General features: G+C 43.2%; 1 non-coding gene across 1 annotated transcript; it reads left to right on the top strand.

Moving 5' to 3' along the window:
* Positions 1-14,950: 14,950 nt before the first annotated feature.
* Positions 14,951-15,035, top strand: LOC142075141 (small nucleolar RNA SNORD45). The gene has a single exon (XR_012670799.1). It is a non-coding gene; the product is annotated as a small nucleolar RNA SNORD45 (small nucleolar RNA).
* Positions 15,036-144,179: the final 129,144 nt, after the last annotated feature.

Below are 144,179 nucleotides of genomic sequence, written 5' to 3'. Positions count from 1 at the left end.
TAACACATCAACAACCCTTATGTCTTTGCTGCTGCGTGGATCTCCACCCCCTACCCCCACTGAGATGGCTAAGGTGCTGCGCGCATTAGTACAGAGACATTTCAAATGTGCTCCAGTGCACTCGGCACATCGTGGAGCAGACTGAAGAACCTCGCTAGCACACCATCCCTCAAACATTGGCATGTCATCCCATGGCTTATCACTAGCTGCGACGAGCGAGGGAAGGCAGGCAGTCGACTCAATGTGAGTGATAAGGCCAGCTTCAACTTTATTGTAAAACCTTACACATATTTATACACTAAGTTCTACCTTATGCACACTTGTCTCACAATCATTGGCTTAGCTCTAAAAATTACATTATCATATTCCTCCTACTTTCGGTTACTGCTACGTGGTCCGGGTTCCATCCTGTTTTTCTTATACTGTACTTTCTCAAAGTTGCTTATCTGCACAGAGCAAGGTCAGCATGACTTTCTTTTCTCCCTTCTCAGCATGACTCAGAATTTTCCCACCGCGGCCTAGTCTGGCTAACTTTCTCCAACATTTCCCCCTTTTTCTTTTTGGACCACCAATACATTGTGGTTCATTTTTACTACATTATCTAAAATACAGTGATATGCTATTTTTACTATAACTATAATTGTTAATAAAATACCAAGCCAGCGCTTGCGCAGTGCCTATGTTAGGCACTAGGGAAGCAAATACATTGGCTGTGGTTGACCATAATTCTATATTGTCGTTACAATCTGCTTGCAATTGATGTATAGACCTTTTGTGTCGATTTGTCGCTACTGTAGTTATATTGAGCCAACTTTGTTGGCTAACTGTGAGCAGAGTTAATTTACCTACATAACAAGGCCCTCCAAAGGCGTTCTTTGGAATGCCAGGCCATGCTCGATCCCCACAGATCAAAAAATATCCGGGGGGAAGAGCTTTGGCCGTATCATTGTTCCACAAAGAGTTATTGGTTCCCTTCATACTCCGTCCATAGGCACTGAGTGTTTTGGAAGCGTTATAATTCCCACAATATTGGCCTATTTCGAATCCTTTCGTAAAAGGTGAAACAACAGTCCAACAGGTGGTATTAACAAAAGGGTTGTTATCATCAGTGCGGCTGCTTATGCCGATCAATGACTGAAAGGTCTGGGCCTGTGCGGCAAAGCGGCTAAAACTGCCAAACACAAAACATGTCTGAGTAGTAACATTATCAGTTGCATTTCCAATTTTTTCTGACCCCAAAAGGTCAATTTCTTGGGGGTCCCAAGGGAGAGTGTGATTTAGGGCTCTTATTAGTTGTACCGAGCAATTTGCTATAGTAACATTTATACAATTAACTGTTACAGACGTCCAATTATCAAAATCTCTGGCAATAATTTCAGGAAAGCCTATCAGACATGTTTTAAAGGGCTCAGTTGCCGTAGCTGAACTCAGGCAAAAATCTGTCATCCCAGTTTTATTTGCCCACGCCACCCATAAGTTCGCACGGCTGGGCAACGGCATCGCTGGGATCAGTACAGACAGAGCTGCATTGATCATCATCAGCAACAGCAGCTTTGGTCCAGCGGCTTGGAATCCACTTCGGCCCTGTGGGAGTAAGTACACACATATAACCTCTACCCATATACTTCACTTCTGCTGGACCTTTCCACAGTCTGGTTGCTGGATCTCTATACATAACGAAAACTGGCTTGTCATCCTTATTTTCTTTAGGATAACCATGCACCCATGCTGGTGGCTCTTTCTGATCTGCAAAAATACATAAATGATTTAGCACAAAAAGAGTCTTAACAAGTCTTTCTTGTACATCTGAGATTTCCCTAAATTTTTGCAAATATTGTTTCAGCGTTTGATGTGCCCTTTCAATGATAGCTTGTCCCGTGGGTGAGTGCGGAATACCAGCAGTATGTCGCACTCCCCATGTTTGGAAAAAACGTTTCACTTTGGCGCTTATGTATGCAGGGCCATTGTCAGTTTTTATCGTTTGTGGCACTCCCATAACTGCAAAACAACTAGTCAAATGTCGCATTACGTGGAGTGCTCGTTCTCCTGTTTGTGCCGTGGCCCATATAAATTTGCTATAGGTGTCAATCGTAACATGTATATATCTCAGTCTGCCAAAGTCAGCAACGTGAGTCACATCCACTTGCCACAATTCTCTGGCCTCGAGTCCCCTGGGATTCACGCCGATTCCGAGACCAGGCCCATGGTGGCTACACGTAGGACAGGCCCGCACAATCCCCTGTAAAATGTCCATAAAATATCCATAAATGTACACAAAATGTCCACTGCGTTCATTTAGTCCATGACTTTGGGCTCCATCTGTTATGGTGGTCACTCAGGTCAGCAGAGGTGGTGCGTTGCGTGGAGTTACTGGGCACCAAAGTTGGCTCAGGTCGGGTCACTGCTGCACTTGCGCTGCTTCTTGTAAAGTTTGTCCTCCGTTGGTTCAGGTGGTTCCTGCTGCTTGGGCATGGGCTTATCCACAGTCACAGACGCCTCGGGGCGTCCTGTCCCGCATGGACTCAGCCACAGGTCACAGTCCCTTCGATTCGAGTTCACGCTGCAGTTCCAGCCTGTCCAGCACAGCAGCACAGAAGCAGCAGCAATGCCCTGGCCATCTGCCGGCCCAGGCGCATCCCCATTGCTGTTATCAGAACGTTCCCAGGCACAGCACAGTAAGACGATCAGCAGTGCAGCAGTACAGCAAGCAGCGAGAGCAAAAAAGCAGCCACTAATGAGCACAAGACTCTAATACACATTAAGGCAAGCAAGCCCCATGGCAAGCACAAGAGCCTGCGAATTAATAGCTAAACAGCAGTAACAGCTATAAATTCAATCTAGCACATTCCAATCAAACGTGTCGTTATCTTGAATTGTAGTCTTTGGTTGCATTCCGGTAAATATCCATTCTAATACTCTCACAGTCTCCCCCTTTTTCTTTTTGCACTGCGTGAGTGCACCAATAAAATGTGTGGGGCCGTGCAAAACGGTTAAGTCCACAGGTAAGTCAGGGTCAATACGATCCACTGCTCGGTCAACGATGTGGGTACTGAGTTTTTGAATCACAATCGATAAGTCCTCGTAATATAAAAAGTCCTTGGAGACCACTGGATGATCGCCCCAACAACAACGCTCCATGAGATTGTCCATTGATAACTATGGGCCCTTTAATTCCTGTAGCAATTTTTCGCGGCCGGTCGTCAATTAGCGTGACATCTACTGCTGTTGCCAGATCCAGTCTGAGGCTCCCCCTGGTTGCTGGTCGAAGTTGGGTAATGGCGTCTGGTATCTCTGCACTGTCATTTGGTTGGGGGCTGCCGTTGGCTTGAAGGTGACCGGAGCTGCGATTGGTGTCGGCGCGCTGCGGCTCTTGGCGCTCGGTTTCCCGTTTCCCGAATGCCGGCAGACCGTAGTATTATGATTATTCATTTGACAGTTCTGGCAGCTCCCGACATTGTCGACGCAGATGTCCTGGGTAGCCACATCGGAAGCACTTATACTCTCGTCGGCCAGTCGTCTTACTTTGGTGGGCATCCGGAGGCTTCAGTGGGGCAAGAGCTGCAAACGCCTGTCCCTGCGCCTTGACTAATTTTTCCCCTAGTTCTCTGGTTGTTTCAACTAACATGGCTTGAGCTCCTACAGGAACTCTACTCATTCGCTCTAACATGACTTCTATGGTGGCGTCTAAGGGTAAGGTAACAAGAATGCCCTTCGTATAAGTATTACAATTCTCTAATACACACTGTCTCAGCAAAGGTCCTTTCATAAAATCTGCCATATCTGCGTGGTCAATAGCGTCTGTGACTCTTTCTACAAAAGATGCAAAAGGCTCCTCTCTTCCTTGTTTAATTGACATATATGAGGGAGGAGCTGGTGTAGTTTTAACTTTCTGCAAGGCTTCTCGTGCTAATTTCATAGATTCTAACAACACGTCTGGGCCAGTTTGCATCTGCATTTCTACAGAGGCAAAAGGACCTATACCCATTAGTTGTTCTACAGTTACTCCAGCTAAACGATCATTTGGGGCTCGGGGCGAGTGCGCAGATATTTCACAAAGTCTTTGCCAGTGAGCTTGCCAAAGTAATTGTTGTGATTGCTTCAAAATAAGCCTCATTATGTTCTTAATATCTTCTGGACATAGCATTCCGCTACCCCAGATATAGTTCAGCATTTGCCTTGCACATTAACTGTGTTTCGCAATTGATTTAATATTTTCCAATCTAGGGCCTGATGCACCCCAGTCATAGCCCCCGCGTTATCTACCTGGTAGATTACCGGGAAGGCTTGAGGGCTAATTTGATCTAATAAATCAAAATCTTTTTGTTCAACAGCTTCTCGTGCTATTTTGTCCCAACCAACCCGCACTACACGCGGCTGTTGATGAGCTTGGGACGGGGGGGGGTGGGGGGGAGGTGGGTGGGAGGGGGTGGGGGGGGTGAGGGGGGGGGGGGGTGTGTGGGGGGTGAGGCCTTTAGAAGACTTTCAGCTTGAGCAGTCTCCTGTCCGCTACCGTCTACCCTCTCATTTTCACTTGGACCCTCCCCCTCCCTTTCCCCCGGCGGTGCGGAGGGACAAGCCCTTTCTGTCGGCGGATCAGGAGGGGGACGAGAGGGTCGGCAAACAACGGGAACAGGAATTCCCGAAGGCGGAGGTGAAAAGTAGTCACCCCCTGCTGTGAGACGTCCAGCGGCAGGATCGGACTGCTCAAGCCGATCTGAGGCGGCTGTAGCTATTCGCCTTTCAGTTTTATATCTTTTTATACAATTAATAACATCTCTCCAAGATTTCATTAATTTTCTTGCTGATTTATCATCATCAATTACTAGATCCCACAAACAATCTCCATAAAAACGCCACTCGTCTACTTCAAACATACTTTCAGGGTCTTTAAAAAACCCTTTCGCTTTCCCTAACGCAATTAAACCAGCCAGGTCTTTTAATTGGCTTACTCCCCGCTTTTCTAAAAAGCATTTTAAAATATCGAAGGCTACCTCTACTTCCATTGCGCGCTTCTCCTGACCCTCTTAATTATCCGGTCGTTTGCAGCCTTTTCCCACGGGTAGCCTTCTATCGGACGGCGAACCCCTTCTTAATTATCCTGGGTTCAAGCACGGATCAGGCACGCCGCGACAGCGTCTACTGATCTTCTGCTCCCTGGTCGCTGCTACCAGTGCTTCTCCGATCTCGCTGTCCGGTGGAAAACAGGGATGGGGGGTCCCTGTTCGGGCGCCACTTGCGACGAGCGAGGGAAGGCAGGCAGTCGACTCAATGTGAGTGATAAGGCCAGCTTCAACTTTATTGTAAAACCTTACACATATTTATACACTAAGTTCTACCTTATGCACACTTGTCTCACAATCATTGGCTTAGCTCTAAAAATTACATTATCATATTCCTCCTACTTTCGGTTACTGCTACGTGGTCCGGGTTCCATCCTGTTTTTCTTATACTGTACTTTCTCAAAGTTGCTTATCTGCACAGAGCAAGGTCAGCATGACTTTCTTTTCTCCCTTCTCAGCATGACTCAGAATTTTCCCACCGCGGCCTAGTCTGGCTAACTTTCTCCAACAACTAGCGAGCCTGGTTTTATCCCTTTCCCCCTTCAAATCTAGTTTAAAGCTCTTTCAATGAGCCCTGCTAACTCCTGCACAAAGATCCTTTTCCCCCTTTGAGACAGGTGTATCCCATCTGTTGCCAGGAGGCCTGGACGAGAGGAAATGGCCACAAGTTGCACCAAGGGAGGTTTAGATTGGACATTAGGAAAAATTTCTTTACTGAAAGAGTGGTCAGGCCTTGGAACAGGCTGCCCAGGGAAGTGGTGGAGTGACCATCCCTGGGAGTATTTAAAAGATGTGTAGATGAGGCCCTTAGGGACATGGTTTCGTGGGCATAGTGGTGTTGGGTTGATGGTTGGACTCGATGATCTTAGAGGTCTTTTCCAACCTTAATGATTCTATGATTCTATGGTGTCGTGTAGACCGACCCATGATCAAAAACCCCAAAATTCTGCCGATGACACCAGTCTCGGAGCCAGGTATTGATCTGCTGGGTCTTCCTGTTTCTTCCAACATCATTCCCTGCAACTGGAAAGATAGAGGAAAAAAAACCACTTCTGCTCCTGATCCTTTAACGAGTCGTCCCAAGGCCCTGAAGTCTCTTTTGATTGCCCTTGGACTTCTTATTGCAACTTCATCGCTGCCTGCATGTGTCGTGGTTTAATCTGGCAGGCAGCCAAATACCACGCAGCCGCTCACTCACTCCCCCCGCCCCCCCAGTGGGACGGGGAGAGAATCGGAAGGGTAAGAGTGAGAAAAACTCGTGGGTTGAGATAAAGACAGTTTAATAGAACAGAAAAGGGAAAATAATAATAATAAATAATGATAGAGTATACAAAATGAGTGATGCACAATGCAATTGCTCACCACCCGCGCTGACCGATAACCAAGTAGCGATCGGTACTTCCTGGATCACGCCTACCCTTCATATACTGAGCATGACGTCACATGGTATGGAATACCCCATTAGCCAGCTGGGCTGGCTGTCCTGATTATGTTCCCTCCCATCTTGTGTACCTAGCTCAGTCAGTAGGCATGGGAGCTGTCCTTGGACTAGGAGGGCACTTAGCAACAACTGAAAACATCAGTGTGTTATCAACATTCTCCTCATACTAAATCCAAAACACAGCACTAGGAAGAAATTTAACCCTATCCCAGCCGAAACCAGGACAGTATCCACCCCTTATTCCATACCATTTACGTTATGCTTAGGTCTCACATTTCTCGATATATTTCAATTAATCACCACTATCTTTTTTTATATATACATATATATATATGCACACACAGATATCATTCCCTTAGTCTATGGACTATCTCTTTAAAATGTCCATTGAGTTCATTTAGTCCACAACTTAGGGCTCCATCTGTCATAACAGTCTTTCAGGGCCAGAGAGATGGTGTGTGGTGTTGGGCTGTTGCATCCTGAAGCCAGTTCTCATTTCGGTACTGCTGCACTCGTTCAGTTCTATCATCATTGCACTTTGCTCAGTTTCATCGGAGTTAGTTCATTCTTCGTTAATCTGGGTGATTTTCACTGCTATACCATTGACAGCAACCATAGAAATAATGATATACAATATCATATAACAATTGACATCATAAAATTCAGTTCATTGGCTATTTTCACCCAAAATCAAATCCCCTTGAGGTACACACCGGACTTCCCCATCCTTTCGCATCACCCACCAAGCGTACCCAGGTCCTTGAGCAAAAGCAATCCCACGGATGGGTTTTCCCTTGCCAGAGGCAGGAGTAACCCAGACTGTCTTCCCCAGCATATTTCTTATGTGCACGACAGGGACTTTATCCCCATCTACAGTACGTAAGAGTCTTGATTGGGCAGGGCCAGCTCGAGGGACAGATCCCCTGGTGTTGACTAACCAGGTGGCTTTTACTAAATGTGTGTCCCAATGCTTGAATGTCCCACCGCCCATTGCCCTCAGTGTTGTCTTTAGCAGTCTGTTGTATCGTACGATTTTCCCGGAGGCTGGTGCATGATAGGGGATGTGATAGACCCACTCAATGCCATGGTCTTTGGCCCAGGTGTCTATGAGGGTGTTTTGGAAATGAGTCCCCTTGTCTGACTCAATTCTTTCTGGGGTGCCATGTCGCCATAAGACTTGCTTTTCAAGGCCCAGGATGGTGTTCTGGGTGGTGGCATGGGGCACAGGGTATGTTTCCAGCCATCCGGTGGTTGCTTCCACCATGGTGAGCACATAGCACTTGCCGTGGCGGGTTTGTGGGAGTGTGATATAATCCATCTGCCAGGCCTCCCCATATTTGTATTTCAACCATCGTCCTCCATACCAGAGAGGCTTTACTCGCTTGGCTTGTTTGATTGCAGCGCATGTTTCACATTCATGGATAACCTGTGCAATAGCATCCATGGTCAAGTCCACCCCTCGATCACGAGCCCATCTGTATGTTGCATCTCTTCCTTGATGGCCTGAGGTGTCATGGGCCCACCAAGCTATAAATAATTCACCCTTATGTTGCCAGTCCAGATCCACCTGAGCCACTTCAATCTTAGCAGCCTGGTCCACCTGCTGGTTGTTTTGGTGTTCTGCAGTGGCCCGACTCTTGGGTACGTGAGCATCTACATGACGTACTTTTACAGTCAGGTTCTCTACCCGGGCAGCAATATCTTGCCACAATGCAGCAGACCAGATGGGTTTACCTCTGCGCTGCCAGTTGTTCTGCTTCCATTGCTGCAACCACCCCCACAGGGCATTTGCCACCATCCATGAGTCAGTATAGAGACAAAGTACTGGCCATTTTTCTCGTTCAGCAATGTCCAAGGCCAGCTGGATGGCTTTCACCTCTGCAAACTGGCTCGACTCACCTTCTCCTTCAGCAGTTTCTGCGTCTTGGCGTATAGGACTCCATACAGAAGCTTTCCACCTCCGATGCTTTCCCACAAGGCGACAGGACCCATCAGTGAACAGGGCATATTGCTTCTCGTTTTCTGGTAGTTTATTATACAGTGGGGCCTCTTCAGCACGCGTCACCTCCTCCTCTGGGGATATTCCAAAATCTTTGCCTTCTGGCCAGTTCGTGATCACTTCCAAGATGCCTGGGTGACTGGGGTTTCCTATTCGGGCCCATTGTGTGATCAGTGCGACCCACTTACTCCACGTAGCATCGGTTGCATGATGTGTAGAGGGGACACTCCCTTTGAACATCCAGCCCAGCACCGGCAGTCGGGGTGCCAGGAGGAGCTGTGCTTCAGTACCATCCACTTCCGAAGCAGCTCGAATCCCTTCATATGCTGCCAATATCTGCTTCTCAGTTGGGGTGTAGCGGGCCTCGGATCCTCTGTATCCCTGACTCCAGAACCCTAAGGGTCGACCTCGAGTCTCCCCTGGTGCTTTCTGCCAGAGGCTCCAGGTAGGGCCATTCTCCCCGGCTGCGGTGTAGAGCACATTCTTTACATCTTGTCCTGCCCAGACTGGCCCAAGGGCTACTGCATGAACTATCTCCCGTTTAATTTGCTCAAAGGCTTGTTGTTGCTCAGGGCCCCATTTGAAATCGTTCTTCTTCCAAGTCACTTGATAGAGGAGGCTTACAATCAGGCTGTAATCTGGAATATGCATTCTCCAAAAGCCCACAACGCCTAAGAAAGCTTGTGTTTCCTTTTTGCTAGTTGGTGGGGACAGGGGTGTTATTTTGTTGATCACATCCATTGGAATCTGACGACGTCCATCTTGCCATTTTATTCCTAAAAACTGGATCTCCTGTGCAGGTCCCTTGACCTTACTTTGTTTTATGGCAAAACCAGCCTTCAGAAGGATTTGAATTATTCTCTTCCCTTTCTGAAAAACTTCTTCTGCTGTGTTGCCCCACACAATGATGTCATCAATGTATTGCAGGTGTTCTGGAGCCTCACCCAATTCCAGTGCGGTGTGGATCGGTCCATGGCAAATGGTAAGGCTGTGTTTCCACCCCTGGGGCAGTCGGTTCCAGGTGTACTGGACGCCCCTCCAAGTGAAAGCAAACTGTGGCCTGCACTCTGCTGCCAAAGGGATTGAGAAGAAGGCATTAGCGATATCATTTGTGGCGTACCACTTGGCTGCCTTTGACTCCAGTTCGTATTGGAGTTCTAGCATGTCCGGCAGGGCAGCACTCAGTGGCGGCGTGACTTCGTTCAGGCCACGGTAATCTACTGTTAGTCTCCACTCTCCATTGGACTTTCGCACTGGCCATATGGGACTGTTAAAGGGTGAGCGAGTCTTGCTGATCACTCCTTGGCTCTCCAGGTGACGAATAAGCTCATGGATAGGGATCAGGTAATCTCGGTTGGTGCGATATTGCCGCCGGTGCACTGTTGTGGTAGCGATCGGCACCTGCTGTTCTTCAACCCTCAGCAACCCCACAACAGAAGGGTCCTCCGAGAGACCGGGCAAGGTAGACAGCTGTTTAATTTCCTCTGTCTCCAGGGCAGCTATACCAAAAGCCCACCGGTACCCTTTTGGGTCCTTAAAATACCCTCTCCTGAGGTAGACTATGCCAAGGATGCACGGAGCCTCTGGGCCAGTCACAGTGGGGTGCTTCTGCCACTCATTCCCGGTTAGGCTCACTTCGGCCTCCAATACAGGTAACTCTTGGGATCCCCCTGTCACTCCAGAAATACAAATGGGTTCTGCCCCTTTATAGCTTGATGGCATCAGGGTGCACTGTGCACCGGTGTCTACGAGAGCCTTATACTCCTGTGGCTCTGATGTGCCAGGCCATCGAATCCACACAGTCCAGTAAACCCGGTTGTCCCTTTCCTCCACCTGGCCGGAGGCAGGGCCCCTCTAGTTCTGGTCATAGTATCCATCTCTCACTTCTTGCAAACGTGAGTCAAGAATTCCTTCATTGCAATTACAATCCAAAGTAAGATCAGCCCTTCTACTCTGTCTGGGGAACTGTTCTCTGGAAACTGGAGCAGCATTTTTCCTGAGAGAACACCCTTGTGTGATTGTTTTTCCTTGCAACTCACATACACGTGCCTCTAGGGTCAAGGTAGGTTTTCCATCCCACTGCCTCATGTCCTCTCCGTGGTCACGCAGGTAAAACCACAGGGTGCCCCAGGGTGTGTACTTTCTGTATCCTCTCTTGAGCAGAAGAACGCTGACTCCTAATGGCTGAGATAGTGGTCCATACAGGTGGAGAATAGGACCTATCGTCTTTGAGTTGCTGGATCTCCCGGGACAGTTTCTCCACAGCCGAGACAAGGGAGGAGGAGACAGTTTCTTCGTATTCCCGGAGATTGCTAACCATGTCATCTACCTTTGGTGCTTCTTCCTCTTTCCAGCACAGTACTGCCAACGAACTGGCATATGACGCTGGTGCGCTCCGTACTAATTTCCGCCACATGGGTCGCGTGCACTGGACTTCATCTGGATCTTTGGGCATTTGGTCATCGTCCAGGTCACTATAAACTACCTCCAGCATGCCTAGTTCTCTCAGGTACTGGATACCTCTCTACATAGTGGTCCATTTGCCTAGGCGATATATAACATCTTCCTTGAAGGGATACCTTTCCTTCACGCCTGACAGCAGTTGCCTCCAGAGGCTGAGGGCCTGTGTCCCTTTTCCAATTGCTTTGTCAATGCCTCCTTCCCTAGCAAGGGATCCCAGCTGTTTGGCTTCCTTCCCCTCTAATTCCAGGCTACTGGCCCCATTATCCTAGCATCGGAGCAGCCGGGTAACAATATGCTCGCCTGGACGACGGCTGAAATCTTTCCGCATATCTCGCAGCTCACTCAGGGATAGGGATCAGGTGGTTTCCGTCTCGTTTATGAGTTCTTCCTCTTCCTCCTCCACTCCTCGTGATGGCCCTGCTCTTTCATCATCCCTTTCTAAACGACCTGATCTCCGCTTCCAAGATTTCCTCTTCTGTACAGGGGCAACGGATACCAGCAAGGGTTGGTCCTCTGGTTCAGCTGTAGTGCCTGTTGCTGGGGTTTGGGTAGCTGCAGTGCCTGTCGCGGGGGTTGGAGTAACTGTAGTGCCTGTTGCCGGAGTTTGAGTGGCTGCAGTGCCTGTCACAGGGGTTGGAGAAGCTACGGTGACTGTTGCCGGGGTTTGAGTAGCCACAGGGGTTGTCGTGGGGTTTGAAGTAGCCACAGTACCTGTTGTGGGGTTTTGAGTAGCCACCGTGTCTGTTGCCGGGGTTGATCTCCTGCTGCCCACCGCCCCCGAGACTCGCCGCTCCGCCCGCCCAGACGAGGCACTGCCGTTTGCCCTCCCTCTTTTCTTGTTGCTGAGGGTTGATCTCTGGACAGTGTTCCTGAATAGTTGTTTAACCCTAAACAAGGCCTGAACAACATTCAGGAGACATAGCAATATGAACATGCTTGTTTGAACATCCCAAGGATATTCAAATTTCTCAGGGAATAGTGTGGACATCTTCGTGAAGAGGATAGAAGAAAAAGGAGTTTCTGACGATATGGAAGGGAAGATGAACAAGTGGGAGAAAGTGTCCCATCCTGTCTCCCCCTTAAATTCATTCTCCGAGGAGAAAAAAGTGCAATTACTAATAATTTCTAAGAGGTGGTTCCCGATGTACAGAAATGACGGCAGTGCCGAGTACAGATACCAGGTTAGACTTACGAGCAATGATCTTATCACCTCATAAAACAGCAGCAAAATGATAATCTTGGCCCAGTTCCGACTGATGATAAACAACACAAAAGGGAACACATATTGCAAGCAAGGTATTACATGACCCAACATTGAGAGCCAGCCCCACAACTTTGACAGCCAGTACATCAACATTGTGAATAATCGATATAACGAATGCTTATAACAATTTTTCCTTAACACACTTTGGTCAGATCTATCGTTATCTCAACCCTTCGAGCCCCACGCTGGGCGCCAAAAAGGACTGTCGTGGTTTAATCTGGCAGGCAGCCAAATACCACGCAGCCGCTTGCTCACTCCCCCCACCCCCCAGTGGGACGGGGAGAGAATCGGAAGGGTAAGAGTGAGAAAAACTCGTGGGTTGAGATAAAGACAGTTTAATAGAACAGAAAAGGGAAAATAATAATAATAAATAATGATAGAGTATACAAAATGAGTGATGCACAATGCAATTGCTCACCACCCGTGCTGACCGATAACCAAGTAGCGATCGGTACTTCCTGGATCACGCCTACCCTTCATATACTGAGCATGACGTCACATGGTATGGAATACCCCATTAGCCAGCTGGGCTGGCTGTCCTGATTATGTTCCCTCCCATCTTGTGTACCTAGCTCAGTCAGTAGGCATGGGAGCTGTCCTTGGACTAGGAGGGTACTTAGCAACAACTGAAAACATCAGTGTGTTATCAACATTCTCCTCATACTAAATCCAAAACACAGCACTAGGAAGAAATTTAACCCTATCCCAGCCGAAACCGGGACAGTATGAAAAAGCAATAATGGATAATAATCCGAGGGCCGTACCAGGGTAGGAAGTTTTCTTGTCACATCTTTAACCCAGGCCCCAGGGAGGCAGCAGACTTTCCTAAGAAGTGCGTCAGGTTGGTATATCGGACCTTCTGTTCCCCTCAGCAGAGAGTCTCCTATGACAATAACTTGTCTTTTTTTCTTAATGGAAGTGGTTTTGATGCAGGGCGTAGGCCGACTTAACCTTGGCAACACCTCCAACCTAGATGGACTTTCGTCCTCAACATTGTTTGGTTCCACTTGCAGAGCCTTATACCTATTATACAAGGGCACCTGGGAAGGTGGGGTAGTCATGGAGGAGATGCGCCTGCTGCGCCAGGCAGGAACTTGTTGCCATTGCCCCCTATCCCTTAAGTCACCGCATTCTGCCGGGTAGAGAGAGGATAGGGAATCCCCCGTATCATGTGTCCTGACTGCCTGACAGGCCTGTCCCAGGGATGGTAGGGTGGGGTTCCAGTAGTCTATCTCCCTCTCAGACTTCCTGATACTCCTCAACCTACTCACCTCCTCCCGGAGCTCTGCCACTAAGCTGAGGAGTTCCTCTACCTGGGCGCACCTCCCACAGGTATACTCACTACTGCCGGCCGGTACTGGCATAAGAGTAGGGCACACCCTGCAGCCTGACACCTGGATAGCAGTATGTTCCCATCAGAGCTCTGTCTGCGAAGCTGCGTCAGTTGCGGCGGGTGCAGAGTTTAGAGAGGACATGGCCTTCTGCCGGGTAGATACCATTGCTCTCTCATAGAGACGGCAGAGTTAGAGCGCCCTTCCTGCGCAAACTGCTGCGCCATGCCCTTGCTGATGTGCTACGCCCTGTTGACCAGCCCTGTTCACGGTGCTCCTGGCCATTAGCACTCCCTAGGGGTTTCTTTTATAGGTGTGGGGACTTGGCCGCCATTGCTCCTGGCCCCGTCCAGGTCTCGTCAGCCACTCTCGTGAGAGCTGCGACCTCCTGGCGGGTCTCTCTGCTCCCCTGAGGTTTCCCCGGTTAAGGAAACCCCCCACCGTATACTGCGCTAGAGCGCTCTGTTACGGATCGTGCCGGCACTGGAGCCGCTCGCCTCGGTGACCGAGATCACAAAATAATCTGGAAGAGTTTGAAAAAAAGTGTTAACAACCAGAAATTTCAACGATTACATTTGTGGTGATGTTATTGTATGGCAGCATCAGGGAAAGAAGGTTATTAGTTACCCAAAGCACTAAATCCTTCTGCCGTGGTTTAGCTCCAGCCAGCAACTAAGCACCACGCAGCCGCTCGCTCACCCCCCTCCTCTGGTAGGATAGGGGAGAGAATCGGGAGGGCACAAGTAGGAAAACTCGCGGGTTGAGATAAAAACAGTTTAATAATGGAAATAAAACAAAGTAGAACAGTAATAATAACAATGAGAACAACAACAATAACAGAATATACAAAACAGGCAATGCACAACACAACCGCTCGCCGACCGCGTGTCACGAATGGGGGGTGAGCCCTCACACACACCTGGTTTTTATACTGAGCATGATGTCACATGGTATAGAATACCCTGTGGAGAGATAAGACCTGAACACCTGGCTTAGTTGTTCCTTCTGTGAGGAAACTGTAAACATCAAGATGTAAAAGCTCTCAGTTAAGAATGCTGCTTGCGGTTACCCTGAGGTGTGGCCTAATGAGTACCAGCTGATTCAAGAGCCAAAACAGGTGAAGGGAATTGTAAGCAGACATGTGATCATTGCCGGAAGGAAGATATCAGAGAGGCAACGGAGAGTGACAGTGATGAGAAGCAATGGGGAGAGTGATAGAGGAGTGAAGCAATGGAGAAAGACAGAAAGCTGAGGCAATGGTGAGAGAGACTGTGGGACTGCCCTGCTATGATAGAGGCTCCAGAGGGTCTGTGCTATCTTACACCACAAATGGTGACCCAGATGGGACTGAAAGAGGAAAGGCTCCAGTATTGCTGTGCTTTTATATGTGAGGGTCAGTGATGAGTGCTGGCATGTATTATCTGATGTAGAGTTGATGTATATCATCACTGTAGCTCCAGAATTACTCTGAGACCCACCTAGGTGAGCCGCTGCAGGGAAGTTATATGAACTCTATACATCAGTTATGGGACAGTCGGCGTCTCAGTCACAGAAGCTTCAACTTGAAATGTTTCAATGTATTTTTTGAAGGTAACAAGGCAATGGAGAACAGGAAAGGTCTCTGTATTAGTTAGTAGTGTTAAACTTGTATCTCTGTAGTGTTAAGTTTGTATCTCTGTATTAGAAGTGTTAAGATAGGTTTAGTATTTGTAAGATAGGTTTAGTAAGTTAAGCTTTGTAAAATAGGTTTAGTAAGTTAAGATTTGTATTAGAAGTGTTAAGTTAAGCTCTGTATTTTGGAGAATGGCTAAGCCCATATTGGGATGCGTCATTACTCTGGTGTCACGAGTGAGTGGTTTAGAGGCCGCTTAAAGAATCACCGTCAAAGAAACTAGCAGAAAGTGATTTTAATAGAGATTTATAAAGGTGCGACCTAATAGAATTCCATGGCAAGGTTCACTCTATTACTTATTACATGGGTGAAACATACAAGGGAAAATCATCTAAGGGTTTATATTTCAGGGACAGTCTAGGTTTCATTCACAATTTAGCAACACTTAGTTATCAACTAATCATTAACAAACTTTAGTAACGCCTAATCATTAACTATTCAATATTTGCAAAATAGGTTAGTAAGTCTACTACAATCACAACTTAATTACAGATTATGCTTACTATTAGTTCACACACACAGAGAAACATACATATATATATATATATATATATATATATATAAAAATATACAGAAGGTATACCTGTTAAAAATTCCCCTCGATTCCAGTGAAGAAATATTCACGTCGAATGTCTAGGCATTCCCTCTCAACGGGCGAAGGGTTGAGCTTCGAAAGGGACTCACCCAGGACCCAGTGATCCTCTGAATATCGCAGGCCTGAAAGATCGCAAGCTCTGAGAGGCGTCCCACTCAGAGGGAGATGCTGGGTGCAGCCGCTGCGGTCCAGGAGAGCTCAAAGGGCCTCACTTAGGACCACCATTTATAGGTTCGCAAGTGGTTGGCTTTAGTCATCCGTAAATTTCCATCCTGGCCACAGTCCCAGGTGGTAATTACTAAAGAATTCTCAAGGTTTCGGTGTTGTTCTGCTGGACACCCGGGCCAGGCAGTAGGAGTATGTTCCCAGCCTCAGCTATGCAGATTTTCTGATACAGTCAAGGAGTGCTCAACTGCCAGACTCAATACACCAAGGCCGAGGTTTCATGGAAATTTCTGAGATCAACAAGCAGCCCAGATCAACAAGTGCCCAGGGAAGAAAGGGGGGGTATGAATGCACCACCACAATCCACCCCATGACTAAAGTCAATCCATCTTGATCACAGAGTGGCGGTGTGGTCGCCTCTTGCCTCTGTGCTTATAAACAGATCAATGTCATATTCCAATTGTAATTTGAGGGAAATTTTTGGTTGGTATACTTAATTATCAATAGACTTAACTATTAAGGTTTTATTAAGTACAATTAAGCAATGTTATATATGCGAGGAGGTTTTGGTATTAGTGCCATTTGTTTAGTTATTTTCCACACTTTAACACATAGAATAATGTTCAACAATAAGCATAGCAGAATAGAAATTAATAAAATTGTTATGGGATGTAAAACCCAATTCAAAGTTCCTGTTGCTGTTGGTGACTATCTAAATAAAACATCCCACCAGTGATGTTCTCCATCCTTCTTCATCTTTTCTAGGACATGATGTATCTTCTCTGCATCATGATGGACCGTAACCAGAGTTCTTTGTCCGTTGTTTCGAATCTGGTTTAGCAATTGACTTAGGTCATCATGTTGTAACAGTTTTCGTACTAATGTGAGATTCATTCCAATGGGGGTAGGTAGTAGATCTTGATAAGATGTATAGCTTGATTGTAGCAACTGATGGGTTGTAACAGGAGCTGAATAGTTGAAGTCGCATCCCATAATCTTAGTAAAATTACAAATACAGATATTTGAGTGGTTAGATGTTTCCACAATTACGTTATCTGTAAATATAGAATCACAAAGAGTTCTCATGCAAACACATCCATTTCCAACATATATAAGTACAGTTTCAGGGGTTTCATCAGGATGTATTTCAAAATTACAAACATTTTGTTTAGTGTCAAGACAAATGTCTTGGGCTTTAATGGTATTGCTTTCACAAATAAATCCCTGTTGTTCTCACAAAACACATGCATCAACATCAATCGTTTGCCATTTATTCCCATTTTTTTGGGTCCATACTCTATGTTCTAACGGGTAGAGTACCGTTCCGTTGTGATTTAATCCTAGCGCAATGATTCGGTATATGATATATACCGAAGCATTGCGTATTGTCAAAACAAAAGCTGTGACTTTTCTGTCAGTGGAGTCGTAAGTAAAATTGACTAGACGCCACCAAGATTGAAATTCTTTTTCAAATTTAGTTGCATTATCCCAAACTACCTTTCGGATTTCAGTGGGCAAGATGCCCTCATCACCTTCCCTTATAATAGCTGCCACGGTAAGTTGTATCCATAATTGAGCCTGGATGCAGCTAAGAGCTAGAGAAATATTATTTTGAATTGTGCCAAATGTATTTGTGATTAGTTGGTGGTCCCTTTCATTAATTCTTTCCCATGTAGGCAATATATTAGCCAAAAGCCACTGGCTTGTTCCTAATGCTGTCAAAGATGATTGTAATGGGTGTTCTAATTTATGTAAATCACTTGTTGCTGAATTTATTTTGTTTGCTAAAACTTCAGCATCCATGCTGTACAATATTCCTAGTCCCGTTCCTAGGATGCCAGTTACATCTCTCCTTGATTGTTTTGGAGAGGTGAGGGTTCATCCATGTAGCCACGCTAACCATCCTGTAAAAGATGTATTCAGGAATGGTGAGCAAGCAGGTTTAATTGTCGAGATATCAACTTGCATTGATAGCTCCACTCGTTTTAGAGACCACGATGGATTAAATAGCACTTGCTGTTGTCCTATGTTCTTGATTATATAGGGACCAATGTTATAAATGTGAGGAGACAGTTTGATAGGAGGCTGAGTTGGTGAATGTGGTTGTGCGGTATCAATCCTGAATTGAAAACCTAAGCTGGAATGAGAGTTAGGGTTTGTCCAAAGACACCTTACGTGTACTGAATGGGATATAGTAACGGTATACCAACATTCTTGTTGAAAAGGACAGGTATGTATGTTGTCTTTTCCTTCAATGTTGTTTACAAGAATGTGTAAGGTTGTTGTCATACATTTAGTATGATTTTCAATTCGGCATCTTATCAAAATGGTGTCTCCTTTGGTTCCTTTTAAGGATGGAATTTGTTGGTTTTCATTTTCGTCTTTAATAATCCATTCCTGCCTATGAAAGGCGATGTTATTGTGTAGTGCTATTGCAGATAAATTTAGATTAGATGTAGGTATGTTAAAAGACACATATGCATCAATCCACGGCCACCTTGTCGTACACAAATTCCAAATTTTTCATTCACTAATCATAAAATCAAACAATAGTTCTACACCACAATTACTTCAGAAGCAAAAAGTGAGTACAGGTTGCGTGAAAGTGAAATTGTACCAACAACCTGGTTCTGGTGTCTTATAGCAAGATTTCTCATTGTCTTTACGTTTAGAAAAATCAGTGTAGTATATTTTAATTTCAGTGCGTTTTTTTGTGGGTAGATCCATTGATTATACAGCACCCTATTTTTATTTCTTCCTCTGGTGTGGCTCATAGTGATAAAATTTGATGAATGTTATTATTATTGTGAGATATCTTAATTTCTTTCTGGTGTAGTGTCTCCCATCTCCATTCATCTTTTGAATATGTCTTATTCCCATGTATAACTAAAACAGCAAGGTTCAGGTTTGTCTTTTCTGTTGGTAGGGTTCCCATATTTCCAGTGTAATTTAGTAGTGCATGGTCCCAGGGATCTTGTGTCTGAACTAAAAGGATTATACTTATCTCGACTAAAAGGAAGAATAAAATTGGGTTGGGGAGATGCTGCTGCTGTTGTTGCCATCGGTATAGGTTCATCTTCTCCTGTTTAAAAAAAAAAGAAAGAAGACGTTTCGGTGGGGAAGGCCAAACGGGTTACCCCTTTTAGAAAGAAGGAAGAATCCGTCTAGTACTGATTCTATGTTTTGCACCACTGCTATCAGTAGCTTCCCAAGCAAGTGGGCCACGGGGTTTAGTTAAAGTCATAGGCACAGTTCCAATTTGTGGTAAATTTACCATAACAGGTTGCCCTGGCTGTAATGTTAGTGGACATTTTCTTTCATCAGTAGGGGGGGTATTAGATTTAGCTTTTACAAAGAATGCTCAGCTCACAGGGCTTCCAGTGGGTCCGTATGGATTGTTTAATTGATGGAGTACTTCTAAAAGTTGTGTATCCCACCGGACTTTGTGTGGCTTAAGGCTCTGTTTTAATAAGCCATTAGCTCGTTCTATCATCCCATTTGATTGGGGGTAGTAAGGGGTGCGGAATACTCATTGAATTTCTTTCTGTTTTGTCCATTCTTGCACTTCCCTATTTGTGAAATGTGTGCTTTGGATAGCATCAGGAGTAGATAGACTAGAGAACCAAGAAGATAGTCCTCGTACTGTGTTTTTCCCATCAGCTTTTCGGCATTTAGTTGCCATAAGCAAGCCGGAGACTACTTCTACCCCGTGAGGATATATCGATATCCTGCAGAAGATTTTAGTGGCCCAATGTAATCAATTTGCCATGTAGACCACAGAGTCTTTCCCTGACTGATATGTAAGGGGGGTGCTTTAGCAGGGTGATTCATTTGTAATTTTAATCTACATTGAGGGCATTCTGTAAGAATAATTTCACAGGTTTTCCTGTTTAGGGGCCAACCCCTACTTTGTGCAGCAAAATAAAGTGCTGCTTTACCTGTATGACCTAATTTTTGATGTAGCCATTCTCCCAATCGATACCACTCAGAATTTAAGGAATTTCCTATTTTTATTTTTCTAATTTTTGCCAATTCATCTACCTTTTGATTCCAGTTTGTGGCTGGTTCATTATTTTTGGCATGAGCTTTCACCCATCCCATCTTGAATGGAGTGTTTCTGGCTATTTTAAGGAATAGTTGCCAATCTTGAGATCTCCAAACTGGAGATCTATTTACTTCCCAGTTCAGGACTTCCCACTGACAAAGCCACTGCGTGGCACCTGCCCACACGGCATAGGAGTCGACATAGATCACTTTTGCTCCGTTTTGTGCTGCTAGAACAACTGCCCTTAATTCTCCTACTTGTGCACTACCTTCACCTTTTTCTATGATTTGTTTGCCAGTGTTGATGTTTAATGCAGCAGCCTTGTATTGCCATCTGCCATCTATTCTCCTTGCTGAGGCATCAGTAAACCAAATATCTTCTGATGGTGTTCCCTCGGTGAGGGGAGGTGAATTTAAAATAGGTGATGGTTTAAAAGGTTGTTGTAATGCTAATGGGTCTGCATTTATAGGCATCTGTAATTTAGAGAGTTTAGTGTGTCCTTCAGTTAATCTCATTTCTTCTGCAATTCCTGTCAAATAAGCATACCATTTCCTAATTGTAGGCTTTTGTGCAATTCCTTCTGGGGGGGCAGTCCCCTTTAGAACTGCTTCTAATAAATTAAATGGACCTCTGGTTTGTACAGGTTGTTCCTGGTGTATTTTCTCAGCTTGTTTCACTGCTCGGACTAAAGACAAAAGTCCTTTTTCCCACTCGGAATATCTCTGTTCTGTCTCTTTAAGTGCAGTCGAACTGAACATCAAAGGTCTTTTTGGTCCATCAGGGCCAGTTTGGAACAGGTTACAGTAAGTACCGTGTTCAGCAAAAACCCATTCTGCTATAATAGGGTCGTGGGGGTGTACTGGTCCCAATGATTTTAATTCCTGAATTAGAGTTTTGACTGCCTCTTCATGTTCTGAATTCCATTCCCATGATTTTCCTTTTCGTAAAAGTGAATATAGTGGGCGAGCAATGATAGAAAATCCAGGTACATGTTTCCTCCAATATCCTAAAGTACCCATGAGCTGTTGTAATTCTTTTCTAGATTGGGGCATCTGCAATTGTTCTATTTTACTTAGGGTGTCTGGTGGAATTGTTGCACTACCTGCAATCCACCAAATACCTAAAAATTTTACTTCTTTACTTGGTCCCTGACATTTCTCAGAGGGAATTTCAATTTCTGCATTATGTAACACTTGCCATACTGCTGTTGCTGCTTCCCCTACCTCTTCAGAGGAATCTCCTCCGATTAGAATATCATCTATATATTGGTACAGTTTCACATTCTGGGGAAGTGAGACTGTTTGTAAAAGCTCAGCAAGCGTGGCATGAGCGATTGTGGGTGAATGTTTATACCCCTGTGGGAGTCTGTTAAAGGTGTATTGTATACCTTCCCAAGTAAAAGCAAACTTCTCTTTATCTTTTTCCTGTAAAGGGACCATAAAGAACATATCCTTTACATCTAATGCTGCCATCCATGGGTGTGCGGCTGCTTGTAATGTGGCTGTTAAAGTTGCAATATTAGGTACGGCAGCCGTTAGCGGAGCTGTGTTGGCATTTAAGCACCGATAATCAATTGTTAATCGCCACCTCCCGTCTGGTTTTCGCACTGGCCAAACTGGTGAATTATATGGGGAGTGGGTTTTGGAAATAATGTGCCATTTTTCCAAATCTGTTATTACTTCAGAGATTCCAACTCGTGCCGCAGCAGAAATCAGATACTGCGGGACGTTAGTGATTTTTGAATCAGGGAGTACAGGAGCTGCACGGAGTACGCGCACTATCATTTCCTGATTTTTATCAGGGTTAGGGTCGACATTTGAACTGAAGGACCACACGCTGCCGTCCGGCAGACACCAGGTTCGACTGTTCAAAACATCGAAACCTAAAATATTTTCATTGTGATCTTTAATTGCAAAGCAAGTAGATGATATACGTTTCTCACCCGGGAGCCATAAATTAACTTTTGCAGTTTGGCACATAACACTTGCTCCGTTCACTCCAGTGATTTTAACTCTTTGCCGTCCGGGTCGTACACCCAGCTTCTCGGCATCTTGCTGTGTTAATATTGAAATTTGTGCTCCCGTATCTATTAAAAATTTTACCAATTGTTGTCGAGGACCAACTGGAATTAAAATATATTTTGCTTTAATGATGGGTCTAGCCTCATATTCAGAGGAATCTAAGGGGAACAAGGGGTCATCATTTCCCTCATCATAGTCATCAGGATCACCACAAATATCACCATCCAGTTCCTCAGCGGATACAATTAATTTCCTAATCTGTACAATGTCAGGGGGATTGGGAGCCCGCATAAGCATCGTCTCGATCTTTTCTTCCAACTTTTGTGATTTCTCCTTTTCTTCCTGTAACTGTTTTTGCAGCTGCTCGATTTTCAAGGACAGTATTAATTCAGCTGCCTTTCTGCCTTCTATTTCTTCTTTCAGGTCCTGCTCCCTTCTATTGTTATTCTTTCTGTACTGATAAGCAGCTTCCAAACAGGTGCCTAACATTTTGCAAATAATTCCTTTTCCATCTTTTATATAGCCCTTAGCTACTTTTAGTTGTTTTTCCACAGCTTCCCAATCATGCCAATTATTACGAGCCCATTCTTCTGAGAATTTAAGACTTGGATTTATTCCATGTTTTTGTAAGTAATCAGTGATACTACTTGCCATCCTGCCGACTACGCCAATTTGTCGCGAGTGAGTGGTTTAGAGGCCGCTTAAAGAATCACCGTCAAAGAAACTAGCAGAAAGTGATTTTAATAGAGATTTATAAAGGTGCGACCTAATAGAATTCGATGGCAAGGTTCACTCTATTACTTATTACATGGGTGAAACATATAAGGAAAATCATCTAAGGGTTTATATTTCAGGGACAGTCTAGGTTTCATTCACAATTTAGCAACACTTAGTTATCAACTAATCATTAACAAACTTTAGTAACGCCTAATCATTAACTATTCAATATTTGCAAAATAGGTTAGTAAGTCTACTACAATCACAACTTAATTACAGATTATGCTTACTATTAGTTCACACACACACAGAAACATATATATATATAAAAATATACAGAAGGTATAGCTGTTAAAAATTCCCCTCGATTCCAGTGAAGAAATATTCACGTCGAATGTCTAGGCATTCCCTCTCGGGGAAGATCATGGAGCGGTTGGTTTTGAGGGTGCTCACGAGCCATGTCCGGGACAACCAGGGGATCAGGCCCAGCCAGCACGGGTTCATGGAAGGCAGGTCCTGCTTGACCAACCTGATCTCCTTCTATGACCAGGTGACCCGCCTAGTGGATGAGGGAAAGGCAGTGGATGTGGTCTACTTGGACTTCAGTAAAGCCTTTGACACTGTCTCCCACAGCATTCTCCTAGAGAAGCTGGCGGCTCACGGCCTAGACAAGTACACTCTTCGCTGGGTAAAAAACTGGCTGGACGGCCGAGCCCAGAGAGTTGTGGTCAACGGAGTTAAATCCAGTTGGCGGCCGGTCACGAGCGGTGTTCCCCAGGGCTCAGTGCTGGGGCCGGTCCTGTTCAATATCTTTATCAACGATCTGGACGAGGGGATCGAGTGCTCCCTCAGTAAGTTTGCAGATGACACCAAGTTGGGCGGGAGTGTTGATCTGCTCGAGGGTAGGAAGGCTCTGCAGAGGGACCTGGACAGGCTGGATCGATGGGCCGAGGCCAACTGTATGAGGTTCAACAAGGCCAAGTGCCGGGTCCTGCACTTCGGCCACAACAACCCCATGCAACGCTACAGGCTTGGGGAAGAGTGGCTGGAAAGCTGCCCAGAGGAAAAGGACCTGGGGGTGCTGGTTGACAGCCGGCTGAACATGAGCCGGCAGTGTGCTCAGGTGGCCAGGAAGGCCAACGGCATCCTGGCCTGTATCAGAAATAGTGTGGCCAGCAGGAGTAGGGAGGTGATCGTGCCCCTGTACTCGGCCCTGGTGAGGCCGCACCTCGAATACTGTGTTCAGTTTTGGGCCCCTCACTACAAGAAGGACATGGAGGTGCTGGAGTGTGTCCAGAGGAGGGCAACGAAGCTGGTGAAGGGCCTGGAGCACAAGCCTTATGAGGAGCGGCTGAGGGAACTGGGGTTGTTTAGCCTGGAGAAGAGGAGGCTGAGGGGAGACCTCATCGCGCTCTACAACTACCTGAAAGGAGGTTGTAGCGAGGTGGGTGTTGGTCTCTTCTGCCAAGTAACTAGCGATAGGACAAGAGGAAATGGCCTCAAGTTGCACCAAGGGAGGTTTAGATTGGACATTAGAAGAAATTTCTTTACTGAAAGAGTGGTCAGGCCTTGGAACAGGCTGCCCAGGGAAGTGGTGGAGTCACCATCCCTGGAGGTATTTAAAAGACGTGTAGATGAGGCCCTTAGGGACATGGTGTAGAGGGCATGGTGGTGTTGGGTTGACGGTTGGACACGATGATCTTAGAGGTCTTTTCCAACCTGTATGATTCTATGATTCTATGATTCTATAAACAACTCATTCTGATTCAAATCTGGATCCAAGCTGGAAGTGCCTTGGGTTTAGCATTTAGCACTGAGCCCATTTCAACACAGAACAAACAGCAGAAAGTTTCCACAGCATTTGCAGTTTTATTGGAAATCAGCAGATGGTGCTTCCACAAGGCCCTTTACAAGTTCTGCTTAATGAAATATATAGGTGGCTAGGTCGTGCTGAAATGTTAATTTTAACTGTCATGCCTGGCTGTGTATCCCACCTGTAAGGTCTGTTCATTGACCGAGTTTCTTGCATTTTTTTAATTGCTGACCTACCCGTAAAATGGGCGAATTATGTCAGAAGCTTCACTGTTACGCCTCTACGGATGACATAGTAGGTATTCAGAGTCTGTCATTCTACATCCCCTGAAGCTTGAACCAGTGATAAGAACAAACTGCATAGCTACTTTGCAAGGTTTCCTTGAAATCTAAAAATACTGACTTAAGTTAGACTGCGGGACAAAGCCCTGTGCAATCCTGGAATAAGTATCCCACCTGAAGAGGAAAAAGAGCTTCAGGGATCAAACAGCAGGCTTGGGACAGATAACAACTGGTGCTAGCACTGATGTGTTTAGGGGTAAAAGTATCAAAAGCAGAGGCGCAGCTGCTTGCACAGCCACCATCTATCTTGATTTCAGGGCCAGCAAGGGAAGTTACTCCATGCCTCCACTTATTTGGCTTGTACCCTCAGCTACACAGATACCTGTCCTTCTCCCCTTCCCTTCTGCCCCACAGTTGGCAAATAGCGGAGGGAAACAGTCATGAGGCAGAAGCCTTTTGTGCCCTCTTTCAACATGTGCCACCAGAACTGTTAGGATGTGACAGAAGAGATCATATGCTGTCAAGGGACAGTATGTTCCTCCTCTCCCTAGAGGCAGGCTCCCTTTCCACCTCCAGTGCAGCACGTGGGTGGGTCCTCCCTCATCTGGGTTATCAGACAGATAATCTGAGCACTGGTGACTGCATTATCCCTGCAGCTACCTGGTGCACATTCTGTATTTGACAGCAGAGCCTCAAAATAGGCCAGGACCCAATATTTCATTCATAATTGCACTCATATTATAACATGCAGATATATTATCATTACTGTAAATTTACAGTGACCTAGGACAAAACAAATGAAATTATTTTCTCAGAATGACACAAGAAAGACCAGTAGGGATTTTCCAACTGCTATGTTCTATTTTAACCCCAAATCCATCTTTCTCCTTTGCAAATTAACCTTACCAGTACAATGTCAGTCTATTTATATCCAATACCTTATTCCTTAGCAGTGGATTCCTGAAGGTATTCTTGCAAAATGCTTAACAGCCTAAGGCCTGGGAGAAATAAAAACTGTTTCCTTGGTTCCCAGCTATTTCTGATGGGATGAATAATCCCTTTAAATCTGACAGCAGCTAATATACCCAGTCAGTGGTAACAATTATTTCCTGAAAGCAACTGATCTGTGTACCTCAAATTCCGTCTTTCCTTAGAGATATCTGGGGAAAGGAAGCCACTCCAGGAACAAAATAAGATGTCATCATAGTTTGAAAAGGTCATCTGGTGAAATTCATGGAGAAGGGAGTCAAAGAAGTAGCTACTGACAATTTAAATTTAAAAGGAATCAGTTTCATGATCCTGAAGATGTCCCTCCACCCATCTCCCTAAAAAAACCCTAGAGTTTCCATTTTCCTTTCACCTTGGGATCTCTGAAGCTGATTTTTATTTACTTACTTTACAAGGAATTCAGATTAATACAAGTTTGCTATTTTCTGTTTTCTCCACAAAAGGAGAATGGCCACCAAAGCTCAGAAACCATCAGCAAAACAGGTGAGGGAATCTAGAGCAACCGCATGTAATCCTTGATGTGACATGAATTAACTGTGCAGAGACAAGACATCTGAGAGGGCGGCACACCTCATAGACCTTAGACCGTGGGGTTCCCATGGACCTGGTGGGAACACTCCTCAAGGAACACAGCAGAAATGCCCCTCTGGACAGCTGCATGCTAAACATCTGTCTTTCATTAAGGCCTTTCAGAGCATCAGAGCTCGGGTGCGATCAGAGTGGTCTCAGGGGGGGCATCCCTCGTGGCACGTTGTTAGAAAGACACTGGAGACATTTCCCGCATGTGACTGAAATCCCATCCTGTTCCACTAGAGGGTTATGCCTAAAGGATAAGCCTAAGCAGCGGCAGCAGCGGCAGTAACAGGCAGGATGGTGTGCTCTGCCTTGGTGTAGTGCTAATTTTCATTTTCCAAATACAGGGGTACAGCTTCTACTTTACACCACTAGTTGTTCTTGCAGGAACAATTTATGAAACATAAAAACCCCTAAATGTTATCCTTTTCCCCAGACGGTGTCTCTGCGCCTTCAAAGCTCCCCCTACAAATCTTTCTCGGTCTGATTTTGCTGCCTATGGAACAAGAAAACTTATCTGATTATAAGACATTAAGACAAAATAAAATGCTAAATGATATGTAAGCTCTGCCATACAAAAGAACTACTTTTTTAATGATAAAGCACGTTTACAGCATAAAAAAGGAATTTTTGCAGAAGAGTTTGGCTGAAATAACAGACCATGCATAATAACCATGTAACTGAGAAAGTGATGGATACTGGTCTAATAACAGACATCACCTCTACCTGTATACCTTGTCTGAAAAGGAATGCTCAAAAAAGAGATATCAGATTTGAAGATAACCTTAATTCTGCCCATAAAAGGACATTGCTGTAATTGACTCACAAACATCCTATCACTTTAAGCAAAATATTAAAATATTAAAGAAAAAAAATTAATTGTAAATAAAAACCTACTATCTACCTTCGCTCCCCACATCCATACATACTTTTAGTTGTGACAATTCATCTTTGTATCAAGTTGTTACGTTTTTAACTTGGGGCTGGAACCTTGTTGCAGTTTAACCCGGCAGGCAGCCAAACACCACACAGCCACTCGCTCACTCCCCTCCTGCCACAGTGGGTGGGAATTGGAAAAAAGGAAGAAAAATTTGTGGATTCAGATAAAGACAGTTTAACAGACCAGAAAAGGAAGGGATAAAAACATTATTATTATTAATATTATTATTATTATTAATAATAATAATAATAATAGTAATAATGATGGTAGAATATACAAAGTAAGTGAAGCACAATGCAAATGCTCACCACACGCTGACTGATAACCAAGTAGCGATCGCTACTTCCTGGACCACGCCTCCTATTTATATACTGAGCATGACGTCATATGGTATGGAATACCCCGTTGGCCAGTTGGGTTAGCTGTCTCGGCTATGCTCCCTCCCAGCTTCTTGTGCACCTGGCAGAGCATGAGAAGCTGAAAAGCCCTTGACTAGCAGGGTACTTAGCAACAACTAAAACATCACTGTGTTATCAACATTCTTCTCTTACTAAATCCAAAACACAGCACTAGGAAGAAATTTAACCCTATCCCAGCCAAAATCAGGACAGTATCCACCCCTTATTCTATACCATCTACATCATGCCCAGGTCTCACATTTTCCAATACATTCCAATTCATCACCACCACTTTTCCTGCCTTTTGATATATACACACAGATATCATTCCCTTAGTCTATGGGCCATCCCTCTAAAACGTCCATTGAGTTCATTTAGTCCATGACTTTGGGCTCCATCTGTCATAACAGTCTTTCAGGGCAGGAGAGATGGTGTGTGGTGTTGGATTGTTGCGTCCTGAAGCCAGTTCTGGTTCCATTATTGCTGCGCTCGTCCGGTTCTATCATCGTTGCACTTTGCTTGGTTTCATCGGAGTTCCTTCTTCATTAATTTGGGTGATTCTTACTGCAGTACCATTTATATGACATACAGCAAACATAGAAGTGATGACATACAGTATTCTATAGCAATTAACATCATACAATTCTGTTCATTGGCTATTTTCACCCAAAATCAAATCCCCTTGAGGTACACACCAGACTTCCCCATCCTTTCGCATTACCCACCAAGTGCACCCAGGTCCTTGAGCAAAAGCAATCCCACAAATGGGTTTTCCCTTGCCCAAGGCAGGAGTAACCCAGACTGTCTTCCCCACCATATTTCTTATGTGCATGACATGGACTTTATCCCCCTCTACAGTACGTAAAAGTTTTGACTGGGCAAGACCAGCTCGATTGAAAGATCCCCTGGTGTTGACTAACCACGTGGCTTTTGCTAAATGTGTATCCCAATGCTTGAATGTCCCACCACCCATTGCTCTCAGTGTTGTCTTTAGCAGTCCATTGTATCATTCGATTTTCCCAGAGGCTGGTGCATGGTAGGGGATGTGATATACCCACTCAATGCCATGCCCTTTGGCCCAGGTGTCTATGAGGCTGTTTTGGACATGAGTTCCGTTGTCAATTCTTTCTGGGGTGCCATGTCGCCATAAGACTTGCTTTTCAAGGCCCAGGATGGTGTTCCGGGCAGTGGCATGGGGCACAGGATATGTTTCTAGCCATCCGGTGGTTGCTTCCACCATGGTGAGCACATAGCACTTGCCGTGGCGAGTTTGTGGGAGTGTGTTATAATCAATCTGCCAGGCCTCCCCATATTTGTATTTCAACCATCGTCCTCCATACCAAAGAGGCCTTACTCGTTTGGCTTGCTTGATTGCAGCGCATGTTTCACATTCATGGATAACCTGGGCAATAGCGTCCATGGTCAAGTCCACCCCTCGATCACGAGCCCATCTGTATGTTGCGTCTCTTCCTTGATGGCCCGAGGCGTCATGGGCCCACCGAGCTAGAAATAATTCACCCTTATGTTGCCAGTCCAGATCCACCTGAGCCACTTCAATCTTAGCAGCCTGGTCCACCTGCTGGTTGTTTTGATGTTCTGCAGTGGCCCGACTCTTGGGTACGTGAGCATCTACGTGATGTACTTTTACAGCCAGGTTCTCTACCCGGGCAGCAATATCTTGCCACAGTGCAGCAGCCCAGATGGGTTTGCCTCTGCGCTGCCAGTTGTTCTGCTTCCACTGCTGCAACCACCCCCACAGGGCATTTGCCACCATCCATGAGTCAGTATAGAGATAAAGTACTGGCCATTTTTCTCGTTCAGCAATGTCCAAGGCCAGCTGGATGGCTTTCACCTCTGCAAACTGGCTCGACTCACCTTCTCCTTCAGCAGTTTCTGCAACTTGTCGTATAGGAATCCATACAGCAGCTTTCCACCTCCGATGCTTTCCCACAAGGTGACAGGACCCATCAGTGATCAGGGCATATTGCTTCTCGTTTTCTGGTAGTTTATTATACAGTGGGGCCTCTTCAGCACGCATCACCTCCTCCTCTGGGGATATTCCAAAATCTTTGCCTTCTGGCCAGTCCATAATCACTTCCAAGACTCCTGGGCGACTGGGGTTTCCTATTCGGGCCCGTTGTGTGATCAGCACGACCCACTTACTCCACGTAGCATCGGTTGCATGATGTGTAGAGGGGACCCTCCCTTTGAACATCCAGCCCAGCACCGGCAGTCGGGGTGCCAGGAGGAGCTGTGCTTCAGTACCAACCACTTCCGAAGCAGCTCGAACCCCTTCATGTGCTGCCAATATCTCCTTCTCAGTTGGAGTGTAGCAGGCCTCGGATCCTCTGTATCCCTGACTCCAAAACCCCAGGGGTCGACCTCGAGTCTCCCCTGGTGCTTTCTGCCAGAGGCTCCAGGTAGGACCATTCTCCCCGGCTGCGGTGTAGAGCACATTCTTCACATCTTGTCCTGCCCGGACTGGCCCAAGGGCTACTGCATGAACTATCTCCCGTTTAATTTGCTCAAAGGCTTGTTGTTGCTCAGGGCCCCATTTGAAATCGTTCTTCTTCCTGGTCACTTGACAGAGGAGGCTTACAATCAGGCTGTAATCTGGAATATGCATTCTCCAAAAGCCCACAACGCCTAAGAAAGCTTGTGTTTCCTTTTTGCTAGTTGGTGGGGACAGGGGTGTTATTTTGTTGATCACATCCATTGGGATCTGACGACGTCCATCTTGCCATTTTATTCCTAAAAACTGGATCTCCTGTGCAGGTCCCTTGACCTTACTTTGTTTTATGGCAAAACCAGCCTTCAGAAGAATTTGAATTATTCTGTCCCCTTTCTGAAAAAATTCTTCTGCTGTGCTGCCCCACACGATGATGTCATCAATGTACTGCAGATGTTCCGGAGCCTCACCCTGTTCCAGTGCGGTGTGGATCGGTCCATGGCAAATGGTAGGGCTGTATTTCCACCCCTGGGGCAGTCGGTTCCAGGTGTACTGGACGCCCCTCCAAGTGAAAGCAAACTGTGGCCTGCACTCTGCCGCCAAAGGGATGGAGAAGAAGGCATTAGCAATGTCAATTGTGGCGTACCACTTGGCTGCCTTTGACTCCAGTTCGTATTGAAGTTCTAGCATGTCCGGCACGGCAGCACTCAGTGGCGGCGTGACTTCGTTCAGGCCACGGTAGTCTACTGTTAGTCTCCACTCTCCATTAGACTTTCGCACTGGCCATATGGGACTGTTAAAGGGTGAGCGAGTCTTGCTGATCACTCCTTGGCTCTCCAGTCGACGAATCAGCTCATGGATGGGGATCAGGGAGTCTCGGTTGGTGCGATATTGCTGCTGGTGCACTGTTGTGGTAGCGATTGGTACCTGTTGTTCTTCAACCCTCAGCAACCCCACAACAGAAGGGTCCTTTGAGAGACCAGGCAAGGTGGACAGCTGTTTAGTTTCCTCCGTCTCCAGGGCAGCTATACCAAAAGCCCACCGATACCCTTTTGGGTCCTTGAAATACCCTCTCCTGAGGTAGACTATGCCAAGGATGCACGGAGCCTCTGGGCCAGTCACAGTGGGGTGCTCCTGCCACTCATTCCCGGTCAGGCTCACTTCGGCCTCCAATACAGTTAGCTGTTGGGATCCCCCTGTCACTCCAGAAATACAAATGGGTTCTGCCTCTTCATAGCTTGATGGCATCAGGGTACACTGTGCACCGGTGTCCACTAGAGCCTTATACTCCTGTGGGTCTGATGTGCCAGGCCATCGAATCCACACAGTCCAGTAAACCCGGTTGTCCCTTTCCTCCACCTGGCCGGAGGCAGGGCCCCTCTAGTCCCGGTCATAGTATCTGTTTCTCACTTCTTGCAAACGCGAGTCAAGAATTCCTTCATTACAATCCAAAGTAAGATCAGCCCTTCTACTCTGTCTGGGGAACTGTTCTCTGGAAACTGGACCGTCGTGAGACAGTTTTTTCCTGACAACTGGAGCAGCATTTTTCCTGGGAGAACCCCCTTGTGTGATTGTTTTTCCTTGCAACTCACGTACACGTGCCTCTAGGGTCATGGTAGGTTTTCCATCCCACTGCCTCATGTCCTCTCCGTGGTCGCGCAGGTAAAACCACAGGGTGCCCCGGGGTGTGTACTTTCTATATCCTCTCTTGAGCAGAAAAACGTTGACTCCTAATGGCTGAGATACTGGTCCATACAGGTGGAGAATAGGACCTATCCTCTTTGTGTTGCTGGACCTCCCGGGACAGTTTCTCCAAAGCTGAGACAAGGGAGGAGGAGACAGTTTCTTCGTATTCCCGGAGATTGCTAACCATCTCATCCACCCTTGGTGCTTATTCCTCTTTCCAGCACAGTACTGCCAATGAACTGGCATACGATGCTGGTGCGCTCTGTACCAACTTCCGCCACAGGGGTCGCGTGCACTGGTCTACATCTGGATCTTTGGGCGTTTGGTCGTTGTCCAGGTTACTATAAACCACCTCCAGCATGGCTAATTCTCTCAGGTACTGGATACCTCTCTCCATAGTGGTCCATTTGCCTGGGCGAAATATAACTGTCACTCCAGAAATACAGATGGGTTCTGCCCCTCTATAGCTTGATGGCATCAGGGTACACTGTGCACCAGTGTCTACGAGAGCCTTATACTCCTGTGGGTCTGATGTGCCAGGCCATCAAATCCACACAGTCCAGTAAACCCAGTTGTCCCCTTCCTCCACCTGGCTGGAGGCAGGGCCTCTCTAGTCCTGGTCATAGTACTCGTTACTCACTTCTTGTAAGTACGAATCGAAAGTCCCTTTATTAAGATCGGAAGTAGAATCAGCCCTTCTACTCTGTCTGGGGAACTGCTCACTGGAGACTGGAGCGCAGTTTTCCTGGGAGAACCCCCTTCTGTGATTGTTTTTCCTTGCAACTCACGTACCCGTGCCTCTAGGGTCGAGGTAGATTTTCCATCCAACTTCCTCATGTCCTCTCCGTGGTCACGCAGGTAAAACCACAGGGTGCCCTGCGGTGTGTACCCACTATATCTTCTCTCTTGATCTGAGGGACGCTTACTCCTAATGGCTGAGATACTGGCCCGTACAGGTGGGGAGTAGGACATATCCTCTTTGAGTTGCTGGAACTCCCGAGACAGTTTTTCGGACAGTTTCTCCACAGCAGAGACGCAGGCCCGTAGGGAGGAAGAGAGACTTTCTACGTATTGCCAGAGTTGGCCAGCCAATTCATCCACCATTTGTTTCTCTCCATCTTTGCAGGTCATTATTGCCAATGAGTTTGCATGCGACGCTGGTGCGCTCCGTACAATCTTCCACATGACCACATGGGTCGGGTGCATTTGACTTTATCTGGATCTTTGGATAACTGCTCGTTGTTCAGGTCATCATAAATCACCTCCAGCACGGCTAATTCCCTCAGGTACTGGATACCTTTCTCCATGGTGGTCCACTTGCCTGGGTGACATATAACATCTTCCTTGAAGGGATACCTTTCCTTCACGCCTGACAGCAGTCGCCTCCAGAGGCTGAGGACCTGTGTCCCTTTTCCGATTGCTTTGTCAATACCCGCTTCCCTAGCAATGGATCCCAGCTGTTTGGCTTCCTTCCCCTCTAATTCCAGGCTACTGGCCCCATTATCCCAGCATCGGAGCAGCCAGGTGACAATATGCTCGCCTGGACGACGGCCGAAATCTTTCCGCATATCTCGCAACTCATTCCGGGATAAGGATCGGGTGGTTTCCGTCTCGTTTATGAGTTCTTCCTCTTCCTCCTCCCCTCCTCGTGATGGCCCTGCTTTTCCATCATCCTTTTCTACACGACCTGACTTCCACTTCAAAGATTTCTTCTTCTGTACAGGGGCGACGGATACCAGCAAGGGTTGGTCCTCTGGTTCAGCTGTAGTGCCTGTTGCTGGGGTTTGGGTAGCTGCAGTGCCTGTCGCGGGGGTTGGAGTACTTGTAGTGACTGTTGCCGGGGTTTGAGTGGCTGCAGTGCTTGTCGCACTGGTTGGAGTAACTGCAGTGACTGTTGGCGGAGTTTGAGTAGCTGCAGTGCCTGTTGCGGGGGTTGGAGTAACTGTAGTGACTGTTGCCGGGGTCTGAGTAGCCATAGTGGTTGTTGTGGGGGTTGAAGTAGCCACGGTGCCTGTCACAGGGGTTTGAGTAGCCACAGTGGTTGTCGTGCGGGTTGAAGTAGCTACAGTGCCTGTCGTGGGGGTTTGAGTAGTCACCGTGTCTGTTGCTGGGGTTGATCTCTGGACAGTATTCCTGAATAGTTGTTTAACTCTAAACAAGGCCTGAACCACATTCAGGAGACATAGCAATATGATCATGCTTGTTTGAACATCCCAAGGATATTCAAAATTCTCAGGGAATATTGTGGACGTCTTCATGAAGAGGATAGAAGAAAAAGGAGTTTCTGAAGATTTGGAAGAGAAGATGAACAAGTGGGAGAAAGTGTCCCACCCTGTCTCCCCCCTAAATTCATCCTCCGAGATGAACAGGTAAAAAGTGTAATTATTAATAGTTTCCAAAAGATAGCTCCCGAAGAACAGGAATGATGGCAGTGCTGAGTACAGGCTCGTGACCAATAATTTTATCATAACATAAAGCCAGGTCACACAGTATAGCAAAGCAATGACCTTAATCCATTTCCCAGAGATGACCAACCCCACATAAATACCGATAATCAGCAGTATAGACAGCCAGTAAGGTGCTACATACCAAAACTCCAAGAACAGATCCAACAACTCTGAGAGCAAATAAACCAACATTGTGAACAGCGAGTACTAAACTGATATAATGAATGCTTATAACAAATTTGTTTTAACCCGTTCCGGTCAGATGTGTCGTTATCTCAACCCTTTGAGCCCCACGTTGGGCGCCAAAAAGGACTGTCGTGGTTTAACCTGGCAGGCAGCCAAATACCACGCAGCCGCTCACTCACTCCCCCCACCCCCAGCGGGACGAGGAGAGAATCGGAAGGGTAAGTGTGAGAAAAACTCGTGGGTTGAGATAAAGACAGTTTAATAGAACAGAAAAGGGAAAATAATAATGATAATGATAAAATCTACAAAATTAGTGATGCACAATGCAATTGCTCACCACCCGCGCTGACCGATAACCAGGTGGCGATCGGTACTTCCTGGATCACGCCTACCATTCATATACTGAGCATGACATCACATGGTATGGGATACCCCATTAGCCAGCTGGGCTGGCTGTCCTGATTATGTTCCCTCCCATCTTGTGTACCTAGCTCAGTCAGTAGGCACGGGAGCTGTCCTTGGACTAGGAGGGCACTTAGCAACAACTGAAAACATCAGTGTGTTATCAACATTCTCCTCATACTAAATCCAAAACACAGCACTAGGAAGAAATTTAACCCTATCCCAGCCGAAACCGGGACAATAACAATGACCTCATCTTAAGCAGGTCCCAGGGTTTTTCACCCTTTCATCTTAAGCATATTTGTTTCAGAGGACAAGACTTCAATGATTTAATACATATATGGCTTGGATGACTTGACTACTGCAAGTAGCTACTACATTTAGCAAGTAATGACCAGGTTGTTTCACAATGGCCTAAATTAATTAAATGATAGACTGTTGACCAGTAATACACCTTTCCCACCTGTCTTGTGTGCCCCCCCAAGTGTCTAGCCACTGAAGCATGGTCTGTTTATACCTCCACACAGATTATAATATTGTAGCAGGTGGCAGTAACAGTTGCTTTAGTTCAGGTTGAATTTAACTTTTCTTCTAATCCCCTTTTGCTTTTCAGCTGACTTTAACCTCCCCACACAAATTATTTTCTGGGTGGGATTTTGCATTATCTCAGCCAAAATAATGGGGTTTAACCTTTCTAACAGTTATAACCATTTGTGCTAAATAAACCACCTAGAAAAACAAGCCATGGTATTAAGGACTTATCTGTATGTTAAATTGTCCTGGAGTGAGCTTTTTATGGGAATTTAAAATGGAATGGCTGTTTTGAATGAATCCATCTCTGCATGCATTTTTATTTTGGGGTAGGGATAATTCCTGTGTAAGCAAGCTCCAGATAGGCCAAAAGTGATTGCTGTGTTGAGAATTGACACGGCTAAGTCAAGGTTTGTGTAAACTAGTTTGTATCTCTTTGTTTTTTAAGGAATTCTTGCAAGAACTATTAGTGGAGATTCTGGTAATTTCAAATTACTGTTCAACACCCTAAGAAGAGTTTCTTCTCTTCAGATTTAATTTCTGCAGAGAACAGTTCTTAGAAGTTTTCCCATTTACTCTTTAATAATGTAATGAGATTAGTGGATTAGAGCCCTTTTCCTCTGAACTCTTATTTACCTGTAGGTCTTTGTTATAGTTCTGTCATTTTACAGTCTCGTTTGCTTTTTTTGCTGTATTTGTTGTCATCTCTTCCTGGATATAGTTTTTTTTCAGTGAAAATTAACCAGTTGTAGATCTAAATAAAATGGACCCATGGCATTTTTTTTTAAATTGGGAGCTTTCATTACAGGAATGCCTATGGATAGTTCTTGAGTACATCTTTTAATATAAAGCTGTAAACAAAGAAACACGGGAAACGTATGGTTTCCATTGTACAGGATCTCATAAGAGAACAAAATGTGGAATCCCAGTTTGTAGTGACTGATAGACAGCTTAGAGCATAGGAAATCCTGCAGCACCGTTAATAACAACACTATCAGGACATCATCCTGGACATTCTGAACTCCAGAGTTTGCTCACAGATTATCACAAACTTAAACACATGGATAGCTCATTTATGGAAAGAAATCAAAAAGCTGTATTTAAATTAGATGAAAGATGATCCCACATGAAAATAGAACAAATCATTTCTGCACAATCCTCATTTCCAAACTGCCTCTGTCCTGGAAGGTTTTCACCAAACTTGCAGTACTGAACAGGTACCAGTCCCTCACTAGACCTCAGACTTAAACTTCTTTGTTTTCCACTTAGCAGCATTGAGGAGATTTTTCCAACTCCAATGGTGGAAGAGAAGAACAATAAGCAAAAGCTGTCTCAATGCTGCCATATACTTGAGTCGCTTGATTCTCCACTGATCATGCCATGGACTAATTCTTAGTTCCTAATTCTCATTACTACCTTTATAAGAGAAATCTTTAAATGTCTTTAAGAGACTCCATCTTAGTGCCTTGTGAAAGTGTAATTTCTGCCTTTATCCTGGTTTGTTTGGTTAGTTTTTTTTATTGGGGAATATATTGGATATATAATGAACTCCATTTTTCCATGTGTACATCAGATAAAATTACATTGTTGTCTTTGCTGGAAGCTAGATTCCCCCTCTTCCCCTCCCCCTCTGCCAGTCACAGGCTTTGTCCTTTATTGTAGACAGTTCAATGTATCTTTGGTTGCTTTTTCTCTTCATTTACCCTTCTAGCTTCAAAGAGAGAACAGTTGAGAGGCAGCTCCTTCAATAGTTTGTTGCAATTTGGTCTTGTCTTCCCAGTTGTCTCCCAGGCTCATGTGCGGTGTTGTCTCAGGGAAGCATTATCTAATCATTGTGCTGCTACAACCGGTATCTTATTTCTCTAAAAGTTTTGTAGATTAATTTTTAGAACCCTACTTTTTTTCATCCTTTGTCGTTGTTCTTAAATTGAGCTTTTATAGCAACAAATAAGGGAGTTTGGTTTTTTTACTGAGATTTTAATTTGTTTCAAAAAGCTTTTCGCTTATTTGATTCCTTTCAGAAATGCAGTTGAGGAATAGCTGATCGTCTAAAACTAACCACTATGTAATTAGTTAGCTAGCAGTTTGAGTTTCTGAGCTTCGTTTTCAGTAGTGGCCTGAGATCTGCTTGCTGTACTGGAATAATTTGTGGAGGTCATGATGTGACCTCAGCCAAAGCTGAACTCTGAGTTTGTTCACGTACTTTTCAGTCTCTGATTAATTCCTGCTCTGATCACTTTGATATTCTGCTCTTTTCTGTATAAGATTATTCTTCCCCTAGCTGCTCTACAGACTTCTGGCCTCCTTGAATTGTTCAAAATTACTTTAAGCCTCCCCATCTCCCAAAAAGAGAGGGACTACACAGCTTTAAAAATTAAAAAGATTGTTGCAGAGCACTTGTCTAACCACCTGCTGAGGTTATAATATATTTGTCTAATAAAAAACTTAAAACATTAATTTCTGCAAGGAGTTGGGAAAGAAGTTCAACAGACTGAAAGACTGAAACAATACTCTGCACAAAGTAAGTGTTAAACCTGGAAATAATTAAAAATAAAGGGATTTTGAATGGCTGAAATTTAGAAATGCTGCTTGTGAGGTGTTGTACTACAAAAAGTTGTGTAATATAGAATTTGGCTAGCGTTTGAGATACAGTTATAATTATTTTATATTTCAAATATGCTTGAAATTTGTCATCTGATTTCTTACAGAGCTGATCCTTTATCCAACATGGTTCTTACTCTCTACTAAAGAAGATGCCATTGCCTTTGCTGAAAAAAATGGTATGTATTATACGTATTAGGTATGAGGGATTCAGCTTTCTATAGACAATCTTGATCTCAAAGTATTAACAACAGAAAAAGTACAGGATAAAGTACCTTCCCTCTATTCCACAAAATTTCTAGTGCTCTACTTGAGGAGGAGGAAAACGGGGGGTGGATATTTCTGAGGGCGCTGAAGGCATTGAATCTAGGCCTTCCACTTTCTGGAAAAGTGTTCCAATCTCTTAGCATTACTTTTGCAAGTATCTGCGTTTTGAATGAGAACTGAGCCTTGCTTAGGTCTTGGAGGAAAATTAATATTAATACTTTATCTTTAAGATAAAACCGGAATCCTGGCCATTACATTAATGAGCTAGTTATGTCATCTCTTCGGACATGCTATATTTTGTCCTTTTGAAATGCAGATTCAAGTAAAATACTTGATTTGTTCAGTGTAGGAAGTTTATGCCTCCATTGAATTAGTAATGAGTCTCCATTTTGCAGGAAAACTACAAAAAATGTTACCAACTAAACTAAGGCTGTGACTTAGTATTAATATTTATTAGTTCAATATTCACTTAGTTTGCACTCATAATTTTACCATAATTGAGATGTACAACACTTTTCTTTGGATACTGGCTTACCTAAATTTTATTTTTATATTTACGGTGGTATAGTTTTATGTGTATGTTATGTGCATAGTATTTTCTGTAGTAGTAGCTTCAGTATCAGATATAACTGGAAATATAAATTTTACAATATTTAGTTCTGCTTTTAGAAAGAAATGAGAAACTTAGGCACACATTTACAATGGAACTTGGCTTCTAAACTGAGGTATTATTGAAACATGTCTTAAGGCTAGAAACACAATATTCACCCCTCTGTCCTTCCCGTATGAACCATCCAAGTTTTCCATAACAAAATTCTTTAAGAACCTCAACTTAAGTTTCTGCAAATCCTAGATATTGCAGCTATTTGGATACGATTTGGAAACCTACCAATTCTTTCTCACCTAAGAACTTCAGGAACCTGAGGCAAGCTATCTTTCTGCCTGTCCCTTCTGATGTGTTTTCTAATGTAGGAATAACAGCACCGAATACAGTAACAGGAGAGATCTCTGTCCAAAATATGACAGCTGAGGATGGTCTGAAGTCAAAACAAGGAGGAAACACTTGTAAGTGGATGAAATTAAAAGTTTAGCTTGTGGACCTAAATTCTTTTTTGTCCTGTCCGACATCACTGAGGCAGTTATTTAAAAACATACAGCTTTAGCAACAAGGATGCAGAGTTTTTCTACTCCATGATAACCTTTAGTCAGGTGATGAGGGTGTTCCTCCAGAGGCGATGAAATCTGCTTTCTATCCACTTGGCTTGTATGACAGGGTTCTGGGCAAGAATAACCTCCCCCACCATTGTGGTATCTTTATAAAAGTGACCTCTGCTCTCTGTCATGAACAACTGAAGGTGCCTAACTCAAGGAGACTGTTCCAGAGTGTGAAACCTTATCACATATGGCTGCCTCTTGCAATCGAAAGATGTAACTAACTTTGTGGATTTTTGATAGCTATGGCAGCCCAAGTCATTGTGCTGGCAGTTGCAAATCTCTTTTGGAGGCACTCGGCTCCTCTCTATCTAGTGTATAAAAAGATGAAGCAATAAATTGGGGCTGTAGATTCCATTCCAGCAGCCAAGTGCCTCAAAGTTAGGTGTTATAATGCTGAATGTTGCAATAACAAAGTCTGTCTCTGGATCTAGTTCTGGCTGTTTACTCAAGCTTATATTTTTAATCAGAACAGTAGGCGAAAGTCAGTGCTCTCACAGATGGAAAGAATATGTTTATAAAACCTCTGTTCCGGTATTTCTTATGAAGAATAGTTAACTTGGAAATTAACATTGGTTCAACCTAATAAACATGAAGAAAATGTTTGTGTGACATTTGTGAATACACAAAATTGAGGCACAGTGACATGACAACTTGTGTATCTTATGAAACATGTTTTGATGTGTAGATGTATCTTGAGTGTTTTCTGTGAATATCTTAAATGTAAAAATTCAGATATATGTTAAACCCTTCAGGATTTATCATGTTTTTGTTTTAAAACTAAGGAAGAAATGTATTATCTTATTAGTATCAGTTAAAACTGCATACTTACCCACTTCTAGCTTCAACTCAAGTATCTCAACTTTGAGTGAAATGTTGCAGCTAAAGAGACCAAACTTTGGAATACTGAGTGCTGCCCTGGCAACTTTCCAGGCACCTGGAGGCTGCAACCAATTTGCATTTTGATTTACATAAACACTAATGTCTCCACCTCCTCTTTTCTGACATTTTTTAGCATTTCTCTTGCTTAACTATCACATAATTTACTTGTCTACTATCACTTCATTCCCTTCTCTTTTACTCCTAATTTTTTATGTTCTTATAAAAATGTTAAGTATTAAACTCCTTTCCAACATTGAAGTTGGTTTTTTTTTTTCTCTTCCTTTCTTTGGTCCTCCCACCCTTCTTTTTTTCCTCTAGCTTTCCAAGGTCTCCATTCTCTCCCAACCTTTTTGGATTGATCTTCTGTATACTATTTTTTTCCATGTTACCTTATCTTTATTTCTTTCCCTACTTTTTCATTTCCTGTCCCAGCATACACAGAGCCTTAGTGCTTCTGTGATGCTATGGATTTGTGGAGCCGTGAAATTGCAGGATTACATGCAGCAATGGTCAGTGTTCTCTGTTGAGCTTTTCACTGATGACTGTCAAGTTTTTTGCAGGAGTAATGAAAGTGGAGGTATACAGTATGGTGAAGTCTCTCAATTGTGAGAACAGACACACATCACATCTATGGCATTTCAGTATTCTCTGCTGCCAACTACAAAGGAATAAACTAGTGGATGCCTATCTGGAGAGAAAGATATTAAAGTTAAAAGGTTTAAGTTGCATTTGCTCTATATTGTACACTGAGAATATTTAGAATTCTCTTTGTTTCTTGTCTCCTCCCACCCCCCAACAATTCCCCTGTAACCTCCAGGCTGGATCTATGACGTCGAAGAGAAGAAGATTCCAAAACATAAATCCAAGTCTTATGGTGCAAACTTTTCTTGGAACAAAAGAACAAAGGTATCTACAAAATAGGATGGCATTGGCTGTCTTTGTGAATAAAGTCAGCTGTGCTGTATTTATAGTCCATGTATAATATATCTCTTAATCTCCTAATAAATTTAACCTTTAAACTACAGATGCATTTTGTGATGTCTATTTAAAATGTTTTTGATGTCTCCAATTGAACCTGTTACAAACTTCCCTATATATAGAGGAGATTTGGGGTGTTCATACTTCTAAAAAATTGCTGTACTAGGAATCTATCAAAAGGAATGTTTGAAATCAGCTGCAACTTTAAAGATTATGGTTTATCTTTGATGGTAATTTTATATTCACTATCTTGTTTAAACTTATCAGCCTTGCATATACAAATTCTCTCAATAGAAGCTGGGTTCTTTTCTTTCTCTTTATATACACGAGAAGTTTGTCAATTGAAGAGCAAAGTATGATATACAAAACTTAACATTTGAGTATAACTTAGACTATTCTGTATAAATATATGTTATATAAGCTCCTTTCTGCCCAAATTAATATTGTCATTATTCCAGAAGCATTCATGACTCAAATAGAAACCACTGGGTTTTGTGTTGAATATGTGGGAGGTTTAGTCCAAAAGATCAAGACTGCAATTGTTTCTCTGTGATGCTCTTCAGAAGTGAAACAAAGCCAGTTAAATATTCACAAATTAAGTCAGAAGTGTGTCGGGTGCCTCACACAGCATCAGCATATACTGATTTTATAATTCTATTTTTTTTATTGCTAGTTACATGTATATCTGCATTGAGGTTTCCTGTTGCCTAACAAGAGATGTGGTGATAGCATCTCAGCCTTAACATTGAATATATAGCCTAAACTCAGTTTGTCTTACATGACATTACATCATTAATTATAATAATGCACAATATTATGTTTGGAATCCTTGGTTTTACATATCTATGGTTTTTGATTTGTTCACTTTTCCTTTAAATTGTACTTAACAAATTGAGATATCAACACATGATCAGTGTTGGGGGAAGGGTACACCTTTTTCATATGCAACTGAGAGTTTTATCCCAACCGTCACAAAAGAAACAGTTGAGACAGCTCTCTTCACATAGATCACAAGAATGGTATAAGTGCTATGCACTGAATTCTAGCTAAAAGAAGGCATAAAACTACCTTGTGTTGCCCAGATTTGATTATATTCTTGTTTCAGTTTTGACCAGCTGCCCTATATGCTGGCTAACATTTGTTTAAAGCATTGTTTTTGACCCAGTTTCAGTGTAATCAACCAGTTGGCCGATGTTGCTATTTTCCTATCACAGACAAGAACTGTTATTCCAATTCATCTTCCTATTGAATTTTGAATGCTGCATTGTGCAGTGGAGCCTAAAGTCCTCCAGGAACACCAAAGTGCACCAAACTGGAATCTTAACAGTCCAGAATCTACTGCATTTCTTTGTATTCCAGCTAAGCTTAATATGCTGATCTTACTAAGGAGACAGTAATAAGAAAAGCCATTCGGTTATTCTTTTCTTTCCTCTTTTGCAAGTGAAGAGCAGCAAGATCTTACTTTAATGGTCTTAAAGCTTTGTAAGATAGCTGCCAACATTAAAATTGAAAAGTGCTTGGGTATCTAACGCAGCAGATGCACAACTTGATTTTTGAAATTACGTAGTCCAGGGAAATGACTGATAAATATTAGATACCTATCATTATCTTTGGACACCTAATATATGAAGTTGCTGTATGTTAATCTATACTTCTCATAACTAGAATCAATTTCACATAGAGCACAGTTTCTTTGTTTTGTTTGTCCAGCTAAGATAATGGAAATATTCAAAGGAGAATTCGTTAAGTCCTATCCCTTCCCTTTCCTAAGAAAGCTTTTTTTTTCTTTAAATGTGTATGTTCATTATGATTCTGTAGCGTGCACCCCACCTTGAAGTCTTTAATTCATGTTTGAGCCCAGACCTTCTTTTCCTCCGACCACTTTCCTCAGACTTGGATTTTTTTTCTGCTGTTGGATGTAGGGCTTCTTGAGAATGAGCATGCTGACAGTGGGAGAATTGATTATTGTCGCTATAGTCTTCAAACCCTAGAAGTGAAATTGAGTGCAAGAGCTTGCAGAAGACAAAAGATCAGTGCCAATAGGAGTATATTTTAGAGATCAAAAAATCTACTAGATATTAAACATCATTCTCCTTTCATTAACTTATCAGAATACTACAGCACTAGGCTTGAACTGAAATTGTACAAGATGATCTGACCATATTTAGTCAAGTTCCTTCAGAAGTGAATGTTTCGTTGGTGAACTCCAGCTTTTATCTACACTACAGCGTGTTATGACAGGTAAAATTGCTCCCAATTCTAGAATATGTCAAAACAAAAGACACAACAGGTAAACTACCATACTTATTTTTTTTAGCATCCTTAACCATTGATCTGAATATTGAAATCTAAAGTGATTTTTGAGGACTCAAGGTTAATATAAATGCTGAATGAGATTAGAGAGTCATCTTGGTGGCAGATGTAGCTGTGCTGTATCCAACTAATCAAAGTTTTTCCTGGCAGTAATATTTCAAACTTCTGAAAGTATCAAAGTCCTTCATGGGGAAAGAAAAAATTTAAAGTTCCCAAACAAATAAAACATGTCATTTACCCAATGGGCTTTGCAAGCATCTGAGGTAGCTTACAACCTTATAAAGCAATAACAAACAAGAGAGTAGAGTATTAAAGAATTACAAGACAATTGCATGCCAGCACTGTAGAGCAGCCTTACATAGATGTTATGGTTACATTCTCATATTGAGCTGTGTAGATTTGAGAGACTTTTCCTTGCAGTTCTGTAGCTTCCGTTATTGTGGAAAGCCTTATGCAAAAAACTAACAGGGGCTGATCTGAAGTAGTTTACACTTGGACTTGTGTAATTTGTTGTGTGAAGGAGTTCTGGAGGCAGAACTCTGCTACTTGACAAAGTCCTTTCCCAGTTTTAGCAAATTAGGCGATTGTATCACCAGTTTTCTGAAAAAGGCTTATTATCTGTCATTGCTGTCTCAGCAAGCTACATGTCACAACGACATCTGGATTATTCCTGTCAAGTCTGGGTGAAAGCTCCTTCTTTTAAGAAAGTTTGGAATTCATTATTTTGTGTACGTACACTGGTTGGACATGCACATTTGTGTAACTAGCCTGTTGGAGTAGCATGTGGCCTTACATGTGTTCGTATGTCTTATTTTGTGGGCATAGGGATACATGGAATTCCAGACTTCCCAAAAAGTTTTCCACATAACTCCTGGTGTCTGTCAGATAATCTCCACTGAACCTTGGTGGAGCTGTCTGAGATAGTGGTCCCAAAGATGTGTGTAGATAGAAGCCAGCAATAATCTCTGAAGAAATTGAGCCATGTAGGAAGATATCATAATCTTTTTTCCTCCCATATGCTACTACTTTTACTTCCATCAGCTCTACAAGGCATGTGGCACATATCTTTTTTTTTTGTGTCTCTTGACCATATGAAAATTTTGATACACAGGTTTTGGAAAGTTGGCCACTCCAGTACTATAATTTCTCTTTAAAAAAAGGAATGTTTTGGTGAAATTTTAACTTTACTAATAAACTCCATTTTTTCTTTTACCCTGCATTTGCATTCCCCCCTCTCTGCCACCTTTTCTCCAAGTTCCTTGCAATTAATTCTGTTCTGTTAAATGTATGCCTGTTTACATCAATTCAGTGATGAGCCACAGAAAAACAAAACCAAAATCAACCCTGTTTAGCTGTCTTCTGAATGCTCAGAACCGTCCTAATCTTTATATTTTATGGCATTTCTCTTACCTAAGCCAAATTGAAATGCTGGAAGTAAATGCTTCCCATCCTATTGCTTGACTACAGATAATAATTTCTAATATACCTGTCGTGGTTTAACCCCAGCCAGCAAAAATAAACGCCACGCAGCCGCTCGATCACCCCCCCCTCCGGTGGGATGGGGGAGAGAATTGGGAGGGCACAAGTAGGAAAGCTCCCGGGTTGAGATAAAAACAGTTTAATAATTGAAATAAAACTAAGTAGAACAGTAATAATAACAGTGAGAACAACAACAATAACAGAATACACAAAGCAGGCAATGCACAACAGAACCGCTCACCGACCGCCGACCGCGTGTCACGAACGGGGGGCGAGCCCCCCCACACACCTGGTTTTTATACTGAGCATGATGTCACATGGTATAGAATACCCCATTGGCCAGCTGGGTCCACCACCCCGGCTGTGCTCCCCCCTCCCGGTGCAAGCATCACCCAGCAACAGCCAAAGCATCAATGGGCCATCAACGCTCCTTTCACACCGAACCCAAAACACAGCATACCCCCCAGGCTACTGGGAAGAAAGTTAACCCTGTCCCAGCTGGAACCAGGACAATATCCACCCCTTATTCTATACCATCTACATCATGCCCAGGTCTCACATTTTCCCATACATTCCAATTAGTCACCGCTACTTTTCCCTGCCTTTTGATATATACGCACACAGAGATATCATTCCCTTAGTCCATGGGCCATCCCTCTAAAACGTCTGTTGAGTTCATGTAGTCCATGACTTCGGGTTCCACCTGTCGTAACAGTCTTGCAGGGCAGGAGAGATGGTGTGTGGTGTCGGGCTCATGCATGCGGAGGCCAGTTCTGGGCGCTCGTCTGGTTCTATCATTGTTGCACCTTGCTCAGTTTCATCGGCGTTCATCCTAAATTAATCTGGGTGATTCTTACTGTAATACTGTTAATATGGCATATGGTAACCATAAAAGTGATGACATACAGTACTATGCAATAACTAACATCGTACAGTTCAGTTCATTGGCTATTTTCACCCAAAATTAAATCCCCCTGAGGTACACACTGGACCTCCCCATCCTTTCTCATCACCCACCAAGTGCACCCAGGTCCCTGAGCGAAAGCAATCCCACGGATGGGTTTTCCCTTGCCAGAAGCAGGAGCAACCCAGACCGTCTTCCCCAGCATATTTCTCATATGCACAACAGGGACTTTATCCCCCTCTACAGCACGTAAGGGTTTGGACTGGGCAGGGCCAGCTCGAGTGACAGATCCCCTAGTGTTCACTAACCAGGTGGCCTTTGCTAAATGTGTGTCCCAATGCTTGAATGTCCCACCGCCCATTGCCCTCAGTGTTGTCTTTAACAGCCCGTTGTATCGTTCAATTTTTCCGGAGGCTGGTGCATGGTAGGGGATGTGATAGACCCACTCAATGCCGTGCTCTTTGGCCCAGGTGTCTATGAGGGCGTTTCGGAAGTGAGTCCCGTTGTCTGACTCAATTCTTTCTGGGGTGCCATGTCGCCACAGGATTTGCTTTTCAAGGCCCAGGATGGTGTTCCGGGCGGTGGCATGGGGCACAGGATATGTTTCCAGCCATCCTGTGGTTACTTCCACCATAGTGAGCACATAGCGCTTGCCCTGTCGGGTTTGTGGGAGCGTGATATAATCAATCTGCCAAGCCTCCCCATATTTATACTTCAACCATCGTCCTCCATACCAAAGAGGCCTTACTCGCTTGGCTTGCTTGATTGCAGCGCATGTTTCACATTCGTGGATAACCTGTGCAATAGTGTCCATGGTTAAGTCCACCCCTCGATCACGAGCCCATCTATATGTTGCATCTCTCCCTTGGTGGCCTGAAGTGTCATGGGCCCACCGAGCTATAGATAATTCACCTTTATGTTGCCAGTCCAGATCTACCTGAGCTACTTCGATCTTGGCAGCCTGATCCACCTGCTGGTTGTTTTGGTGCTCTTCACTGGCCCGACTCTTGGGTACGTGAGCATCTACGTGACGTACTTTTACAGTCAGGTTCTCTACTCGGGAAGCAATATCTTGCCACAATGCGGCAGCCCAGATGGGTTTACCTCTGCGCTGCCAGTTGTTCTGCTTCCACTGCTGCAACCACCCCCACAGGGCATTTGCCACCATCCATGAGTCAGTATAGAGATAAAGCACTGGCCATTTTTCTCGTTCGGCGATGCCCAAGGCCAGCTGGATGGCTTTTACCTCTGCAAACTGACTCGATTCACCTTCTCCTTCAGCAGTTTCTGCAACTTGGCGTATAGGACTCCATACCGCAGCCTTCCATCTCCGATGTTTTCCCACAAGGCGACAGGACCCATCCGTGAACAGGGCATATTGCTTCTCATTTTCTGGTAGTTTGTTATATGGTGGGGCCTCTTCAGCACGCATCACCTCCTCCTCTGGGGATATTCCAAAATCTTTGCCTTCTGGCCAGTTCGTGATCACCTCCAAGATTCCTGGGCGACTGGGGTTTCCTATTCGGGCCCGTTGTGTGATCAGCGCGACCCACTTACTCCACGTAGCATCGGTTGCATGATGTGTAGAGGGGACGCTCCCTTTGAACATCCAGCCCAGCACCGGCAGTCGGGGTGCCAGGAGGAGCTGTGCTTCAGTGCCAACCACTTCTGAAGCAGCTCGAACCCCTTCATATGCTGCCAATATCTCCTTCTCAGTTGGAGTGTAGCGGGCCTCGGATCCTCTGTATCCCCGACTCCAGAACCCTAAGGGTCGACCTCGAGTCTCCCCTGGTGCTTTCTGCCAGAGGCTCCAGGTAGGACCATTCTCCCCGGCTGCGGTGTAGAGCGCATTCTTTACATCTTGTCCTGCCCAGACTGGCCCAAGGGCTACTGCCTGAACTATCTCCCGTTTAATTTGTTCAAAGGCTTGTCGTTGCTCAGGGCCCCATTTGAAGTCGTTCTTCTTCTGGGTCACTTGATAGAGAGGGCTTACGATCTGACTGTAATTTGGAATATGCATTCTCCAAAAACCCACAACGCCTAAGAAAGCTTGCGTTTCCTTTTTGTTAGTTGGTGGAGACATGGCTGTTATTTTAACAAAGGAGATGAAGGTAGTGAGGGTGCCATTCTCTATTTCCTCCATAAAAAATCTCTCGGAGGAAAAGGTATAATTGCTAATGGTCTCCATGAGGTGGTACCCGAAATGCAGAAACGGCTTCATTACGAATCCCAAATACCAAATAACCCCCAATGCCAGCGTTTTAGTAACAAATCTCCCAGGCAAAACATCATTAATCACGGCAGAGCACAACAGACTACAAAACCCAACTCCAATTTTTAACAGGTACAGTAAAAACAAGAGCATGGTGCAGAACAAACGAATATGTTACCAGATATAAATTCCTTAATATGTTCTAAATAATCTGTCGTTATCTCAACCCTTCGTGCCCCACGTTGGGCGCCAAAAAAGGACTGTCGTGGTTTAACCCCAGCCAGCAAAAATAAACGCCACGCAGCCGCTCGATCACCCCCCCCTCCGGTGGGATGGGGGAGAGAATTGGGAGGGCACAAGTAGGAAAGCTCCCGGGTTGAGATAAAAACAGTTTAATAATTGAAATAAAACTAAGTAGAACAGTAATAATAACAGTGAGAACAACAACAATAACAGAATACACAAAGCAGGCAATGCACAACAGAACCGCTCACCGACCGCCGACCGCGTGTCACGAACGGGGCGCGAGCCCCCACACACACCTGGTTTTTATACTGAGCATGATGTCACATGGTATAGAATACCCCATTGGCCAGCTGGGTCCACCACCCCGGCTGTGCTCCCCCCTCCCGGTGCAAGCATCACCCAGCAACAGCCAAAGCATCAATGGGCCATCAACGCTCCTTTCACACCGAACCCAAAACACAGCACACCCCCCAGGCTACTGGGAAGAAAGTTAACCCTGTCCCAGCTGGAACCAGGACATACCCTTTGCAGTATTGGACTCCCTGCAAGATGTGGGTGCATACCTGCATATACTTTGATATATTTTGCATAGTTCTGTTGTAACGAAATGTGCGAGGTACTAAGTTATTTTGAAGATTGGTAGCATCCATAATTCCAATGAACAATTTTTTTATTTTAACAAAGGCCCTAAAACTCTCAAATTCATGATGTTGTAATGGAACCTAAAGACTGTCAGGAAGCTGAGTTTCAACTGTGCAGTTTGATGGATAATTTTAAACAAATCAGACTATTAAGAGATATTATGAAATGGAAAATTTAATTACCCTTATCTGCAAAGTTTTGTCATGTGGTAGAAAAGGAGAAGCTAATTTGGACTAATTTTAGCTTTTGCCTGTAATTTCACACCAGGAACTTGTGTAGTTTGGTTTTGCCAAAGATACAGTTATCTGACCTTATGTTTGGTATTGGGCATTCCAGCATATTTTGTTATTCCAAAAAGAACAAAAGTGCAAATAAAGAAACCTGAAATAACCTTAAAAAAAAAAATTTAAAAATTTTAGACAGTTGTATAGTAAATGATGGTAGGTCTGGTAAGGCAGCTTGCTTTGATAAGTCCTTGTTCTTTTTCCTACATTCTGAGAGGGATTTATTTTTAATTGGTACATGATTAATGCTGGAGTATATCACCAACATCAGAAGATTTCTGAAATAAATGTGCCTACAGCAACTTAACACAAAAACAACAAAAAAAAGTAAATTATTTTGAAATTGTATTCAAAAGTGGATTTCAACTGGATTTAAAATACCGATTCTTCACATCCATGTTAATCATGAGGGATCATAGAAAGGTCCCTGTCTTGAAACCTTCCAGCACAGAAAATGTGAATGAAAGCCTTTTTTTGACACGTTGATCAGAACATATATACAAAGGCCAGACAGTAGTCTTGCGAGAGTCCTAAAGGAATTAAAATTTGAGATTTTGTAACTATTATCTGTGGCTTAATCATTTAGCTTAAAACTTTCTCTACCTGAATAACAGAAAGTGACAAACGTAATGTCAGTTTGTTTGGTGCTTTGGTTTTTTTTTTTTAGGGGAGGGAGGGTGGAGGTGGAGGGGTATGTGTTTTGGTTTTGTTTTTTCAAAAAGTCTCTATAAATACTGCTGTGAACAGATAAGATACAAAAAAGATGCGTCAATTTGGCTATTTTAGAAGTAATTCACTTTACATATCTGTTCATGTTCTTCAGGGGAGTTGGTGAATAAGGGGACAAGGTGGTTCAAGTAGTCCATTTGGATTTACAGAGGGCTTTCAAAAAGGTCCCTCATTAGGGTACAGAGAGACAGCATACTTAAGAGACATGAGTATATCTTCTATGAGGAGCAAGTCTGTAGATAGCGTATGAGGAGCAAGTCTGAAGGATAGTGTTCCTGGCAGTGGGATGGGGCATAGGGTATGTTTCTAGCCTTCCGGTGGTTGCTTCCACCATGGAGAGCACATGGCGCTTGCCGTGGCGGGTTTGTGGGAGTGTGATATAATCAATCTGCCAGGCCTCCCCATATTTATATTTCAACCATCGTCCTCCATACCAAAGAGGTTTACTCGCTTGGCTTGTTTGATTGCAGCGCATGTTTCACATTCATGGATAACCTGGGCAATAGCGTCCATGGTCAAGTCCACCCCTCGATCACGAGCCCATCTGTATGTTGCGTCTCTTCCTTGATGGCCTGAGGTGTCATGGGCCCACCAAGCTATAAATAATTCACCCTTATGTTGCCAGTCCAGATCCACCTGAGCCACTTCAATCTTGGCAGCCTGGTCCACCTGCTGGTTGTTTTGATGTTCTGCAGTGGCCTGACTCTTGGGTACGTGAGCATCTACGTGACGTACTTTTACAACCAGGTTCTCTACCCGGGCAGCAATATCTTGCCACAACGCGGCAGCCCAGATGGGTTTGCCTCTGCGCTGCCAGTTGTTCTGCTTCCACTGCTGCAACCACCCCCACAGGGCATTTGCCACCATCCATGAGGCAGTATAGAGATAAAGTACTGGCCATTTTTCTCGTTCAGCAATGTCCAAGGCCAGCTGGATGGCTTTCACCTCTGCAAACTGGCTCGACTCACCTTCTCCTTCAGCAGTTTCTGCAACTTGGCATATAGGACTCCATACAGCAGCTTTCCATCTCCGATGCTTTCCCACGAGGCGACAGGACCCATCAGTGAACAGGGCATATTGCTTCTCATTTTCTGGTAGTTTGCTATACAGTGGGGCCTCTTCAGCACGCATCACCTCCTCCTCTGGGGATATTCCAAAATCTTTGCCTTCTGGCCAGTTCGTGATCACCTCCAAGATGCCTGGGCGACTGGGGTTTCCTATTCGGGCCCGTTGTGTGATCAGTGCGACCCACTTACTCCACGTAGCATCGGTTGCATGATATGTAGAGGGGACCCTCCCTTTGAACATCCAGCCCAGCACCGGCAGTCGGGGTGCCAGGAGGAGCTGTGCTTCAGTACCAACCACTTCCGAAGAAGCTTGCACCCCTGCATATGCTGCCACTATCTCTTTCTCAGTTGGAGTCTAGTGGGCCTCGGATCCTCTGTATCCCCGACTCCAGAACCCTAAGGGTCGACCTCGAGTCTCCCCTGGTGCTTTATGCCAGAGGCTCCAGGTAGGGCCATTCTCCCCGGCTGCGGTGTAGAGCGCATTCTTTACATCTTGTCCTGCCCAGACTGGCCCAAGGGCTACTGCATGAACTATCTCCTGTTTAATTTGTTCAAAGGCTTGTCGTTGCTCAGAGCCCCATTTGAAGTTGTTCTTCTTCCTGGTCACTTGATAGAGAGGGCTTGCAATCAGGCTGTAATCTGGAATATGCATTCTCCAAAAGCCCACAACATCGAAGGCAACGTGTGTTTCCATCTTCCTAGTTGGTGCGGGCATGGGTGTTATTTTGTTGATCACATCCATTGGGATCTGACGACGTCTGTCTTGCCATTTTATTCCGAAAAACTGGATCTCCTGTGCAGGTCCCTTGACCTTACTTTGTTTTATGGCAAAACCAGCCTTCAGAAGGATTTGGACTATTCTCTCCCCTTTCTCAAAAACTTCTTCTGCTGTGTTGCCTCACACAATGATGTCATCAATGTACTGCAGGTGTTCTGGAGCCTCACCCTGTTCCAGTGCAGTGTGGATCAGTCCATGGCAAATGGCAGGGATGTGTTTCCACCCCTGGGGCAGTCGCTTCCAGGTGTACTGGACGCCCCTCCAAGTGAAAGCAAACTGTGGCCTGCACTCTGCCGCCAAAGGGATTGAGAAGAACGCATTAGCGATATCATTTGTGGCGTACCATTTGGCTGCCTTTGACTCCAGTTCATATTGAAGTTCTAGCATGTCCGGCACGGCAGCACTCAGTGGCGGCGTGACTTCGTTCAGGCTACGGTAGTCTACTGTTAGTCTCCACTCTCCATTGGACTTTCGCACTGGCCATATGGGACTGTTAAAGGGTGAGCGAGTCTTGCTGATCACTCCTTGGCTCTCCAGTCGACGAATCAGCTCATGGATGGGGATCAGGGAGTCTCGGTTGGTGCGATATTGCCGTCGGTGCACTGTTGTGGTAGCGATCGGCACCTGTTGTTCCTTGACCCTCAGCAACCCCACAACAGAAGGGTCCTTTGAGAGACCAGGCAAGGTGGACAGCTGTTTAATTTCCTCCGTCTACAGGGCAGCTATACCAAAAGCCCACCAGTACGCTTTTCCGTCACTGAAATTCCCTCTCTTGAGGTAGTCTATGCCAAGGATGCACGGAGCCTCTGGGCCAGCCACAATGGGGTGCTTCTGCCACTCATTCCCGGTCAGGCTCACTTCGGCCTCCAACACAGTTAACTCTTGGGATCCCCCTGTCACTCCAGGAATACAAATGGGTTCTGCCTCTTCATAGCTTGATGGCATCAGGGTACACTGTGCCCCGGTGTCCACTAGAGCCTTATACTCCTGTGGGTCTGATGTGCCAGGCCATCGAATCCACACAGTCCAGTAAACCCGGTTGTCCCTTTCCTCCACCTGGCCGGAGGCAGGGCCCCTCTAGTCCTGGTCATAGTACTCGTTACTCACTTCTTGTAAGTACTAATCAGAAGTCCCTTTATTAAGGTCGGAAGTAGAATCAGCCCTTCTACTCTGTCTGGGGAACTGCTCACTGGAGACTGGAGCAGCAGTTTTCCTGGGAGAACCCCCTTGTGTGATTGTTTTTCCTTGCAACTCACGTACCCGTGCCTCTAGGGCTGAGGTAGATTTTCTATCCCACTTCCTCATGTCCTCTCCCTGATCACGCAGGTAAAACCACAGGGTGCCCCGGGGCGTATACCCACGATATCTCCTCTCTTGAGCAGAGGGATGCTTACTCCTAATGGCTGAGATACTGGTCCGTGCAGGTGGGGAGTAGGACATATCCTCTTTGAGTTGCTGGACCTCACGAGACAGTTTCTCCACAGCAGAGACACAGGCCCATAGGGAGGAAGAGAGACTTTCTTCGTATTGCCGGAGTTGGCCAGCCAGTTCATCCACTGTTTGTTCCTCTCCATCTTTCCAGGTCATTACTGCCAATGATTTGGCATATGACGCTGGTGCGCTCCGTACAAACTTCCGCCACATGGGTCGGGTGCACTTGACTTCATCTGGGTCTTTTGGTAACTGCTCGTTGTCCAGGTCATCATAAACCACCTCCAGCATGGCTAATTCCCTCAGGTACTGGATACCTCTCTCCATGGTGGTCCACTTGCCTGGGTGACATATAACATCTTCCTTGAAGGGATACCTTTCCTTCACACCTGACAGGAGTCGCCTCCAGAGGCTGAGGACTTGTGCCCCTTGTGCAATCCCTTTGTCAATGCCCCCTTCCCTAGGAAGGGATCCCAGCTGTTTGGCTTCCCTACCCTCTAATTCCAGGCTACTGGCCCCGTTATCCCAGCATCGAGCAGCCAGGTGACAATGTACTCACCTGGACGATGGCTGAAGTCTTTTCGCATATCTCGCAGCTCACCCAGGGATAGGGATCGGGTGGTTACCGCCTCATTTATGGCTTCTGCCTCTTCCTCCTCCTCTTCTCGTCATGGCCCTGCTTCGGAGTAGTCTGCCTCGTCCACTTCTTCCTCCTTCCCCTTCTTAGTAGGAATTTCCTCCCTTACTAAACGAGCTGACTTTCGCATCCAATTTTTCTTCTTGTGTATAGGGGTGACTGATACCGGCACGTGTTGGTTCTCTGGTTCAGCTGCAGTGCCTTTTGCAGCGGTTGGAGCCCCCGCAGTGCCTGTTGCCGGGGCTGGATTAGCCGCAGTGCCGATCGTTTTATCATCAGATCCGGAGACCTTCTCTTCCCCTTGAGGGTTCTGAATAGTGTTGAACAGGGCTCGGTAGGCATGGGCCAGGCCCCAGCATGTTGCAGTGATCTGGGTCTCTCTGGAATTGCCAGGGTGACAGCATACGTTTTCCAAATATTTTACTAGTTTTTCAGGATTCTGCACTTGTTCAGGGGTGAAGTTCCAAAACATTGGAGGTGACCACTGTCCTAGGCACTTGCCCATACTATCCCACCCACCCTGCCACTCATAACTATCCAGCCTCGGGGCAGATCTCTGGGTGGTATTCTTAAATAGTTGTCTAACCTTAAACAAGGCCTGAAACACATTCAGGAGACATAGCAATAGGAACATGCTGGTTTGAACATCCCAAGGGTATTCAAAATCCTCAAGAGCTATTGTAATCAGCCTGGAGGAGAAGGGGAAGGTGAAGGAAGCTGTCTCCCCCATAAATTGGCTCTCCGAGGAGAAGAGTTAAAAAGTGTAATTTCTAATAGTTTCTGAGAAATAGCTCCTGAAGTACGGGAATGACAGCAGTGCTGAGTACAATCTCATGACCAATAATTTTATCATACCATAAGCCAGTGTTACACAGTTGTCCTGGTTTCAGCTGGGATAGGGTTAAATTTCTTCCTAGTGCTGTGTTTTTGATTTAGTATGAGGAGAATGTTGATAACACACTGATGTTTTCAGTTGTTGCTAAGTGCCCTCCTAGTCCAAGGACAGCTCCCATACCCTACTGACTGAGCTAGGTACACAAGATGGGAGGGAACATAATCAGGACAGCCAGCCCAGCTGGCTAATGGGGTATTCCATACCATGTGACGTCATGCTCAGTATATGAAGGGTAGGCGTGATCCAGGAAGTACCGATCGCTACTTGGTTTTCGGTCAGCGCGGGTGGTGAGCAATTGCATTGTGCATCACTCATTTTGTATATTTTATCATTATCATTATTATTTTCCCTTTTTTTCCCTGTTCTATTAAACTGTCTTTATCTCAACCCACGAGTTTCTCTCACTCTTACCCTTCTGATTCTCTCCCCGTCCCGCTGGGGGTGGGGGGAGTGAGTGAGCGGCTGCGTGGTATTTGGCTGCCTGCCAGGTTAAACCACGACAGTCCTTTTTGGCGCCCAACGTGGGGCTCAAAGGGTTGAGATAATGACACATCTGACCAGAACGGGTTAAAACAAATTTGTTATAAGCATTCATTATATCAGTTTAGTACTCGATGTTCACAATGTTGATTTATTTGCTCTCAGAGTTTTTTGATCTGTTTTTGGAGTTGTGGTATATAGCACCTTACTGGCTGCTTATACTGCTGATTATCGGTATTTATGTGGGGTTGGTCATCTCTGGGAAATGGATTAAGGTCATTGCTTTGCTATACTGTGTGACCTGGCTTTATGTTATGATAAAATTATTGGTCACGAGCCTGTACTCAGCACTGCCATCATTCCTGTTCTTCGGGAGCTATCTTTTGGAAACTATTAATAATTACACTTTTTACCTGTTCATCTCGGAGGATGAATTTAGGGGGGAGACAGGGTGGGACACTTTCTCCCACTTGTTCATCTTCTCTTCCAAATCTTCAGAAACTCCTTTTTCTTCTATCCTCTTCATGAAGACGTCCACAATATTCCCTGAGAATTTTGAATATCCTTGGGATGTTCAAACAAGCATGATCATATTGCTATGTCTCCTGAATGTGGTTCAGGCCTTGTTTAGAGTTAAACAACTATTCAGGAATACTGTCCAGAGATCAACCCCAGCAACAGACACGGTGGCTACTCAAACCCCTGCGACAGGCACTGTAGCTACTTCAACCCCCACGACAACCACTGTGGCTACTCAGACCCCGGCAACAGTCACTACAGTTACTCCAGCCCCCGCAACAGGCACTGCAGCTACTCAAACTCCGCCAACAGTCACTGCAGTTACTCCAACCAGTGCGACAAGCACTGCAGCCACTCAAACCCCGGCAACAGTCACTACAAGTACTCCAACCCCCGCGACAGGCACTGCAGCTACCCAAACCCCAGCAACAGGCACTACAGCTGAACCAGAGGACCAACACTTGCTGGTATCCGTCGCCCCTGTACAGAAGAAGAAATCTTTGAAGCGGAAGTCAGGTCGTGTAGAAAAGGATGATGGAAAAGCAGGGCCATCACGAGGAGGGGAGGAAGAAGAGGAAGAACTCATAAACGAGACGGAAACCACCCGATCCTTATCCCGGAATGAATTGCGAGATATGCGGAAAGATTTCGGCCGTCGTCCAGGCGAGCATATTGTTACCTGGCTGCTCCGATGCTGGGATAATGGGGCCAGTAGCCTGGAATTAGAGGGGAAGGAAGCCAAACAGCTGGGATCCCTTGCTAGGGAAGCGGGTATTGACAAAGCAATCGGAAAAGGGACACAGGTCCTCAGCCTCTGGAGGCGACTGCTGTCAGGCGTAAAGGAAAGGTATCCCTTCAAGGAAGATGTTATATATCGCCTAGGCAAATGGACCAATATGGAGAGAGGTATCCAGTATCTGAGAGAACTAGGCGTGCTGGAGGTGGTTTATAGTGACCTGGACGACGTCCGAACACCCAAAGATCCAGATGACGTCCAGTGCACCTGACCCATGTGGCGGAAGTTGGTAAGGAGCGCACCAGCATCGTATGCCAGTTCGTTGGCAGTACTGTGCTGGAAAGAGGAAGAAGCACCAACGGTGGATGAGGTGGTTAGCAGACTTCGGGATTTTGAAGAAACTATATCTCCTCCTCCCTTGTCTCAGCTGTGAGAAACTGTCCCGGGAGGTCCAGCAACTCAAAGAGGATATGTCCTATTCTCCACCTGTATGGACCAGTATCTCAGCCATTAGGAGTCAGCGTTTTTCTCCTCAAGAGAGAGGATACAGAAAGTACACACCATGGGGCACCCTGTGGTTTTACCTGCGTGACCACGGAGAGGACATGAGGCAGTGGTATGGAAAACCTACCATGACCCTAGAGGCATGTGTACGTGAGTTGCAAGGAAAAACAATCACACAAGGGGGTTCTCCCAGGAAAAATGCTGCTCCAGTTGTCAGGAAAAAACTGTCTCACGACGGTCCAGTTTCCAGTGAACAGTTCCCCAGACAGAGTAGAAGGCCTGATCTTACTTTGGATTGTAATTGCAATGAAGAAATTCTTGACTCACGTTTGCAAGAAGTGAGAGATGGATACTATGACCGGGACTAGAGGGGCCCTGCCTCCGGCCAGGTGGAGGAAAGGGACAACCGGGTTTACTGGACTGTGTGGATTCGATGGCCTGGCACATCAGACCCACAGGAGTATAAGGCTCTAGTGGACACCGGTGCACAGTGTACCCTGATGCCATCAAGCTATGAAGAGGCAGAACCCATTTGTATTTCTGGAGTGACAGGGGGATCCCAACAGCTAACTGTATTGGAGGCCGAAGTGAGCCTGACCGGGAATGAGTGGCAGAAGCACCCCACTGTGACTGGCCCAGAGGCTCCGTGCATCCTTGGCATAGTCTACCTCAGGAGAGGGTATTTCAAGGACCCAAAAGGGTATCGGTGGGCTTTTGGTATAGCTGCCCTGGAGACGGAGGAAACTAAACAGCTGTCCACCTTGCCTGGTCTTTCAAAGGACCCTTCTGTTGTGGGGTTGCTGAGGGTTGAAGAACAACAGGTACCAATCGCTACCACAACAGTGCACCAGCGGCAATATCGCACCAACCGAGACTCCCTGATCCCCATCCATGAGCTGATTCGTCGACTGGAGAGCCAAGGAGTGATCAGCAAGACTCACTCACCCTTTAACAGTCCCATATGGCCAGTGCGAAAGTCCAATGGAGAGTGGAGACTAACAGTAGACTACCGTGGCCTGAACGAAGTCATGCCGCCACTGAGTGCTGCCGTGCCGGACATGCTAGAACTTCAATACGAACTGGAGTCAAAGGCAGCCAAGTGGTACGCCACAAATGACATTGCTAATGCCTTCTTCTCCATCCCTTTGGCGGCAGAGTGCAGGCCACACTTTGCTTTCACTTGGAGGGGCGTCCAGTACACCTGGAAGCGACTGCCCCAGGGGTGGAAACACAGCCCTACCATTTGCCATGGACCGATCCACACCGCACTGGAACAGGGTGAGGCTCCAGAACACCTGCAGTACATTGATGACATCATCATATGGGGCAACACAGCAGAAGAAGTTTTTGAGAAAGGGAAGAAAATAATTCAAATCCTTCTGAAATCTGGTTTTGCCATAAAACAAAGTAAGGTCAAGGGACCTGCACAGGAGATCCAATTTTTATGAATGAAATGGCAAGATGGACGTCGTCAGATCCCAACAGATGTGATCGACAAAATAACAGCCATGTCCCCACCAACTAGCAAAAAGGAAACACAAGCTTTCTTAGGCGTTGTGTGTTTTTGGAGGATGCATATTCCAAATTACAGTCAGATCGTAAGCCCTCTCTATCAAGTGACCCAGAAGAAGAACGACTTCAAATGGGGCCCTGAGCAACGACAAGCCTTTGAACAAATCATACAGGAGATAGTTCAGGCAGTAGCCCTTGGGCCAGTCTGGGCAGGACAAGATGTAAAGAATGTGCTCTACACCGCAGCCGGGGAGAATGGTCCTACCTGGAGCCTCTGGCAGAAAGCACCAAGGGAGACTCGAGGTCGACCCTTAGGGTTCTGGAGTCGGGGATACAGAGGATCCGAGGCCTGCTACACTCCAACTGAGGAGATATTGGCAGCATATGAAGGGATTCGAGCTGCTTCGGAAGTGGTTGGTACTGAAGCACAGCTCCTCCTGGCACCCCGACTGCCGGTGCTGGGCTGGATGTTCAAAGGGAGGGTCCCCTCTACACATCATGCTACCGATGCTACGTGGAGTAAGTGGGTCGCACTGATCACACAACGGGCCCGAATAGGAAATCCCAGTCGCCCAGGAATCTTGGAAGTGATCACGAACTGGCCAGAAGGCAAAGATTTTGGCATATCCACAGAGGAGGAGGTGACACGTGATGAAGAGGCCCCACTGTATAATAAACTACCAGAAAATGAGAAGCAATATGCCCTGTTCACTGATGGGTCCTGTCGCCTTGTGGGAAAGCATCGGAGGTGGAAAGCTGCGGTATGGAGTCCTATACGACAAGACGCAGAAACTGCTGAAGGAGAAGGTGAATCGAGCCAGTATGCAGAGGTGAAAGCCATCCAGCTGGCCTTGGACATTGCTGAACGAGAAAAATGGCCAGTACTTTATCTCTATACTGACTCATGGATGGTGGCAAATGCCCTGTGGGGATGGTTGCAGCAATGGAAGCAGAACAACTGGCAGCGCAGAGGTAAACCCATCTGGGCTGCTGCATTGTGGCAAGATATTGCTGCCCGGGTAGAGAACCTGGCTGTAAAAGTACGTCACGTAGATGCTCACGTGCCCAAGAGTCGGGCCACTGAGGAACATCAAAACAACCAGCAGGTGGACCAGACTGCTAAGATTGAAGTGGCTCAGGTAGATCTGGACTGGCAACATAAGGGTGAATTATTTATAGCTCGGTGGGCCCATGACACGTCAGGCCATCAAGGAAGAGATGCAACATATAGATGGGCTCGTGATCGAGGGGTGGACTTGACCATGGACGCTATTGCACAGGTTATCCACGAATGTGAAACGTGCGCTGCAATCAAACAAGCCAAGCGAGTAAACCTCTTTGGTATGGAGAACGATGGTTGAAATATAAATATGGGGAGGCCTGGCAGATTGATTATAACACACTCCCACAAACCCGCCAAGGCAAGCGCTATGTGCTCACCATGGTGGAAGCAACCACCGGATGGCTGGAAACATACCCTGTGCCCCATGCCACTGCCCGGAACACCATCCTGGGCCTTGAAAAGCAAGTCCTATGGCGACATGGCACCCCAGAAAGAATTGAGTCAGACAACGGGACTCACTTCCGAAACACCCTCATAGATACCTGGGCTAAAGAGCATGGCATTGAGTGGGTATATCACATCCCCTGCCATGCACCAACCTCCGGGAAAATCGAACGATACAATGGACTGCTAAAGACTACGCTGAGAGCAATGGGTGGTGGGACATTCAAATATTGGGATACACATTTGGCAAAGGCCACCTGGTTAGTCAATACCAGGGGATCTGTTAATTGAGCTGGCCCTGCCCAATCAAGACTCTTACGTACTGTAGATGGAGATAAAGTCCCTATCGTGCACATAAGAAATATGCTGGGGGAGACAGTCTGGGTTACTCCTGCCTCTGGCAAGGGAAAACCCATTCATGGGATTGCTTTTGCTCAAGGACCTGGGTATACTTGGTGTGTGATGTGAAAGGATGGGGAGGTCCGGTGTGTACCTCAAGGGGATTTGATTTTGGGTGAAAATAGCCAATGAACTGAATTTTGATGTCAACTGTTACATGATATTGTATATCATTATTTCTATGATATAGCAGTGGTATAGCAGTGAAAATCACCCAGATTAGTGAAGAATGAACTAACTCCGATAAAACCGAGCGAAGTGCCACGATGATAGAACTGGACGAGCGCAGCAGTACCGAAAAGAGAACTGGCTTCAGGATGCAACGGCCCAACACCGCACACCATCTCTTCAGCCCTGAAAGACTGTTATAACAGATGGAGCCCAAAGTCATGGACTAAATGAACTCAGTGGACATTTTAGAGGGATAGTCCATAGACCGAGGGAATGATATCTGTGCGTGCATATATATATATGTTTGTATATATAAAGAAAGATATTGGTGGTTAATTGAAATGTATTAAAAAAAGATGTGAGACCTAAGCACGACGTAAATGGTATGGAATAAGGGGTGGATACTGTCCTAGTTTCGGCTGGGATAGGGTTAAATTTCTTCCTAGTGCTGTGTTTTGGATTTAGTATGAGGAGAATGTTGATAACACACTGATGTTTTCAGTTGTTGCTAAGTGCCCTCCTAGTCCAAGGACAGCTCCCGTGCCTACTGACTGAGCTAGGTACACAAGATGGGAGGGAACATAATCAGGACAGCCAGCCCAGCTGGCTAATGGGGTATTCCATACCATGTGACGTCATGCTCAGTATATGAAGGGTAGGCGTGATCCAGGAAGTACCGATCGCTACTTGGTTTTCGGTCAGCGCGGGTGGTGAGCAATTGCATTGTGCATCACTCATTTTGTATATTTTATCATTATCATTATTATTTTCCCTTTTTTTCCCTGTTCTATTAAACTGTCTTTATCTCAACCCACGAGTTTTTCCTCACTCTTACCCTTCTGATTCTCTCCCCGTCCCACTGGGGGGTGGGGGGAGTGAGTGAGCGGCTGCGTGGTGTTTGGCTGCCTGCCAGGTTAAACCACGACAACAGTGTAGCGAAGTGATAACCTTAATCCATTTGCCATAGGTGACAGACAGCACATAAATACCGACAAACAGCAGTATATACAGCCAGTAAGGTGCTACATACCAAAACTTCAAGTACAGATCCGACAACTCTGAGAGCAAATAAACCAACATTGTGAACAGCGAGTACTAAACTGATATAATGAATGCTTATAACAATTTGTTTTAATCTGCTCGGGTCAGATCTATCGTTATCTCAACCCTTCGAGCCCCATGTTGGGCGCCAAAAAGGACTGTTGTGGTTTAACCTGGCAGGCAGCTAAACACCACACAGCCGTTTGCTCATTCCCCCCCGAGTGGGATGGAGGATGGGGGAGAGAATTGGAAAAGAGGTAAAACTCGTGGGTTGAGATAAAGACAATTTAATAGGACAGAAAAGGAAGGGAAAGTAATAATAATGATAAAATAATATACAAAACAAGTGATGCACAATGCAATTGCTCACTGATGCCCAGCCAGTTCCCCAGCAGCGGCCACGCCCCCCTGGCCAACTCCCCCCATTTTTTTTGTTCAGCATGACATCATATCGCATGGAATATCCCTTTGGCCAATTTGGGTCAGCTGTCTTGGTTGTGTCCCCCTCCCAGCTTCTTGTGCACCTCCAGCCTCCTCGCTGGCAGGGCAGTATGAGAAGCTGAAAAGTCCTTGACTTAGTGTAAGCACTGCTCAGCAGTAACTAAAACATCAGTGTGTTATCAACATTCTTCTCATCCTAAATCCAAAACACAGCACTATACCAGCTACTAGGAAGAAAATTAACTCTATCCCAGGCAAAACAAGGACAGCAGCTTAGGAAATTGTCTCAATACCAGGTTTCGCTTCTTGCCTCTTTTTCTCACATGGCATGATGGCTTATCTTCAAAGCATTCCCATTTCACTGTCTTCAGACAATTCTGTTTTGCAGGTGGAAGGCAGCTTTTTGTTTTTCCTCAGCTTTGTTCATTACCATATCATCTTTCATACATGCTCAGGGTCTCTTTCCAGGATCACGATTCATTTTTCTCTTCCCGGACAATTTTTTTGACCAGGTCACTGTATAAAAAACCAACTGAAACACAAAGTGATGTGATTCTTAGGAGTATTTTGGATTCCAGACAGAAATAGTTGCATGGTGCCAGGGACATAGATCCGTGGCCTGGGGATGAATGTTATCAGATATGAGGTCTTATCTCAGAGGAGTGTTAACCTAAGATGCAAATATCTATAATAGAAAACAAATAGTGTCACAGAAACAAAAATCCAGTTCTTACTTGGCACCTGTTTGACCTTTTATTCTTTTTGATAGGCATTGCCTTAAAGACTCACAGTCAGTCCTTGAGTAATGTGTTTATATGTGTTCCATCCTGGTGCTATGTTTTCTGGAGTTTGGAATTTCTTTTTTGGCCAGTAGGCTCAGCATCCCACATCTATGCACTTGAATGACCTTCACCATCTCCTGAGGGCATAAAATAGCAGAGTGTAGCCAACTGTCTCATCTGTGATTAGAATTGCTAGTCGTGTCTAGGTGCTTAAAATCTTTTTATCTGTGGCATATCATTAATATACTTAATCTAGGCTAGCTCAAAAAGGTTTTATTTTTAGGCTTCATTTTTGAATTATTTTTAACCTGTTAGAGTCCTGCTGTTTGAGTTGTCAGCAACATAAAAAGTTCCCTGAATCTTGGCAGCTTTTAAAATATTCTCTAAAAAATTAAGTAATATTGGGAAATGTTGATTTGTTGAAATCATTGTGATTTGTGGGAAAATTCTGGCTTAAGTAAACATTAGTTTTGAAATATTTTGCAGCCCAAGCATAACTTCAGATCAAAAACACTGAACTTGCATGAGACTAGCCAATAGCTGGAAAGTACAATATCTGGGACGGCACAGTCGAGGGACTGGCACCTGCTGCTGCTACATCCTGGGTGAGTTCCCTAACTGTTAGGCTAAGGAATTCCTCTCCATTTTGCTGGCCCAGCTAATACACAGCTATCTGCACAGAATAGGACTGCTCCAAAGAAGTGACTGAAGCTGGCAATGACTCTAGATACTGTTAGGATATTTGTCTTGTATGCAAATGAACCAGGCCCTAATGTCTGATTTGGAGCCAGAGCTGGATCTTGTGTCTCCTAGGTAGCTGCTGTGACTGTTATTTGCTCTAGTTTATTTCTCTGTTGCTCTTTTTAATTTTTCTTTGCAAGGAACTTCAAAAGCTCCAGGTTTTATTTCCAGGCAAGATCCTCAGGGATAATATTTCCCCACCCACTTCTAGTTAATTTAGAGTATCTTCTTTGCCAGATCACAGACAGAATATGCTGCCTTTCAAATTCTGCCAAATTTTGGCTTAGAATGAAAAAGAAATATAATTTCCAATGCCATCCTGCAGAATAGAATTTGCAAACTCTGGATTTCAGAGCATCAACAGGAATCAGTAAAACTCGCCTGGGCCATTGGGCGCATCCATTTCTCTTGAAGCCAGATTTTGCCTTTGTTATATGTAAGAATTTCTGGTCTGACATCCTGGTTCAGAGACTAAAACATTCTAGTGTGTCTGGTGCAAGGATCCTGTTACAGTATATGTAAGGCTGTTCTCACAACCTTCACCTGCAGTGATGCTGATAAAATTTGCAGTCTTATGTCCATCCAAATAAGCTCTCCTCCTGTTTCTCTGAGACCTGGGGAGTCTGATCAAGTATCAACATTTCTTTGTATTTAACAGCAATCCATCCAGCTTGTTATAGTCTCAAAAAATTGCTGTGTGTGTACTCTGCAGTTATTGAGCCCTTCCTTTCTAGCATCATAGGTGAAATGAATGGGGACTGTTTTTTGACTCATAAATTTGTGTGAATATAGGACCTTTTATGAGCATTTTAATTTTGCTTCTTGAGAACCGATAGTAGTCCACCTTACCTTAATCCCCAAGCAAAATTTCTCCTTAAAATATTTGTAGCCTTCCATGTCAATCACTTAAATACTGTTAAAAAAGTCTTCATATACTGTATATGTTAGAACACTTTTTGATGACTTACATCTTACCAAAACATTCACAACCTGATTGAGGTGACTCACTTTGTTGAAAGAGTAAAAGAACAAGCCATTTTGCAAGCAATGCTGCACATTTTCTCCCAAAACTAATCCATACGGATTGCTAACTCAAATATTCTACATTAACAGATAGCTAAATGAGAACCTTCTCCCCAGTCAGACAAAGATTTACTCCATAAAAGCTTCTGCAGCTTCTTTTGGAAATACTCCCATCTTTGGAGTATGCGCTATGCCACCTGTTTATGCATTTATGAAACACCGCTCCCTGTGGGACAAGTCTAGGATGTATGCTTATTTTGATAAAGTGGTACTTTTATCTTCAGTCAGACACTAAGTCATGTCCAAGAGTAAAATACATGATACCTTTTCTCTCTCCTTTGAATTATTTCCACAAATTAACTGTTCTTTGTATTGTATACAGTACCCTGCTATCATAAAGCTTTTAACAGATTTATAAGTGAAGGAAATACCTGGGACTCCAATGAAGACCATCTAACAGCTCTGAATTAAGTATTCTAACTGTGCACATATGGCATATGTACAACAGGTAAAGATTTATTGCACAAATAGTTTTTTTATAAAACAGCAACTGTAGGAGAAGCAACAATTTGGTCTCCTTTGAGTGAGTGTTTATGTATTTCACTGTTGGTACCTTGCAAATGCTAATCCAGTGATAGGAAAAGATGCTTACCATCTATCTAAATAAAGACTGAAATGCTGCTTAATCAAATAAACTTATGTTTCAAATGTTTCCCTGAGGGCATCCAACTAGTTTGATGTCTGCATACTGTTAACCAGCACTGGGTATTCTCTCTACATTCCATCCCATTTTATCCACAGCTGAGCTGTAATTCCAAATAGATGTTACTCACTCAATAACAAATAAGGATATATAGATGCTTTTTCTTTTAAGGGATCTTCACAATTCTGCTCAGGGAATGGATATCATATTAGCTTCAGCAGGTTGGTTCATGGTGGTTTTACAAGACTGATCCTTTCTTGAATAACAGATCTGTTCTGGTCAGTATGTTTGACAGGGAATTCATAACACATGGGAAAAGCACTTTTAGCCCTATTTGGCATTTCTTACGTTCTAGGAAGAACAGGGTTTCCTATTGCTGTGTACACAGCAAGCACCATCAAGGTGCAGATGAACACGTAGACTGAGCTGGGTTAGTAGGAATTACTGTTCTTCCTCCAAAAATAGCTCACTCAACCTCTAGTTCTCTAAGTAGATTTATGATTTTTTGCATCTGGAAGCAATAAACGAAGTGGCCTATAGTCTCCAAGTGTCAAGACTGAGGATAATAGGAGGTGGCGAGTGACATCTTACAAAGCTGAGCAAAGTCCCTACTGTAGTTTGTCCAATTTTTTATGCTGCTTTCTGAACGGTATAAAAAATAGTGATGGGTAAGTTGCAGTGATCCTTTTTATGCCATCTGGCATAGGTGGCTATGACTCTAACATCACATCTTCAGCATCACTATCCAAAGACCAAATCCTGCTATGTTGCCAACCTGCCTACATGATGGAGTTAGAATGGAAACCTAGATGAAGTGATTATTATATTCCTGCATCCCTAGAAGCTAGAACTTCTTCTAGCTGATGAACTGGTGAAACAGAGCCTAGGAGGTTTTAATATAAGGGCATAGGAGTGCCTACATTAAAAAAAAAATCACATCTCCACTGTAAACTGCATGTTTTCAGTATGTTCAGGTAAAGAACATATGGAGCAATTCCCTATGTTTAATGTTCTTTAGGGCATCAAACATATTCTAACTAGTCACCAGTCACAGAGATTCAACAACTATTTGGTGAACTTAAATACTAAGAAACGTAGATCTTTGGAGGGACCTGGAATCAATCACAGCCAACCATGAATAGATATTCCACTGCTGTCTACAAAAATATCTGCTCTGACTGCCCTAAGTATGCAACCATGCGCTTACCTATGAAACCTCAAAACCCTATGTAAAAGTTTCTGTCACTCTGTAACTAACCCAAAACATTCATTATAAAGACAAAAAATCATCAGGAAGGATAATATGTGTGAGTAAAATAGGAAAAATTAAATATGTCACCAATGTCCCAACCATGGCCTTAGCAATAGTGGGGCATTTGTTAAGAGAAAATGCCTAGGGAATCCTAGAAAGTAAGCACTGTCTGACACCACATAGAAAGGCAGAAAACAGAAAAGACACTGTCGACAGACTCTGTCAACACACTGAATTTGGGGAGAGGAATCCACATTACTCCAAACCTGACAATCAGGGTCTTCCTAAACAATTGAGCAGGGCCAGGAAAGGTTTCTTTTCAATATCACAAAAATACCAGTTAATTCTGTCCCAATATCCTGTCACTTTCAGTGACCATTGTCTGATGCTTCAAAAGAAAGTAACACTACCTATTCTCATTCCCCAAAAGCCAAATTATGCACTGAGGGCAAATGTAAATCTCTCTGGCCCCTGCAGGTAAACAGCTGGCAGGATTAAAGTATTTAAAATACAGTGCAAAAAACATATATGGAAACACAGTCTCCTTTCAGGCCTCTGTTATACAGATACAAGTAGTTAACCACCCAAAGATACAAATCACAAGTTTTAATTTTCAACAGCAGGATGACTTCTATCCTGTCATCAAATCACACTTACACACTTGTGAGTTGCTAGCATGAAACATTATATTCCTTGTGGTCCTTATTGCATTTCAAAGACCAGTCCAGAATGGCTCATCACTGAAATATGGATTTTTCTATTGCTATTTCCAGACTAGTTTTATTTATAACCAGTTCATACACCTTTGCACTTAGCCAAAATTTTTACCCTCTCTGGTAAGTGCTTTCTGAATTAAAATACTTAATCAGATTCCTTTTTAGCCTTTGATTACTAAACTAAACACATCAAATTTTGTTTAATCTCCTCTCATGCCATTGGTTTGCCATTTCCCAAATCATTTTAGTAGCCATTGCTGTGTTAAATTATTCTTTTTGTAAAATGAGTGGTAAGAGCTGTACATATTCTGAACAAAGCATTATCTTGCTTTGGATGCTGTTCACTTTCAGAGCACTAATAATCTCATAGCAGTGTATAGTCGTCTTCAGTATTAATAAGACCAGCTAGTCTACTAGACAGCAAGACAAGCACCGCCAAGTTGAGCATACACAATTTTAGCCACTGACACATTTTTCTTTTGACGAGAGTTTTCTCTATAGCTTTGTCTTCAGGCAATGTTAGAAGATAAATGTATCTCTAAAGCATATTTTGGTTTGCAGGGCCATACATAAAGAATGAGCCTCTTCCTATACTCTTTCAGCATGAAGACAAAAGGGAAGGCTTACCTGAAGGTTTCTATTCACCCAGTTTCCTTTCATCTGTAAATCCTGCCCAATGCACAGCCAAAAAGATTATTCAGAATGGGAAGAGAAATTGGTTTGTTGTCATTAGAGTTGATGATGCTCTGGAGATGGAAGAAACGTGTTTCTGCCACAAAGTGCAGTTAAGCCAAACCAGTATTTTATAATATAAGTATGAAACATCACAGCCAAAGAATTTTCTCAGAAGTAGAAAATGTCTAAAAGTTGGCAGTGACTTACAAATCAGATTCTGAACTTGGGTTGTAAAGAGTCTGGAATATCAGTCTGGTCAATCTATCAAATGGAGACACTGAAAATTTTCAGATAAGCACTGGGAAAAAGAAATTTCTGTTCTGATTTTTGTTGTTTTCAAGGAAATAACTTCTAACTCATTAACAAGTTGCAATCAAACATGGAATTGATTAAACCACTAGTTTTTAACTGCCTTCTGATGGCACTGAAATACTTTGGTTTTAGCAAATTTATTTCAATATGGGAGACATTTCAATGGACCTAGATTACACTAACTACAAAAATAAGAAATTTATCTTAAAACAGAGAGAAATTTAGACTATTAAAAGCACTGAGGATAGATCTCTGTTTTCAGGTTTTTTGTTGATTTGGTGGTTTTTTTTCAAAGAAAACTCTATCATCAGTTGGCCTAAAAAAATGTTATCACCTCTCCCTAAAAACTTTGTCTTATAAACTTAAAAACAACAAGGAAAAAGTCAGCTGAATATAGTCAACAAATAATAAATGGGAGTTGTTTTCTTACTAGAACGACAGTGCCCATGGTGGTGATTGTACTACTAGTATTTACCTTCCATTTGCAACACAGCTTGCTAATCTGATGATTATTTGTGTGTAGTCACAAGTAAGACAGATGAAGGAGAAAGGGAAGTTATTAATCAAGACTGCAGACTGCAATGTGACAGTGGTCAATGTATATCAGGATTGCAACTGTTGAAACAAATGCTGATTTGCTAAGCCCAAATTGTTTAGGAAAGGCAATGTGTTAAAATATTCCTTTGATAGCTTTACTATTCTGTTCCTTATTTAATGACTGAAGAAAGAAGTGTTTATTATAAAAAGTGTAAACTTTCATTGAAAGCCTATTCCCTTAATCATGCAGCTACATGAAATATAACTTCACCCTAGAGCTAAAAAGAATACCATAGCTAAATTTGTAGGTTTGGATGAAATTAATATTAACAACTCAGTTAAATCATCAAACTGCCAGCAGATCAAGACTTTAGCTTCCTCCACAACAGTAACAACAACAGTTTCTTCTAAAAGAAGCAAAGAATGTAAGAAAAGTCAATTTTCATCAAATTTTCATCAGAATTCGAGCAAAGTTCACTTTTGTCAGGGTGCCAAACAGAATATGAGCTTTAACTTGAAATTCCAAAGTTCTGTGGCAAAATTTATCCTTTGAACTTGATGGTTCTCAAAAACTGACAACAGCAATATACTGAATAGCTTACTGTGTAGCACATAGCTATTTTAGTTAGACAGTTGCTTTACTAAAACAGCTTTCAGGAACAAGTCCTTTAAATACATTGCAGTGTAATGACTAGAGGTAGTTTTGTACAGAGGGTGATGCCAGATGAGATATACACATATATATATATTTATATATATATTCTAGCTTGGATAAGGGAAGGGGAGAGGGAAGTGTGTGAAGAGCTGAAACTTGGCTATGGCCAAAAGAAGTTCCATTCTGTTCTGGCATTAAAGTGCTTTTGGAAACTACTGATCAATCAGATGGTATTAGCAACACTTTTTTTTGTCTGTCCATGTTTTCAGAAAATTGTGTCAAGAAATTAAGTGATTGCTTATCACAGATGTAAAGTAGTAAACTTTGTTTCATGATACTGAAACTGAACACTGAAAAAGAATGAAAAAAAAATGCATGATGAAGTATAAGTGCACAAAAATCTGTCATTTTTTTTTTAAACTGAAATGCAGTGGCTATTTTTTGCCACAATATGCTGTTTCTTAGGGTGTTCCAGTGAAGAGGAAACTACTGGTCCTTGCACAGGAAGAGCGGTTGGAGGGAGATTAATATTCTGAGTTGTCAGAAGTAACAACCCTAGACTGCCATATAAAATAATAGCATGCAAACAATGGAAATAAAAAGATAAGAATAAAGTATACTGTTGAAGCTAAACAATCCTCAAGGCTCTGCCAAAGTCACCATTGTCATTAAGAGCAAGCTGAAGGATTCCAGAAGTGAAACAAAGTTTGTATAGATGAAATCACCAAAACGGGTTGTGACTGGATGGTTCATTGTTGAATGATGAAGTTGCTGCTGTATTTTTGAACGTGCTATCTTGAAGAGCATCCAGAACTGGTGGAATAGAAGGGGCAAGTGTACTCAATACAGTGAATCCTGTTGTTCTTACATCATCTGCAAAAAAAGTATCTGGCCTAATCTGACAAGACAGCATTGCCTTTCAAAACCATGCACCAGCAAGCATTTCTTTTCTTTATGCAGTCCATGTGAGGTTAAAAATGTAGTTGTTGGTACTGTGAGCCCATGAAAACTTCTCAGGAAGTTGGCTGTCCCAGAGCTTGCAGAGATGAGCATGCAGGAGATTGCACTGCACATGGAAAGGGGCACATAGGAAAGAGTTACAAGATAAAGGACATTTTTCCTATATTCCAATGTAAAACAAGAAATTATTCTCATCCTCTTAATATTATCTGTATAATTGTGGTGGTTTAACCCTAGCCAGCAACTAAACACCACACAGCCGCTGGCTCACACCCCTCCTCCAGTAGGATGGGGGAGAGAATTGGGAGGGCAAAAGTGGGAAAACTCGTGGGTTCAGATAAAAACAGTTTAATAATTGAAATAAAACAAATTAGAACAGTAGTAATAATAACAACAACAACAACAATAATAATAGAATATGCAAAGCAGGCGATGCACAATGCAACTGCTCACCACCCGTCGACCGATGCCCAGCCCGTCCCCGGAGCCGCAAATCCCCCTTCCTGGACCATGCCTCCTAGTTTATATACTGAGCATGACATCATATGGTATGGAATACCCCGTTGGCCAGTTGGGTTAGCTGCCCTGGCTATGCTCCCTCCCAGCTTCTCGTGCACCCGGCAGAGCATGGGAAGCCGAAAAATCCTTGACCATGGTAAGCACTACTTAGCAACACCTAAAGCATCAATGGGCCATCAACATTCCTCTCATGCCAAACACAAAACACAGCACCACAGCAGCTACTAGAAAGAAAATTAACTGTGGTTCCTTCCACCATAGTGAAAACATAGCGCTTGCCTTGGTGGGTTTGTGGGAGTGTGATATAACCCATCTGCCAGGCCTGCCCATATTTGTATTTCAACCATCGTCCTCCATACCAGAGAGGCTTTACTCGCTTGGCTTGCTTGATTGCAGCGCATGTTTCACATTCATGGATAACCTGTGCAATAGCGTCCATGGTCAAGTCCAGCCCTCGATCACGAGCCCATCTATATGTTGCATCTCTTCCTTGATGGCCTGAGGTATCATGGGCCCACCAAGCTATAAATAATTCTCCCTTATGTTGCCAGTCCAGATCCACCTGAGCCACTTCAATCTTAGCAGCCTGGTCCACCTGCTGGTTGTTTTGGTGTTCTTCAGTGGCCCGACTCTTGGGTACGTGAGCATCTACGTGATGTACTTTTACAGCCAGGTTCTCTACTCGGGCAGCAATATCTTGCCACAGCGCGACAGCCCAGATGGGTTTGCCTCTGCGCTGCCAGTTGTTCTGCTTCCACTGCTGCAACCACCCCCACAGGGCATTTGCCACCATCCATGAGTCAGTATAGAGATAAAGTACTGGCCATTTTTCTCGTTCAGCAATGTCCAAGGCCAGCTGGATGGCTTTCACCTCTGCAAACTGGCTCGATCCACCTTCTCCTTCAGCAGTTTCTGCGTCTTGTCATATAGGACTCCATACAGCAGCTTTCCACCTCCGATGCTTTCCCACAAGGCGACAGGACCCATCAGTGAACAGGGCATATTGCTTCTCATTTTCTGGTAGTTTATTATACAGTGGGGCCTCTTCAGCACGCGTCACCTCCTCCTCTGGGGATATTCCAAAATCTTTGCCTTCTGGCCAGTTCGTGATCACCAACAAGATTCCTGGGCGACTGGGGTTTCCTATTCGGGCCCGTTGTGTGATCAGTGCGACCCACTTACTCCACGTAGCATCAGTTGCATGATTTTTAGAGGGGACCCTCCCTTTGAACATCCAGCCCAGCACCGGCAGTCGGGGTGCCAGGAGGAGCTGTGCTTCAGTACCAACCACTTCCGAAGAAGCTTGCACCCCTGCATATGCTGCCAATATCTCCTTCTCAGTTGGAGTGTAGCAGGCCTTGGATCCTCTGTATCCCCGACTCCAGAACCTTAAGGGTCGACCTCGAGTCTCCCCTGGTGCTTTCTGCCAGAGGCTCCAGGTAGGGCCATTCTCCCCAGCTGCGGTGTAGAGCTCATTCTTTACATCTTGTCCTGCCCGGACTGGCCTAAGGGCTACTGCATGAACTATCTCCTGTTTAATTTGTTCAAAGGCTTGTCGTTGCTCAGGGCCCCATTTGAAGTTGTTCTTCTTCCTGGTCACTTGATAGAGAGGGCTTACAATCAGGCTGTAATTTGGAATATGCATTCTCCAAAAGCCCACAACATCTAAGAAAGCTTGTGTTTTCTTTTCGCTAGTTGGTGGGGACAGGGGTGTTATTTTGTTGATCACATCCATTGGGATCTGACGACGTCCATCTTGCCATTTTATTCCTAAAAACTGGATCTCCTGTGCGGGTCCCTTGACCTTACTTTGGTTTATGGCAAAACCGGCCTTCAGAAGGATTTGGACTATTCTCTCCCCTTTCTCAAAAACTTCTTCTGCTGTGTTGCCCCACACCATGTTTTATCAATGTATTGCAGGTGTTCTGGAGCCTCATCCTGTTCCAGTGCAGTGTGGATCAGTCCATGGCAAATGGCAGGACTGTGTTTCCACCCCTGGGGCAGTCGGTTCCAGGTGTACTGGATGCCCCTCCAAGTGAAAGCAAACTGTGGCCTTGTCGTGGTTTAATCTGGCAGGCAGCCGAATACCACGCAGCCGCTCGCTCACTCCCCCCACCCCCAGTGGGACGGGGAGAGAATCAGAAGGGTAAGACTGAGAAAAACTCGTGGGTTGAGTTAAAGACAGTTTAATAGAACAGAAAAGGGAAAATAATAATGATAATGATAGAATATACAGAAGGAGTGATGCACAATGCAATTGCTCACCACCCGCGCTGACCGATAACCAAGTAGCGATCGCTACTTCCTGGATCACGCCTACCATTCATATACTGAGCATGACGTCACATGGTATGGAATACCCCGTTAACCAGCTGGGCTAGCTGTCCTGGCTGTGCTCCCTCCCAACGCTTATTTTGTTTTGTTTGATTTTGTTTGGTTTTGTTTTGTTTGGTTTTTTTTCTTGAGCTGAATGTCCTTGACTAGCAGGGTACCAACTACTTAGCAACAACCAAAACATCAATGGGCCATCAACATTCCTCTCATACCAAACCCAAAACACAGTACCAGACCAGCTACTAGAAAGAAAATTAACTCTATCCCAGCTGAAACCAGGACAAAAATGAATATTCTATACTATTCTTATTTTGTTAAATATTGTTCTTTAAAATCTCCATTGCCTTACATATATACACACACTCTCTCTCTCATAAGTGTACTAGAAAATTTTCTGTTCAACTCCCTACCACTGCACAGCACCATTATAAGGAAGATCTTTTCACAGTTTCTGGTATTAAAATCCACTTTCTCAGAAATTAATCAACCTGCTGCTATAAAATTCTCCACAAGTGATCTTATTCGTTGGGCTGACTATATGTGACAATTAAAGCAGGCATGTGTGCTGATGAGGAAGAAGGACAATGCCTAGAACACAAAATACCTTTGGGGAGGGGTTGGGCGCATTTCTTTGTCATACTCTGAAAAAAAAGTGATGTATAATTCATTTCTATCATTTTAGCTGCTATACTACTATGTTACTACTGTACTGTACATACGTTATGATTTCTAAGTCAATCAGTCATTGAGACTTTTGCTACATGTTTAGAATATGAATCCTGTGTGGATTCTTGAACACATCACGTGTCCCCACTAGAGTGACATGGAGAATTCCACCTTACCAAGAGAGTAATGTCAATATACTCTTCTATTAGAAAATATGTGTAACGTGAAAATTGAGGGTTTTGTCGTAGCTCCTGGCTCCTGTAATGCATTATATAACAGTTGCTCTGAAACCCCAGAGGCTGTAGCTTTGAGTTGTCTTTCTTTTATTACTTTGCATGAGCTCTCTTTTAGAACTGGGAGGGGAGGAGGGGTTAGAAAGGTAAACAAAAAACAAAGTGGTCAATGATACCTATATGGAAACATCCATTTTCAAACCCAGACTTCAGTTTTGTCTCCCAGGGTTAGACAGCTGCCAGACTCTGCTGGGTTTTGTACATTATGTGGTCCACAGCTCCTGTTTGCATCACTGTTATAGTGGAATAACAGAAAATGTAACCATTTCTATATTGGCTAAGAAAGACTATTTTAAAACCTCTAAAATATAATTAAAAAAAAAAAAGAATTACCAGCAATAAGTAGACTAGAGCTAAGAACTCCAAATAGCCCATAGAATAAAACAGCGTATGAAAAATCACAAATATTTTTTAAATCTAATAATGAAAGGATGTTAAATTCCAGCTGAGTATAAGGTTGGAGAGATTTAGAAGTCTATTAGACATTCAACTACACTTTCTTACCTCTTTTGACTACTTGTCTTCCTGACCTTGAAACAACAGTCTTAATTCACTTTATAATAATCTATGTGAATCACAAGAAGACCATAAGGTTCATAAAGATAAAACAAACCACCACCACCACCCCCCGCAAAAAAAAAGCCTCATTGGAGATCTAAACGGTCTAATATTAAGTACTTCAAAATGCTGAATCTGTTTGTAAAAGTCAATCTACATTTTTCCAGTCAAATTACACTCACTTTCCCAGAGTTCATTCCTGACTTACTACCCAAGCAGAGGTAAAAGCTCCTCTAGAGTAGTTATTATTTAGTATGTTGCTGTCGTGATTTAACCCCAGCTGGCAACTGAGCACCACACAGCCGCTCACTCACTCGCCCCACAGTGGGATGGGGGAGAGAATTGGAAGGGTAAAAGTGAGAAAACTATTGGGTTGAGATAAAGACAGTTTAATAGGGAAAGCAAAAGCTAGGCATGCAAGCAAAGCAAAACAAGGAATTCATTCACTACTTCCTATCGGCAGGCAGGTGTTCAGCCATCTCCAGGAAAGCAGGGCTCCATCACGCGTAACGGTTACTTGGGAAGACAAACACCATCCCTCCGCATGTCCCGCTTCCTTCTTCTTCCCCCAGCTTTATATGCTGAGCATGACGTCATATGGTATGGAATACCCCTTTGGCCAGTTTGGGTTAGCTGTCCTGGCTATGCTCCCTCCCAGCTTCTTGTGCACCTGGCAGAGCATGGGAAGCTGAAAAGTCCTTGACTAGAGTAAACACCACTTAGCAACAACTAAAACATCAGTGTGTTATCAACATTCTTCTCATACTAAATCCAAAACACAGCACTATACCAGCTACTATGAAGAAAATTAACTCTATCCCAGCCAAAACCAGGACAGTTACTTTATGCCACACAGACAAAAAAGTATCCTTTTTTTTTTCAACCTTTAAGCATTACAGGTGAGCCTTTCAGAGGAACAGACAGCACCTGAATAATTTTATTACTTGCTTAGGCAGACTCATGACTTTCATTTTTCTGTTTGACTTTGAGGTTGTAAAGTACATTCAGATTCCCTTCCTTTACATTGTATGTGTATGAAAGTCAGGAATTAAACTTCCCTTGAGCTTTTCCAGAAGAAATGAAATGTTCTTGGAACATGTTGCTCTAAGAATCATTGCAAGAACATGATGATCCCCAATAGAAATAAATATTAATGGTGTCACAGTGTTCCTAAATATTTTCTTCTGCCAAAAGTTTACTTATGTTTTCCTGATAATGACAAGAAAAAACATTGTTGAATTTAGTAGCTAGATTAGATGTTAAACATACCATCATTTTCACTTATATTTATGTGTGAGTTGGTCTGGTCTAAGGACTGACTGCTGGCAATTATTTAGAACATCAATTATTTTAGTCATACACATTAGATAATAACTTCACATTATCAGGAAAACACATTTCTGAAACTGTTGATCCAGTGAAGGCTGATGACTGGAATTTATTTAAGAAAAACTAGAAGAGGACAGAGAATAAAGTAGTAATCTGGTTCTTTCCAGGCCATTTTTGTGCTTCTGGAAAAAATAGCGCAGGTTTCAAAAGACCGTTTTGGTAAAAGCAACGTCTTTTTCGGTTCACAAATTGTAGCTTTAGATTAAATAAATATTTTTTTTTTAAATGTACCCGTGTCTGAACTATGTTGTAAAAAGAAAGCTTAAAGAAGAAGGAAGTGAAAGAGGGGTGGAAGAAAGTAAAACAGAGGCAGGAATGTTATGAACTTTTTTTCATGACCTTTGGAATATCTAGTTTTTTGTCATTATACAACACTGAGCCCTATCCAGGAAGATAAACTAGTGGAAATGGAACATATTACACTTGAGGGAAAGGAGCTATTTCAAAGACAGTGACCACATCTGAGCACTAACACTTATGTGAAGATGATAGAATAGAATAGAATAGAATAGAATAGAATAGAATAGAATAGAATAGAATAGTATAGAAAAGAATATTTCAGTCGGAAGGGACCTACAATGATCATCTAGTCCAACTGCCTGACCACTTCAGGGCTGACCAAAAGCTAAAGCATGTTGTTAAGGGCATTGTCCAAATGCCTCTTAAACACTGACAGGCTTGGGGCATCGACCACCTCTCTAGGAAGCTTGTTCCAGTGTTTGACCACCCTCTCGGTAAAGAAATGCTTCCTGATGTCTAGTCTGAACCTCCCCTCACACAGCTTTGAACCATTCCCATGCATCCTGTCACTGGATACCAGGGAGAAGAGATCAGCACCTCCCTCTCCAATTCCCCTCCTCAGGAAGCTGTAGAGAGCAATGAGGTCGCCCCTCAGCCTCCTTTCCTCCAAACTAGACAAGCCCAAAGTCCTTAGCCGCTCCTCATAGGACATGCCTTCCAGCCCTTTCACCAGCTTTGTTGCCCTCCTCTGGATGCATTCAAGGACCTGAACATCCTTCTTAAATTGTGGGGCCCAGAAGTGCACACAGTACTCAAGGTGAGGCCGCACCAATGCCAAATACAGAGGGATAGTCACCTCTTTTGACCGGCTGGTTATGCTGTGTTTGATGCACCCCAGGATGCGGATTGCCCTCTTGGCTGCCAGGGCATGCTGCTGACTCCTACTGAGCCTGCTGTCAACCAGCACCCCCAGATCCCTTTCTGCAGCACTGCTCCCCAGCCACTCCTCTCCCAATTTATACTTGTGCCCAGCGTTACTCCATCCTAGGTACAGAATCCAGAATGATGTTAAAGCCTCACCCCCCGCCCCCCTTTTTTTAAAGGGGGATTTTGCATGGAAATTTGGAGAGAAACTTGGTTCCAAAATGAATTATATACTGCTATCCCATAGGACTACCCAGAAGTACCACTGAGGCTATGAGTCAGGAAGGTCTTGTGGCCTTAACTAGCATGGCCCAGCAGGCACAAACAAAACGTCCCAAACCCTTTGTTTAACTTATGCCTATAAAAAAGCCATTAAGATGTGGAGAAATACAACTCAAATGACTGAAAGGAAAGGCACTGGAGCTTAAACCTCGTGGCATATGATGAAAGGTCTGAATGGAAATGTAAATGAGAGCAGACTAGAGCGATTAGCAGTACAAAAGTAGTTATGACTATAGAAAGGTGTGTGGCATAAAGTGAGTATTGATGCCATAAGGGCTATAGAACAGATCAGTTATCCTTAACTGGGAACACAGAACCAGACAAGCAAAACAAGAAATAAATAGATACAGCAACAGGAGGGAAAAAAAAAGAGTAGGAAAAGGACATGGACAATGGAGGTAGAAAATGGAGAGAAAGAGGAAGGTGGGAGAACAATTTTGTTTTAGAAGGAGAAAATTGATAACAGTTTATTTTTCAGTGCGGGGTGGGGAGGCAGTTTGAAAGGGGGGAGTATGGTGGAATCTGCGCATGGGAAAAGAAACTGCAGAGAGAGATTTAGGGAGACAGTTTAAGGTCATTCGTTTCTGTATATTGGCAGTAATCCATTGTGGAGAACAGACAGCTACTGTAGTTGTTAGTAAAGATAAATGTCATTGAATTATAGATTAACATAATGGAAAAACTTCATCTCTAGCCATTGTGTAAAATTAGGAGTGGAACATACCAGCTGTGTGGGCCTGGTGAATGCCAGGTACGTGGGTGAATAGTGAGCATTGGGAAAGGGTGTCCTATTCAAGTGGTCTATTCAGCTCTTACACCAGCACTGTAATGTCATTATTTTTTCTGCTCTGAGTACAAACCAAAGAATAGTAAACACTAAGTACATTGATGACTATCTCAGCACATCCATATGTTTCTGCTTGCATGTTCAATGCAACGGCAGAGAGGAAAGGACTGACTTTTACTTTGATGATCGTTCATAAAAGCCTCTGTGATCACACCACACCAGTTCACAATGCACAACAGGCTGTCACAGCCCCAATTAGTTAGTCAGAGATTAAACCTGGTTAGATATTAAAGTCTTTATCTCTTCTGACATACACAATTTTCATTACCAAAAATTCATTATTTTAATGGGCGAAAGTTTACTTGCCAGGTCATCACTCTGGAAGACTTCAGCCTTCCAGGTGGAAGTCTTAAGTCTCTAAGCCTGTCAGTGCTCTTAGATGTACAGAGCAATCCATGTCTGCTTCTTTCCCTGGAATGAGAGGTCTCCCTTTTGCTGTCATACTGAACAGTGGCATTTGGCTCTTGCAGCCAGCACAGTAGCTAAGGGGTGTTTTATTGTTTTGTGAAGCATCTTTTCCTTTTACCCAGTGTAGTCTGAGCAAAGTCACAGTGATTGTGTTGCTCCCGCTATTCCCATGCTATACAGCTATTGCTTTCTAAATATCTATTTTTTGTCTTTTCTCAGCTTTGGCTGTTTTTTTCCCCCCACTATTCTGTACATCACACATTATTTGTCCTTCTGCATACACATTTGATAATGACACAACTGCTTTACCAATAACCTGCTTCCTCTGTCACAACCATTAAACATGTTAATAGCCCGTTTGCTGGAGATTGCACTGTCTGAATACAAAATTAACTGAGTCAACACTAAGGGATCTTTGAATCGAGCTGGCCCTGCCCAATCAAAACTTTTACATACTGTAGATGGGGATAAAGTCCCAGTACTGTACATGAAAAATATGCTGGGGAAGACAGTCTGGGTTATTCCTGCCTCGGGCAAAGGCAAACCCATCCGTGGGATTGCTTTTGCTCAAGGACCTGGGTGCACTTGGTGGGTAATGCGGGAGGATGGGGAAGTCCGTTGTGTACCTCAAGGGGATTTGATTTTGGGTGAGAATAGCCAATAAATTAAATTGTATGATGTTAATTGCTATATAATACCATACCATATGACGTCATGCTCAGTATATAAACTGGGGGAGTTGGCTGGGGGGCAGTGACCGTTGCTCGGGAACTGGCTGGGCATCAGTCGGCAGGTGGTGAGCAATTGCATTGTGCATCACTTATTTTGTATATTCTTTTATCATTATTATTATTATTATTATTATTATTATTTTCCCTTCCTTTTCTGTCCTATTAAACTGTCTTTATCTCAACCCACAAATTTTACTTTTTTTTTTTTGATTCTCTCCCCCATCCCACTGGTCAGGGGGAGTGAGCAAGCGGCTGTGTGGTGTTTAGCTGCCTGCCAAGTTAAACCACAACACTGAGTTTACACAGACTACCATGCAGGTGCTGTTGTACAGTATTGGGAGAATGACCAATTACAACCACTGTTATAAATTCATTGGCCTACTCAGCCAGGAGACTGATAAACAGCAGGAACAGAATGAACTACACACAGCTAGCCATTGAAGGCAGCTTTCTAGACAAATTATTAAGGCCCGTTATCTACAAGTATAGCCTAAGAAACCATATATATTGGAAACAGATTCACTAGTGGAATACTTAAGTAGAAACTGAAGAATGTATTTTATAATGCAATTTCTGCATGTTTAAATAAAATACATCTGGTATGACAGTAGGTAGTAGGGAGAAACTAGGAGTGATCCAGATTGCATTAGTAAAAACTTCTGAAATTCCTTTTAAAAAAAAAACAACCCTGCAAACTAAAACATATCCCTTTCCTTTTTCCTGGAGCAGCACAGAGAGAGAATAATAGAAGGTATTTGGGAGGTGGACAGCTTACAGGTGAATCACTAAGAACACTGTCCCCTCTCTAACCTGCAAGGTGAGATCTGGTGGACACTCTCAGAGCACATCTACCAGGTTAGGATGCAAGGAAACCTTCCTGGAGATTGACCATTGCCACCCTCTCCTGGTACTCAGTCACCCTGGGGCTAGAACAGTCACCTCAGGTGTTGGAGACTTGAGATCATTTTACTTTGCAGCCTCTAACCATTTCTGTTTGGCTTTGATTCTGCTTGAAAATGAGAAAGGGGATACTGGTATGTGAATTGTATCAGGGCACACTTCCTTCATAATTCTCACTCTCTAGTTTATGGTAGAAACTAATCCATTGTCCCTATGTCTGCGATCGTCAGAAATTCAAGTGTCACTTGTAGAGAGAGGAACATAAGAGATTCTTGAGTGAGAAGAACAGAGAAAAGTAAACACCACAACTATATTACTGCAGGAAAAAAGGGGAGATGGAGAGAGAGAGATGCCACCTCAGTCTAGGGAAATTCCTTACATACAAGTTATTGCAAACTAGAAGACTATCTAAGGAGCTATCACTGTATGATTGAGGAGCTAACTCCAAGGAGCTATGCCTATACAATTCATATAACCTTCCCAAGACATTTGCTGTCAGAGACAGTCTAGATGGATCATTAGCTTTACCTGCTCCAGCTGTTCTTATGCTCATGGGTTTAGTTTCTCAGAGCTGGATTTTGCCTCCACCATAATTTCCTTCCTCTCAAAACCACACCCTCCCCAATATCATCCCCAGGCTGCAATCCACAGGAACTGAAGGAAAGAGGCCTCTTTCCTTTCAGTCAGACCCATTCCCTCATATCAGAGGAACACATTCACTTGGCTCCAGTTCCAACATCTATTATCACTTATCCCTGCCATGTGCGCTTCACAATCTGTGCCACTTTCTGACCACTCAGCTACCCTCTGCTTCTATGATTCAACTTCTGAAGGTTGCCGCCAGCCTGAATGCCTCCTCTGTGACAGCTACACGATGTGTCCTACACGCTATTGGAACTACCCAGGGCAAGAATGAGTCATATATTTGTGCCATGGTCAAATCCTGGATCTTGCCTGATGCAGCCAACTCAACTGTAACTGGCAAAAATTTAACCCTAAATGAAGGAAAGGGTAAATGCATCCCCCTTCTGATCTAGATTATGGAAAACACAGCTCACCCCCAAACCAGACCAACCTGGGAGAGAATACCTCATTATATGGTCTGTCTCTAGAAGATAAATGCACCTGCTATTTCCCTCCTTCTTGTACAAGCATTCAAAACAGTTCCATCTTGGAAGAAATCCCTGCCCCCCCCCCCCTTCAGCCACCTAAATATTGACCTGCTGCTAAAACAAGGTCCACACTGGGCTCCATCCAGCCCTACGTGCTGCCCCACCTACTGGGGATAACACAAGAGCTGCTCCCAAACCAGAACCTGGCAAGGCAGGGGTTAATGGGGGGCGATTGGGAGAGGAGGGTGAGATGAAAGAAAATAGCCCAACACTCTTCCCAGCTTGTTTGATGAAGATGCGACCTGGCAGCATTGAAAAGCTTCAAGATTAATGGAGAAAAGGTGGAATCTGACAGCTTTTCCGCTGGTTTCACTCCTCCTGGGTGGGCCGATTGCTCTTGAATGTCACTTGCTACTTAATCTTGTGTATCTGAAACAGACTGACTTGTTTGGGGAGCCCCACTTGCTCTGTATAGACTTCAATTAGCAAGGCAGATAAAAGGAAACTGCATTGAATTACTCTCATGCCTTTTATAGAGCACTTTCTGACTACAAAATAATTAGTAGCCCCATCCAACGAAACCTGTCGTGGTTAGGGTACTCTTTAAACACCAAAAGTGAGGAGAAGCAAGTATCCCTTACTCTCTTCCAGCGGCTTCCCAGAGCTACCATGAAACCAAGACATGTTTATACTCAAATGGAAACATCTCTAGATAATATTGTCATTTAATATCACCTCACTGTGGGATGCTTGCATTGATTTTTTTTTTTCTGAATTATTGATTTCTGTTAGCAAGATGAAGATTTGCTGCAGAGTTAACAATTTATGTGTTATATACTTTCCCTGCTGAGCAGAAAAAAACCCTTATGTACTACTCTTTAAAAATGCAATATGCCTCCCACTCAGTGAACATGATGCATTCTCCCTTGTAGTATATAACGGGGGGCATAGGAGACTAAAACTTAAGGTTTTTTTTCTCCATCTGCAGTGAAATCAGATGGTGACTGTCTTGCAAAAGACATCTGATTCTTTTTTTAAGCCCAGAATTTCAAGTTGAGTTCTTCCTTATCTTTCACCCATGTCATACCATTTACGGCAACCTAGAAATAGTAGCAAATAAAAATAGCAGTCCCCAATAGTTTGTGAAATTTGCTTCATACCCCAAACTGATTCTAGTGCTATAAATCTGAGTTTCTTCCTTTTTGTTAATAAAGATTAATTTGGAGTTATACTAGTGACTAGCAGACAGCTGACACAGCTGCTCAGTTTATAATCAGCAACACAAGCAAAACTCTGATAGTGTTTAAACTGGAAGTTAACATTTGAACTTTTGAAGCATCTGAAAATTTAGGTGTGCTTTGTTGCCACACAAATTTGCTTCTGCCTCGTGTTAGACAATTGTCTAAAATAGATTACACCGAGCCAATTTGACACAGGATGTGTCTATCATAAAGTCTTCTAATTTTTTTCTTTTTCAATCAAAAAAAAAAATCACAATTAAGTTTGAAAAATTTAAGCTGTGTCACACTAGCTTTTAGTGAGGAAAAGCATCCCAGATTAAACACCAACACCATCACTGTGTTTCAAGTGGCACCTAAAAACCAGCTAGTATGAGATGACTGCACCTTCATCAATTATGTAGACCTATTCAGTTGGGAAAAAAAAAATTGCTCTGTTCTGTGCAGTTTTTTATGGCATTTTTCCTCAGATCTAAGTGGCACTTTATAGGAAGAAAATGTGATTTTACACAAAGACTTGTAACAAGCTAGGGGAATAGCAGCCACTTCACTGTTTTTTTTTCAGCCGACTAATTTCTATGCCCTTCAGAAGAAGACAGAAGATATAAACTGAATGATGAATCACTTCAGTGAAAGTGTCACAAAACTCTGTTATTTTATTTATTTATTACTATTTTTAATAAGGAAATTCTCAGACACCTTACTGTTTTTAAATGAGCAGCTGTTATTTTCTGATTGTTTTTGTTTCAGCAAAGCTGCAGGGAAGTGCTAACATCTTAATCTCACTGTGAGTGTACGATTTCTGCCAATGTTTTAAAAAAATAATTTAAAGAATTAAAAAAAATTAAAAGTTTCTTTAAAAATTTATAGTAGTAAAAACTTCATAAACTCCAACTGTTTATTTTTTTGTGTGTTAGAATAAAGACTGTGTTTTAATAAATGAAGTGTAATTACATGTATCGACTTTAAAACATATCAATATGAGTTTTCTTAAAGTTCAGATTGTTAATTCCCCACTTGATCTTTAAGATTGTTTCATATATTTCTCAGTATTAATCCTTTAACAAACTGCAGAGAAAGGTAAAGAGAGCAACCAAGCCTGGGTATGATGATTTATAGGAAATGGCTTCCTTTATCAAGTATATGTTCGGTTTATACGGATTCAGGAATGAACAAACACTAACAAAAAAAGAGGCTATTAGGACATTTTTTACAATATTATGTATTATGAAAAACAAGCAGCACAACATCCTAGAAACTAAAGGGTCCTCACATCATGTCCCTTCCCCCTCCCCCAGAAGGATGACATTTGCATTGTTAAAAAATACATAGGGCTTTAAAGACATTTACTAAATTTTGTTGAAGACTCTTAAACAAAATTCTTTCTGTTGATGCAGTCCAGCCAAATTTATATCGTACTTGTCAGAATAAATCTTAATCTTTCTATATTTGGCTTTGTTTGCTAAACTTGCTTGAGGTTTTTAAGGGCAGTGGTCAAATTCTACACACACATTTAACTTCATCTGTTAAGTTCCTGACACTTGGCAGAAACGAAGGTGAGCGTGTGCACAACTGCTTACAGGACCCAGACCTTACAAGTAAAACATCCTGAAACGTGCTAGAGCTTCTATTCTTTTTAAGGATTAGGACTAGGCAATCTCTGTTAATTAAGTGCATATCCTTTCCCTGGTAAATTTATCATTTGTTAACATCATACCAGTGTTTTATCAAAGTAAGAGTAGGAGATGCAGCCAAAACTTAGGTAATTTATACAAAACAGCTCTACAGTTTGTTGTCACATTTGGCCACAAAAGGGAATTTCTTATCTGGGGATTCTTAGTGCGACATATTGCAACAACTCTGATTTGCAGCCTAGTTCAAAGTACTTGAAATCATGGGTCACTAACACAATACACCTCTATGTTCCCTGTGAGTCCTCTTTCCTGCTATTTAGGTGCACTGTTTGTGCCTACTTCCTAGCATGATCCAGGTGCAGTGTCTTGTAAGGAGAGTCAATATCCTGCTAATAGCCATTGATGTGTGCAAACATACACACAAACACATGTGCATAAAACAAAAACCAGAGAGAGTTTTGTTTTCCTTCTACAAGCACGAAAGCTGCTATTCCATATGAAGATGCAATCTCAAACCAAGAATGCTTAGATGAACAACACTGTTGGTAAGTTATAAGGGCAGACAAAACAAAGTCTGATCTGTTTAGACTTTTATACTACTACAAAAAAACCAAGAGACTTTCAAGGTTGAGTTGGACTTCACAGCTACACAGCCAAAGGCAACAAAGTTGTTGGCTGGAGTTGCCATTGTCAAAGGGGAGGGAGCCTCCACGTGCACCTCACAGCCTCTGTGCAACCCCAGCCTGCTGCCCAGCAGAGACATGACAATAGGGGTTTACTTACTGTAAAAAAAAAAAAAAAATTTTCAGGCCCATAATTCTATTAAGAAATTTATTTTGAAACCCATCTGTTAAAAGCTGATTTCAAACTCCTAAAGGTTGATAAATCTAAAGGTAAAACTTGTACTGTTGCAAACACCTTCTGCCATTGTTCTGAGCTTGAAGCAGCAGAACTGAGATGACCCTCAGGATCCTGTCCTGTACCTTCAATTCCAATTTCATTATGTCACAGTGAAATGAGGAAAGAAAGTGACTGTGGTGCAAGAACTATTTTTTTTTCTAATATGAATGTGCAGTCATGAGCATAAAGGGCCTGTTCTTAGCATGGTGCTTCACAAAGCTAAGATAATGTAGTAGTCAATAATAATTTATTTCTCAGAATTGCTTCATTGCAAGAATTCCACAAGAAAAAGCCTTCTCTTGGCAAAATGGGACTAAATTCCATTTTACCAAACTCTAGACATTTTTCATGACCCTGAAGTATTCTTTTTCCTTGTGCTCCATCCTCACAAAAACTCACTAATATTTATATCAACTAAATAGTTTAAAATGTGTTAGTTGTTTTCAGGATTTCCAAAGCAGAATGCTGTTCCCTAATGTAAAAATGAAACCTAACATTACAAGACTAGGAGGAATGATGAAGTCACAGTTGAGGATGCATGCTGGAGCCAAGACATGGCATCACATGGACCCAGGCGAGCAGCAGGGTCTCAGACAGGAGCTGAAGCTGAGGAAACCCCAAACGGTGTCCTCTAAGGCTCCTCAGGTTCCCCATCTGAGAGAAGGCAGCACATTGCAAACACTGGAAGGGAACCAGTGCTTGTGGGAAAGTTTTTGGCACATTTGACCCCAGTTTAGTGGGAGAGAAGGCAACACTAATGCAACATCTCATGTCTCCCAAGCAGGAGATTGACAGTCTAGCGGGAGATCCAGCCTGCAGAAGTGGAGCAGTGTCGTGGTTTAACCTGGCAGGCAGCCAAATACCATGCAGCCGCTCACTCACTCCCCCCGCCCCCCCAGTGGGACGGGGAGAGAATCGGAAGGGTAAGAGTGAGAAAAACTCGTGGGTTGAGATAAAGACAGTTTAATAGAACAGAAAAGGGAAAATAATGATAACAAATAATGATAGAATATACAAAATGAGTGATGCACAATGCAATTGCTCACCACCCGCGCTGACCGATAACCAAGTAGCGATCGGTACTTCCTGGATCACGCCTACCGTTCATATACTGAGCATGACGTCACATGGTATGGAATACCCCATTAGCCAGCTGGGCTGGGACATTGCTGAACGAGAAAAATGGCCAGTACTTTATCTCTATACTGACTCATGGATGGTGGCAAATGCCCTGTGGGGGTGGTTGCAGCAGTGGAAGCAGAACAACTGGCAGCGCAGAGGTAAACCCATCTGGGCTGCCGCGTTGTGGCAAGATATTGCTGCCCGAGTAGAGAACCTGACTGTAAAAGTACGTCATGTAGATGCTCACGTACCCAAGAGTCGGGCCACTGAAGAACATCAAAACAACCAGCAGGTGGACCAGGCTGCTAAGATTCAAGTGGCTCAGGTGGATCTGGACTGGCAACATAAGGGTGAATTATTTATAGCTCGATGGACCCATGATGCCTCAGGCCATCAAGGAAGAGATGCAACATATAGATGGGCTCGTGATCGAGGGGTGGACTTGACCATGGCCGCTATTGCACAGGTTATCCATGAATGTGAAACATGCGCTGCAATCAAACAAGCCAAGCGAGTAAAGCCTCTTTGGTATGGAGGACGATGGTTGAAATACAAATATGGGGAGGCCTGGCAGATTGATTATATCACACTCCCACAAACCTGCCACGGCAAGCGCTATGTGCTCACCATGGTGGAAGCAACCACCGGATGGCTGGAAACATGCCCTGTGCCCCATGCCACTGCCCGGAACACCATCCTGGGCCTTGAAAAGCAAGTCCTATGGTGACATGGCACCCCAGAAAGAATTGAGTCAGACAACGGGACTCATTTCCGAAACACCCTCATAGACACCTGGGCCAAAGAGCACGGCACTGAGTGGGTATATCACATCCCCTACCATGCACCAGCCTCCGGGAAAATTGAACGATACAACGGGCTGCTAAAGACTACACTGAGGGCAATGGGTGGTGGGACATTCAAGCACTGGGATACACAGTTAGCAAAAGCCACCTGGTTAGTCAACACCAGGGGATCTGTTAATCGAGCTGGCCCTGCCCAATCAAGACTCTTACGTACTGTAGAGGGGGATAAAGTCCCTGTCGTGCACATAAGAAATATGCTGGGGAAGACAGTCTGGGTTACTCCTGCCTCTGGCAAGGGAAAGCCCACCAGTGGGATTGCTTTTGCTCAAGGACCTGGGTACACTTGGTGTGTCATGCGAAAGGATGGGGAGGTCCGGTGTGTACCTCAAGGGGATTTGATTTTGGGTGAAAATAGCCAATGAACTGAATTTTATGATGTCAATTGTTATATGATATTGTATATAATTATTTCTATGGTTGCTATCAATGGTATAGCAGTGAAAATCACCCAGATTAACGAAGAATGAACTAATTCTGATGAAACCGAGCAAAGTGCAACGATGATAGAACCGAACGAGTGCAGCAGTACCAAAATGAGAACTGGCTTCAGGATGCAACAGCCCAACACCACACACCATCTTTCTGGCCCTGAAAGACTGTTATGACAGATGGAGCCCAAAGTTGTGGACTAAATGAACTCAATGGACATTTGTATATATTTATGTATATATATGTATGTATATGTATTATATGTATATATGTATGTATATGTATTATATATGTATATATATAAAAAAGATAGTGGTGATTAATTGATATGTATCGAAAAATGTGAGACCTAAGCATAACGTAAATGGTATGGAATAAGGAGTGGATACGTGGGGCGCCCAACGTGGGGCTTTGAGTAGCCACCGTGTCTGTAGCCGCCCCCGAGACTCGCCGCTCCTCCCGCCCCGATGAGGCACCGCCGTTTGCCCTCCCTCTTTTCTTGTTCCTGAGGGTTGATCTCTGGACAGTATTCCTGAATAGTTGTTTAACCCTAAACAAGGCCTGAACCACATTCAGGAGACATAGCAATATGATACTGTCCCGGTTTCGGCTGGGATAGGGTTAAATTTCTTCCTAGTGCTGTGTTTTGGATTTAGTATGAGGAGAATGTTGGTAACACACTGATGTTTTCAGTTGTTGCTAAGTGCCCTCCTAGTCCAAGGACAGCTCCCATGCCTACTGACTGAGCTAGGTACACAAGATGGGAGGGAACATAATCAGGACAGCCAGCCCAGCTGGCTAATGGGGTATTCCATACCATGTGACATCATGCTCAGTATATGAAGGGTAGGCGTGATCCAGGAAGTACCGATCGCTACTTGGTTATCGGTCAGTGCGGGTGGTGAGCAATTGCATTGTGCATCACTCATTTTGTATATTCTATCATTATTTATTATCATTATTTTCCCTTTTCTGTTCTATTAAACTGTCTTTATCTCAACCCACGAGTTTTTCTCACTCTTACCCTTCCGATTCTCTCCCCGTCCCACTGGGGGGGCGGGGGGAGTGAGTGAGCGGCTGCGTGGTATTTGGCTGCCTGCCAGGTTAAACTACGACAAGCAGTCACACTGGAGGTGCTGGGGTGGGGGGAGAACAGTTGCTGTGGCCTGTTTTTGTAATTGCTAAGATGGAAGATGGGCAAGTGTGGGCCTGTCAGAGGAAAGAGCAAAAAATTGGAGGGGAGGGGGCTCAGGCAGAACTGGAGGCTGTGCGTTACCAGGCAGCCCTTAAGTTTTTTGCAACACAAGCCAAAATATCATTTGGTTCCATAAACGTGGGAGAGCTCTGAGACAATTAACAGGTTGCCACACACACAAACATCTATGTGGATATAAAAAAAATAAAGAAACATGGAAAAAGACCCAAAGTAACTGTCCTAAAATAACATATTTTGTCAAGATTCAGGAGGAGGGGGAGGATGACCAGTGGCTTGTTTTAGGACTTGGCAACACTTGATTTTTTGCAAAACCGCCCTCCTGCCCCCGTTACTCCCAAGAGTGGGATTTTTTCTATCATGCTTTTGAGGACCCCAGCCTATACCCCAGGTCTCAGCTGCCATGACATTGCCTTGGAAACCTAACTCAAACTTCCTTTCTCATGTGTGCCAGGGAAGCAGGGCTCTGCAGCCAATTTCAGGAGTCCTCGCCCAGCTCCCCACAGCTGCTCTGCTCCCTGTGAGGCCCAGCGTGTCATCCGATATGCTTTGCTCTCCACTCCCTGGCTGCAGGTTGGACTCTGACAACAGTTGCTTTCCAACCCCCTGCTGCCTGGCTCCATGGAGGAGTGGAAGGAACATGCGTTGTAATCCAATTACCTCCTCCCCATGGGGAAAGGAGAGGAGGCAAGAGGCAGGTGAGGAGACAGAAAACAAAAGGTTGAGCAACCGCCTGCAGCAAAATAGGGAATTCCATGAGGGAATGCTGAATTTGGTGGCACCCTGATGAAATGCCAAATTACGTAGCTGCTGCCTCGCTAAGCATAGGGGCCCTGAGCCTGGGGGACCAGGATTAAGATTAATTGGATCAGTTCACACAAGTTAGAGGTACTGTTTCAGATTCTCATTGGAGTCGAGCACATGACGGCGCAATGGATTACAACATGTATTTTTAAAGTTTTTCTTCAAAACTAAAAGGGTTGTTTGTTTGTTTACCCCCCTGAACGAAATTGTAAATTCCATTGCTATGAAATACATGGAGCTCTTTTAGCAAACTGTTGCTTAGGATAAACTATTGCCACTCTTCTAATGGATTATTGATGATACAGTATAACACACTTAATTAGGCTGGCCACTTTACTGAGGCCATCTGCCAGTGAATCACATCTTGCCTAATTTTAAAATCCTTAACTCATTAACCTCTTTTTCTTCCTCTCTTTCTCTTTCTCTAATATATATATATTTATTATGCCAGTGTATTTCTTCAGCATTAGATGAGCTTTGCTGATAGATCATGCCACGGTCCAGCTGGAGCCAGCTGCAGTACTTCTCATACTGGACCAGAAATGCCACACACTGCAAAGCTGTGATGCAGTGGAAACTCATGCTGCTGGGTCCAGTTTGTCTAAAAAGTGTTACTGTGTTAATGCTGTAACCACAGGCTTTGTGCCACATGAGGTATAGTCCCTTCTGCAGCCAGCGTGAACCCAGCATGAATTTCATATTGTGTGGCATGACTAATATGACAGAAATGTTCTGATCAACATCAAATTAGGTGGATGAGCCAGGGACGACCCTGTTCTTACTTCAACGACTCCTGAGACAAACTGCTGCAACTGCTGCGGGTTCTCAGATGCTCTGTGAGAAGTCACTTGTCTGGCTTATCCAGTGGAAAAAGAGCTTCCCACTGCTCAAGAGTACCTTCCCCAAGGTAGGAGGCAGTGTCATGTCAGAGGCTAGACTTCAGTGTCAAGTTGCAACTGGAGAGCATGCTTTATAATGAGGCTCTTTTCAGTACTGTGAAAGCATGAGCTGCAGCCCTACCTGAGGGAAGATGTAGGGCAGAATGAACTTTATGAGTTTTATGCTTAATACCTGCTATTCGACACATCTGGAAGGATCAGTTCCCTGATCTCGCTTATAAACCTTGGTTGAAGAATCCTTAAGCTGAGGCAGGGAGAAACCCATTGCTCAATTCTTTGCTATAGTAGTTTTGTGGTGTAATAAAAGGTATTGATTATTCTTTTCTCAATCCCTGAGTAATCCCAGAGCCACCTACCTGATGGAGGGCCTCTTTCCCTTTATCTCATTGCACAGTTTCCACAATCTGCTACATTCATTTTTCTTCATGGTTCATGGTTCATCTTCCAGGAGCAGAAGCAAGGCAGTTCTGGGATCCCCACTGATGAGACTGGTTCTTCTGGTAATCTGCCAAAGCCTGTGGTTATCAGGTTTCAGAAGACAGTGAAAATGATGGTTGTTTATACCAGCCTTTAATTAAATCTTACAGCAACCCCTAGAGTTTATTAATTTAAGGTAGTTGCCTAAGTTTGAGCCCTACTTTTATCTCTGTTCTAATTACTATTCAATATCTTAAAGGTGTTGAGATTACACTATTCCTCCTCTCATACCTACCCATCTTCCCCCACTAATGCTCACATTTTGTCCCTCCTAGCTTCCATTGTTTCAACAGCCCCACAATGACCTTTTAGTTTATAACTAGAGAAAATTTGCTACTCCCAGAATATATGATTACAGCAAAGTTCTAAGTGCCTGAAAAGGTGGTCTGTAATGGCTTTGCTGGCAAAGGAATGACTTTAATTAGTGCTGACAAGATATTAAATCCCTATTACACTTACCTATTTTCTGGCTCAAGTATTTGGAACAACATCAGGTCTTGCAGAATGCAATTTCTCTTCTTTCCCCTTTTCCTGAGTTTCCAGCACAGCCTGGAAGGGCAGCTGAGACTGCCTTGGAGTATTACAAACACAGTGCATGCTCAGCTGGCCGTTCGACAGGATTTGCTGGGCAAAGGCACTTAGGAGCAGTAGCATGGCACAGAAAGCATGGATGAGCACTGTGATAAAATAAGATAGAGACAGAGAGAGTATCTCATATGCCTGAAGTGTGTTGTTGGTATAAAGTATTCAAGTATTCCTCCCTTTGTCCACTCATCTCCTGTTTCCTTGCTTTTGTGCTTCCCCTGCTCTCACTGCCCTCTGTCTTTCCTCCTCTTCTCTCCATTCCCTTTTCCTCTCTGTTCCACACCCTGTTCCCCCACCTGCATCCCCAGAGGATGTCTCAGACCCTATGTCCCTTTTCCACATTTCCTAGAGTTACCACATGTGGGGAGTAGCAAATGATTGGATTTCACATGCAGCCCCTCACCCCAAGCATCTGGTGCCATCACCATCCTGGTGCCAGGAAACAGAGCAAAAGCAAATGGCTGGTTAAAGAGCTGGGCTGGCTTTGGAGTGGTGAGTGCTAACAGACTACATGGGTTAAGAGCTGCTGGATGTTTGATTGGGGCTTGTCAGCAGCACTTAGGACACCTCTGCCCTCCCCAGTCCACCACGCCTTCCCCCTTTATTACTTCTGTCACAGAGAGAGGGCAGGTTTTTATATTCCAGCCTGGGGACAGGGAAAAGTGCCAGCTTCTCTTCTCTTACAGGGCACCTTTGATTAATTGTTTGATAAAAAGCTATTTTGTCCAGATATTGTTGCCAATGTTTTTCTGGGTTTTTTTCCTGCCTAGTAGAAAAACTGGTCAGAAGGGAAAATAACAACATTTTACATACATTCTTCACTCCTTTTGTCAGACATACTCAGTTTTTCAGATCACTTCTATTATCAAGATTATTACTGAAAATAGATGAATTATCTGATAATCACAGCAGGGTTTCTAGGATTTTTAACTATACAAAACATCTCTCAATTTGCCCCTACAGGACTATTTCACAGGCTGACCAGAAAGCAGGGTCCGCTCTTCAGACTGTTTATTCTTAATTAGCCTGAGATTCAGACAAATAAAATCAATGAGCTGAAGTCTGACACACTGATTTATTTTCAGAAGCAAGGTCTCACTTTGTAATATCGTTTGAGGAGACTGTATTCCTCCTCAGTTTTATTTGCTGAGTTCCAGACAGAGGTCATATAAAAATAGTCACATATATAAAAAGATGCTTTTTCTTCAACCCATTATTCTTAATTACATGCATCCTCAAATCATCCTTTTTCTCCTTAATATTTGCACCAGTCTAATGTTTGTGCATTGTTATCATCTCTCTTAACAGTCTCAGTTTAGCCCAGCTCCACATGACTAACTCCCCTAATCTTTGTGGCAGGGAGGAGTGGTGGAGATTGCAATTGTTGTGTATCCACTGGCAGCCTGACAGATGAAACAATCCCCACACAACACTCCACTATCAGCCGGCTCCTCGCACTACCTGTCATCAAACCGGCCGGCTCTGAGAGGTTGCTCAGGGTATGAGAAACTCTGCCACGGCAGCCCCAAATGGTCTCAGTCCGGATTGCTCTGCTCCCACCTTCCCTCCTGCTCCCAGTAAAGCAATTTTACAGCTAACTAATTTTATAACTGTCTTGCACTGATTGCATGCATGCAATTGCATACTGAGATGGGTCAGGGACCTCATCTGGCTGAAAACTAATGTGGAAAAAGGACACTGGTGCAAAGGTGGGAGAGGAAGGTGAAGTGCCTAGCAGCATAAGCTGGGGAGGAACATGTGTTGGCCAGAGGGGCTCAGCCTCTGCTTAAAGCCACCTGACGGCAGGCTGCCCTCCTCCTTCTGCGAGAAACGTTCCCCAGTGCCAGCCCATGTGGATGGGGCAGATTTCCCCATCCATTTAAGGAGTTTTAAAGTGGAAGGAGAATGGCGCTTCCACAGTAGGATATGTAATTACTTTTTAATTTCATGATAGACTTAACTCAGGTAAATACTGACTGTTTACTGTACAGGAACAGTTCTTTGAGACGAGGTCCACACAGAAGCCAAATGCGCAAGATCTCAGCTGCACCATTGATCACATATGTCTGGCAGGACTGAATTTCTTCCACCGTTCCATTCTTGCCACGTTCCCAAGTCACGTTGTGAGGAAAGAAAAGTCCAGCTTAGGTAAGAAGCAGCTCTTTTTCCATGGATCTTGGTCTATAGCAAGCAGCTATCTACTTGTTTAGAGAGGGGATATTTAGGAGTTTCCATTCACTTATAGCAGGACAGCCCTAGCAATACAGCATCTGACCTGGATGTTCCTATCAAAAAAATTGTCTTGAACAAAACACTGCACCACTGCTCTCCACGTAGGAGGGGGGCTTTCTTCACACATGAGATCTGTCTCAGTTTTGCCAGAATGGGTCTGTTGTGGCTGATAAGTAAAGAGGTCAAGTCCCCATTTCTCCAGCTTATATAACGACTACTAAAAACACTAACTTAATTTCTAATGGCTCAAAGTGAGCACATATTGAGCCCATTAATAACACAAGGATGTCCAAGAAAAACTGGGAGAAAAGCATTAGGAAAAAAACCCTACAAACTCCAAAGAAATCTAATCATGATAGGGTGAGAAAAAAATGTGGCCGTGGATTGATGGATGATGTGCAGATATTTTTTTGTTAGCAACTTATGCAACAAGTAGAAAGTCCAGATGTTTCAGAGACACTAAATAGTTCAATATTTCTGAAATGGGTGTTGTCAAGGGAGCTAGTTAACACTGAGATGCCCAAATAGGATATGTCTCCCACTTGGTTTTATTAGTTGGTCTAGCTGAGGTTTTCTTCTATAAAGAAAAGCATTTTGAGCTTCAGCAGAACAACTCTTTTCAGTTCGTTTCAACTAACCGCATCAGGTTGCCAGCTGTAACAAAATTGGATCTGAGTGTAGGACCTGATTGCTGTTCCACATGACCGGGGGAGCGGCACAAACAGGGTGATTGCCTGCATAATCTTCAGTCCAGTTTTATCCATACTGCAGAAACCTGGAGACTGGACATTTCACTCAAAGGCATTGAAATTGCTCTATATTCACACATTTCTAACTTAAAAGAACACTTTTTTATTCCTCAGCTATTAGAGATTTGCACCTAGTCAATTCAGCTTGGAAACTACAGATGTTGTTCTGCACTTTTACCATCCTCATCCTTTGTTTTCCATTGTCAATAGCTCTGTTGCTCTTTCCATTGTTACACATCTTCAGCCTGGAAGAAGCTCTAAAAGATCACTCACCCTGTATCTACTTTAAGTACATCAGTGAGCTGCTTAAAAGACAAACTTTTAAAAAATAATTCCTTTAATTTGTGATTTTCTCTGCTAACACTTAAATCAATAACAGTTCTTCAACACTGTGACAACACCTAAGTCGGCCACAGCTTTGCAATAGATTTGCCTTGACATTTTATTTTGGTGAATTTTCAAAGGAAGATCAAATCTTGCTTCCAGGCTTTGTTCCAGTCAACCCAGCGGCTTTCCTAGTAGCAGCACACCTGGCAGAGTCTTCTATAGTCTGCAGAAAGTTTTCTCCATCACCGCTGGGGCTTGGCTGCTGGTTCGCTGTTCCTCTCGGCAGGCTCTCCTTGAGTGACGGTCTCACCACTTGGTGCCGGGATTTTCATCTGCAGTCTCTGGGCTGTCCTTCCACCAGCTCTGCAGGGATGGAGGAACAATGCTGCCTTCCAGAAAGTACTCTGTGTACTTCACAGATGTTCATAAGGATCTTTTTAAAACTTTCTACCACTTAAACTCTGGTGACTTCTTTTATTCTTGACCTGATGGGCATTCGGCATTTTCACCTTTTGTCCTTTCTGGAAGAAAGGTTTTCTGACCCAACAAACAATAATTACAAACTTTCATAACCTCCATTCATAACTGCATTAGTGAAAGCTCTTCCAATGGCTTGGAAGATGCATATATATACTCCTTCCCTTGAAATAAAAAAAAAAAAAGCTAGAGATTCTCATTCCTTTCTCCATCACTTTGCAGGTTTTGTGCTCTTACAGCTGGTGCTTTACCAGCACCCACCTCTAGAGGCAGGCTAGTAAACCCGCAGTTTACTACAGCATTTTCCCTACCCACGTTGACATCCCAAAGAATCACAATTGCTTAAGGTAAAGACTTTGTATATTGCAAGTCTGATAAGATAATACTTTCCCCCTAGTAACTGCCTTTCCCCCTAGTAATTGCCTTTCTCCTAAGAATCTTAAGTAAAAGTTATTTATGAACAAAAAGCAATCCATTTTCACAACAGCTGAGGTAGATCAGCAGGTTTTGTTGCTACTTGTCCTCTCTACAGAGAAAATATGCTCAGAAATATAATTTCATTTAAATTTTAGGATTTCTACCTATTTTACAAAATCTGATAATATTTCCTGATAGCAATTCTGAAAAAAAATTGTATCATATATAACATTTTCCTTGGACCCAAGGGGTGGTGTGTGCATATGTATAGGTGTGTGTGCATAAAGACAGACACACACCTCTGTCCTGGTTGCAGCTGGGATAGGGTTAAATTCTCTTCCTAGTGCTGAGTTTTGGATTTAGTATGAGGAGAATGTTGATAACACACTGATGTTTTCAGTTGTTGCTAAGTACCCTCCTAGTCCAAGGACAGCTCCCGTGCCTACTGACTGAGCTAGGTACACAAGATGGGAGGGAACATAATCAGGACAGCCAGCCCAGCTGGCTAATAGGGTATTCCATACCATGTGACGTCATGCTCAGTATATGAAGGGTAGGCGTGATCCAGGAAGTAACGATTGCTACTTGGTTATCGGTCAGCATGAGTGGTGAGCAATTGCATTGTGCATCACTCATTTTGTATATTCTATCATTATTATTATTATTATTTTCCCTTTTCTGTTCTATTAAACTGTCTTTATCTCAACCCACGAGTTTTTCTCACTCCTACCCTTCCGATTCTCTCCCCGTCCCACTGGGGGGGCGGGGGGAGTGAGTGAGCGGCTGTGTGGTGTTTGGCTGCCTGCCAGGTTAAACCACGACAGTCCTTTTTGGCGCCCAACGTGGGGCTGGAAGGGTTGAGATAACGATAGATCTGACCAAAGTGTGTTAAGGCAAAATTGTTATAAGCATTCATTACATTGACTGGTCACAATGTTGATGTATTGGCTGTCGAAGTTGTGGGGCTGACTCTCAATGTTGGGTCCTGTAATACCTTGCTTGCAGTATGTGTTCCCTTTTGTGCTGTTTATCATTAGTCATAACTGGGCCAAGATTATCATTTTGCTGCTGTTTTATGAGGTGATAAAATCATTGGTCATAAGTCTAATCTGGTATCTGTACTCGGCACTGCCGTCATTTCTGTACCTCGGGAACCACCTCTTAGAAACTATAAGTAATTGCACTCTTTTCTCCTCGGAGAATGAATTTAAGGGGGAGGCAGGATGGGACACTTTCTCCCACTTGTTCATCTTCCCTTCCATATCGTCAGAAACTCCTTTGTCTTCTATCCTCTTCACGAAGATGTCCACACTATTCCCTAAGAATTTTGAATATCCTTGGGATGTTCAAACAAGCATGTTCCTATTGCTATGTCTCCTGAATGTGGTTCAGGCCTTGTTTAGGGTTAAACAACTATTCAGGAATACTGTCCAGAGATCAACCCCAGCAACAAGAAAAGAGGGAGGGCAAACGGCAGTGCCTCGTCAGGGCAGGCGGAGCGGCTGGTCCCGGGGGCGGCGGGCAGCGGGAGATCAACCCCGGCAACAGACACGGTGGCTACTCAAAACCCCACGACAGGCACTGCGGCGACTTCAACCCCCACGACAACCCCTGTGGCTACTCAAACCCCGATAACAGTCACCGTAGCTTCTCCAACCCCTGCAACAGCCACTGCAGCCACTCAAACTCCGGCAACAGTCACTACAGTTACTCCAACCCCATGACAAGCACTGCAGCTACCCAAACCCCAGCAACAGGCACTACAGCTGAACCAGAGGACCAACCCTTGCTGGTATCCGTTGCCCCTGTACAGAAGAGGAAATCTTGGAAGCGGAGATCAGGTCGTTTAGAAAGGGATGATGGAAGAGCAGGGCCATCACGAGGAGGGGAGGAAGAAGAGGAAGAACTCATAAACGAGACGGAAACCACCCGATCCCTATCCCTGAGTGAGCTGCGAGATATGCGGAAAGATTTCAGCCGTCGTCCAGGCGAGCATATTGTTACCTGGCTGCTCCGATGCTGGGATAATGGGGCCAGTAGCCTGGAATTAGAGGGGAAAGAAGCCAAACAGCTGGGATCCCTTTCTAGGGAAGGAGGCATTGACAAAGCAATTGGAAAAGGGGCACAGGCTCTCAGCCTCTGGAGGCGACTGCTGTCAGGCGTGAAGGAAAGGTATCCCTTCAAGGAAGATGTTATATGTCACCCAGGCAAGTGGAGCACCATGGAGAGAGTTATCCAGTACCTGAGAGAACTAGATGTGCTGGAGGTAGTTTATAGTGACCTGGACGATGACCAAACGCCCAAAGATCCAGATGACATCCAGTGCACGCGACCCATGTAGCGGAAATTAGTACGGAGCGCACCAGCGTCATATGCCAGTTCGTTGGCAGTACTGTGCTGGAAAGAGGAAGAAGCACCGAGGGTAGATGACATGCTTAGCAATCTCCGGGAATACGAAGAAACTGTCTCCTCCTCCCTTGTCTCGGCTGTGGAGAAACTGTCCCGGAAGGTCCAGCAACTCAAAGAGGATAGGTCCTATTCTCCACCTGTATGGACCAGTATCTCAGCCATTAAGGGTCAGCGTTCTTCTGCTCAAGAGAGAGGATACAGAAAGTACACACCACGGGGCACCCTGTGGTTTTACCTGCATGACCACGGAGAGGACATGAGGCAGTGGGATGGAAAACCTACCTTGACCCTAGAGGCACGTGTACATGAGTTGCAAGGAAAAGCAATCACACAAGGGGGTTCTCCCAGGAAAAATGGTGCTCCAGTTTCCAGTGAACAGTTCCCCAGACAGAGTAGAAGGGCTGATCTTACTTTGGATTGCAATGAAGGAATTCTTGACTCACATTTGCAAGAAGTGAGAAGCGGATACTATGACCAGAACTAGAGGGGCCCTGCCTCCGGCCAGGTGGAGGAAAGGGACAACCGGGTTTACTGGACTGTGTGGATTCGATGGCCTGGCACATCAGACCCACAGGAGTATAAGGCTCTAGTAGACACCGGGGCACAGTGCACCCTGATGCCATCAAGCTATAAAGGGGCAGAACCCACCTGTATTTCTGGAGTGACAGGGGGATCCCAACAGCTAACTGTATTGGAGGCCAAAGTGAGCCTAACCGGGAATGAGTGGCAGAAGCACCCCATTGTGGCTGGCCCAGAGGCTCCGTGCATCCTTGGCATAGTCTACCTCAGGAGAGGGTATTTCAAGGACCCAAAAGGGTATCGGTGGGCTTTTGGTATAGCTGCCCTGGAGACGGAGGAAACTAAACAGCTGTCCACCTTGCCTGGTCTCTCAAAGGACCCTTCTGTTGTGGGGTTGCTGAGGGTCCAAGAACGACAGGTACCAATCGCTACCACAACAGTGCACCAGCGACAATATCGCACCAACCAAGACTCCCTGATCCCCATCCATGAGCTGATTCGTCGACTGGAGAGCCAAGGAGTGATCAGCAAGACTCGCTCACCCTTTAACAGTCCCATATGGCCAGTGAGAAAGTACAATGGAGAGTGGAGACTAACAGAAGACTACCGTGGCCTGAACGAAGTCACGTCGCCACTGAGTGCTGCCGTGCTGGACATGCTGGAACTTCAATACGAACTGGAGTCAAAGGCAGCCAAGTGGTACGCCACAAATGATATCGCTAATGCATTCTTCTCCATCCCTTTGGCGGCAGAGTGCAGGCCACAGTTTGCTTTCACTTGGAGGGGCGTCCAGTACACCTGGAAGCGACTGCCCCAGGGGTGGAAACACAGCCCTACCATTTGCCATGGACTGATCCACACCTCACTGGAACAGGGTGAGGCTCCAGAACACCTGCAATACATTGATGACATCATTGTATGGGGCAACACAGCAGAAGAAGTTTTTGAGAAAGGGAAGAGAATAGTCCAAATCCTTCTGAAGGCCGGTTTTGCCATAAAACAAAGTAAGGTCAAGGGACCTGCACAGGAGATCCAGTTTTTAGGAATAAAATGGCAAGATGGACGTCGTCAGATCCCAACAGATGTGATCAACAAAATAACAGCCATGTCCCCACCAACTAGCAAAAAGGAATCACAAGCTTTCTTAGGCGTTGTGGGCTTTTGGAGAATGCATATTCCAGATTACAGCCTGATTGTAAGCCCCCTCTATCAAGTGACCAGGAAGAAGAACGAATTCAGATGGGGCCCTGAGCAACAACAAGCCTTTGAGCAAATTAAACGGGAGATAGTTCATGCAGTAGCCCTTGGGCCAGTCCGGGCAGGACAAGATGTAAAGAATGTGCTCTACACCGCAGCCGGGGAGAATGGCCCTACCTGGAGCCTCTGGCAGAAAGCACCAGGGGAGACTCGAGGTCGACCCTTAGGGTTCTGGAGTCGGGGATACAGAGGATCCGAGGCCCACTACACTCCAACTGAGAAGGAGATATTGCCAGCATATGAAGGGGTTCAAGCTTCTTCGGAAGTGGTTGGTACTGAAGCACAGCTCCTCCTGGCACCCCGACTGCCGGTGCTGGGCTGGATGTTCAAAGGGAGGGTCCCCTCTACACATCATGCAACCGATGCTACGTGGAGTAAGTGGGTCGCACTGATCACACAACGGGCCCGAATAGGAAACCCCAGTCGCCCAGGAATCTTGGAGGTGATCACAGACTGGCCAGAAGGCAAAGATTTTCGAATATCCCCAGAGGAGGAGGTGACGCGTGCTGAAGAGGCCCCACTGTATAACAAACTACCAGAAAATGAGAAGCAATATGCCCTGTTCACTGATGGGTCCTGTTGCCTTGTGGGAAAGCATCGGAGGTGGAAAGCTGCTGTATGGAGTCCTATATGCCAAGTTGCAGAAACTGCTGAAGGAGAAGGTGAGTCGAGCCAGTTTGCAGAGGTGAAAGCCATCCAGCTGGCCTTGGACATTGCTGAACGAGAAAAATGGCCAGTACTTTATCTCTATACTGACTCATGGATGGTGGCAAATGCCCTGTGGGGGTGGTTGCAGCAGTGGAAGCAGAACAACTGGCAGCGCAGAGGTAAACCCATCTGGGCTGCCGCGTTGTGGCAAGATATTGCTGCCCGAGTAGAGAACCTGACTGTAAATGTATGTCACGTAGATGCTCATGTACCCGAGTCGGGCCACTGAAGAACATCAAAACAACCAGCAGGTGGACCAGGCTGCTAAGATTCAAGTGGCTCAGGTGGATCTGGACTGGCAACATAAGGGTGAATTATTTATAGCTCGGTGGGCCCATGATGCCTCAGACCACCAAGGAAGAGATGCAACATATAGATGGGCTCGTGATCGAGGGCTGGACTTGACCATGGACGCTATTGCACAGGTTATCCATGAATGTGAAACGTGCGCTGCAATCAAGCAAGCCAAGCGAGTAAAGCCTCTCTGGTATGGAGGACGATGGTTGAAATATAAATATGGGGAGGCCTGGCAGATTGATTATATCACACTCCCACAAACCCGCCAAGGCAAGCGCTATGTGCTCACCATGGTGGAAGCAACCACCGGATGGCTGTAAACATATCCCGTGCCCCATGCCACCACCCGGAACACCATCCTGGGCTTTGAAAAGCAAGTCCTATGGCGACATGGCACCCCAGAAAGAATTGAGTCAGACAACGGGACTCATTTCCGAAACACCCTCATAGACACCTGGGCCAAAGAGCACGGCACTGAGTGGGTATATCACATCCCCTACCATGCACCAGCCTCCGGAAAAATCGAACAATACAATGGACTGCTAAAGACTACGCTGAGAGCAATGGGTGGTGGGACATTCAAGCATTGGGATACACATTTAGCAAAAGCCACCTGGTTAGTCAATACCAGGGGATCTGTTAATCGATCTGGCCCTGCCCAATCAAAACTCTTACGTACTGTAGATGGGGATAAAGTCCCTGTCGTGCACATAGGAAATATGCTGGGGAAGACAGTCTGGGTTACTCCTGCCTCTGGCAAGGGAAAGCCCATCTGTGGGATTGCTTTTGCTCAAGGACCTGGGTACACTTGGTGGGTGATGCGAAAGGATGGGGAGGTCCAGTGTGTACCTCAAGGGGATTTGATTTTGGGTGAAAATAGCCAATGAACTGAATTGTGTGATGTTAATTGTTATATGATATTGTATATCATTATTTCTATGGTTGCTATCAATGGTATAGCAGTAGAAATCACCCAGATTAACGAAGAATGAACTAACTCCGATGAAACCGAGCAAAGTGCAATGATGATAGAACTGGACGAGCGCAGCAGTACCAAAATGAGAACTGGCTTCAGGATGCAACAGCCCAACACCACACACCATCTCTCTGGCCCTGAAAGACTGTTATGACAGATGGAGCCCTAAGTTGTGGACTAAATGAACTCAATGGACATTTTAAAGAGATAGTCCATAGACTAAGGGAATGATATCTGTGTGTGCATATATATATATATACATATAAAAAGAAAGATAGTGGTGTTTAATTGAAATGTATCGAAAAATGTGAGACCTAAGCATAACATAAATGGTATAGAATAAGGGGTGGATACTGTCCTGGTTTTGGCTGGGATAGGGTTAAATTTTCTTCCTAGTGCTGTGTTTTGGATTTAGTATGAGGAGAATGTTGATAACACACTGATGTTTTCAGTTGTTGCTAAGTGCCCTCCTAGTCCAAGGACAGCTCCCGTGCCTACTGACTGAGCTAGGTACACAAGGTGGGAGGGAACATAATCAGGACAGCCAGCCCAGCTGGCTAATGGGGTATTCCATACCATGTGACGTCATGCTCAGTATATGAAGGGTAGGCGTGATCCAGGAAGTAGCGATCGCTACTTGGTTATCGGTCAGCACGGGTGGTGAGCAATTGCATTGTGCATCACTCATTTTGTATATTCTATCATTATTTATTATTATTATTTTCCCTTTTCTGTTCTATTAAACTGTCTTTATCTCAACCCACGAGTTTTTCTCACTCCTACCCTTCCGATTCTCTCCCCGTCCCACTGGGGGGGCGGGGGGAGTGAGTGAGCGGCTGTGTGGTATTTGGCTGCCTGCCAGGTTAAACCACGACAACCTCTTTCTTTGTATATGGAAAATGTTTTTCCTCAGCACCTGAGAGCACCCAGAGCATTAGTAATATAAAGATTAGAACAAAGAAAAATACGTAGTTTCTAAGTGTGACCAGTGTATGCAAGATGTAATCATTGTTGGGACCACTAAAAATTGCATGACCAGCAATGATTTATTAGCAGTGCAGAATCCATGGAAATACTCCCCTTTAAATTATTGTTTCTCTGGCTCTAAGCATTCAATAAATTCCCAGCTTGAGCCAGGGAATGTATTTTCTCCTCTTCTCTATATTTGTCTGTGGTTTGCATTATCATTCACTAAATATATTTGGACATAGCATTATTTTTCTTGATCTGCAGATTCGAAAGCTTTTGCGGCTCCCCCTTTGACCCCTCCCTCCCTTTTAGGAATTTCACAAATGAATCATTAACTAGCACTCACATAATGAATTGCGCTCTTTTTTTTATGTTATATAATAGTTATATACTTTTTAAATAAGAAGGGCAGAGTAATACTGTCGTGGTTTAACCTGGCAGCAGCCAAATACCACGCAGCCGCTCACTCACTCCCCCCACCCCCAGCGGGACGGGGAGAGAATCGGAAGGGTAAGAGTGAGAAAAACTCGTGGGTTGAGATAAAGACAGTTTAAAGGGAAAGCAAAAGCCGCGCACGCAAGCAAAGCAAAACAAGGAATTCATTCACCACTTCCCATCGGCAGGCAGGTGTTCAGCCATCGCCAGGAAAGCAGGGCTCCATCATGCATAACAGTTACTTGGGAAGACACACGCCATCACTCCGAACGCTCCCCCCCTCCTTCTTCTTCACCCAGCCTTATATGCTGAGCATGACGTCATATTGACTTGCGGAAACCGGACTCCACAATCTATGAGATTGTAAAGTAGGTATGTTTATTCAGCGCTGGGCAGCACGGGGGGTAGTCCCACCAAAATCGTGTGCGCCTCAATGCGGCACTCACCATAAATATATACAGTAAAATATTACATATTCATAAAGTTTTGTAATATGCCTATACATATGCATGACCTGTCCCCGCTTTGTATTAAAATGAGTTCCAAGAAGTCATTTCCATAGACCCCTCCCATCTGCGCTTGCGCATTGCCTCCTAGTGGTGGTCGTCGGGGGTCGTGGGGATGAAGGCTGATAGTTCCTCTTTGTCACCGCTAGTAACCTTTTGTTCTTGCGCAGGCTCAGTTGTCTTCTTACTTTTGTCCATACCGCAGGGTCAGTTTTAGCTGGCTTCTTGAGACAAGTTTTTAGTCTTTATCAGGAGCTGTCCTTGTGAGGCGCCTCAGTTAATTTACACCATAGCTAAGTCGGCCTTATCAGGCTGAGCCGGCCTTGTGAGGAACAAAGTATCAAGCCCCTACCTACTGATTCAATCTTCTAACTACTATTAATCATTCAACTACTAAAATTCCTTAATCCCTTGTCTCAGTCCCCCCTTTTCTAAAAAGTTAGTAAATTCTTTTACTCTATACTAAACCCTATACTAATTTTCTTTATATTATCCCATTCTTCTCCAGGTCCTTTATAAGATTTCTGCCTGTTTCAGTTTGTTGTCGGTGCTGATAGTCATACCTCAAGTGCCTTATTTGTTTTATCATTCGCCAATTTAAAACATACAGTATTGCAGATAAAGCAATACTAATAAAAACTAGAATTAGGAGAACAACAATAGGGTGACATAAGGTATTAAGAATACCTGTAGCAGTGGGCGACCATCCAAACCCCTGCTTCGAGTCCCAACCACATATTTCTCAACCTTCCTGAGTTGTTTCCCCAAAGCAACCATGTAGGAGGTCATGATTTCATCCCCGACTTGCGTGGACATCCCTTTCTGTACTCTATAGGGTCGTCCGTACAAGATTTCAAAAGGGGTCAGTCCTTCCTTTGCTCTTGGCCTAGTTCGTATGCGCAAAAGAGCCAAAGGAAGAGACTGAGGCCAGGCCAAGTTAGTTTCCTATCCCAATTTCACAATCTGCTGTTTAATTAAGTGGTTCATTTTTTTCTACTTGGCCACTCGACTGAGGGCGATATGGGGTATGAAGCTGCCAATCTATGCCTAAATGGCGGCTAATTTGTTGTACTACTTTGGAGATGAAATGTGGTCCTCTGTCAGAAGATATGGTTGCTGGAACCCCAAAACGTGGTATTATTTCTTGTATTAATGTTCTAGTTACCTCCCGAGCCTTGGCTGTCCTGGTAGGGAATGCCTCTGGCCAACTTGAAAAGGTGTCAGTTAATACCAATAAATATCGATACCCCCCTTTTCTTGGGAGTTCTGAAAAATCGATCTGCCATTGTTGCCCAGGCCCGTTGCCTTTTCCAATTTGGCCCATTTCTGGTTTGGGGGTATTCTTGGGATTCGTCTGGAGACAGAGATCGCACTGCTGTGTCACTTGCCTTACAGTAGTGTATAGATTCCTAGCTACGATTTCTTTGATTAGTTGTTTATATAGGGCCTCCGCTTTCTGTGCCGAGGTATTTAGGGGCAAAGGCCTTAATTCTATTATCTCCTGACGAGTGGTAATAGCGTATCCCGCGTATCTTTTACCACTCAGGACATAGCTGCTTCCATCTGTGAACCAGTTTTCTCCGTCTTCTACGGGGCTGTCTTTCAAATCTGGTCGGCTTGCGTATGTTGCTTCAATGGTTTCTAAGCAGTCATGATGCACTGGTTCTCCTGTGTTTCCCTCTAGGAAGGAAGCTGGGTTGGCAATGTTAGTGACTGTTATTTCTACATCATCCTGTTCTACCAATATAGCCTGATATCTTAGAAATCTTTGTTGAGAAAGCCAATGTCCACCCTTCGCTTCCAGTACTGCAGATACTGTATGGGACACCAGCACAGTCATTTTCTGACCCAGAGTGAATTTTCGGGCTTCTTGTATGTTTAGTATTACAGCTGCGACTGCCCGCAAGCATCCAGGCCAGCCCTTCGCAGTTGTATCCAACTGTTTGGAAAAGTAGGTAACTGCTCGTCGATCGGGACCCAAATTCTGTGCTAGTATCCCCAGAGCAACCCCTTGTTTTTCGTGGGAAAAGAGGAGAAATGGCTTACTCACATCTGGGAGCCCCAAGGCTGGAGCTGACATCAAGGCTTTCTTTAGTTTCTCAAAGGCTCGTACGGCCTGGTTGTTCCATTCAAGGTGTCCCTGGCTGGTAGTTATTAGGGCATATAATGGTTTAACAAGCAGTCCATAATTATAAATCCACAGCTGACACCACCACCCAGTCATTCCCAAGAAAGTCCGTAACTCTTTCACTGTTCGAGGTCTCTGGGTTTGGCAGATTGCCTCTTTGCGGGCTTGTCCCAAAGTTCTTTCCCCAGCACTGATTTCATAGCCTAAATAAATCACTTTGCGCTGTATTACTTGGGCTTTCTTCTTAGACACCTGGTACCCTTGGAGCCCCAAGAAATTTAATAGACTCACCGTCCAGGTGACACAATCGTTCTCTGTTTCGGTGGCAATCAGGATATCGTCCACGTATTGTAGCAGTTTTCCCTTTTCAGACGGGATTTCCCATGATTCCAAGTCCTTTGCAAGCTGATTGCCAAAAATGGTAGGGCTATTTTTGAATCCTTGTGGCAACACCGTCCAGGTGAGTTGAGTCTTGCGACCGGTTTTGGGGTTTTCCCATTCGAATGCAAACAATCTTTGGCTGGCTTCATGGAGAGGGAGGCAAAAGAAGGCATCTTTCAAGTCTATAACAGTAAACCAGGCTAATTCAGGTGTTAGTGTAGTCAACAGAGTATACGGATTCGCCACCATGGGGTAATGATCCTCAGTTACCTTGTTTACGGCCCGTAGATCCTGGACTACACGATACGACCCGTCAGGCTTACGAACTGGTAATATGGGTGTGTTAAAATTAGACTCACATTCTTTTAATAGTCCGAATTGTAAAAATTTTTCAATTATCGGCCGAATCCCTTCTCTATCTTCTCTCTTTAGGGGATATTGCTTAATCCTTACTGGTTGTTGGTTTCCCTTTTTAAGTTTAACTTCAATAGGTAATGCATTCTTTGCTCTTCCTGGTACATCGGTAGCCCATACCCCAGGGTATACCTGATTTAAGACTTCCTCCCTAATTTCTCCTTTTATGGAAGGACTGGTTAAGAATAAACTTAGGATTTGAATGTATTCTTGATCTTTTACTTTCAGAGAAATTTCTCCTTTTTCGAATATAATTTTTGCACCTAATTGTTCTAGCAAGTCTCTTCCCAATAGGGCCTTTGGAGAGTCGGGCATATATAGAAATCTGTGAATTCCCCATTGTTTTCCCAGTTTATATTTCGAAGGTTTACAGAAATACGCCTTTTCACTTTGGCCAGTTGCCTCCTTTACCATGATGTAATCGTTCTCCAGGGGCATCAAGCCTTGATTCAGTTTATTGGACATTCCCTTTTCCAATGACCAAATTCCTTGCACAGTGCACAGTGATCCTTGCCTAACCGAGATGGTTCTCGTCTAGGCCTCCTTTCTTCCTCTTCCCTGACAGCTGCTATTATTCTCCTTCGTACCTGTTTGTATGCTTCTTCCCTGTTACTAAATACTCTCCATGCTTCATCTAGCAACACGTCCAAATTTCTACTTTCTGTAGTACGTAGCTTCTGGAGCTTGCGCCTAATGTCCCCTGTGGACTGACCCAAAAACAGAGAGACTAGTTGTTGTATTCCTACCTTGGATCCAGGACCCAGCGGTGTGTTACGGCGCATTGCATCCCTCAGTCGATCCAGGAATTCAGATGGGGACTCGGAGGGACCTTGCTTAATTGCATATAGAGCTGACCAGTTTATGGTTTTGGGTATAGCCTTTTCCATTCCTCTCGAAATCCACTCCTGATACCCCTGTAGTTTTACCATTTCTGCAGATCTGTTCGCATCCCATTTTGGATCTTGTAGAGGGAAATATTCCTTAACATCCCCTCCTGTAGTCCTATAGTATTCATCAGCCAAACTCCCTGCTGTTTTTAAAATCAATTGCTTTTCTGTTTCAGTCATATAGTCTAATAATAATTGTATGTCCTTCCAATCAGGGTTATGTTGTTTCACAATAAACTGAAAATGTTTAGCTACACCGATCGGATCGCTCCTATAATCTTTTGCAACCCTTTTCCATTCCCCTAAATCAGTAGTGGAAAAAGGTACCTTGATTAGCATCGTCCCGCCATCAGGCGCCACCGCCTCTCGAAGAGGTGCCTGTAAGGCTACTGGGGCAGTTTTCTTTCTGGTGCGGGAAGATACAGGGCTGTCCGGGGGGGTGGAAGTTTCGTCCGAGTCCGCATCCTGTTCCTGAGGTCGAGGGGGAGGCTTAAACAGGTCAGTTAGATCTGGTTCCGGCACCTGGTGAATTTTGTTTGCTTTCAAACACCTCTGTCCAATACTGCATGCCGAGCAACACCGCTTCAGTTTACCTTTAAATTCTTTATTTTCTCGCTCAAGTGCGAGTACCATAGGGTCCTGTGGTGGTGCCATTCCACAGTCCCTTTGCCACTCCGGATGGTTTCGGAGGGTGAAAAACATATCTGCATATGAAACTTCATCCCACTTCCCTTCTCTCCTTAGAAATAGCATCAATTGTAGGAGAGTATTGTAGTCTATTGATCCATTAAGTGGCCATTTAGCCTCACTTTCCAATTTATACAATGGCCACCATTGATTACAATATTTAATAAGAATTTTTCTATTTTCCGTCCCTCCGATCCCAACGATATCTCTCCAATGAGCAAGCACACAGCCCAAGGGGCTTTTCTTCAAGACTCCCTTTTGAGTGTTACCCATTTCGTATCTTCCCTTTATTGATCTTTTCTTTTAACCTTTAATAAGATGCCGGGACTGGTTTTCCTTCCCGCACTGTCTTAGTGACTTTATCGGAGGTTTTCTTATCATAGAACCCTCTAGATATACAATACTGCTTTCTCACAAAATTCTACAATGTTTTCGTACACAAAAGACAAAGGCTCGATCCTATCATTCACTTCGTTCGTCTCCGGCCGCTCTCCTTGCGGAGATTACGGAACCGCGGATCAGAACTCCACACTCGCTTCGCAGCTGTGCTGCGTCTCACTCATACAACACAGACACTCAGTCACACAATAAATTGTTGCAACAGATAATATATGGCCATGCCACGTACAACTCCTCAGACTAGTTGTACTCCCACCCAGCAGCTGCAACCGTAAATTGCAAGGAGGTCCGCTTACCCTTCTCCTGCTTCTTATATACCAGTCATTAGCAGGTCCGTCCTGGCTCCCAACACTGGGATACAGCAGAAACCTCGGATTCACTCGATCTACTCCCAAGATCGCTAGTGGCCGCTCTATCGGTCAGCGAATCCCCCCTATTACCGTGCAGGGTACCCTCCTACCATACGGGGACTATGCTGCACGCCAGACGTCTCTGTGCGATTTACCAGCAGCCCCAGCCATGCGTACGACTTACAGGCCCCTCTCCTAAAACATACCTTTCCTTTCCGCGGACTCAGGAGGTTCTTGTCTACTCCCACGGTGAGCGGCTGGCAGCGGAGTCCCCTCCGAGGAAATGCTCGGGGCGCGCCCAGGGGCGTCCGCTCTCCAGCCGATCCTGCGGTGAAGCAGAGAGTCTCCTGGCTGGCTCGCCAAAACTGACTTGCGGAAACCGGACTCCACAATCTATGAGATTGTAAAGTAGGTATGTTTATTCAGCGCTGGGCAGCACGGGGGGTAGTCCCACCAAAATCGTGCGCGCCTCAATGCGGCACTCACCATAAATATATACAGTAAAATATTACATATTCATAAAGTTTTGTAATATGCCTATACATATGCATGACCTGTCCCCGCTTTGTATTAAAATGAGTTCCAAGAAGTCATTTCCATAGACCCCTCCCATCTGCGCTTGCGCATTGCCTCCTCGTGGTGGTCGTCGGGGGTCGTGGGGATGAAGGCTGATAGTTCCTCTTTGTCACCGCTAGTAACCTTTTGTTCTTGCGCAGGCTCAGTTGTCTTCTTACTTTTGTCCATACTGCAGGGTCAGTTTTAGCTGGCTTCTTGAGACAAGTTTTTAGTCTTTATCAGGAGCTGTCCTTGTGAGGCGCCTCAGTTAATTTACACCATAGCTAAGTCGGCCTTATCAGGCTGAGCCGGCCTTGTGAGGAACAAAGTATCAAGCCCCTACCTACTGATTCAATCTTCTAACTACTATTAATCATTCAACTACTAAAATTCCTTAATCCCTTGTCTCAATATGGTATGGAATAGCCCATTGGCCAGCTGGGCCAGCCGTCCTGGCCACGCTCCCTCCCAGCCCCCTGCACATCTGGCAGGGCATGGGAAGATGAAAAGTCCTTGACTAGCGTAAACAATACCTAGCAACAACCAAAACATCAGCGTGTCATCAACATTATTCTCACACTACATCCAAAACACAGCACTATACCAGTTAATAGGAAGAAAATCAACTCCATCCCAGCCAAAACCAGGACAAATACAAATTATCTTACTTAACGCATTAGGTTGAAAGGATTGAAATGTGTTATTTTAATGTTTACGCTGCACAATTTCTCCCTTTCTTTCAGAAAATATATAAAAGTATTATGGATAATTTTCCATCATGGTACCTTAACGGTAGATGAGAAAAGCATCTTAAAAAAAAGAAATCTCTGGTTATTTGTCTGAAAAACCACCATACTCCTGCCACCAATTATTTTTATTAACAACTTAAATGCTTTATGGAACTCTCTTTTTGTACTAATTTCTGCAATTTTCAGGAAAAGGGAGGAGGAAGTATTTGTCATCAGGTGCCAAAAAGAACAAGTAAAGTTACTTGGGTCTGAAATGAGCCAGACCAAAAAGTATCTCACGTTGCCTAAGCAATAACTACACACTCAGGTTGATGAGCCATTGCTGCCAGGGTTAGTCAAAGTCAAGTTCATCTTGGCTGTGAATTTGCTGAAGATGTTACCAAATGCAGTGGGGGTTGGGGAATCTGCTGATTGCCACTTTGAGAAGAAAAGTGGACAGATTCAGCTTTCAGAGACTCAATCCACACAGGTAACCACTGGTGTTTCATGGTGGCCTTTGTGGAGTTTCTGCTAATTGAGATAGAGATGTGCCCCACTATTGCTGTAACACCAATTAAGGAAAAGAAAAGTAAATTTGTGTTTCACTGCTAAAGACAAAGAAGAAAGAAAAGCCATTGTATGCTGGGTCTAGAGATGGGTAGTTGTTGCTACCAAAGGAGGAGGAAGAAGCAGAAAAGATCTGCCAGACCACAGGTGGGATGGGCCATCTAAAACAACAGACAAAGATACATCATTTGAGCCAAGAAATCATTAATTGGGCCTTCTGGCTTTGTAGCCATGATAAGGCTGGTGCTTGACTCTTTTTTTTTTTTTTTTGCTAAGATGCTAGACAAATTCATCTTTTGAAAATTAGCACATGTGACTAAATACACAATGATAAAAGCACTTATATTATTTCCATAAATTCCCCTGACAGCCATTTGAATGCAAATTGAGCAGAAAGAAACCCTGTTTAAATGAATTAACAAGGAAAAGCGGTGGGGAGTGGGGTGGGGTGAGAAATGAGACTGAACACAGACATAGTAGATACCACCTCTTAAAAATAGAGTTGGTTCTTATTCAATATAATTGAAGAAGGCATTTTTAACATCATTATTTAGGGTCAGAGGCCTCTTCAGTTCGTTTATCCAGCTTGAGTGCACTGATACAGTCAAGATAGTGAAACATGCTTCATCTATTTCAATACTGCAAACCAGAGACTGCCTGTTATGTGTTGGCTTTCTTTCCTTTTGTCTCCATAAACAAAAGAAACAGCAATCTCTTAATTGAAGTGATAACAGCACAAAATTGAAATGATACAGCACAAAAATTGTGTCATATGTTTAGAATCTGCAGCAAACATATCTCCTTTCGGTGAGGCCAAGTGATTGTGCTTGCTGCCCTGGTGTGTGCAGGCTGTAGAAAAAAGATGACTGTTAGAAGTTTTACAATAAAGCTACACTTAATCGGTCAATCGGTTTATTTTGGCTTGAAAACTGTGAAGTAAGACAAAAGTTTATAAAACGTCAGAGTATGGTAGATTATTTAGATTGGGTTTCTCTGAGAAAGGGATACACTGGTCAGTGCAAACATTGCTTCCCAGTACTGTTTCTCATTGCCATAGTGGAAACTGAGGCTACGGCACTGGTGCTAACTCCAGGGTCTGAAGATGAAGAGCAAGGGACGGGGGTAGGGGAGAGATACACTTCTCCCCATAAGCCCACTATCAAAGAAGCCAGATGGAGCCTGCAGGTTCACCTGGGTATTAGTCATCCCAAAGCATTGCATTGGAAAGGATTAGGACAAGGAAAAGAAGATGGATGGAAATTAATCTTGTATGAAGTAGTATGGAGAAAACAACTCCAGAAGGAAACCAGAAATAAACTAGGCATATACTCTCCCCACGTATTCCTAAATCAAGCATCTGCTGCAACACATCTGTATGCAGTTCTTTCAGATCATGAAGACCAGTAGGTAGATATAGACCTAATGAAAAACCAAGTATGGTTTGCAAGAAGTGGCACTGGTGATTCACTGCATGGTACTACCACTGCTCAATTGCTATTCAGCTCTGGTGAGTCAGGGATAACTGTACAGATGGATATATCATGTTCAGAAGAAATATAAAATTGTGGCACAGCTTCTTTGCAAGTATATCTTCATTTAAAAATAAGTTATTTAATCTTAAATAACTTATTGTTTAAGAAACTTTTAATCCCTGTCACTATTTTTCCACTAAAACTGTAAATAAATTTAACATAGTACAAAATATTTGAGGCTGAAATAGCTGCATGAACCCATTTGGTTTTAAATAGAATCAGTTTGAACTTTGAGAACCACAATACACTGTTCCACAACTCAGTTTATATGCAAATCTGAACTTCATATTGCCTGAAAATTAGAAACTAATTGATTTGAATCATAGTAAAGACATGAATAATACATTTAAATAACAACATGAACTGTCCATAAATCTGAGATAGCTGGTAGCATAATTTAATCCAATAGCGAGGGCCTGAAATATGTAATAGGACAGATTCTAAATTGCAAACAGATATCCTTTCTTTGTGGCTGACTGAGTTTGAGTTCACATTGTTCAAAAGATACATGTGAATGTTTAGCTACAGCTGAAAGAAATGAACTACATCCAATAGATCCTTTCTTGTATAGAACACATCAAAAAGACAATGCCAAAATCTATGAACTGCTTAGACAAAAGACTTTAAAATTAGTCTTTCTTGAAAGCCATTGTTCAATCATCTTCTTAATATGAGCCAAGATATAAGTATACAATTCCTGTATCAGGTGAAATTACACTATTGTAGACACATTTTCTCCATTTTTATTGCAATGCAAAACTTAGCTTTTATCCCAAAGGTCTCTGACAAAACTAAAATCCAAGCCATGCTGGGACACCACCTTGTCTTCTCTGAAACAGCTGCAGAAAAGTGTTCACAAGGCACAACAGGACTACATGCTAGTTGAGATTAGTGAAATCAAGCCTCTTGTTACCAGACAAATTTGGTTGGGTTACCGAAGTGAAAGTGCTTTGGGAAGCTTAACATGAAAGGATTACAACCTTGCTTTGATGGTCTCATCTTTGGAAGGCCCTAGTTGCATAGGGAAAGCACTACAGTGAAAGCCTATGTTCAAACATCAGCTTTGCTTCAGAGCCTGGATGATCTTCAAGTCAAAATCACTCTGCATTTGATCTCCCTTTCTGCAAAATGGAAGGAAAAATGTCCTCACTTTCGTAGAGGATGTTGTGAGGCTTAATTCTGTGGGCTTGTAAAGCTATTTGGATAACAAAGGAGAAAGAGCCATAGGAGAATAATGATGATAAGTCAGGATGTTCCAACCACACAAAACTATGGCATTGATTAAATATTGAGGTGAGGAGAAGAAGTGATATAGAAATAGATTAACTACCATTATATCAGACAAAACATCTTCCCTAGAGAGCTAACAGCTAGTACTGCCTAGACAGCACATTTAAGGGCACTACATAAAAACCTAGATAAAAATGGGGAAATATTGAAATGGCTTCATCTATTTTAACTGTTGTTCTGTCTGGATGGCAAGATATTTTAGCTACAGGTCATATAGCAGTCACCCTCTAAAAACATGCATACTTCAAACTGTTACATACACCTGTAAACAATTGTTCATGTGATGATGGCCTGAATGTCAGCAGCACGATGAGTCTCGACTCCTATCAGACAGACTAATGGAGCTTCTGTGGAAGTTCCAGACATAACTGGAAGCCTTGAAAGACAACACCACTTCCTTAATACTCCCAAAACTAAGTTGTACATCAAATTCTCAAAATTGCCCTTTTTCCCAGTGAGATGTCAATTGCTTGAAAGGGGGAGAGGGAATCTGAGCTAAGTAGCCTATTAAGAAAACATTTCCCAGAATGATTTTTAGATGTTCTCAGGCAATGGTCTGATCAGAGCTACTGGCATTGTGCCATGCTGTTAAAGGAGCTAAACTGTGACCTTAGTCAGCCTTTGTGCTGAACTGTGCCACAGACACTGCCTTTCATTGAGAAGATGCTGCCTGCAGCCACCCAGAGGTCACTGCTCAAGGCATTCCCGGGCCTCATAGCTACTAGGGCTGTAAAATAAGGAGGTATGGTCCTTTGGATGTTAGGGCCTTTTTTAGGGTCTTGAAGATCAAGAAGTGAAGCAGGAAATTAATGAAAGTTTACTGGGTTTCTACATTTTTAGCTGAATAGATAAGATGAGGATCAGTGTTCTGAACCAGTCAAAGTTTCTGGGTGGGCACTAGACCTATCTGCTCAGAGAACTGCACAATGGCCTTGAGATTAAAAAAAAAATAAAACTGTCTGCCCTGGGTTAAGGAGGCAAGCAGAGAGATCTGGCTGGCCAAAGTGAGAGAAGAAATTCACCCCTTCTACCTGAGTTCAAGACCTGAGTCCAGGATACCATGACCAAGGATCAGGGGGTTGTTTTGCAAGTGCTAGAACAAGAAACTATTTATCTGTTTATGAAATACATTTGCCCTAAGTGAGGGAAGGTGATACCCATCATCCCCTCTAGTCAATTAGCATGGATTTGCCAAGTTTACCCTGCACTCAGTCACTCTGCTGTGGAAATGCTCCCTTGCTCCAAATATTTCTGCTCTGTCTTTTAATCCATTGAAGGACACTGGAGACTCATTACATGCTGTGTAAATGCTGCAGACATGAAGAGAATTCACAGATGGAGGGGAAAAGGTATAATCCCAATGTTTTGTGAGATCATCAGCACCGTGGTCCTCATAGTTCTGAAAAAAAAAGAGCTGTAAGTCACCGTAGGAGGGGTGATCAACTGCTTTAGCATGAAGGTGGGCCAGTTATGCCCTAATTTTGACACTGGGGATAACTGCAGGAGGACAGGAAATTTTACTGAGAAGGAAATCCAGACCATGTGCTGTTTGGGAAAGATGTGTTACAAAGGGAAATGAGGATAGATGACAAAGTTTCAAAATAAATTCAATTGTAGGTAAGTATATCTGACACAAAAGCAATTCTGAGAACAGAATCTCACATTTACATCCTCTGAAACGTCAATGTAATATTTTTTATTGTTTTTCAACACAACATTTTCTCTGAGTGCCATTTTGAGCATGCACATCAATCTTCCCTACAGCACTCTAATGAAGTTACTTTGGTAATACTTTTCTCTCTGAATTTCCTATATTTTTAGTTCAAGAAACTGAATATGATATACTGTGGTGTTAAAGTAACCACAGAATACAGATGTGCAGATCAGACACTGCTCAGTAAGAGCAGGTAATTTCCATAGATGAAGAAAAAAACCAACAATTCTGAAGGAGAAATAAATATTGTAAAATTTTATGTATTCCAGCTATAATGTCCCATAAATGATTAAATGAAAAAGCTATTTTATAAAATGCATATAGAAAAGTTCTTTCCTTTGTTCTATAACCACAGACAGGGCTAAATGACAAACTTTCCTTATAGGAAACTTTAAAATGGGGAAAAAATTATGGCATTTATCTTACCATATGGAGGCCTACATATCTCAGTGGTATCCAACATGCTTATCTGTACTCCCACTTGACTCTACATCTGTCTAGCTACTCAGGAGAATGATGCATCTGAAAAGGTTGAATAAGCCAAGGGAGTTCAAATGTGTTTTGCAATGTTCTTGAGAAAACTTACTGGAGAGAGGTCAACATGGGTTTTTTTCTTGCATCTCTTTGCATTAAATAAAAACATATTGTATATTATTTGAACATCCTGAGATCTGTTTTTTTCACTAGGAACACAGAAACATATTTGAAAGAGTTTGCTTTGGAGAACCTTGTATGCAACGGGAATGCTTGAGAGGGCATAATATGAGGGTTAGTATTGAGCAACAGATGAAAAGAAACAAAACAGGCTTCTGATGGAACAGATTGCAGCAGAAAATGATCTCTGAACAAGTTCGTACAGTTGCAATCCAAAAATTAGCATCTTTGCTAATTATGGGAGTAATCTATGAAAAAATTTTCATCAGGGCAAAATTAGCAATGATTGATTAAAAAAGAGAAAAATATTTCTGTATTCTTTAAAGATCAAATACTGTATAAGGAAAAATATATTCACAAACATCAATGAGTTTCAGAAGCCTGAGCTATTTTCTTTATTATTAGGTTACTGACCCATGGAGTGGTCAGAAGTAAAAGTTTGATTATTTGTTTTAAAAAGTCAGCAAAAATATGACATTAGAGAAATTTGATTACTTGCACTGTGACTAAGACCAGTTGGTGATGGCCTCCAAATCTTAATACCTCTAGTTTAATAACTGTGAGAACTGACTAGATCTTTGTAAATCAATAAGTCCACCAGGATTTCTAGAGCAGGATGTTTTACCTGCCAAGTGGTTTCTCTTCATTGCCTGGAAGAGGAAAGTTAACTTTCCTGCCTCATTATCCTTTCAATTGTTTTCTCAAATTTAAAAAGCATAGTGCAAAAAAGGAAATTATTTTTTCTGCACCTATGGCAGAAGATACCCCAGTAAAAAGCTGGTAACCACTTAACAAAAATCCTGTATTTGAATGCCCAGCCAGTAACTTCTATATCATTGGTTTACATTAGCTATGGAAATAAATGATTATTTCTGGATCAATCTTGAACCACAACTGCAAGGCAGAACAGTTGTCATGGTTAAGCAGAAGATACTCAGCAACAGCCATGACTCTGGTAGGGTAGCTCATACTCTAACCAGTTACTCTTTTACATTTGAAACAGATCTGACATTAAAACACAGAGAACTCTTCAAAATAGTTAAGGAGATGATCCGACATCACCTGCATGTTCTAATTTAGGATGTCTGCTACGCTTGTTAAAGACTTTTAAAAAAGTAATATGTACCTTCAAGCAGACAGACTTTTGCCAGTTTAATTTTAACGAACAATGCAACATACCTTTATCGGTTTTGATATCCTAGGGCTGTAAATGTTAAGTCAGGAAAGCAACTTGGTTCTTGCCCTATAATATATCTGAAAATGCTGACCCAGGAAGATAAACCACTTCAGAACATTCTTCAACTTATAAAAACAACTGTGTTGCGGTTTAACCCGGCAGGCAGCCAAACACCACACAGCCACTCGCTCGCTCCCCCCAACCAGAGAGGGACGGGGAGAGAATCGGAAGGGGTAAGAGTGAGAAAAGCTCGTGGGTTGAGATAAAGACAGTTTAATAGAACAGAAAAGGAAGGGAAAATAATAATAATAATAATAATAATAATAATAATAATAATAATAATAATAATAGAATATACAAAATGAGTGATGAACAATGCACTTGCTCACCACCCACGCTGACCGATAACCAAGTAGCGATTGCTACTTCCTGGAACACGCCTACCATTCATATACTGAGCATGACATCACATGGTATGGAATACCCCGTTGGCCAGCTGGGTTAGCTGTCCCGGCTATGCTTCCTCCCAGCCTCTGAAGAGTCCTTGACTAAGAGGGTACTTAGCAACAACTAAAAACATCAGTGTGTTATCAAAATTCTTCTCATACTAAATCCAAAACACAGCACTAGGAAGAAATTTAAATCTATCCCAGCCGAAACCAGGACAGTATCCACCCCTTATTCTATACCATTTACGTCATGCCTAGGTCTCACATTTTCCAGTACATTCCAATTAATCATCACCACTTTTCTTGTCTTTTGATATATATACACACAGATATAATTCCCTTAGTCTATGGGCCATCCCTCTAAAATGTCCATTGAGTTCATTTAGTCCATGACTTTGGGCTCCATCTGTCTATAACAGTCCTTCAGGGCAGGAGAGATGGTGTGTGGTGTTGGACTGTTGCATCCTGAAGCCAGTTCTATTTCCATTATTGCTGCGCTCGTCCCGTCCTATCATCGTTGCACTTTGCTCGGTTTCATCAGAGTTCATTCTTCATTAATCTTCATTTTACTGCAATACTGTGGACATTCTGGTAATTTCAAATTACTGTTCAACACCCTAAGAAGAGTTTCTTCTCTTCAGATTTAATTTCTGCAGAGAACAGTTCTTAGAAGTTTTCCCATTTACTCTTTAATAATGTAATGAGATTAGTGGATTAGAGCCCTTTTCCTCTGAACTCTTATTTACCTGTAGGTCTTTGTTATAGTTCTGTCATTTTACAGTCTCGTTTGCTTTTTTTGCTGTATTTGTTGTCATCTCTTCCTGGATATAGTTTTTTTTCAGTGAAAATTAACCAGTTGTAGATCTAAATAAAATGGACCCATGGCATTTTTTTTTAAATTGGGAGCTTTCATTACAGGAATGCCTATGGATAGTTCTTGAGTACATCTTTTAATATAAAGCTGTAAACAAAGAAACACGGGAAACGTATGGTTTCCATTGTACAGGATCTCATAAGAGAACAAAATGTGGAATCCCAGTTTGTAGTGACTGATAGACAGCTTAGAGCATAGGAAATCCTGCAGCACCGTTAATAACAACACTATCAGGACATCATCCTGGACATTCTGAACTCCAGAGTTTGCTCACAGATTATCACAAACTTAAACACATGGATAGCTCATTTATGGAAAGAAATCAAAAAGCTGTATTTAAATTAGATGAAAGATGATCCCACATGAAAATAGAACAAATCATTTCTGCACAATCCTCATTTCCAAACTGCCTCTGTCCTGGAAGGTTTTCACCAAACTTGCAGTACTGAACAGGTACCAGTCCCTCACTAGACCTCAGACTTAAACTTCTTTGTTTTCCACTTAGCAGCATTGAGGAGATTTTTCCAACTCCAATGGTGGAAGAGAAGAACAATAAGCAAAAGCTGTCTCAATGCTGCCATATACTTGAGTCGCTTGATTCTCCACTGATCATGCCATGGACTAATTCTTAGTTCCTAATTCTCATTACTACCTTTATAAGAGAAATCTTTAAATGTCTTTAAGAGACTCCATCTTAGTGCCTTGTGAAAGTGTAATTTCTGCCTTTATCCTGGTTTGTTTGGTTAGTTTTTTTTATTGGGGAATATATTGGATATATAATGAACTCCATTTTTCCATGTGTACATCAGATAAAATTACATTGTTGTCTTTGCTGGAAGCTAGATTCCCCCTCTTCCCCTCCCCCTCTGCCAGTCACAGGCTTTGTCCTTTATTGTAGACAGTTCAATGTATCTTTGGTTGCTTTTTCTCTTCATTTACCCTTCTAGCTTCAAAGAGAGAACAGTTGAGAGGCAGCTCCTTCAATAGTTTGTTGCAATTTGGTCTTGTCTTCCCAGTTGTCTCCCAGGCTCATGTGCGGTGTTGTCTCAGGGAAGCATTATCTAATCATTGTGCTGCTACAACCGGTATCTTATTTCTCTAAAAGTTTTGTAGATTAATTTTTAGAACCCTACTTTTTTTCATCCTTTGTCGTTGTTCTTAAATTGAGCTTTTATAGCAACAAATAAGGGAGTTTGGTTTTTTTACTGAGATTTTAATTTGTTTCAAAAAGCTTTTCGCTTATTTGATTCCTTTCAGAAATGCAGTTGAGGAATAGCTGATCGTCTAAAACTAACCACTATGTAATTAGTTAGCTAGCAGTTTGAGTTTCTGAGCTTCGTTTTCAGTAGTGGCCTGAGATCTGCTTGCTGTACTGGAATAATTTGTGGAGGTCATGATGTGACCTCAGCCAAAGCTGAACTCTGAGTTTGTTCACGTACTTTTCAGTCTCTGATTAATTCCTGCTCTGATCACTTTGATATTCTGCTCTTTTCTGTATAAGATTATTCTTCCCCTAGCTGCTCTACAGACTTCTGGCCTCCTTGAATTGTTCAAAATTACTTTAAGCCTCCCCATCTCCCAAAAAGAGAGGGACTACACAGCTTTAAAAATTAAAAAGATTGTTGCAGAGCACTTGTCTAACCACCTGCTGAGGTTATAATATATTTGTCTAATAAAAAACTTAAAACATTAATTTCTGCAAGGAGTTGGGAAAGAAGTTCAACAGACTGAAAGACTGAAACAATACTCTGCACAAAGTAAGTGTTAAACCTGGAAATAATTAAAAATAAAGGGATTTTGAATGGCTGAAATTTAGAAATGCTGCTTGTGAGGTGTTGTACTACAAAAAGTTGTGTAATATAGAATTTGGCTAGCGTTTGAGATACAGTTATAATTATTTTATATTTCAAATATGCTTGAAATTTGTCATCTGATTTCTTACAGAGCTGATCCTTTATCCAACATGGTTCTTACTCTCTACTAAAGAAGATGCCATTGCCTTTGCTGAAAAAAATGGTATGTATTATACGTATTAGGTATGAGGGATTCAGCTTTCTATAGACAATCTTGATCTCAAAGTATTAACAACAGAAAAAGTACAGGATAAAGTACCTTCCCTCTATTCCACAAAATTTCTAGTGCTCTACTTGAGGAGGAGGAAAACGGGGGGTGGATATTTCTGAGGGCGCTGAAGGCATTGAATCTAGGCCTTCCACTTTCTGGAAAAGTGTTCCAATCTCTTAGCATTACTTTTGCAAGTATCTGCGTTTTGAATGAGAACTGAGCCTTGCTTAGGTCTTGGAGGAAAATTAATATTAATACTTTATCTTTAAGATAAAACCGGAATCCTGGCCATTACATTAATGAGCTAGTTATGTCATCTCTTCGGACATGCTATATTTTGTCCTTTTGAAATGCAGATTCAAGTAAAATACTTGATTTGTTCAGTGTAGGAAGTTTATGCCTCCATTGAATTAGTAATGAGTCTCCATTTTGCAGGAAAACTACAAAAAATGTTACCAACTAAACTAAGGCTGTGACTTAGTATTAATATTTATTAGTTCAATATTCACTTAGTTTGCACTCATAATTTTACCATAATTGAGATGTACAACACTTTTCTTTGGATACTGGCTTACCTAAATTTTATTTTTATATTTACGGTGGTATAGTTTTATGTGTATGTTATGTGCATAGTATTTTCTGTAGTAGTAGCTTCAGTATCAGATATAACTGGAAATATAAATTTTACAATATTTAGTTCTGCTTTTAGAAAGAAATGAGAAACTTAGGCACACATTTACAATGGAACTTGGCTTCTAAACTGAGGTATTATTGAAACATGTCTTAAGGCTAGAAACACAATATTCACCCCTCTGTCCTTCCCGTATGAACCATCCAAGTTTTCCATAACAAAATTCTTTAAGAACCTCAACTTAAGTTTCTGCAAATCCTAGATATTGCAGCTATTTGGATACGATTTGGAAACCTACCAATTCTTTCTCACCTAAGAACTTCAGGAACCTGAGGCAAGCTATCTTTCTGCCTGTCCCTTCTGATGTGTTTTCTAATGTAGGAATAACAGCACCGAATACAGTAACAGGAGAGATCTCTGTCCAAAATATGACAGCTGAGGATGGTCTGAAGTCAAAACAAGGAGGAAACACTTGTAAGTGGATGAAATTAAAAGTTTAGCTTGTGGACCTAAATTCTTTTTTGTCCTGTCCGACATCACTGAGGCAGTTATTTAAAAACATACAGCTTTAGCAACAAGGATGCAGAGTTTTTCTACTCCATGATAACCTTTAGTCAGGTGATGAGGGTGTTCCTCCAGAGGCGATGAAATCTGCTTTCTATCCACTTGGCTTGTATGACAGGGTTCTGGGCAAGAATAACCTCCCCCACCATTGTGGTATCTTTATAAAAGTGACCTCTGCTCTCTGTCATGAACAACTGAAGGTGCCTAACTCAAGGAGACTGTTCCAGAGTGTGAAACCTTATCACATATGGCTGCCTCTTGCAATCGAAAGATGTAACTAACTTTGTGGATTTTTGATAGCTATGGCAGCCCAAGTCATTGTGCTGGCAGTTGCAAATCTCTTTTGGAGGCACTCGGCTCCTCTCTATCTAGTGTATAAAAAGATGAAGCAATAAATTGGGGCTGTAGATTCCATTCCAGCAGCCAAGTGCCTCAAAGTTAGGTGTTATAATGCTGAATGTTGCAATAACAAAGTCTGTCTCTGGATCTAGTTCTGGCTGTTTACTCAAGCTTATATTTTTAATCAGAACAGTAGGCGAAAGTCAGTGCTCTCACAGATGGAAAGAATATGTTTATAAAACCTCTGTTCCGGTATTTCTTATGAAGAATAGTTAACTTGGAAATTAACATTGGTTCAACCTAATAAACATGAAGAAAATGTTTGTGTGACATTTGTGAATACACAAAATTGAGGCACAGTGACATGACAACTTGTGTATCTTATGAAACATGTTTTGATGTGTAGATGTATCTTGAGTGTTTTCTGTGAATATCTTAAATGTAAAAATTCAGATATATGTTAAACCCTTCAGGATTTATCATGTTTTTGTTTTAAAACTAAGGAAGAAATGTATTATCTTATTAGTATCAGTTAAAACTGCATACTTACCCACTTCTAGCTTCAACTCAAGTATCTCAACTTTGAGTGAAATGTTGCAGCTAAAGAGACCAAACTTTGGAATACTGAGTGCTGCCCTGGCAACTTTCCAGGCACCTGGAGGCTGCAACCAATTTGCATTTTGATTTACATAAACACTAATGTCTCCACCTCCTCTTTTCTGACATTTTTTAGCATTTCTCTTGCTTAACTATCACATAATTTACTTGTCTACTATCACTTCATTCCCTTCTCTTTTACTCCTAATTTTTTATGTTCTTATAAAAATGTTAAGTATTAAACTCCTTTCCAACATTGAAGTTGGTTTTTTTTTTTCTCTTCCTTTCTTTGGTCCTCCCACCCTTCTTTTTTTCCTCTAGCTTTCCAAGGTCTCCATTCTCTCCCAACCTTTTTGGATTGATCTTCTGTATACTATTTTTTTCCATGTTACCTTATCTTTATTTCTTTCCCTACTTTTTCATTTCCTGTCCCAGCATACACAGAGCCTTAGTGCTTCTGTGATGCTATGGATTTGTGGAGCCGTGAAATTGCAGGATTACATGCAGCAATGGTCAGTGTTCCCTGTTGAGCTTTTCACTGATGACTGTCAAGTTTTTTGCAGGAGTAATGAAAGTGGAGGTATACAGTATGGTGAAGTCTCTCAATTGTGAGAACAGACACACATCACATCTATGGCATTTCAGTATTCTCTGCTGCCAACTACAAAGGAATAAACTAGTGGATGCCTATCTGGAGAGAAAGATATTAAAGTTAAAAGGTTTAAGTTGCATTTGCTCTATATTGTACACTGAGAATATTTAGAATTCTCTTTGTTTCTTGTCTCCTCCCACCCCCCAACAATTCCCCTGTAACCTCCAGGCTGGATCTATGACGTCGAAGAGAAGAAGATTCCAAAACATAAATCCAAGTCTTATGGTGCAAACTTTTCTTGGAACAAAAGAACAAAGGTATCTACAAAATAGGATGGCATTGGCTGTCTTTGTGAATAAAGTCAGCTGTGCTGTATTTATAGTCCATGTATAATATATCTCTTAATCTCCTAATAAATTTAACCTTTAAACTACAGATGCATTTTGTGATGTCTATTTAAAATGTTTTTGATGTCTCCAATTGAACCTGTTACAAACTTCCCTATATATAGAGGAGATTTGGGGTGTTCATACTTCTAAAAAATTGCTGTACTAGGAATCTATCAAAAGGAATGTTTGAAATCAGCTGCAACTTTAAAGATTATGGTTTATCTTTGATGGTAATTTTATATTCACTATCTTGTTTAAACTTATCAGCCTTGCATATACAAATTCTCTCAATAGAAGCTGGGTTCTTTTCTTTCTCTTTATATACACGAGAAGTTTGTCAATTGAAGAGCAAAGTATGATATACAAAACTTAACATTTGAGTATAACTTAGACTATTCTGTATAAATATATGTTATATAAGCTCCTTTCTGCCCAAATTAATATTGTCATTATTCCAGAAGCATTCATGACTCAAATAGAAACCACTGGGTTTTGTGTTGAATATGTGGGAGGTTTAGTCCAAAAGATCAAGACTGCAATTGTTTCTCTGTGATGCTCTTCAGAAGTGAAACAAAGCCAGTTAAATATTCACAAATTAAGTCAGAAGTGTGTCGGGTGCCTCACACAGCATCAGCATATACTGATTTTATAATTCTATTTTTTTTATTGCTAGTTACATGTATATCTGCATTGAGGTTTCCTGTTGCCTAACAAGAGATGTGGTGATAGCATCTCAGCCTTAACATTGAATATATAGCCTAAACTCAGTTTGTCTTACATGACATTACATCATTAATTATAATAATGCACAATATTATGTTTGGAATCCTTGGTTTTACATATCTATGGTTTTTGATTTGTTCACTTTTCCTTTAAATTGTACTTAACAAATTGAGATATCAACACATGATCAGTGTTGGGGGAAGGGTACACCTTTTTCATATGCAACTGAGAGTTTTATCCCAACCGTCACAAAAGAAACAGTTGAGACAGCTCTCTTCACATAGATCACAAGAATGGTATAAGTGCTATGCACTGAATTCTAGCTAAAAGAAGGCATAAAACTACCTTGTGTTGCCCAGATTTGATTATATTCTTGTTTCAGTTTTGACCAGCTGCCCTATATGCTGGCTAACATTTGTTTAAAGCATTGTTTTTGACCCAGTTTCAGTGTAATCAACCAGTTGGCCGATGTTGCTATTTTCCTATCACAGACAAGAACTGTTATTCCAATTCATCTTCCTATTGAATTTTGAATGCTGCATTGTGCAGTGGAGCCTAAAGTCCTCCAGGAACACCAAAGTGCACCAAACTGGAATCTTAACAGTCCAGAATCTACTGCATTTCTTTGTATTCCAGCTAAGCTTAATATGCTGATCTTACTAAGGAGACAGTAATAAGAAAAGCCATTCGGTTATTCTTTTCTTTCCTCTTTTGCAAGTGAAGAGCAGCAAGATCTTACTTTAATGGTCTTAAAGCTTTGTAAGATAGCTGCCAACATTAAAATTGAAAAGTGCTTGGGTATCTAACGCAGCAGATGCACAACTTGATTTTTGAAATTACGTAGTCCAGGGAAATGACTGATAAATATTAGATACCTATCATTATCTTTGGACACCTAATATATGAAGTTGCTGTATGTTAATCTATACTTCTCATAACTAGAATCAATTTCACATAGAGCACAGTTTCTTTGTTTTGTTTGTCCAGCTAAGATAATGGAAATATTCAAAGGAGAATTCGTTAAGTCCTATCCCTTCCCTTTCCTAAGAAAGCTTTTTTTTTCTTTAAATGTGTATGTTCATTATGATTCTGTAGCGTGCACCCCACCTTGAAGTCTTTAATTCATGTTTGAGCCCAGACCTTCTTTTCCTCCGACCACTTTCCTCAGACTTGGATTTTTTTTCTGCTGTTGGATGTAGGGCTTCTTGAGAATGAGCATGCTGACAGTGGGAGAATTGATTATTGTCGCTATAGTCTTCAAACCCTAGAAGTGAAATTGAGTGCAAGAGCTTGCAGAAGACAAAAGATCAGTGCCAATAGGAGTATATTTTAGAGATCAAAAAATCTACTAGATATTAAACATCATTCTCCTTTCATTAACTTATCAGAATACTACAGCACTAGGCTTGAACTGAAATTGTACAAGATGATCTGACCATATTTAGTCAAGTTCCTTCAGAAGTGAATGTTTCGTTGGTGAACTCCAGCTTTTATCTACACTACAGCGTGTTATGACAGGTAAAATTGCTCCCAATTCTAGAATATGTCAAAACAAAAGACACAACAGGTAAACTACCATACTTATTTTTTTTAGCATCCTTAACCATTGATCTGAATATTGAAATCTAAAGTGATTTTTGAGGACTCAAGGTTAATATAAATGCTGAATGAGATTAGAGAGTCATCTTGGTGGCAGATGTAGCTGTGCTGTATCCAACTAATCAAAGTTTTTCCTGGCAGTAATATTTCAAACTTCTGAAAGTATCAAAGTCCTTCATGGGGAAAGAAAAAATTTAAAGTTCCCAAACAAATAAAACATGTCATTTACCCAATGGGCTTTGCAAGCATCTGAGGTAGCTTACAACCTTATAAAGCAATAACAAACAAGAGAGTAGAGTATTAAAGAATTACAAGACAATTGCATGCCAGCACTGTAGAGCAGCCTTACATAGATGTTATGGTTACATTCTCATATTGAGCTGTGTAGATTTGAGAGACTTTTCCTTGCAGTTCTGTAGCTTCCGTTATTGTGGAAAGCCTTATGCAAAAAACTAACAGGGGCTGATCTGAAGTAGTTTACACTTGGACTTGTGTAATTTGTTGTGTGAAGGAGTTCTGGAGGCAGAACTCTGCTACTTGACAAAGTCCTTTCCCAGTTTTAGCAAATTAGGCGATTGTATCACCAGTTTTCTGAAAAAGGCTTATTATCTGTCATTGCTGTCTCAGCAAGCTACATGTCACAACGACATCTGGATTATTCCTGTCAAGTCTGGGTGAAAGCTCCTTCTTTTAAGAAAGTTTGGAATTCATTATTTTGTGTACGTACACTGGTTGGACATGCACATTTGTGTAACTAGCCTGTTGGAGTAGCATGTGGCCTTACATGTGTTCGTATGTCTTATTTTGTGGGCATAGGGATACATGGAATTCCAGACTTCCCAAAAAGTTTTCCACATAACTCCTGGTGTCTGTCAGATAATCTCCACTGAACCTTGGTGGAGCTGTCTGAGATAGTGGTCCCAAAGATGTGTGTAGATAGAAGCCAGCAATAATCTCTGAAGAAATTGAGCCATGTAGGAAGATATCATAATCTTTTTTCCTCCCATATGCTACTACTTTTACTTCCATCAGCTCTACAAGGCATGTGGCACATATCTTTTTTTTTTGTGTCTCTTGACCATATGAAAATTTTGATACACAGGTTTTGGAAAGTTGGCCACTCCAGTACTATAATTTCTCTTTAAAAACAGGAATGTTTTGGTGAAATTTTAACTTTACTAATAAACTCCATTTTTTCTTTTACCCTGCATTTGCATTCCCCCCTCTCTGCCACCTTTTCTCCAAGTTCCTTGCAATTAATTCTGTTCTGTTAAATGTATGCCTGTTTACATCAATTCAGTGATGAGCCACAGAAAAACAAAACCAAAATCAACCCTGTTTAGCTGTCTTCTGAATGCTCAGAACCGTCCTAATCTTTATATTTTATGGCATTTCTCTTACCTAAGCCAAATTGAAATGCTGGAAGTAAATGTTTCCCATCCTATTGCTTGACTACAGATAATAATTTCTAATATACCTGTCGTGGTTTAACCCCAGCCAGCAAAAATAAACGCCACGCAGCCGCTCGCTCACCCCCCCCTCCGGTGGGATGGGGAAGAGAATCGGGAGGGCACAAGTAGGAAAGCTCCCGGGTTGAGATAAAAACAGTTTAATAATTGAAATAAAACTAAGTAGAACAGTAATAATAACAGTGAGAACAACAACAATAACAGAATACACAAAGCAGGCAATGCACAACAGAACCGCTCACCGACCGCCGACCGCGTGTCACGAACGGGGGGCGAGCCCCCCCACACACCTGGTTTTTATACTGAGCATGATGTCACATGGTATAGAATACCCCATTGGCCAGCTGGGTCCACCACCCCGGCTGTGCTCCCCCCTCCCGGTGCAAGCATCACCCAGCAACAGCCAAAGCATCAATGGGCCATCAACGCTCCTTTCACACCGAACCCAAAACACAGCATACCCCCCAGGCTACTGGGAAGAAAGTTAACCCTGTCCCAGCTGGAACCAGGACAATATCCACCCCTTATTCTATACCATCTACATCATGCCCAGGTCTCACATTTTCCCATACATTCCAATTAGTCACCGCTACTTTTCCCTGCCTTTTGATATATACGCACACAGAGATATCATTCCCTTAGTCCATGGGCCATCCCTCTAAAACGTCTGTTGAGTTCATGTAGTCCATGACTTCGGGTTCCACCTGTCGTAACAGTCTTGCAGGGCAGGAGAGATGGTGTGTGGTGTCGGGCTCATGCATGCGGAGGCCAGTTCTGGGCGCTCGTCTGGTTCTATCATTGTTGCACCTTGCTCAGTTTCATCGGCGTTCATCCTAAATTAATCTGGGTGATTCTTACTGTAATACTGTTAATATGGCATATGGTAACCATAAAAGTGATGACATACAGTACTATGTAATAACTAACATCGTACAGTTCAGTTCATTGGCTATTTTCACCCAAAATTAAATCCCCCTGAGGTACACACTGGACCTCCCCATCCTTTCTCATCACCCACCAAGTGCACCCAGGTCCCTGAGCGAAAGCAATCCCACGGATGGGTTTTCCCTTGCCAGAAGCAGGAGCAACCCAGACCGTCTTCCCCAGCATATTTCTCATATGCACAACAGGGACTTTATCCCCCTCTACAGCACGTAAGGGTTTGGACTGGGCAGGGCCAGCTCGAGTGACAGATCCCCTAGTGTTCACTAACCAGGTGGCCTTTGCTAAATGTGTGTCCCAATGCTTGAATGTCCCACCACCCATTGCCCTCAGTGTTGTCTTTAACAGCCCGTTGTATCGTTCAATTTTTCCGGAGGCTGGTGCATGGTAGGGGATGTGATAGACCCACTCAATGCCGTGCTCTTTGGCCCAGGTGTCTATGAGGGCGTTTCGGAAGTGAGTCCCGTTGTCTGACTCAATTCTTTCTGGGGTGCCATGTCGCCACAGGATTTGCTTTTCAAGGCCCAGGATGGTGTTCCGGGCGGTGGCATGGGGCACAGGATATGTTTCCAGCCATCCTGTGGTTACTTCCACCATGGTGAGCACATAGCGCTTGCCTTGTCGGGTTTGTGGGAGCGTGATATAATCAATCTGCCAAGCCTCCCCATATTTATACTTCAACCATCGTCCTCCATACCAAAGAGGCTTTACTCGTTTGGCTTGCTTGATTGCAGCGCATGTTTCACATTCGTGGATAACCTGTGCAATAGTGTCCATGGTTAAGTCCACCCCTCGATCACGAGCCCATCTATATGTTGCATCTCTCCCTTGGTGGCCTGAAGTGTCATGGGCCCACCGAGCTATAGATAATTCACCTTTATGTTGCCAGTCCAGATCTACCTGAGCTACTTCGATCTTGGCAGCCTGATCCACCTGCTGGTTGTTTTGGTGCTCTTCACTGGCCCGACTCTTGGGTACATGAGCATCTACATGACGTACTTTTACAGTCAGGTTCTCTACTCGGGCAGCAATATCTTGCCACAACGCGGCAGCCCAGATGGGTTTACCTCTGCGCTGCCAGTTGTTCTGCTTCCACTGCTGCAACCACCCCCACAGGGCATTTGCCACCATCCATGAGTCAGTATAGAGATAAAGTACTGGCCATTTTTCTCGTTCAGCAATGTCCAAGGCCAGCTGGATGGCTTTCACCTCTGCAAACTGACTCGATTCACCTTCTCCTTCAGCAGTTTCTGCAACTTGGCATATAGGACTCCATACAGCAGCTTTCCATCTCCGATGCTTTCCCACAAGGCAACAGGACCCATCAGTGAACAGGGCATATTGCTTCTCATTTTCTGGTAGTTTGTTATACAGTGGGGCCTCTTCAGCACGCGTCACCTCCTCCTCTGGGGATATTCCAAAATCTTTGCCTTCTGGCCAGTTCGTGATCACTTCCAAGATTCCTGGGCGACTGGGGTTTCCTATTCGGGCCCGTTGTGTGATCAGTGCGACCCACTTACTCCACGTAGCATCGGTGCTGCAAGGGACCCTCCCTTTGAACATCCAGCCCAGCACCGGCAGTCGGGGTGCCAGGAGGAGCTGTGCTTCAGTACCAACCACTTCCGAAGAAGCTTGCACCCCTGCATATGCTGCCAATATCTCCTTCTGAGTTGGAGTGTAGCGGGCCTCGGATCCTCTGTATCCCCAACTCCAGAACCCTAAGGGTCGACCTCGAGTCTCCCCTGGTGCTTTCTGCCAGAGGCTCCAGGTAGGGCCATTCTCCCCGGCTGCGGTGTAGAGCGCATTCTTTACATCTTGTCCTGCCTGGACTGGCCCAAGGGCTACTGCATGAACTATCTCCCGTTTAATTTGTTCAAAGGCTTGTCGTTGCTCAGGGCCCCATTTGAAGTTGTTCTTCTTCTGGGTCACTTGATAGAGAGGGCTTACAATCAGGCTGTAATTTGGAATATGCATTCTCCAAAAGCCCACAACATCTAAGGCAACGTGTGTTTCCATCTTCCTAGTTGGTGCGGGCATGGGTGTTATTTTGTTGATCACATCCATTGGGATCTGACGACGTCTGTCCTGCCATTTTATTCCGAAAAACTGGATCTCCTGTGCAGGTCCCTTGACCTTACTTCATTTTATTGCAAAGCCGGCCTTCAGAAGGATTTGGACTATTCTCTCCCCTTTCTCAAAAACTTCTTCTGCTGTGTTGCCCCACACAATGATGTCATCAATGTACTGCAGGTGTTCTGGAGCCTCACCCTGTTCCAGCGCAGTGTGGATCATTCCATGGCAAATGGTAGGGATGTGTTTCCACCCCTGGGGCAGTTGGTTCCAGGTGTACTGGATGCCCCTCCAAGTGAAAGCAAACTGTGGCCTGCACTCTGCCGCCAAAGGGATTGAGAAGAACGCATTAGCGATATCAATTTTGGTATACCATTTGGCTGCCTTTGATTCCAGTTAGTATTGAAGTTCTAGCATGTCCGGCACACCAGCACTCAGTGGCGGCGTGACTTCGTTCAGGCCACGGTAGTCTTCTGTTAGTCTCCACTCTCCATTGGACTTTTGCACTGGGCATATGGGACTGTTAAAGGGTGAGCGAGTCTTGCTGATCACTCCTTGGCTCTCCAGTCGACAAAGCAGCTCATGGATGGGAATCAGGGAATCTCGGTTGGTGCGATATTGCCACTGGTGCACCATTCTGGTAGCAGTCGGCACGTGTTGTTCTTCTACCCTCAGCAACCCCACAACAGAAGGGTCCTTGGAGAGACCAGGCAAGGTGGACAGCTGTTTAATTTCCTCCGTCTCCAAGGCAGTTATACGAAAAGCGCACCGATACCCTTTTGTGTCCTTGAAATACCCTCTCTTGAGGTAGACTATGCCAAGGATGCATGGAGCCTCTGGGCCAGTCACAATGGGGTGCTTCTGCCACTCATTCCCGGTTAGACTTACTTCGGCCTCCAACACAGTTAACTCTTGGGATCCCCCTGTCACTCCAGAAATACAAATGGGTTCTGCCCCTTCATAGCTTGATGGCATTAGGTTACACTGTGCACCAGTGTCTACGAGAGCCTTATACTCCGGTGGGTCTGATGTGCCAGGCCATCGAATCCACACAGTCCAGTGAACCCAGTTGTCCCTTTCCTCCACCTGGCTGGAGGCAGGGCCCCTCTAGTCCCGGTCATCGTATTCGCTACCCACTTCTTGTAAGTACGGATCAAGAGTCCTCTTATTAAGGTCAGAAGTAGAATCAGCCCTTCTACTCTGTCTGGGGAACTGCTCACTGGAGACTGGAGCAGCAGTTTTCCTGGAAGAACCCCCTTGTGTGATTGTTTTTCCTTGCAACTCACGGACCCGTGCCTCTAGGGCTGAGGTAGATTTTCCATCCCACTTCCTCATGTCCTCTCCTTGGTCACGCAGGTAAAACCAGAGGGTGCCCCGGGGTTGTGTACCCACGATATCTCCTCTCTTGAGTAGAGGGGCGCTTGCTCCTAATGGCTGAGATACTGGTCCGTGTAGGTAGAGAATAGGACATATCCTCTTTGATTTGCTGGATCTCCCGAGACAGTTTCTCCACAGCAGAGATGCAGGCCCGTAGGGAGGAAGAGAGACTTTCTTCGTATTCCCGGAGTCTGCCAACCACGTCATCCACCGTTTGTTCCTCTCCATCTCTCCAGGACATTATTGCCAATGATTTGGCATATGACGCTGGTGCGCTCCGTACAAACTTCCGCCACATGGGTCATGCATTTGACTTCATCTGGATCTTTGGATAACTGCTCATTTTCCAGGTCATCATAAATCACCTCCAGCATGCCTAATTCTCCCAGGTACTGGATACCTCTCTCCATGGTGGTCCACTTGCCTGGGTGGCATATAACATCTTCCTTGAAGGGATACCTTTCCTTCACGCCTGACAGTAGTCACCTCCATAGGCTGAGGATTGTGCCCCTTGTCCAATCTCTTTGTCAATGCCCCCTTCCCTAGAAAGGGATCCCAGTTTTTTGGCCTCCTTACCCTCTAATTCTAGGCTACTGGCCCCGTTATCCCAGCATCGGAGCAGCCAGGTGACAATGTGCTCGCCTGGACAATGACTGAAATCTTTTCGCATATTTCGCAACTCACTCAGGGATAGGGATCAGGTGGTTACCATCTCATTTACGGGTTCTGCCTCTTCCTCCTCCTGTTCTCGTGAGGGCCCTGGTTCATTTTCATCCCTTACTAAACGGGCTGATTTCCTTGTGTATTTTCTTTTTTGTATAGGGGCAACTGATACAGGCATGGGTTGGTTCTCTGTTGCAGGGGGCGGAGTAGCTGCCCTGCCTGCCATGGGGGGTGCGGGAGCCACAGGGCCTGTTGTTTTGTCATCAGATGCAGAGATGTTTTCTTCCCCTTGGGGGTTCTGCGTGGTGTTAAACAGGGCTCGGTAGGCATGGGCCAGGCCCTAGCACATTGCAGTGATTTGTGTCTCCCTAGAATTGCCAGGGTGACAGTATACTTTTTCCAAATATTCTACTAGTTTTTCAGGATTGTGCACTTGCTCAGGGGTGAAGTTCCAAAACACTGGGGGTGCCCATCGTCCTAGGCATTTGCCCATGCTATCCCACTCACCCTGCCACTCATAACTATCCAGCCTTGGGGCAGATCTCTGGATGACATTCTTAAATTGCTTACTAACCTTGGATAAAACCAAAACAATATTCCCAAGGAATACCAAATAACCCCCGATGCCAGCGTTTTAGTAACAAATCTCCCAGGCAAAACATCATTAATCACGGCAGAGCACAGCAGACTACAAAACCCAACTCCAATCTTTAACAGGTACAGTAAAAACAAGAGCATGGTGCAGATCAAATAAATTCATATGTTAACAGATATAAATTCCTTAATATGCTCTAATTAATCTGTTGTTATCTCAACCCTTCGCGCCCCACGTTGGGTGCCAAAAAGGACTGTCATGGTTTAACCCTAGCCAGCAAATAAACCCCACGCAACCGCTCGCTCACCCCCCTCCTCCAGTAGGATGGAGGAGAGAATCGGGAGGGCACAAGTAGGAAAACTCCCGCGTTGAGATAAAAACAGTTTAATAATGGAAATAAAACAAAGTAGAACAGTAATAGTAACAATGATAAAAACAACAATATCATAATATACAAAGCAGGCAATGCACAATGCAACTGCTCACCGACTGCCGACCACGTGTCACGAACGGGGGCGAGCCCCCCCACACCCCTGGTTTTTATACTGAGCATTATGTCATGTGGTATAGAATACCCCATTGGCCAGCTGGGTCAACCACCCTGGCTGTGCTCCCCCCCCCCCCCCCCCAGCTTCCCCTGCACGTGGCAGGGCATGGGAGGCCAAAAAGAGAAACCAAAAGTCCCCAGTGCAAGCACCACCCAGCAACAACCAAAGCATCAATGGGCCATCAACACTCCTCTCATACCAAACCCAAAACACAGCACACCCCCCAAGCTACTGGGAAGAAAGTTAACTCTGTCCCAGCCGGAACCAGGACAGAAACCTATCATTCGCATCACCTTGTGCTTCTGAACTACAGACACCTGCACCGGCAATCTGATGCCCTTCCCAGGACACAACACATGGCTCAGCCCTGCCGCAGCCGCCTAGGGCCCAGCTTGCCAGCTCTAAGGGGAACACTGCGTGCTCAGACAGAGCTGCTCCGATTACTGAGGCAAGCCGGTACACCCGAAAGCGCAGTGGGGGCAGTTGCTGTTACACAGAGGTAGTTTTCTGAAAGAAGCAGTAGGGAGGTCTGAGTGGTGCACTGGGGGAAAGGCCTTGCCCCGGGGAAGAGGAGGCCTTTCACATGTCTCCTTCGGTCGACTAAAGAGCGGGCTTTGATCTGCCCAGGATGACAGTGCACCAAACTGTCTCTCATTCAAATGAATCTGCCAGACAGTTAGGAGACATTCCTCAAAGGGTCACCAGCAAAGGCCTGCAAAGGAGGGTGGTTCCTGCCCATGCTCCTTTATGTCTCCTCACTGCCTCATCTGTCTGCCGAACAGGCCTGCTGTGATTTCCCCCCACATCCAGGCTCAATTTGTATGCAAATCCTCCCTCATTTGTTCTTGCTCCCTTCAGAAAGGACAAATTTAGTATAATAACTGTAATTGCTTTAATAACATGAAAAAAATGACACCTTTATGGGACCAACAATCAAAGACTGAAATTGTAACACAGCATGACAGGTGTGGAGGCATGCCACCGTTACCGATTTTCACATTTCAGTATTTCTTTCATCGTCTTGAAAAGTGCTTATCTCAGTAAGCCAGGCATGGACGGCTTGTGTGTCTTGAACCCCATGCAGTTCATAACAACTTACACAGGGCTCCCACACTAGAGCCGTGCCGCTGGTGAGCAGTGGGCTCTGCCGGGACAGCGGCTTCTGGGCATTTGAACTCCTCTCTGGAGGAAGACGTGGGTTGGTATGACCTGGTGAGGTAGAGCCGCTATCAATATCTCCTCAAATTGGCACCTCCCCTCAGGCTCTGTGGTGCACATATTAAATATCTTATGGTCTACAGGTCATAGGTTCAGGCAGATGGAAATCCTTGCTTCCCATCAGAGAGCCGGAGGTCTCAGTGCCATTTGCAACGGTGGCCTGTACCTCCAGTTACACTGGACTAACCTTCTATGCCCCTCTTGCTGAACTAGCCTATGTCTATTCTTGGCAACTTTTCTGGTTTAATTCCAAGATTAGCAAATGAGAATCAATTTTCAGCATCAGTCAGCTGGACCTGGGCATGCCTGATCTTGGCTTTTAGTTATACTCAAACCCATTGACTAACAGTTACATTTTCTAGTTATTTGCATTGTAACCTGTAATTTTAATCATAAAACTGAACCTCAGAGCTAGTCCTCCTGTAATAGCTCCTGCTTTACTAAAAAATAAACCCATCATCAAAGATCAGTTATTGCATGAACCAGAGTTCCAAACCAAAATATGCAAATATAGAAATGCAGAAAGATGGTGAGAAATGGGTCTTCGTGCACACTCAGGTAGAAAGAGGCCACAATACTATGGATTATCTGGAGACAACTGGGAATGAACTGATCCTTTTGAGTGCAAGGCGAACTCTATGCCTGCCTCAACAACCACTCTGAGAGCACACTTGCATGACGCAGGAGGGAATGGTATAAACAGGTGTGAACACCAAGGTTTGTTTTTAAATCTTACATGCAGGCAGGAATTAAAGGATCAAATCAGTAACTGAAAACATTGATTAGTAGAGACCACCTCCTTCAGGCCTTAATCAGGTTAGATGTGAAGTGGTTCTCATAGATGAACTGCTTGAGAACACGCAAATCACCAGTATCCAGGTATTATAAAATGCCAAACTTAAAAGAGGAAACAGTTTATCTTCCGTTTGATTTGACCCAAACCTAAAGACAAATCTGCCTGCTGAATCTCTCACAAGCAACCAGAACAACAAGATTCACCATCCCAAAACAGTTTTATGGAAGATTTCTCCTCAGCATTGAGAACGGAAAAATCAAATAAGGGATTTTTTTCTCTACAAACACTGTATGCATTTTCTTTAATGTCCAGGTCACCAATATGTCAACATATGAAAACATCACACAACATTTGACTTTGATATTAAAATTCTTCAGAGATCAGAAGCAACCACTAAAAATAGGCAAGATATTTATATAGCCTATAATAGTAGACTGCTATATTACAGGCACCTCTCAGTGGAGACAGGCCTGAACCAAAACCTCAGGTCCGCACATCAGACCAAAAAAAGAAAACAAATAAACAAAAAGCTAAAGTTCTGTCTCAGATCTCAGAGCCGGGGCTACCAGGAATGTTCCTGGTTCTGCTAAAGACTTTGGTGCTTGAGCATTTGGTACTCTTCATGCTACAGAAAAAAAAAAACACCAAAAAAAAAGCTCTTTAGTCTGAAAGTGAGCACTAAAGTCAGCTTGCCATGAGAATGAAATGAGGGAACCCAGAGGAACAAAATCTCAGCAATATACTGCTATCTTTGGGTAAACATTTGTTTGCAATATCTTTTTGAAATAATACTGTCGACTTCAGTGATTGATGATTTCACCCCATTTATCACTGACAACTAAAATTATTTTTTCAGCTGTGGATCATGTTAATTGTGGAAGCCAATAGGGAGGAATGTGAGGTAAATGGTCTCAATACCTTTAGTATATGTGATGACTTTACCAGACTTGCAGTACTGTATTTACTGTAACCAAAAGGTCATGCTCTATATTTTAAAGGTAAACAGTGAACTTTCTGCATCAGCCACGCTCCTGCAAATCATGTACAAAAATATTTTTAGAAAAGGCAATTAGCTTTTTTTTTTTAATTAACCTTAGTTTCAGATACTTGAAGGAAGGCTTTCAACTTTAACTGACACATGTAAACCAGCAAGGATTACAACTATCTCATTGGCAAACAAAGCAATTTAGTAAAGATGGACTAAGGCTGTTATAATTTACATTATTGACAATGAGTGCTCATTTCTTTCTCTGTATAAAGGTAAATATTGAGGCAATGATGAGATTGCATTGTTCATTCCACTGTTAAATAAAAAAAGCAATTTCCCAGATACTGCAGTTTAATCAGTGTTAATTTTAAATGGTACAATCCCATTCACATCTTGGATCTCTACATCTTACAAAGACACCATACATGGGAACGCTATAATAAAATAATTCTGATATAGTTTTACTAATAGACATTTGTTGTTACAAGCATTAAAAATACATAATTTTGATACTGGCAGAAATGTGGTCTTTGAAAGGTATACAATAACACTATGTAGAAGTTCAAAAAAATGGAATCTACTTGTAATTTGGGGGCATAACCTTCTCTGAGGATATGCTATTAAACATGGTAGTACACAAAGCCTGCTATGAGATGTACATGAAGTTTTTGTTTCAAAAAATAGCAAGATGTGCATTAGTGGAAAATGGGTATGTGCTTTCAAGTAAATGAGATAAGGTGACACAGGAAAGGAAATGCTATTTTAGCATATGCTAACAGACTGCAGAATGGATTAATTTCTATAAAAGAAATTTTTAAAGTGCCAACCTTAACACACAGCAGGAATTGTTGCTTTAAAGGGACTGTGTCAAAGTTGACAGGCCCAAAATGTAACCTACCATAAAATTAAACTTTTTACGAAATGCCCTTTTGATGCGGAAAAATCTATAGCAACCTTCCAAATCCAAGACTGTCACATTGTTAAAACACCATGTACTTTGCTGTGTGATTGGCCATTAAACTTGGTTTGGTTTCGAAACATGTATATGCAAGTCATGATTTTGCTCTCTCCTCCACACTGTCTTTGGGACTATGCAAGATATTCATAGCATTTAGACAGTACCAAATCTTTTGTTTGAGATTTCCATGATTTAGCATTTCAGTTAGTGGTAATTTATAAAAAAGCTATAATATGAGACTTCTGTACTCCAACGGTAAATGTCTCCTTAGAAAGAGGGCAGTTCTTCATACATGAAAGTTGCCAAACCACAAAAGGTTTTATTTTTGTATTGTTTTACTTAATACATGCAAATACTTTCCAATGCACACTGAAATGCAATAAATTATAGTTACATGGCATAGTGATAAAAATGAACAAGAGCATTTCACTATTTCAAGGTGACAGGTAAAAAAGAAGTGCTGTGATTGCTGGTTTTATTTTTTTGTCAGTTTTAGCTCACAATCTAATAGTGAGGATTGAGAAAATTAATTGTGAATCGCTTTCCTTGTATTGCATACAAGCATAATAGAAAGCTACAATTCATGCCTCTTACTTATTAGCATGTGGGCAGGTTCTCAAATATAGATATAGATTTTTCATATGAGAGGAAATGTTTCTGTGCTTAGAAATTAACTATATAATAGCTTTTTATTACAAATATGCTCCTTAACAAAACCAGGCTATTTTCAGGCAATGAGTCACTCCATTCCCATAAAAGCAGTATGGCTGGGCATGGATTATCTGTTATCCCTCCTCTTCACATCCTCAATTCTTAATTTTCCATAATTATCCCAAACCAGCACAGGACCTTTTGCTAAACACTTTTGTTGGGTTTACTGTAAACCTGACAACCAGATGATTAAAATCTGTCCCTTCTGTTCTCCCCACCTTATTGCCATAGAAAACTGGAGCTGCACAGACTACCGTTAGCACCAATATTCACATTTGAACATCTGCCTTCAGTGATTCAAAAATGAAGGCATATTTAAGACACCATAAATGGAAGTGCTGAACATGCTTGATGCACAAACATACACTCCACAAATGAGGTTGCCCTGAATATATTCCATCAAAATATACATACTACATTTTCCTATGAAATCTGGTGAATGAACAAGCAGTATATACAGCATATTTTGGCTTCTCTAAATATAGATGTGATAAAAGCTAAAATATATTATAAGCAGCTAGTATTAAGCATAAATGTCTCATAACTAGTTAAATTAGACCTGATCTTCAGTCCAACCCACACAATGAAGTTAGTCAGTTCACCCATGAGGGCTAAGGATTGAGAAGGGTAATGATCTTTTTCAGTCTCTTCACCTAACAGAATTCAGCAGCCCTACTTGATTTCAGGGGTCCTTTTCAACTGCAGATACTGAAAAGGGTATGGTTTTTGTTTTCACGTAGGATATGGGACTCTCTCTCATCCTTGTGTTAACCTAGGCCCTGGAAGACTAACCCTACAGCTGACACAAACAGATGTTTTTATTTGTTTGAACTATTAGGTCAAAGGGTTAATGAGCTAATGAAAATTCTTTCAAGAACTATCAAATGAGGCATGATTAGCAGATTTTCAGTTCCTATTCATATGAAACAAAAGAATGAAGAAAATATTCCGAGTTTACAAATCTTTCATTTCCATCTCAGTCTCGGTAAGAGGCAGCTTTAAAAATAATAAAATGAAAAAAGCATACCTCAGGAGCTGAATCAGCAACTCCAGTCTGGCTCAGCAGTGCTGTACTTCCATCAGCTGTTACAACTTGCATTGTGAGCATCTCTTCTACTCAAAGAGTGTTTGATAGGATAACATTAAGTTGTCTCAGCAAGCTTTTATTTTTCTCATAGTATTTTCCTTTGCTCAACTTCTGTAGCATTTTTTTTGGTATATGTACTTTGCTGTGTCATTTCATTTAAAAATAATTTCTAGTCATATAAACATGTCCCCCAGTTTAACATTATGGAATAATTGTATAAAGATTATTCCAACCTCTGTTCCAGCAATAAACCTGCAATATCTTTCAGATATATTTCTGGAGTAACAACATCTTGCTGTGGAAATAAATCAGCCAATTTTTGGAAGTTTCTATTTTTTATATATATATGTAAATTTATAGCTATGTATAATTTAGCAATGCTTATACAGTAATATTTGTTTTCATCTAGGGGTAAATAATTTATTTTGAAGATTCCAAATCAAGGTAATACACCATGCTCCCAAACTGGCTACTACTCAAGAAATCCAAACTTAGCAACTCAAGTCTACACAGTGTTTCTTTTCTTTTTCTTTTTTTTTTTTTTTGATAGTGGAAATCATGTATAAATCACAAACAGTACAAGTTCCTCATGTCAGCAGTTGTCTACTTGAATGGGTCAACTTCTGTGTATAGACACTGTATTTTTAATATAAAGTCAAGATAATACGGCAGTTAACTAATACTTTCAACAGTAAAGATACAAACTTTTATAATATAAATTAATTGCCATTACAAAAAGGCAACTGTATTAACTAATATGGTACAAAAATCTGCAACTTCTATAAATATAATGAAATGCAAGAAGTTAACTGAAATAACACATCACAGATTTTTGTATAGCGCATTTGAAGAGGCAAGCTAAGATACACATGGAGCATTATACGGCAAGAAAGAATATAAAAACCCACTAAGATTTAACTTTTTTCCATACAAATGCTAGAAGTACAAGTACAGGACACAACAAAAAAAAGCGTAAATCAGATCCAGTTCCTCTTTAAATCCAGGGAAAGGAGCCTCCTTAACCCATACAACAGAAACTGATGGGCAGCTGGGTCCCATCTAAACTGTGCAGAGAGAACTGGAACCAACATAGGGCTCCTCTCTGTATTTTAAAATGAACAGTTCCAGTTCTTGGGTATTTCCAAGAGTATGAGGAGTGAGGCGATTGACCTGGCAGGAAAGAGAAGAAAAACAAAGCAAGAAGAGATGCCCTTAAGGCTTTCTGCCTATTCTGTCACAAAATTAAACAAGGAGCTTACTAGTTTTCCAATCTGTGGAAACTGAAAAGTAAACAAAAAAACCTCATAAAAACATTTTGTTTAACAAAGAGTACAATTGCAAGTAATAGAGAAATGGCTTTTATAAAAGCTGATCCTTTCTATTCTCTTATTCCCAAATAAACTAGTGAGAAACTACAATAAACTTTAAACTTAAAAAATAAATGCTCAGAATGGAAAGATATGTTGCTTAAAGCCCTGAAAAAGGAGCTACAAGTTTCAAAATACAAGCAGAATCGATGAGGAACCACTGACACATCACTACAGTTTTTGTTTGCAGACACTCATGCACGAGGGTAGCTGAATGCACAAAGCACAACATCCAAGGTGTATACCAGTCCAGTGACTGATCTGTGCATACCCTGTTGTGGCTGACTTAGTGGTGAACCGGTGACCTGGCATGTTTCTTTAACGGACAAAATTGGTTTATAAGGTTTTAAAAATCAACAAAAGGCAGCCAAAAAACTGCAAACCTACAATGGGGAAAACTTGGAAAGAGGAAATATGCATTGTGTTACTGGAACCAAATGGGATTTTTCCAAATGTATTACAAATGTTGTTTCCAATGAATATGTTTTTGTCTTTGTAACATTTAGCCCAGAGGAAGTTTGAAAGAACAAGTTATAATCCCTTGAAAAGAGAAGCTTATAGTACAAACACTGGAAGGCCCTTAATTATGGTATAGATGCCTTGGCACTGTTACAATAGCAGTAGTACTCTATGAGTGAGTGATACAGGAGGCAATCCTTATTTAATAACAGTCACACTTCTAACTAGCAATAAAGCCTCCACAGCTGAATTAACAAGATATTTGCTTTGCTTCTCTTATGGAAAACTACTTTCAATGAAAATTATTACTTTATCCAATTTTTGTGTATTTTCTAAAAATATTGTTACTTAGACCACCTGCTTATGTCACCTATTCTTCACAAATACTGTTACCTGCACACATCTGTGTGCTAATTTCCCTTTCAGGAAAATTCCAGCAAAATAACGGTTCTGCCTTTGACAAGGTTATGCAGTGACTTTAGAAGAGGAATCAACTAACATGTCAACTGTGTTTTCATTTAGTAAAACTTCAGACTAACCTTTGCATTAACATGAAACTCCTTGCCTTTAAGGTATCCTATTAAGGTTCTCAGTGGCTGTGCTTTCCAGACTGCGGGGTCAGTAAACAAGCTAATACAAATTAGTTTCACAAATCCTTAAGACATTAGTTATTTTTTAAAAAACAAGGTAGCAGGTAGAATTCCTCCTTTGCAGACTATGTTGTTTTTGTGCATGCAAAATTTCCTATCAAGGATGATGGTAATGCAAGAAAGCAACATGTAGTGTGCAGAACTAGTGGTAAACCAAGAGGAACTCCCTATTTCAGTAGTGTAGACAACTTTACTGGAAATAATCATACACCTGATTCACAGAATATTTATTTTAACAAAAGGACATTCTGCACTAACTGTGTATGAACAACATATCACAGCACAGTCTTAATACCACACCATAATTAAGCTGTGAGCAGAATGAGCAGGTACAGTGATGCCTGGAGAACCACTCTTCTCTTTTGTGTTTCACATTCTTGAAGGTTCGAAGTCTCTCTCTTCTAACAAGTTTATAAGAAGGGAGAAGCTGTCTTTTACTGCCTCCATATCATCCAAGGAGCAGGGTTTAAGAATCCAGCGCTTTCCACGTGCAAGTGGCTCAAGTTCAAAATATTTTTTGATCTAGTAAGAAAAAAGGAGAGAGGCACCAATGTATTAATATTATAATGACAACACACTGTCTTGCTCATCTAAAAAAAAAAAATCACCACCCGAAACATCAAAAAACAACATGTAAAAGATCAGGATATTAATTTTTAGAATCTTACCCACAGCTGTTCTTATAATACAGGTTATATGATGTGACCTGAAAGTGTTTTCTTTAGAGGTGAGTGACCTGCTTGGAAGCTACCATTCTATCCATACATTTAACAGCATGGGAGGTCTGGGGAAGAATTATACGGACTTAAGGCAAAGAGCAAAGCACACGAAACAAGTGTTCAAAAACATAGCCAAACCAGCAAAAGTAACTAAGCAATTTTAGGTTACATTTGTACTTTAATGTTAAAGCTGTATGTTTCATCATACTCTTATTGGTAAACACTTAAGATGCAGAATTTGTTTCTTTAATTAATTTTGTTTTTTAAATTAAACATAGAAGACTAGCACACTAATGTGATTAGAATAGTAATAAGTATTATATGTGAGACATGATGGTTTTCTATGATGGTCTTTGTTCAAAATCCAGCATGTTCCAGCAGACTTCAGCTGCTTATTAACAATACCTAATAATGCCTATAAAGAAGGAAGCCTTTTAATTAAACTAATCCCATTTTTATTTCTGCAGCAACCATGCAGCAAGGAGGCATAAGAATATGATGCAATATAGAATTGCAAGTTTTAAGGTGATTATAAGCCTTTGACAAAATAACCGAGGAAGATGCAGTTTCTTGGAAAGACCAATCGTCACTGACGCTAATTACACCAACTGTCAATGCAGAAACACAGACCCACAGAAAGACTGAGAAAGAAAATATTTTCATTTAGTAGTATACTCCAATCACTTTTCAAAATAGCAAGTACAATATAAAAACATATTTTTGATCCTATTAATGCCTCTTAGGAGAAGACAGCAGTTTGCAGGTTATTTTGGTCCACAGATTACCATTTTCATAAAAATTTTAGTCTTTGATAGTATTTGATCCAAAAGTCTACTCATGTTTGACTTGTCAAAACAGACATTTAGTTTTTACATCCAAAATTATATCCATCAATACTTGCTATTGTCAACATACCAACAGAA

Source organism: Calonectris borealis, chromosome W (genome assembly GCF_964195595.1).
Source record: "Calonectris borealis chromosome W, bCalBor7.hap1.2, whole genome shotgun sequence".
NCBI lineage: Eukaryota > Metazoa > Chordata > Aves > Procellariiformes > Procellariidae > Calonectris > Calonectris borealis.
The sequence above is the reverse complement of the archived record's forward strand: the minus strand, read 5'-3'. Positions and strand labels throughout refer to the sequence as shown.